The sequence below is a fragment of the Labeo rohita genome, chromosome 20 (assembly GCF_022985175.1).
Source record: "Labeo rohita strain BAU-BD-2019 chromosome 20, IGBB_LRoh.1.0, whole genome shotgun sequence".
Taxonomy (NCBI): Eukaryota; Metazoa; Chordata; class Actinopteri; order Cypriniformes; family Cyprinidae; genus Labeo; species Labeo rohita.
This window is the reverse complement of record NC_066888.1, coordinates 22,381,184-22,483,244: the sequence shown is the minus strand read 5'-3', so window position 1 is coordinate 22,483,244 and position 102,061 is coordinate 22,381,184. Positions and strand designations below refer to the sequence as shown.

The 102,061-nt window shown below is 35.3% G+C and overlaps 2 protein-coding genes across 13 annotated transcripts in view; both read right to left on the bottom strand.

The window, feature by feature from the left end:
• Positions 1-2,260: 2,260 nt before the first annotated feature.
• On the bottom strand, positions 2,261-84,506 carry pde4dip (phosphodiesterase 4D interacting protein). 10 transcript variants are annotated; one of them, XM_051137985.1, is made up of 44 exons: positions 84,246-84,506; positions 74,370-74,422; positions 71,746-71,813; positions 49,778-49,891; positions 47,608-47,684; positions 41,268-41,391; positions 40,870-41,033; positions 40,578-40,737; positions 39,310-39,363; positions 34,230-34,367; positions 33,954-34,073; positions 32,745-32,837; positions 32,242-32,610; positions 32,031-32,135; positions 31,381-31,518; positions 31,112-31,291; positions 30,832-31,026; positions 30,476-30,754; positions 29,424-29,543; positions 29,242-29,311; positions 26,880-26,995; positions 24,569-24,738; positions 24,329-24,461; positions 24,095-24,254; positions 23,617-23,733; positions 23,066-23,498; positions 21,295-21,530; positions 21,148-21,202; positions 13,161-13,405; positions 12,909-13,052; positions 12,485-12,691; positions 11,332-11,601; positions 11,109-11,240; positions 10,058-10,183; positions 9,633-9,822; positions 9,395-9,516; positions 9,122-9,250; positions 8,917-9,009; positions 8,611-8,807; positions 6,647-6,778; positions 6,285-6,423; positions 6,162-6,208; positions 5,828-5,918; positions 2,261-3,911 (listed from the first exon to the last, which is right to left on the bottom strand). In XM_051137985.1, the coding sequence occupies exons 1-44, from the start codon at positions 84,290-84,292 to the stop codon at positions 3,712-3,714; spliced, it is 6,552 nt and encodes a 2,183-aa protein (XP_050993942.1). In that variant the 5' UTR covers positions 84,293-84,506; the 3' UTR covers positions 2,261-3,711. The 10 variants fall into 10 exon arrangements, with proteins under 10 accessions (XP_050993942.1, XP_050993943.1, XP_050993944.1 ...); XM_051137986.1 differs by having other exon boundaries at positions 40,581-40,737; positions 84,246-84,505; XM_051137987.1 differs by lacking the exon at positions 84,246-84,506 and adding an exon at positions 78,575-78,972.
• A 15,815-nt stretch (positions 84,507-100,321) lies between these two features.
• prrx1b (paired related homeobox 1b) overlaps positions 100,322-102,061 on the bottom strand; it is a 6,917-nt gene continuing 5,177 nt past the window's right edge. Inside the window, exons 4-5 of one of the 3 annotated variants that reach the window (XM_051139116.1) lie at positions 101,787-101,852; positions 100,322-101,644 (exon numbers count right to left, since the gene is read on the bottom strand). In XM_051139116.1, the coding sequence (XP_050995073.1) occupies positions 101,512-101,644; positions 101,787-101,852 (199 nt within the window). In that variant the 3' untranslated portion in view covers positions 100,322-101,511. The remainder of the gene's footprint in view (positions 101,645-101,786; positions 101,853-102,061) is intronic. The other 2 variants (XM_051139115.1, XM_051139114.1) reach the window with 2 other exon arrangements.

The following is a 102,061-nucleotide window of genomic DNA, read 5'->3' as shown; positions in this document are numbered from 1 at the left end:
TCAGTTTATTGTCAAACGTCAGAAAGCGCCGTCAGTTGCTGCACTCATTATCCCCTAAACCAGACCTGGGCAAACTCGGTCCTGGAGGGCTGGTGTCCCTGCAGAGTTTAGCTCCAACCCTGATAAAACTCACCTGTTTGTAACTTTCTAGTAAACCTGAAGACACTGATTAGCTTGTTCAGGTGTGTTTAATCAGGGTTGAAGCTAAACTCTACAGGGACACTGGCCCTCCAGGACCGAGTCTGCCCAGGCCTGCCCTAAACGGCTTAACTTAAATATTTTCTTTTCTTTTGCATTTTACTAGTTTTTTTTTTTTTTTTTTTTTTTTTTGAGTTGTCAAACGGCGTTATTGGCACTCATTACCCCCTAAACGGCATGAATTAACTTTATTTGTTTTTTTTTGCATTTTACTTTTATTATTTGAAAATTGTCAAACGGCATTATTTACGGTGTTTTTAACTGCAGAAAACGCCGTCAGTTGCTGCACTCATTATCCCCTAAACCAGACCTGGGCAAATTCGGTCCTGGAGGGCCGGTGTCCCTGCAGAGTTTAGCGCCAACCCTGATAAAACTCACCTGTTTGTAACTTTCTAGTAAACCTGAAGACACTGATTAGCTTGTTCAGGTGTGTTTAAGCAGGGTTGAAGCTAAACTCTGTAGGGACACCAGCCCTCCAGGACCGATTCTGCCCAGGCCTGCCCTAAACGGCTTAACTTAAATTTATTTGTTTTATTTTGCATTTTACTAGATTCCTTATTTGAAAATTGTCAAACGACGTTATTTGCGGCATTTTAAATGACAATTGTCAAACGGCGTTAAATGCGGCACTCATTATTGAAAATTCGTTTAAGTTACGCCGTTTAGAGGATAATGAGTGCCGCAACTGACAGCGCTCTCTGTCTTACAACACCGTTTAGGGCAGAACTAGGCAGACTCGGTCCTGGAGGGTTGGTGTCTCTGTAGAGTTTAACTCCAACCCTGATAAAACTCACCTGAACAAGCTAATCAGTGTCTTCAAGTTTACTAGAAAGCTACAAACTGGTGAGTTTCACCAGGGTTGGAGCTAAACTCTGCAGGAACACCGGCCCTCCAGGACAGAGCTTGCCCAGTTCTGCCCTAAACGTTGTTGTATGATGGAGAGCGCAGTCAGTTGCAGCACTCATTATCCCCTAAACAGCGCAACTTAAGTGAATAACTAATAAAAAATTTTGAGTATGTCCTTACTGATACTAATATGCATGACGTATGTCATAAGTTAGCATAGGCAAATGAGAAGTTCACTTCCAAAATGAAAATTTTATGATAATATACTCACCCTCATGTCATCCAAGATCTTCATGTCTTTCTTTCTTCAGTCGAAAAAATAAAGCTTTTTGAGGAAAAAATTCCAGGATTTTTCTCCATATATTGGATTTTAATGGTGGCCAATGGGTTGAGGTGCAAATTACAGTTTCAATGCAGCTTCAGAGGGCTCTACACAATCCCAGATGAGCAATAAGGGTCTTACATAGCAAATTTATATACTTTTTAACCACAAATGCTCCTCTTGCACTAGCTAAACCTTGTGTATTACTTAATCACGCACACGTGACGTAAGTGGAAGTACTGACCCAGTGTTTACAAAGTGAACACGCAAAGACTGTCAAACCCCTTTACAAAAAAGGTAAAACAATGATGTCAGGCAATTTTGAAGTTCGAGGAAAAAATTGAGTTTTTCACCCTACCTTTTTGAACTAAAGTACTAATGCGAGAACATTTGTGGTTTAAAAAGTAATTTTTAATTTTTTTTTTTAAGGAAATTACCAATCATTTAGTTTAATAGGACCCTTATTTCTTGGCTGGGATCGTGTAGAGCCCTTTGAAGCTGCACTGAAACTGCATTTTGGACCTTCAATCCGTTGTCCACCATTGAAGTCCATTATATGGGGAAAATTCCTGAATTTTCCTAAAAAAAAAAAAATTTTTTTTTGGCAACTGAAGAAAGAAAGACCTGAACATCTTGGATGACATGGGGGTGAGTAAATTATCAGGAAACTTTCATTCTGGAAATGAACTGTTCCTTTAATGTAGAGTAACTGTATTGTGCCATCTGCTGGTATAAAGACGTATTTTTAAGACCAATGTGTTGAAGAAAATGTCTTGTATGAAAAACCAAACAATTGGGACACTTGTATGAAGAGGTGAAAATATTGTTTTAGATTTTTGTGCCAATAAGACATAAATATGAATAGAAAGAAATACAGACAAAAATACACAATAAGACATATATGATTCCCTTTTTATTAAATTGTCCCTTTTTGTTTTGGGATTCCTCCTCACTTTTTCCTAAAATACACATGCATTACCCATTAACAACCCTCACTCAGTTTACATGAAGTTACAAAGGGAAATTTAAAATCAAATTACATTGCTACCAATATTTTAAACAACCGAACTTCCAAAATTACAAACCTCTGAGAAATATTTGATTGTCATAGAACAATGAGTGCAAGACTTGACCCCTGGCTCTCTTTTGTCATCATAACGTATGCATGCTTGACCTAATGACAGCAGCAAACAGATGTCTCATAAACTAACACAAAATATACAAAGCAAACAAAATGGCACCAGATCATTAAACATACACAGCAGAAACCCCTTGCACTATTGAGGAATACTGAAATACTGCAAATGACAGCGTAATTCATGTGGTTCATGCAAGAGCAACAGGCTTTTAAAGCCACATACAGTTTGAACAGTAAAGCTATACACATGTGTAGCGTTATGATGTCTGTCACAATCTACAATTTGCAAAATTTATCTAATAGTTATCTAATATTAACTCAGTAACTTGAGATGTTTCAAGTGAGTCTTTTTTAGCTCATGGGAACCTGACTACAGACATTGCAAGCCTATTATAAAAAGAACAAAACAAGAAAATAAAACCAAAAATAAAAAAGACAAATTGTGAAACAAAACAAAACAAAAAAAAAACAAATTAAAAGAAAACAAAAAAAACAACAAAATATGAAACAAACAAACAAAAATAAAAACCGAACAAATATCAAAACAAAATAAAAAATGGTCCATCTAGGGGAGCTGATACAGCAAATAGAAATATAAAACACTGGTTTTTGGACCAAAAGTAATTAAAAAATACTCTCTATTCAAGAAAATGTTAAAACAGATGAAGGTTAAATAAAAACACTAAAAATTAAAATTAAAGAAAGAAAATTAAATGGTAAAAAAGGAAATTAAAGGGAAAAAAAATAAAAATTACATTAGGTTTAATGGGACAAAACACAGCAGAGGGTTAGTTCATTAAAAGCAATAGACTCAAACTTTGGCAATAACACAAAACAAACAAACATCTCTCATACTGGGATATTCCCCTTTCAAGACTACAGTAGCAGGCTGACTGAAATATTATTGCACCATCGGTCTTTAGCTCATCCCTGGGGTGACTTTCATTTACAGTGTAGCAGGTCTGGCTGGTAGCACAGTAGTATTATAATTGCACATGAATTGTGTTGCTGGTTCAATACAAACCCTAACACCAAACCCAGAAGATGTTACTTTGGTTGAAGACATGATTGCTAATCCAAACATCTACAACACTAATCTACTCCAATGCAACTTTGAGAGCTTTTTGGTGGTTCTTATGTAGTAAATAAAGCTAGATGATAGATCCAAAATGATAGATCTACACATGATCCAGGACATCTAATGCATCTAATGCAATGAGAAAGAGGGAGAGACAGCGGCACGCAGTCTGGAGTCTGTTCGGCAGGACGCCTGTAGGAGGCGCTGTCTGTTGCTCCCCTGTGCCGGCCATGAAGCTGTCATCAATTTGTGCTGATCCTGAGCGTGAGGGGTCACGAAATTCCAACCAAGAGAGGAGGCATGTTGGAAGGAGGCTCCTGAGACCTCACCTGAACAAAGAGCAACAGCAAGAGTCATTGTTAGATGAGAAGCTTTTTAACCGTGCCATTAGATGACAAAGCAAATGCTGTTTTTTTAGATGATGCACAAACAAAAAAACAAAAACTGGTTCTGTAGTTTCACTCCAAGCCAAACGAGGACGGCATACTTTGTGACGACTACGTTATTGACGGGTCTGACTAGTCTCATTGTGTGCAATACTGCACACAGAAATGAAAAGAGCTGACTGACATGATCAGCTCCCATCTGACCGGCTGGATGAGTGTATATGTCATATACACTACCAGACAAAAGTTTTTGAACAGTAAGATTTTTAATGTTTTTTTAAAGAAGTCTCTTCTGCTCTCCAAGCCTGCATTCATTTGATCCAAAATACAGCAAAAACAAAAAAATATTTTACTATTTAAAATAACTTTTCTATTTGAATATATTTTAAAATGTATTTTATTCCTGTGATTTCAAAGCTGAATTTTTAGCATCATTACTCCAGTCACATGATCCTTCTAATATTCTGATTTGCTGCTCAAAAACATTTTTTTTATATTATGTTGAAAACAGCTGAGAAATTTTTTTTTTTAGTTTCTTTGATGAATAGAAAGTTCAGAAGAACAGCACTTATCTGAAATAGAAATCTTTCGTAAATTGTAAATGTCTTTATAATCACTTTTTGATCAATTTAAAGCATTTTTGCTAAATAAAAATATTCATTTCTATAATTTCTCCCCCCCACAAAAAAATTCTACTGACTCCAAGCTTTTGAATGGTATAGTTTATAATGTTACAAAGCACTGTATTTCATTAAATGCTGATCTTTGGATCGTTCTATTCATCAAAGAATCCTGAAAAAAAATTTACTCAACTGTTTTAAATATTGATAATAATAATAATAAACTTAAATGTTTCTTAAACAGCAAATCAGCATATTAGAATGATTTCTGAAGGATCATGTGACACTGAAGACTGGAGTAATAATGCTGAAAATTTAGCTTTGATCACATTAATAAATTACATTTTTACACACTTAAATAGGAAAGTTATTTTAAATAGTAAAAAATTTTTCAAAGTTTTACTGTTTTTGCTGTACTTTTGATTAAAAAAACATTAAAAATCTTACTGTTCAAAAATGTTTGACTGGTAATTTATATTTTCACAACAGTTCTTTCTGGTCCTTGAATCTGATTGGCTGAGAGGAGTGCAATATTCTAGTGATATCAGAACTCCAACCGTTTCACTGTTCATATCACTCCGCTTACGGTATTTCTCAGAAAGAGTGTCTTGGCAGTTTTTGTATCACGGAATTTAGTTTTTTTAGGCGAGAATGTAGTTGTTTAGACTTTAAATATGTGACTTGTAAATAAAGATAATGTATATTTAAAAATTGCCTTCGACATTTTCGGAGATGTGAGCTGTAGGGCGTCTCATGTCTCTGCTCTCAGCTCTCACAATACTCTGTATCCTTCGTTACTAGTTCTGAAGTGATGTTTTTGAATTAGTAACGGAGGCTTGGGCTCAAATGTTAAACTGTCAACTTGACATCTGAATCCATGGCGGAAGAAAGTAGTTCCGCAAAAAAGAGGGTTTTTAAGATACTCCGTTGTTGCTTCTTTTGTATTTACATACTTGCATTGTTGAACTGTTGTATAAATGCAATATCACACTCGTAGCCGTGTGATGTGACTGTATATTGGCATGGCTACTCATATTAATCTTATTAAATTGAAAACAGTTGTTTTAAATTGTACTTATAGTTCAAAAAAATTATATTTTTACTGTATGAAAAAGAATCTGGATGACACTTCATGCTGATGGTCGGACGTCTGGTTACGTGAGATTAGGTCAGGCATGCATGTGTTGCTAGACAAACACATACACACTAACACACACACGTATACCCAGAGCGCAGTACCTCTATCAGACCAGGAAGGAGTGGATGAGACCAAATAGAAGGGTGAAGGGAGAGGGGTGCAGCCTAGAGAGGCAATCTTGAGTTCGTTCTTCTGGAATAACTCAGAAGACATAGAAATACACAGGAGATAGAAAATAACCCGGTGAGAAAGACCCAGAGATAGAGCCTTTAATCGTCTGATGGAGTCCTGCTGGTGTTGTTTTCTCAATGTCTATTTAGCTAAAAACTATTCTGTGACACCGAAAAGCCATTTGGGCTACACATATTTGGGTGTGTTTTACAAATAAAAACTTGTAAGAGAAAAGCATGTATAAACAAATGAAAAAAGACTCACCTCTAGATTCGAGCGAGCTTGTTTCAACACATCTCGTGTTCTTGACACTGGAAATAAATACAAATAAAGTGAAGAGAAGAACAATAAACATGAACAAAGAGAAGAGAGAAGAGATGAGCTCACGTTGATTGACGATGAATTGCTCCATGCTGTCGTTAGTGCGACTGGAGGTCCTCAGATTTTCCATCGTGTCCCTGAGAAGCTGCTCTTGTTCGGATAACTTGCACCTCAGTGTGACAACCTCTTTTTTCAAAGTTTGCTCCTACACAGACACATTTATAAGAAATCCTTTAGGATTACAAAAATAACCAACATTCAGTGTAATTTTTATTAATGGTTTAATTACGTAAATGTGCGCTCCTGAAAATTGTTGCTTTGATTGTGAGGACCAAGCAAAATTATGTCTTATAGAAGCACAAAAGTAGGTCTTGTTTCTAAGACATGTTGTAATAACTGAAATGTTTACTTCCTAAGTGCCCTCTGACCTTTTTGAGCTGCTGGGCTGAGGCCTCAGTGCTGGGCAAAGCAGCCCTCCAAAACATTCTTAAGAGAGAGCTTGTCTCCTCCAGAATCTGCTTCAGTGTCTTAGTGCTGGTGTGCAAGTTCCTCATATAACCCTGCAGAAAGAGAATGCGTGTGAATGACATTTCATTTGGAATAGTCAAACTTTTCAGAAAGTTTAAATTTAAGGAAAACATTACATTAAATATGGTAAGTGCATATATTTAAAAAATGCTCACACAGAGACATTTAAATTTTACATGAAAACTTAATGGGAAATATTTCATTTCATTTTTTAAAAAGCAAAAAAATATATATTAAATTCAAGATGTTTCATTTTATCTGTTAATTTAGAATAATTAATTATTTTTAAATATGGGGAAAAAAACATGTATTCATGGTCATATCAGTCTGACTGATATGTAGACAGATTAACATTTAAAATAATATTACAGATTTTAAAATAGTGGTGTGTTTATGTTCAGTTACATGGAAATAAATCTATATACTGATTTCTAAAACTACTTTTTTTTCTAAAACTACTTTTTTTTGTGATATCTATTGAATTTGACTCATTTGAAAGGAGTTTTCTCAGCAAATATTGATTTATACCATGGATTCCGTAACTTTCTTTAAAGCCAAACCCCTTTGACTTAAAATATTTACTTGAGGATTAATATTTCATTAATTTATGAATGTATGTATTTGCATACTCCTGGTTCTCTAATGTTGGATAATGGTTAAATAAAAAAATATTACTTTTTTTAGTGTTTTACTTTGTTTTTATTTTAAAAATATTTAATTTAATTAATTTTTTTAAATGATTTTATGATCATTAGCTTTTCCCATGATATATGAAATTATGAAATTTGATTTTAATAAGTTAATCATTAGGGATGTAACAACATCAAAATATCACAATACGATAACATCGCAATATGAAGTCCACAATACAGTATTTATTGCGATATTTAAAAAAAAAAGACAAATAAAGACTTGGAAAAAAATGAGACTTTTGTACATTTTAAAGCTAATTTTTTCTTTCTAATGCACTTTGAGAATTCAAAATTAAGAGCTCCAACCCATGTCAGAAAAAGTCAGTGAACCGACTAAATTCACAGTCTACATTCACACCGGTGTTTTAGAGGCCAAACATATTAAATTATAATAATATCTAATTTATGTTACTGTTATTCCTATGACAGTAATAGCCATATATTGCAAAACACTTGCACTGTGAAATAAATGAAAATGTATATTATTTTTGCTTTACACTACAGCAAGGAATTTACAATACTTCTTTCCTATTTTCTTTTCTACACATGAAAGAGTTATTTTGAATTTGGACTGCAGTAACTTTACTCATTTAAACCGCTAGCTGTCAGCAATTCATACTGCACTTTTAAGCTTTCATTTTGATGGAAACAGCAGTAGAGCTTTTATTTTGAAGGAAAACTCCAGCTTCAGTGAAAACATGCTTACAAAAACACGTCTCACTACAAATCTAGTAAAATGCTATAAACATCTGCCGCAAAAATAAAGCATAACTGGTGGCCGTTTCGTTCCCAAACATGCACAAGTTAAACTCACAGCACATGCAATAAACAAGTTTACTGCATTCATTGTGAACTGAGCCGTTCTGAGGTGCGGAAAACACTGGACGACGAGGTAATTGCCTGAACGAAGTGCACACTTCGCTCTTTCGCACTTTCGGAAGACCTGTATTGTTTCATATCATCATGTGACCACGATAATCACGATACCACGATATTGATAATATCGTTACATCCCTATTAATCATCATACCATGAATTTTTAATTTAATTTAATTTAGTTAATTGCATTTTTAATAATTTGACATCCCTGCTAAAGAAATAAATATCTCTGTATTATCCGTCCACTCAGTATCACACCAGCCTTTCATCTTTAATCATATCTTTATTCTAACCTCTGCTAGGTCATGTGATTCTGTGCTGGACTGCAGTGCTGCTTCCATCTTGCGGATAACAACCTTCCCTTCCAGTAGCTGCTGCTGAAGGGCACTGAAGTCATCTACGTGACCAATCATATGACGGCCAGTCTTGCAGGCGAAGGAGCCGTCAGGAGCCTCAGCTTCCAGAGCTTCAGCACCAGACCTAGACGAGTCTAATCAGAAGACATGCACTGATTAATCAGTTTTCTGTGCCTTGCACTTATTTGAGTGAAGTCTATCTCTTATATAAAGCTTGAAAAGTGTTTGATATAAAACTCCTACCACTAGCAGAAGACTTTAGGTCATCTGGTTCCACAGCCAGTGAAGCAGGGCTGGAGAACCCTGTATCTCGAACAGGAGGAGATGATATTTGGTCTACAGCAGACAATGAGACCAGGGTAAATTAAAATATACCTAAATATGTCACAACGAATCCACAAACATATGAATTTAAGTCATGATTGATTATTATAATTAGTTGTAATACCGTGGAAGAGCTGTTTCCTGGCTGAGGGACGCGGCATACACTGGTCCAGCCTTTCTCTTAATTGCTGCTCCAACAAATGTATGTTAGACTCTCGCTCTCGTAGGTCAAAGGTCAAACTCAATCCTGAGCCTAGAGTAAAACAGAGCACAAGACATTTTAATACTCATCAAATACAATCATCAATTTTTGGTTAACTAATACTAAAGCTGGGTGCCAATTTAGTTGTAGGGCACAATAAGTAATAATTGATTGCTTTGTGCACTTGTTTCTCACCTGTGTTGCTCTCAGTTGTGCCACAGACTCTCTGATACACCTGTAGTTCACACTGCAGCGTGTGTACTAGACATTGACACTCACTCAGCTGCTGCTGGAGAACATTCACTTCATGCTGTAGCCTGTTCACAGATGTATGCACACTAATATTATTCAGTGCAGTCACATTTTTTCCGGAGCAAAACTACTTTTAAAATTTGGAGAGGATACAAAGGGGTATTGTAGTCTGACACTGTACCTGGTGCTGTTGTCCAGGCTGTTCTGTTTGTCCTGTTTGAGCTGCAGTACTACCTGAGCCTGCTCTCTAACCTGAGCCTGTAGCCGTCTGCACTGATCCGCCCACCTGTCTGCATCTAGCTCCGCCTGCTTTAACTGGCCACGCCCAGACAGAACCGCCTCTTTCAGTCGCTCCATCTCTTTACTGCCATCTGCATGTAAAAGACACACAATAAAATAACAATCTTTAGCTACAATAAATAAAAAAATGAAAATATAATGATAGATAAATGCTTATACAGAATGTATACTGCTGTAAACTAAGCTAGTATTCTATTGTGAACACTGACAAAAAATATGTTTGATTATTTACACCTAATATATATTAGTTGGTATGTAGTACTACTAATAACTTTTCTTATGAACATAGCAGGACTAAGATCTTACCTGTCCTGGCCTGCTGGAGTTGGTTTTGCAGGGCATGATTTTCCTCCTTCAACACTCGAATCTCATTGGATAACTGAGTGACAGAATCAAGGCCTTGGATGTAGATGTTAGTGGGCGCTCCCCCTGCTGTAAGAGAAAACATAGATACATTTGAAACACACAAGCAAAAATACAGTTGAGCTCAACAGCTTACATACACCTTGCAGAATCTGCAAAATGTTAATTATTTTACCAAAATAGGAGGGATCATACAAAATGCATGTTATTTTTTTTATTTAGTACTGACCTGAGTGAGACATTTCACATAAAAGACGTTTACATAAAGTCCACAAGAGAAAATACCTGAATGAATGAATGATCCACAGCTGTGGACAACTGAGGGACTCATATGCAACTATTACAGAAGGTTCAAATGCTCACTGATGCTCCAGAAGTAAACACGATGCATTAAAAGCCCGGGGGGTGAAAACTTTTTGAATTTGAAACTTTTCTTATCTTCTGGGAAACATGTAAGTATCTTCTATAGGTTCTGAAGGGCAGTACTGAATGAAAAAAATATATTATTTAGACAAAATAAAAAAATGACACATCTTCATTCTGTTCAAAAGTATTCACCCCCTGTATTCACCATCATGTTCCCTTCTAAAGCATCAGTGAGTGTTTGAACCTTCTGTAATAGTTGCATATGAGTCCCTCTTTTGTCTTCAGTGTGAAAAGATGATCTCAAAATCAGTCATTGTTGGATAGGGTTCAAATGCACAAAAATGCTGGAAAACCAAAGTGTATGTAAACTTTTGAACCAGGTAATTTTTATAAATTTTTGTTTTATATAATTTTTATAAATATAAATGTTTTTTAACATTTTCTCTTGTGGACTACATGTAAACATCTTTTATGTGAAATATCTTATGATCCCTCTTTATTTTGGTGAAATAATTAACATTTTGCAGATTCTGCAAGGTGTACGTAAACTTTTGACCTCGACTGTACATACAAGTAAAATACTACAGTGTAAACTACTACAGTGAGTTTAATTCTGTGAATCTCTGACCTCCGTTTCGCCCAGAGGAGGCCAGTCTCTCCTCCAACTGTTGTCTCAGACGGTCATTGGTCTGGATAGAGTCTTCCAGACGCCGTCTCAGAGTGCGAATCTCCCTTAAGTGTTCTTCCATCAAGTCTGTGCCTAAAGCATTGTATAAAAAGAGCAGAATAAGTCTTACAAAACAATACATGACAATAATATGTTAAAGTTATAGTTAACTCTGAGATCTCACCTGTATGGCCTGACTGATATCCAGAGGAACCAGAGGACACGTCTCCATACGTGCCTGGTCTTAAAGATCTTGGGCCACACATCATATCCCACATCGCACTGCTCTCCAAAAGGCTTGCCCCTGACTTCATAGCGGGACTTGTGTGATGGCTGCTAAACGGTGACTGTTCAAAGGCATGATGGGATAGTGGGTGTAAGCTGCTATGGTCAGGCTGAGTATGGGAGCCCAGTGGAAACGCAGGAAGAGGTTTGATCTGAGGACCATGGTAGCCTGTACCGGGATAAACATTGGAGACAACGTAAAAAATTTGACTATATACATTACATTATATAAGCAAATGTTTTGAAAGATGTCTCATGATCATCAAGGCTGCATTTATTTAATCAAAAATACAGTGAAACAATAATATGATCAAATATTTATTTTTTTTAATTTTAATATTTTTAAATGTAATTTATTCCTGTAATGGAAAAGCTTTTAGCAGCCATTGCTCCAGTCTTCAGTGTCACATGATCCTTCAGAAATCATTTTAATATGCTGATTTAATCAAGAAACATTTCTAATTGTTATCAACCTTGCTTAATATTTTTGTGAAAACCCTGATACATTTTTTAGGGTTCTTTGTTGAATAGAAAGTTAAAAATAACATGATTTAATGTACGTATTTACTGTCACTTTTGATCAATTTAATGCATTCTTGCTGAATAAAAGTATCATTAAAAAATACAGGTTAGAAAAAATAAACTGGACAGAATGACCTAAAAAGATGCAGAAGGGGATGAAGACACAAATGTGAGCGAAGGTACCTCACAATGACTGATTTAGGTAAAGTATGAATATTTACATGCAAGAAATACAATTTTGCATGCGTATTTTTAATTAGTAAATCTCTTCAATTCAGTCTCGTATACAGGATGTTTAGACATTTTTACTAGAAAAATATAGATTAAGCAAATGATTTTTGCATGCATATTAGTGAATCAACATTCAAAATCTGCATAATACATCAGTTACTTCTCTGGTTTGTTTGACAAAAATTTGTGTTAACATCATTATTTCAGTTCATTCTCTAATTGATTCTTTATTCATTCTCTTTATTCATACTCAGATCTTGAGTCTGTAACATTAGTACAAATAATTTTGTGCCACACACATTCAGATGCAGTCTCACTGTTTCCAAGCTGTCTCTGGAGCATTTGAAGCTCTTGGTGAACCTCTGCCAGAGAAAATCCCCCACCATAATGGTGACGGGTTCTCAAGGGTTGAGTTTGAGGATCAAACACAGGTGGAGAAGACATTTGAGGACAGTGAAGAGAGGTGGAGAAAGAAATGGAGCTGGACAGAGGTACAGTAGAGAAGCCTAATGGGAGGACACATAGAGAAACAGCTACAGATACTTCACTGAGTGACTGACTTTCTATGACTAAAAGCAGGCTACAGCTAAAAGTTTTAATACTCCTTTTTTTTTTTTAAAGTAGACATTACTGTTCAAAAGTTTTTACATAGTGATAAAATAACATTGTTATGAGAGATACTGTAAAGACCTTGTGTGATTTGGTATTCCTCACTCTTCCTACCTGTCTGTGCTTGGGTTTCCATTGGCCTATGTGGTGTGCAATGCATGCTGGGACAGGTGTTGGAGGACTGGTGGCTGTTTGATGAAGTGATAGATGGAGGATTGGATGGATGTAATGAGGCTGGGCCTCTATGATCACGTGAGTCTGAAACAAAATGGACAATGAGAAAGGTGGATGAGAAACTAACCTGAGCATGATGAAGGGGGGGAACATAATAAAATATAGAAATATGATGGTAATAAAGTCAAAAACCTGTGGCACTTCTTGCTGCCTCCTCTTGGCCATATTCGCTAGCAGCATCTAATTCAGAGCACAGCTCTAGATCCTCATTGGTTGAGCCATGGTCATCTGACACAAAAGAGGTCCTGTCTGATTGGTCTGTGGCCACAGAGAGGGCATGACTGCTAGTAGGTGTATCCGATCGTGGCTGTTGCTGGTCAAGTTTGGAGCGTAGTGACTCGATGAGCTTGTCTTTCTGTTGTAGCTCCTTACTTAGCCTGAAAACAGACAAAAATGTAGCATTGTTAGTATTAAAATGGAGCTAATCTTCTGCATTGAGTGACAGTGAGAGGAACAGTGACTTTGAACCAATCAGATTTCACGGTGGGTGGGGCTACCCAGCTGCAGAAACAGAAACCATGTGATCAACAAAATATCTTGTTGCTTTGTTGTAGTCGTGGCTAATTTCTCTGGTTATGACGAAAACAAACAATAAGCACAATCTGCAAAGACAAGAAGTCTATAATTACATCTAACTTATGATTACTTTTGTTACACATATGATGAAGCAATTGTATCATGCTTCTCTTCTCTAAGTCAAACTGCTGAACTAATGTAAATGTCAGGGTCTGATAAAAGTGAGTTCTGGGTTTATTATGCTTATGTGGATACAAATTAAGCATGTTGTACATGCAAATTGTCACCAGATTCTGTTGCCACGTGCCAGGTGTATCCTGCACGCTGAGCATTAGGCTAATTTTGTACTCACAATTCATTCCAAGCTGGATTAATTAGGACCTGTTTTTGTTCTGTCCAAGCCAAAACACATACACAGTAACGTCCTACCAGTGTGTGCCACCTCTCTCACATGTGCTTCTACTCCAAATCTAATATCTTTCAGTTACATGTACACAGTCAAATGCACCTGGTTTAAGACCACCGATCTACATAGGCACCAGTCTTCTAAGACAACATCCTGACTGAAATGTAACCCACAAGGGACTGATTTTAAAACACTCTAAATAGGCACCACATATAATGACAGCCCGTTCCTGCCACTGAATAAAAAAATAAAAAAGGTAATAGTGACTTTTTATCTCAGAATTGTGAGATATAAACTTGCAATTCTGACCTTTTTTCTCAAAATTGCATGACATGAACTTGCAATTGTGAGTTATTACGTCAGAATCGTGAGATATAAAATCACAATTCTGAAAACATTAGTCTTTTTTCCCCCTCAGAATTGGACTTTATAACTTGCAATTGCTGAGATATAAAATTGCAATTTCAACTTTTTTCTCAGAATTACGAGATATAAACTTGCAATTGCGAGAAATAAAATCAGAATTGCAAGACAAAAACTTACAATTCTGTCTTTTTCTCAAAATTCTGACTTTTTTCTTTTCTTTTTTTTTTTTTGCAATTCTGAATTTATATTTCGCAATTCTGACTTTTTTGTCTTAATTCCGAGTTTGTGTCTCGCAATTCTGAGTTTTTTTCTGGCAATTCCATGTTAATATCTCACAATTCTGAGTTTTTGTTCTGGCAATTCTGAGTTTATATCTTACAGTTCTGACTTTTTTCTTACAATTCCAAGTTAATATCTTACATTTCAGACTTTTTTTTTGGCAATTTCGAGTTTATACCTCACAATTCTTACTTTGTTTCTTGCAATTCCAAGTTTATATCTCACAATTCTGACTTTTTTTATCGCAATTCCAAGTTATATCTTGCAATTCTGAGAAAAGTCAGAATTGCTAGTTTATATCAGCATTCTAAATCAAAAACTAGCAATTACCTTTTTTAATTTTTTATTCAGTGTTAGAAACTTTTTTGGAAGAAATGTTTTGCTTTTATTTAGCAAGCATACATAAAACGTTAAAGTAAATATGTTTGTAATTACAAATAATTTCAATTTCAACTAAATGTTGTTCATTTGAACTTTCTATTCATCAAGAAATATCCAATTTACACAAAAATATTAGGCAGCACATGTTTGAACATTTAACATTGATAATAATGATAACATGTTTCTTAAGCACCAAATCAGTATATTAGAATGATTTTTGAACGACCATGTGACACTGAAGACTTGAGCAATGGCTGCTGAAAACTCAGCTTTGCATCACAGGAATAAATTAGAATTAAGTATTTTAAAATATAAAGCAATTGTTTTAAATTATAATAATATTACTGTTTTTGCTGAATTTTTGATCAAATAAACGTTTTGGCGAGCACACAAGACTTTCAGAACCTTTAAGAAGTTTAACCAAGCCCAAACTTTTATACGGTAGAGTACAAAAATATAAATATTGCTTGAAATAGTCAAGTTTTACTTTTTTTTTTTTTTTTACAAACCTACACTTGTAAAACACCACAAAGCTCTTACTTCTCCAACTGTCTGTGCAGCATTCTTTTCTCCCTTTCTGTCTGCTTCTTGAGAATGGCCAACTCTCTCTTCTGCACCTGCCATTCCCACAGAGAGAAGGAAAAGAGGGAGTCGCGGTACAGAGGGCTGCTTTTGGACAGCATGGACTTCCACAGCGGAGCCATGGCCCCCCGACCTGCCTGAGCCTTTATGCTCCCCCCCTTGAGACCCGGTCACAGCCACTTCATGCTGGCTTTCCAAACCCTCAGCTGGCTGAGAAACACAAAGAAGCAGGTCAGGGGCCGCAGGACCAGCAGCCGACGTATTGCCTGTCAACTGGGTCTCCGTGGTAACTCGGTTGCGATCATTCGTGTGACGAAAGCTGTGGGGTTTGCCCAGATTACAAAAAGTGATGGGGGAGGAGTTGGGAATCTCCAGCAGACAGCTGAACGAAGGGCAACGCAAATCCCGAGATTACAAATCCCAAAACAGATCTGTCTACTCCCAACCACAACAGTTTCAATACATCCACGAATGTAAAAACACCTACTGTTGTGATATCCAGCCAACTGTTATGGTCTTACCCAAACTTCTCTTCGTTTTCAAGTCCTTGCTGGACAATGGATCAAACACATCGTTCAGGAGCGAATAATCACAAAGCCAACCTGAAATTCCTTAAGCCTCGATTTCGAAGAAACAAAAGCCACTGATGTTGAATGTCTGGTAAGTCCGTCTTCTTACAGACCAGTTCCTCTGTGCTTTTCTATTTATTCCCAAAGGAGGAAAAGGGTAATCAGAGTGCCTTCCTGAAACGTAACGTCCTTCCCCATGAGCTCTCAAACACAACAAACCCTCATGGTAGAGTGTGCGTGTATGTGTGGTCCTTGCCGTTGGGCTGATGTGTTCCTCTGTGCATAAACAGGGTGCTTCAGTCAAAAGAGACACATCTGTGTTCCAATAAGCAAACATAAAGCATATCCAAACTAGTATATGCTTATGAAATCAGGAAACCTAACACAATTTCTCTTGTATATCATGGTAAAAGTTACTTCTTTTTTTCCGCACTGTCATATCCGCAACCATTCAAAAGCAAAACCAAAGGGTAAATCCACTTCCATGGACAGGTTAATGTCAATATTCTGTCATCCCTCCTCTTTTGGCATCTAGTCACGCTCTTCTTTCACACGGCCTCGCATGTGGTCTTCTTTTTCCATCGTCTTCTCATCTTTATCGCTCTCTTTTTCGTTCTCTGTCAGCTTTAGCTGCCTCTGACCTATTTCACTCATGAGGTTTTAATAACTTAACCTGATTAGCGCTGGAGTCAACACCCAATCCAGAGCCGGGTGGTCACAGCGCAGCTATCAACCATGTGACGGCTCTGTCCCAGGGCAAATGTTCACAAGAGGACACAAACACACATAAAACACTTAGGACATCAAACCCATGCAAATCCCCTCCGTTTTCACTCAATTACAAGCCCCAGCTAAATGAGCTGACTGCCAACAAAATATGGTTAAGTCCAGCCGTGCATCTGGTTGGCCATCTGGGCACCCTTTCGCTCTCTTTCACCTCATTAAAGGCTGCGATATTAGAGACAAACAGAGACATTTCCAGAAGGAGATTACACACTGGAAATCATCCTTTTCTGGCTGTGAGCTTCCATTATGACGGAACTACGAAGGGATGAGGAGGTGACATGCACTACCAGGACATCAAAGAAAGCTTTAAACTGGAATTAAAACCATTAGGAAGATGACAGATCCACTGTGATGCAAGAAACAAGTTATCTCATTGGTTGAACAGTCCCTTAAAAATATTCATGATTTGGTGCAGTAGGGATTGGAAAGAAAGAGAACTTGATGGTTCTGATTAGGGCGTTCGCTAACGATTATTTTGGTAATCAAGAAATCGGTTGTTTATTCTCACGGTTAATCAAGTAAACTGATATTTATAATTTGTTTGTGGTAACAAAAATAGACCTAAGAAAACAATAGGCTTTAAAATGACTTAAAATGCATATAAAATAGCAATGAGTTAGTTAGTTGAAATAAAGTATTAAAAGCAAGTAATCATATGGTTTTATTGAACCAACATAATAAAAGTAAATACATAATGCAAAAGTACAATACATAATGTATAATAAACAAAACAGCTAATTAACATTACACATTATAACAAATGCCTGCAGAGGGCGTCAACGGCCTGACGATTGTTTTTACACTTTACTGCAGGATCTAATCCTTGTTTAATATTGACAATAAACAACATTTAATTACAATGTCCACTTAATCTTTAATATTTGGCCATTTCTTACTAAACAAATGCTACAGCCACTGTAATTTCTTGAATATGTGGACATCAAAACGTGTAAACTCTGTAAAAGAGTGAGGGTTTAAACTTTTATTTTGAAATTGCAATCATTTAGTATATTGTAGGGCTATCACTAATGATTATTTTGGTAATCGAGTAATTTGACGATTATTCTGATGATTAATTGAGTGATCGGATAATTATACTTAATTTTTTTGTAGTAATAAAACCTGATGAAATAGTGCACACTGAATTCCAACATTAACGTTATAATAAGCCCAAACTCACAACAACTTGCAGAGATGGAGTTTGAGACGCTCCATACATGCAAATGATAACAGTCTGTTGCAGTATTTACTGTGAACGGAGCCGCTCTGAGACACACGTAGGTAACCTACATTATACGCAAGTAATTAAAGAGCATATATTAAACCTGCATCACATATATTTATTACAATCTAGGATTTTTAAAAATCGAATATTTAAACAGAATTGAGGAATCATTGCAGCTCTAGCATACTGAGAAAGATAATGATGTATTCTCAGTTTACATAGGTTTATAAATGATTTACCTTACAAATCTGATGAAATGGCACACTTGCATTCCCAGATTAATGTTATAATAAACCCAAACTCACAATAATATGCAGAGGTGGAGTGTGAGATAACAGTTTGTGTGGAGCACCATTTACCGTGAACGAAGCCACTCTATGTGCGGCACTTCCGGTATTTGACGGTTACTCGAGTTGGACAAAATGCAATCAAGAATTTTTTAAAATTGAGTACTCCAAATGAATCAAGGAATCACAACAGCCCCAGTTCCAGTTTCAGTTTTGCTTTGATTTTAGATTCTAGTTCGTCAACAGCTTCTTTAGTAACTTGAATTTGTGAAACCCGTTAACACCCGATAACATCTCATTCACTTCAGCATTCAAAAAATGTATAAAATTTATAAAAAAATTTATTCTAAATTAGAACTGGTTCTTGGCCCTCTCTATTCTCTTCAACATAAGAGACGATCTCTTCATCTAACCCATCCCTAAAACCATTCCATCCCAGCTGATTCAAAGTATCTCCAGACACAGTAGAGCTTGATTCCAGCAGAGTGCAATAGCCAGGTCTTTCTCATCACGTAAATCCCTCTTAGATCCATCTTAACACCTTTCCATTCAATATACAAATGCCTTCCCATTTAATACACAACATACTCCTGTTAATAGTCAAACAGCGCGGATCCTCCCAGCTCATGCACGCTCACTCGCTGACTAGTGCTCAACACAATGCATCATGGCGTAACGGAAAGAAAAATAAGGGTCATCTCCTGCAGCTGTTCTGAAGGGGTACGGAATGAGGACATGAATTCCATTAAAATGTTCCATGAGTTCTAAACATTCCAGAGACGCCCTAGAACCAGCAGTGACATTATGTAGCAAGCTTCTGACAGTTCATATTAGCATTAGCATATAGCATCGCTCAACCAAGCCTGCAGGCAAAGTCAAATAAGTGCACTTCAGTGCTCATGAAAGGGTAGAGATAAAGTGAGCGAGTCACAGATCAGCGCCGGCCCATGGCATAGGCTGAATAGGCAAATGCTAGGGGTGCCAAAATGAGTGATTTTGTATTTTTTTTATCAATACTGCTTCAGTACTATGAATTTTAAATATTACAAAAAAGTGATTGTACGACAAAAACAACTATTTTACGCACAACATACACATACATCAGTCACCTGATAGATGTTCACTTCACTAATAAATGATCAGTATGTCAAAAAGACCGAAGCCCTTTGGTGCACAGGGAAGAAAAAAAAGAAGAGAAGAAGAGAAAAACCGGGACAAAGACAGAGGTAATATGATGTAATGAATGATGATCGTATTAATAAACTACATGAGGTAAAAGTTACATGAGGTAGAACAAACTCTATGATGGCCTAGTCTTAAAGTTCAAAATAGGGTAGTAATAATGGAGTTCCAGAGATCTGAGACTTTGTAACACAATCGTGTCATTTTTCGTGTCACATGATAAAACGTTTTAATAATATTTATACGCCAGTAGTAGTGTGTAGTATTTGGGGATTTATGGTATTTGACTAATGGAATTGGCTAATTTAGTAATATTTGTATATAACTGGACTTATTAAAATAGCAACATTTTATGTAAAATTCACTTTAAAGATGTACATTTCTCGGTTTAATTCAAGGTGATAACGTTAGAAAGGGCTAGTTTAGTAAAACATTGCTGCATCTACCGGAAGTCGAACACTTTTCAAATTTATTTGGAAGATTAAATGGTAACGTTATTGTATGCTAGAGAAGTGTTCAAATGAATACAGTTTTGTGCTGAAATACCATATGTAATTATTCTAGCTGTTTGTGTTTAATTTATAATGTGACTTGGGCACCACCTACATTTTATAGTTTCACTGGAAACAATTTAAAATAAGGTTAATTTTCAATAACTAACAAATGATACCTTGCTGTAAGTGTTACCATTTCACTATCATCATAGATATATATATATATTTCTAAGAAAATGTATTATTGTTGGAAAGGGCTGTGAAACAAGGGGGACCAGGTAAGATCTTGCCTAGGGCAGCAAATTGGCCAGGGCCGGCCCTGTAACAGATGGAGGTGTAGGGGAAGAGATTATGAAAGAAACGAGAAATGGAAACAGAAGAGACTATTTCAAAACAACCATTCAATATTGAAATGTAAAACTAATAAAAAAAAACTACCATTCTCGCCGTAACAACATATTTGATTCTTATAAATAGCACAGAGTCGAACTTGACTATAACAATATATATTTAAACACAATATTAAAACATAACCAGTCTGAGGAAGTATGGTATGTAGGATTTGAATGCCAGTCATTGATGTGACAATGTCTCATTGCTGAAATAATCTCTCACATTGATCTGACCGGACATTTCCATGATGCTTACTGGGTGGGAAACTCATCACAGCTGGTGTCCAAGTCGATAGGATGCCAGAAAGCTCACCAAATACATGCACTGCCAAAACTAATCATTACGAAACAAGCTTCTCTGCTTTATGAACAAGCAAAATGTACTTTTAATGCACTGCAAGCAGTTAGACTTTACTAAGGAAAATATGCTGAGCTTCAGCTTTCCTCAAAGGCTCTTTATTGGGAGTTAAACTGAAATTTGTGTCAGTGCGGTCAGTCAATATTAAACAAATCTCAACAAGTCAATATGGCCCATCTGCTATCCTCATCACATGTTCTGGGTGATTTGGTGTACTGACAGCAAAGGGGAACCTGATTCAGTTGTGAAGCGCTATAATGACAAGGTGCGATCAATAAAATGTTTAGCTGACTCACCGTATTGCGAGCAGCTCATGGCCTGATTTGTCATCTGGGACTTCAGAGTGATCTCCTGTAATGTGATAGAGTGATTAATTGCAATGTTTTTGTTACAGGGATATTGTCAGATATATGTTGGTAACTAAGTATGCATGTTTCACTCACTGCCGCTGATTTTGGTGCTGACTCTCTGAGCGAGTGAGATGCTCTGGGATAGCTGGTCTCTGAAGCTCTGTCCCATGTAGTAATCAATGTCATTAGAGCGCAGCAGCTCTTCAAAGGCCTTGGTGGTGTCTCCCAGGTGCTGAGTCAGAATATGGCACACGCCACGGCCCTCCCGCATCCTCTGACGCAGGTGAGACAACTCACGGGCTTGTGCTTGGATCAGCGTGTCAAACTTACTGCAGGGAGAATGGTGAAAGATGCAGCAATATTACTAACAGTCCAAATGTTATTTTAAATGTTTAGTTCTATCAGCTGATTCACTTTTGAATTGATTACATGATAAACTGAATAATTCAAGTTAATTAATTACAATTTACCACATTATATTTACATTGTTCTGATGGCAGAAAAATCTCTTAAAAATCTGTAGTATGTTTTAAATATTTGTAACATATGTAATATATTAAATGTCATATTTTAAAATATTTTTAAAATAATCACTAATTACTATATATGTTTATATATATAAGATTTTTAATGTTTTTTTAAAGAGGTCTCTTCTGCTCACCAAACCTGCATTTATTTGATCCAAAGTACAGCAAAAACAGTAACGTTTTGATTTTTTTAACCATTTAAAATAACTGTTTTCTATTTGAATATATTTAAAAATGTAATTTATTCCTGTGATTTCCAAGCTGAATTTTCTGCATCATTACTCCAGTCTTCAGTGTCACATGATCCTTCAGAAATCATTCTGATGTGCTAATTTGCTGTTCAGTAAACATTTATTATTATTATTATTTATTTTTATTAATATTATTGTCAATATTTAAAAAAGCTGAGTACATTTTTTTCAGGATTCTATGATGAATAGAAAGATCCAAAGATCAGCATTTATCTGAAAGCTTTGCATTATACCATTCAAAAGCTTGGAGTTAAAAGATTTTTATTTCAAAAGATTTCTATTTCAGATAAATGCTGTTCTTCTAAGCTTTCTATTCATCAAAGAAACCTGAAGACACTCTACTCAGCTGTTTTCAACATAATTATAATACTAAATGTTTTTTGAGCAGCAAATTAGAATATTAGATTGATTTCTGAAGGATCATGTGACTGGAGTAATGATGCTAAAAATTCAGCTTTGAAATCACAGGAATAAATTACACTTTAAAATATATTCAAATAGAAAACAGCTATTTAAAATAGTAAAATATTTCAAAATTGTACTGTTTTGCTGTACTTTGGATCAAATAAATGCAGGCTTGGTGAGCAGAAGAGACTTCTTTAAAAAAACATTAAAAATCTTGGTGTTCAGAAACTTTGGACTGGTAGTGTATAGTAATAGTAGTATAGTATACTAATACTAATATGTGATCCTGGACTACAGGATCACCAGTCATAACCAGTCATAAGGGTCATTTTTTTAATCATTAAAGCTGAATAAATAAGCTTTCCATTTGATGTATGGTTTGTTAGGATAGGACAACATTTGGCTAAGATATAACTATTTGAAAATCTGTAATCTGAGGATGAAAAAATTGACAAAATATCCTTATGGAACATGATCTTTACTTAATATAAATACATAAATATTTATATGATTTTTGGCATAATGAAAAATTTTTCATTTTGACCTATACAATGTATTTTTGGCTATTGCTACAAATATACCTGTTCTACTTAAGACTGGTTTTCTGGTCCAGGGTCACATATATATTTATATATAACATATATTCCTTAAAATATATATAGTACTGTTTTCTGTACTCACCTCGGCCAGTTCACAGCTTTGCCATCTTCTGAATGACCTTTGCCCTTCCTGAGCTGTTCCTCCAGTGATGTCACACGGGAGACGAGCTCCTGCAGCTCTCGGTCTTGCTTTGGCTGGCGGGGAAGAGACCCAAAGCCGTCAGACGACTGCCAGCCCTCATCCTCTTCAGCTGTACTCTGTGCCTCAGAGTTATCCAAGCCCCAGTTGACCTTACGAGGAGTGCCGAATGCAGTGTGATCACGCGTTTGGGCCTGCAAGCTACGGATCAGAGCCTGAGATTGGGAAAGCTGACCACGCAGGTCCTCTACCAGCTGCTGCAGGTACGTCACATTATGTTCAGTCTTCCCAGAGTTCACTGAGCTGGGACCGCCCCACCACTGAGAGCCCCCATCACGATAAGACAGAGACGTGCACAGCTCCAGATCATCAAACTCTGCAGCAGAGAAAGACATGCAATTGTTACTGAAACAAAACTGTAATGTTTTGGTACAGAAAGTGTTCAGAAAGTTAAGATATTAACGCCCTCTAGTGGTAACACCAAATGAGAATACCTGGGCTGCTGGTGTCTTCTCTCTCTGCCTCGTTCTCACTGCGGCCACATGTCTCATAGCCCAGATCCTGGATGTCCACCTGGATCTGCTTATTGTCCTGCTGTACTGACGTTTCCGCTAAGAAAAGACCAGAAAGATACGTCAGAATGGCGGCTCTTGCATATGCATTGTGAAAAACTGACATGGAAGAAATAGTTGAATAAAGTCATTATTTTTGTTTTCTTTGCACACAAAAAGTATTCTTGTAGCTTCAGAAAATTACGGTTGAACCACTGATGTCACATGAACTATTTTAACAATGTTCTTACTACCTTTCTGTGCCTTAAATGTGTTAAAAGTTGTGTTGCTGTCTATGCAGAAAGCTTTTGGATTTCATCAAAAATATCTTAATTTGTGTTTTGAAGATGAACGAAGGTCTTACAGGTTTGTTACGACGTGAGGATGAGTAATTAATGATTTTAATTAATGAATTACTCACTGAGTAGTTCTCTGTAGTCTTTAAGTTGTTCGGCTTGAGCTTGAACTGTGGCCTCCGACACCATGAGTCTCTCCTGAAGCTCTCTGCTCTCCTGCTGGACCTGCTCAAGGTCAGACTTCAGTCTCACTGTTTGCTCACACATTGGCTCCCTTTCATTGGGCTGAAATACAAACATGCATTAAGTTTTGCAGTAAAAACCCATGCCATTTAGCGTCAGATGTAAAGCAAACTCACCTCCACAGCAACTGCATTCACCAGCTGTCCATCGCACCTATCTGATGTGTTCTTCTGTCCATTCTTAGGCTTTCTTCCTGTCACCATCATCTTGAGTTCTTCATTTTCAGATCGTAGAGTAAACAGAGCTTTCCTGTTTTAGGAGTACACACGCATACAAATAATAATTTCACACTTTTTAACATCTGTTATTTGTAAAATGGCCTCTTGTAGCTTTTTATGTTGTATGGATAGCCGTACCTCATTTGAGAGAGAGAGGAGAAACCAGCCTTTTCTAGTTGGGACTTGAGCTCCATCAGTTCTCTCTCTACTGCCCTCTTCTGCTCCACCAGTAGCTTGACCTCTGTCAGTCCTGGACCCTCAGCTACTGCATCCTGGCAGCCCCGAAGACCTCTATGCTGATCACAGCTCTGTGAACAGGATATACTATGATTAGAAAACCAGTGTTATACTGCTAAATAAACTATGGTTACAGCTACTGTATATAGTGCACTTAGAATTATGTTTTTTAATATGGATTAATCCACGTTTGATGTGTTACAGAAAACAAATGATTTTACCTAGAATTTTGATATTTTGGTAATATGTTACAATAAGGTGTAATTTGTTAACATTAGTTAATGTATTAACTAACATGAATAAACAATGAACAATACAATTATTACACTATTTTTAAATCTTTGTTAATGTTAGATAATAAAAATACAGTCATTCATTGTTTGTTCATGTTAGTTCACAGTGCATTAATGTTAACAAACAACTTGTGATTTTAATAATGCGTTAATAAATGCTGAAATTAACAAGCTAAAATTAATATATGCTGTAGAATTTTTGTTCATTCTTAGTTTGTTAACTAATGTAGTTATCTAATATCAACTAATAAACCTTATTGTAAAGTGTTACTGATATTTTACACTTCAGAAGGATGTCAGTACAGTGTTCTTATTGTTAACTGAAACTGCTAAAAAAGCACTAAAACTACTAACGGTGAAATAAAGTTTGAATAAAATAACAAATATTAGATGCAAAACTTAAGAAACGTTATTGAAATTAAATCTGACTGAAATAAGTTTGGGCTGAAGTAATAAAATACTAACTGAAATAAAATTTTGTTTTTTTGTTATTTTCTTCTTTCTAATTTGTATGTTCTTAAAAAAATGGTCTAGGTTTTATATTTTTTCTCTTATTTTATTACATAAAACACCATTGTTTTTAATAACATAAAATTACCATTGTGTATGAAAATGTGCTACATAAATGAACTTGCCTTGCCAATTCTATCGCACAATATCAGTCAGCATGGTTCTAGAACTTAAACGCTGCAACATGTAATAGTATAGTATAATATAGTATAGTATAGTATAGCATAGCAAGCTAGTTTTTAAATCTTTGAAGCTCAATATATATCTAGAATATGTTTCAGATATGCTGTATATTATTTATATATATATATATATATATATATACACACTACCGTTCAAAAGTTTGGGGTCAGTACATTTTTATTTTTTATTTTTTTTTAAAGAAATTAATACTTTTATTCACCAAGGATGTATTAAGTTAATAATTAAAAGTTTATTAAAAGTTAATAATAAATAATTTACATTGTTATAAAATATTTATATTTTGAATAAACACTGTACTTTCTAAACTTGTTATTCATGAAAGAATCCTGAAAAAAAAAATTACAGGTTCCAAAAAATATTTGGCAGCACAACTGTTGATATTATCCAACATTGATCATTCTAATAATAAATCTGCATATTAGAATGATTTCTGAAGGATCATGTGACACTTAAGACTGGAGTAACAGCTGATAAAAATTCAGCTTTTCATCACAGGAATAAATTCTATTTTAAAGTATGTTAAAATAAAAAACATTATTTTATATTGTAAAAACATTTTGCAATATTACTGTTTTTTTTTTGTATATTTTTAATCAAATAAATGCAGCCTTGATGAGCATAAGAGACTACTTTAAAGACTATTACAAGTCTTACTGACCCCAAACTTTTGAACGGTAGTGTATATATATACACACACACATTTATGAACACACACTGTACATAAAACCTATGATCTGGACCACAAAATTTCTTTAAATGTAGCTTTTTGAGATTTATACCATCTGAAAGCTAATTAAAGCTTTCCATTGATGCATGGTTTGTTAGGATAGGACAATATTTTGCTGAGATACAACTATTTGAAAATCTGGAATCTGAGGGTGCAAAAAAATCAAAATATTGAGAAAATCACCTTTAAAGTTGGTCCAAATGAAGTAATACATATTACTAATCAAAACTTAAGTTTTGATATATTTATGGTAGGAAATTTACAAAATATCTTCATGGAACATGATCTTTACTTAATATCCTAATGAATGATGATCATTAGATCATTTTGACCCATACAGTGTATTTTTGGCTATTGCTACAAATATACCCCTGCTACTTAAGACCGGTTTGTGGTCCATGGTCACATATAAAATATATTTATGACTATATGACCAAAATACATGCAGTACTATTATGCTTTCAGGATGCTGTCATACCTGCACGCTGACCAAAGACTGAGCTGTCAGTTTGGAGCGCTCCTCGTCTTCGGCACTATCTGCGAACTCACTATTGCAGTCTTCATCATCCTCCTCTCCATCATCTGATGTAAAACCTAGAAGAAAAAGTGTTGCATTGTTAGTACAGAAATACACACAAACACATTCACTCACACTCACATAGACACTGTGCACAGACTGTTGCATGCGTCACTATGGAGACTAGTGAACATAATACTCCAATGAGGCTCATCTTACTGATAGTGGGCTTCTCTAAATAATCGTTCATCTGCAGCATATTCACAAACTATTCCACCATAAAAGCAAGCTATTCCAGGACCATATTGACTCTCAGTGACAAACGGATACTTCAGGCCAGTAAACAGAGAAAAGCAAGGAGAAAAGCAAGCAGAAAAACAGGAAGAGCAAAAGCAAATAGATAAAAATACTCATTTCCTGAATGGCACTGCCCACTTCTGGATTCATTCCATTACTGTACAAGTTAATATGATTTGTACAAGTTAACAGGATATTGAAAAAGTTTTTGATTGCTATATTGTAAACTCAGTGGTATATTTTCTGCAGGTCATCTAACTTTAAATTAAAACAGTATTAAAAAAATATTGTGTATATAAAGTGTTAGAAGTTATATATATATATATATATATATATATATATATATATACATATACATATACATATACATATATGTATATATATTTTAATGGAAACAGTGATACTGGATTCTGGAAAGAGATTTAGCTGTGTATAGCCTATTTATAGCCTACTATTAATGAATATTAAAATATATGCTTTAGAAAAGGGAAACTTTACGAACTAATGCTTGGTGTGCACTGCATTTATTTTACTAATGAACATACCAATGTGACAATTTTATGACAAAGATTTGATATAAATCAGCTACTGACTATTAATAAGGTTTAAGAACCTTAGGTGATTGGCAGTATTATTCTGGATTGTATGTCACTCAGTGTTGCCAAGTCTGCGGGAAATTGGACTGCTTTAACACTGTTATTGCAGGTTGTTTTTCATGTCCACGGGTTTAAGTGACCCCAATAACATGATATTTATTTAATGGAATGCGAATTTTACCAGGGGAACCCACCAAAAAAAATAATTTTACCCCCCCATACACAATTTTTGACTGGGGGACCCCCACCAAAATGTGATTGGGCTAGATTTGGGCTGGTGGCTGGTTTGGTTGTGAATACCTGGCAACCGAACTGTTTGCTCTCTATATATATATATATAATATATATATATAAATTTTTTTTTTTTTTTTTAATAGGTTTAATAGGTTTATATATATGTATATATATATATATATATATATATATATAACCTGACAATCCTGGTGTCATAGGACAACACTGAGCAATGAGCTCCATTATGTATGTTGTGTTAGTATTTGTAGTATTTGCTTTAAAATTGGGCATTTATTGTGCTTGTGACTTTGGGAAATAGGAAGAGAAGAGAAAAGAAAAGAAAGATATAGAAGAGAAAAGGCCAGCCCAATATACCCAGTATAAATAGAATAAACACATTATCACCATTATCACCCCAGTGTTTTTTTCTTTTGATTGAGTATATTTCATCAGATAAATTACTGAGAGTCAAAATGATCATGGTACATACAAAAAAATTAAAACTTGTCTAAAAAGCACAACATATATATCATTTAATTGTCCATAAAGGCATCAGTTAGGCAGCAACGTGATGTATTCAGCTCAATACTAAGTGCAAACAATCTGTATATGACATGCTACAAACATCAGTTGTTATTTTGCATGCAGAGACACACTTATGTTATATATTAAAACTAAGCTCTAAAGCTATTAAATAAATCATTATTCTAATACAGCAGCACTTAAATACAGTTAAACTAGAGTGCATTTTTACAGGTTTCTAGAGTAAACACAGTGACAGTGAAATAAAATAAGACCCACTTTTGGTAGCCCTCAAATGTATATATTAAGATTTTTGCTTTTTTGCTTTAAATGAATAAATTACAGTTAAGCATGTGGAATATTAGAATAAAAATAAAATGAGCTCAAATACAAACAATTGCACTGTTGAAAACAGAATAAAACATTTAAAAACTTTGTGCACACGCGTAAGATGAAATATAAGTTAACATTATGTTGTTAGAATCCATTACAATAATATCTACAAGACTTTAAATAACTAAAAATGCACAATTCAGTCTTTAGTTGTTACTAATTCAAATATTTGTTAATCATGCTTATTTAGTTATTATAATTGTGATGCAATGCACAAAGCATCATTTGTCCTCTGCAGCCCGGAAGGCCACATTACAGACCAAACTTCAGCCCGTCCCCACCTCCAAAATCAGCATGAGATTTAGCCGTCTGTCCAGTTTCCATGGACACCAGTGGATCCAAAATAGCCTGCTTAAAAAAATAATACATAATCATACAGTATATGTATAAACAGTAACAAACTAGTCATGTAGTTTAATACTGATTCAATTCATTTCATTCTTTTTTGTTGTTGATATGTTACCTTGTGATTAATGCAGGTGGCATCTTGATGTTCCACCTTCTCTCTCAGCATCTCTAGCTCTTGGGTCAGTCGGTCTACCAGTGGTAAATCTGACGGATCCACCAACTGCATCTGCAAGTCCTGAATAAATCAACTCTATAAATACACATACCTACACTACCAGTCAAAAGTTTTTGAACAGTAAGATTTTTAATGTTATTTAACAAATTCTCTTTTTCACACCAAGCCTGCATTTATTTGATCCAAAGTACAGTGAAAACAGTATTTTTGAAATATTTTTACTATTTAAAATCATGGTTTCCTATTTGAATGTGATGACATGATCCTTCAGAAACCATTCTAATATTCTCATTTGCTATTTAAAAAAACATCTATTATAATTATAATTTTGAAAACAGCTCAGTAGATTTTTTTAGGGTTCTTTAATGAATAGAAAGTTCAGAAGAACAGCATTTATCTGCAATAGAAATCTTTTGTAACATTATACATGTCTTTATCATCACTTTTGATTAATTTAAAGCATCTTTGCTAAATAAAAAAAATAATTTCTATAATTTCTTTCCCAAAAAAATTTATTCTGACTCCAAGCTTTTGAATGATATAGTGTGTAATGTTACAAAAGCTTTTTATTTCAGATAAATGCTGATCTTTCTATTCATCAAAGAATCTTCAAAAAATGTATTCGACTGTTTCAAATATTAAAAATAATAATAATAAAATAATTTTTTGAACAGCAAATCAGCATATTAGAATGATTTCTGAAGGACCATGTGACAATGAAGACAGACTAAATGATGCTGAAAATGCAGCTTTGATCACAGGAATAAATCTATAAAATTATATTTTAAAATATATTCAAATAGAAAACAGTTATTTGAAGTAGTACAAATATTTCACAATATTACAGCTTTTGCTGTATTTCGGATTAAATTAATGCAGGATGAGGTGAGCAGAAGAGAATTCTTTAAAAAACATTAAAAATCATACTGTTCAAAAACTTTTGACTGGTTTTACAACACCATGAAATTTTAACTCAAAGGCTAAACACAAACCTTGATGATGTCCTCTTTGATGCTTACGGTCCTGCTCAAAGCCTCTATATCTGAGGCCTGGGTATTGAGTTGGTCTTGATGGGATGCTAGGGTGGCATGCAAGGCGGTTAGCTGGTTCTGGGCTTCTTTTTCTCTGTGAAGAGTCAGTCGGAGCTCATCCTGAAGAATCTGTGTGTCTGCTTCGGTCAACTGTGGGTTAGCCGACCCAAGTTGCCTACGCAGCTCCTGCAATCGATAGGTCTGCTCGGCCATCACCTGACCCACACGCCCTGCAGAGTCCTGGGAGATTGAGTGTGATTTTAAAAAGTGATTTCAACCTCAGGAGGTACATTAGATTGTCAGTGGTAGAGTGTTACCTTGATGTATTGCTCTCTTGCATTGATAGTGTTTAGCAGGTCTTGGACCTGTGAGTGATGCTCTTGAGTCTGTCTGCTTCGGTCCGTCAACAGCTCCTGAAACAAACGCTCCTTGAGCTGAAGCCGAGACTTGAGCTCCTCAGCCACCTCACTGGGTCCGACTGACACTTTACCGAGAAGAACCGCAGTCATCTCCTGCAGAGAGATGCATGTCGAACTGAATGAAGTTAAAGAGTTGAAAATAACATACATGTGTATTATATCAGAAGCTTGTGTTCACCTCTGCTTCTTTGGTGCGTGTGTGTAATGACGTCTGCAGCTGGCTGATTAAAGCGTCTCTTTCTCTCAGGCTGCGCATGTGTGACTCTTCTCTCTCACGATGGACGCTTTGAGAATTGCGCCAGGCTTCACACACCTGCTCCAGCTCTAAACCTTTACCACGCAGCAACAACTCCAGACTCTGTACAGAGAAGCACATGAAAATAGTGCTAAGTGGATTGTTTTGCTGGTATTCATAATTTTGGCAGTATGCGAGAGAGACATGAATACCGTGATGGTTTCCTCGTTGTTGGACAGCACACATCGAAGTTTCTCCAGGTCTCTCTCTTTCTCTCTCAGCAGCAGTTGCAGTTTACGCACATCGTCTTCCTTCTGTTCCATGCATGTGAATTTATCGTCTATCGCTCTCTGAGACAGAAAAGGCAAATTTTATTGATTCATATGCAATAGTAATTCTAAGAAAATAAAAAATGAAGATGTACAAAACCATTCAAAAGTTTGTTTGTTTGTTTTTTTTGGAAGGAAATAAATAATTCATACTAATTAATTCAGCAAGGAAGCATTAAATGGGTTAAAAGTGAATAATTGCTGCTGAAAATTTAGCTTTGCTATCAGAGAAATAAATTACATTTTAAAATATACTAAAATAGAACATAATTATTTTAAACTGAAAAAATATTTCTAAATATTACTGTTATTATTGTATTTTTGATTTAATAATTGCAGCCTTAATGAGCATTTTACCAACCCCAAACCTCTAAAAACAATTTAGAGAATTAATTTTTTTTACATTTTTTAATATTATAATAATAATAATTATTACTTATTTTCTACAATAGACAGCAAATTTATTCAATCAATTAAGCACTTCTGAATACTGTATCTTTGGTAAAATAGTTTGTATATGTGTGTTTATGCACCTCCAGTGCTCGGTCTCTTTCCTGAATGCGTTGTTTGAGCTTATGGATGAGGTTGTCTCTATTCCCAGCAGGCTCTTTCTGACCATCCACCAGCTCGCTGTAGTCCTGATCAAACAGAAGCATATATGGCATCAGATATTAACATATTTATGGATAGACTATCAGTACTAATACTAGGACTAATAATCAAAATATTCTTTGCATGTCTTACTTCTATCAGACGTTCTTTGTGCTCTAGTGAGGTCTTCAGTTCTCGTATGTTCCTCTCTCTTTTCTCCACTTCTGTCTCTCGCTGTCTCCACTCGTCTCTCCATTTTTCCTCCCCTTGTTTTACCTCAAAGCGAGCCTTTTCTAGAGCAGCCTGTAGATCCTGGTTGTGTCTTTCTGCATCCTGGTGGTGTTGCAAGGCTTTCTGCAGGTCAGCCTGGAGGCGCTGGTTTGCACGAGCCAGGTCTTCTTCTCGTCTCTGGCTCTGCTGCTGTGCCCTTTGAAGGCCCTGCAATTCCAGTTGGGCTGAGAACAGAGAACCCTGGAGGTCTAAAAGATCAGCCTGCAGACGACTTGGAGGCACTCCAGACATCTGGAAAAAAAGAACCAGATATTGTCATTCTCTAGTGGCTATAATAAATTATTACACTTCACAGAACTGATTCAAATAGATTTGAGAGTAAATAGAAAACTTGGATGAGCTTTAAACTTTAGGAGGATTCCCACCTGTTGTTGCTGAAGCTGGTAATGGTTGTTCTGTTGCTTCATAGAGCAAAGAAGTTCCTTCTGCTCTTCAATGAGCCGGTGGAGGTCAGTAATCTAGCATGAAAATGCATTTTTTCATTAATATAGTTTGGATCTCAGCCTCAAAAATAACTCATCAATTTAGGAATGCAAATAGATTTAATGACACACTAATCAAATGACCTATCATGGAGCATTTTTGGATGTTTAAGTAGAAATTAAGGAAAAATATTTATGTGATTGTACATTTTTTGTCACTTTTAATCAAGTGATAGCCATTTTCAAACTTCTTGCCAATGTTTGGAGTCAAAATTATCGTTTTTTCTTTTATGCTAAAAATCATTAGGATATTAAGTAAAGATCATGTTCCCTGAAGATATTTTGTAAAAATGTTACTACTGTAAATATATCCAAACTTAATTTTTGATTAGTAATATGCATTGCTAAGAACTTTATTTGGACAACTTTAAAGGCGATTTTCTCAATATTTTGATTTTTTTTCTGATTCCCTCAGATTTCAGATTTTCAAATAGTTGTTTCTAACAAACCATACATCAATGGAAAGTTTATTTATTCCGCTTTCAGATTATGTGTAAATCTCACTTTCAAAAAATGTACCCTTATGATTGGTTTTGTGGTCCAGGGTCACAAATAAGAATTTTTACTTCACTGAATAATACTCAAAATGTATTTATGAGTCAAATTAACTATATAACGCTATAAATATGAAGTTCACAGAATGATTTTTGATTGTAGTATGATTAACATACGTGGCAATACTATTTTAAACTTAACTTTTCCTATACTTTAAAGGTATAGTTCACCCAAAAATGAAAATTATGTCGTAATTATTCACCCTCATGTCGTTCCAAACCCATAAGACCTTTGTTTATCTTTGGAACACAAATTAAGATATTTTTGATGAAATCCAAGAGCTTTCTAACCTTGCATAAACAGCAATGCAACTACTATGTTCAAGGCCCAGAAAGGTAGTAAGGAAATTGTTAAATTATCTTAATTTGGGTTCTGTAGGTCTTACAGGTTTGGAACGAAATGAGGGTGAGTAGTTACCAACAGAATTTTCATTTTTGGGTGAAATATCCCTTTAACTAACAGTCTAAATGCAAAAAGTGTGTCTTACGCACGTGAGGAAACCCTGATATTCCATTCACTGCTTCGGGGCTGACATACCTCAGAGTCTTTAGTGTTGAGTGAGTCACTCAAGGTCTGTATTGTTCTCTCCTGACCACATGCTGCTTCTCTGAGAGAGCGTAGTTCACTTTCCATGTCCCCGAGCCTCTGTTGTAACTTCTATTCACACACACAAACAAAAGAGCTCAGCACAATAACGATTTAATGATTCTCATTCCTGCTGAGACACAACAACACCATAGCAACAACAGTACACTTGACAGTCAACTGAATAATAACAGATGCTTGATGAAACATCACATTTGATGTCAATACCTTATTACTGGCCTCGCTTTCTCTGATTTTGGTCTGTAGAGACTGGACCTGCTGTTGGGCCTTTTGCAGCTCGCTCACACACTGACCCGCTGCGTTCTCATACTCCGCCAGCTGACACTGCTGCTCCTCAATCAACCTCTGAAACACAGAAATATAATACAAAAAATACTTAAAATTCTAAGACTACAGTTACTTGTTCAAAATTTGATTTGATTTAAAATTAAAATTGTCTTTTCTACTAATGCAACCCAGAACAACTGGCCAGGAACATTTGTGACCCTGGAATAAGCTTTCCACTGATGTATGGTTTGTTAGGATAAGACAATATTTGGCCTAAGATACAACTATTTGAAAATCTGTAATCTGAGGGTGCAAAAAAAATGAGAAAATCGCCTTTAAAGTTATCCAAATAAAGTTCTTAGCAATGCATATCACTAATCAAAAATTAACTTTTTATATATTTACAGTAGGAAATTTACAAAATATCTTCATGGACACAATCTTTACTTAATATCCTAATGATTTTTGGCATAAAAGAATAATTAATCATTTTGTCCTATACAATGTATTTTTGCCTATTGCTACAAACATACCAGTTCTACTTTAGACTAGTTTTGTGGTCCAGGGTCACATTTACCATTAACCAATCTAATCAATCCTTGATCATTTCTCAATATTACTCTATATTAAGGTTATATAAAATAATGTTTTTAGTGTCACAAATACTTTGCATGTGTCGATTACTAAAAAAAACTGTATTAATATGAGCGAGAGGACGCATGCAGTGCTGAACAAACAGTTATAACCATAGCCTCCCCTCTACAACTTCCTCAGGAAGTCCTATTTTTCCATGGCGGCATGCCTTTCACTTCCTTGTTTTTTATTTTCACTTAATATAATTTCTCTCTCTGTTTCATAATAATAAATATAAATGAGTCTCTATAGTAAACAGACTTTACTGTGCAGAAAAATACTATTTAGTCCAGCACAATAGTAGTAGTGCAATTAATTAAAGGATAATGTTTCTGAGCCTTGTCTACGGTAACATACAGTGATTACAAGTGGCTTTGCATAGTACAATACTGCTGACTGTGAACGCTTAAGATCAGATTACTCATACTGCTTGTTGCTTCATCTGTCATTACATGGACTCACATAAACGGGGTTTACCTATTAATGGATTAAATTAAACACATTATATTGCCAAAAAGATCATATGCCATACTTAATAGTTTAACATATATACACTACCATTCAAAAGTCTGGGGTTGGTAATATCTTGATAATGTTTTTAAAAGAAGTCTCTTTTAAGTTTACCAGGGTGGTATAATGTGAAATATTTCTCAATTTAATATACAGTTTGTTTACTACATTTTTAAATATAATATATTCCTGTGATAGCAAAGCTGAATTTTCAGCATCACTGCTCCAGTCTTCAGTGTCACCGGATAAGAAATTATTCTAATATGCTGATTTGGTACTCAAGAAACATTTCTTCTTATTATTATTTTAAAGACAAAGTTGCTGTTGCATTTTTTTTTTTTTTTTTTTTTGTGGAAAGTTTTTTTTCTCCAGAATTCTTTGACAAATAGAACATTCAAAAGAACAGCATTTATCTGAAACAGAAATTCTGAAAATTGAAACATCTTGAATGTTTAACCATCACTTTTAATAAACTAAAATGTAACCTTGCTGAATAAAAGTACAAATTAAAAAAAAAAAAAAAACTTACTGACCCCAAACTTTTGATTGGTAGTGTGTATATCTAGAGCCAATATGTATTCATTAGAGGAGCAAGAATACGATCCTTTTAAAATTAGCCTATGACAGAGTGCACTGTTGCTCACAACAACAGTTGCTAGGAAAGAGTTGCTAAGAAGATGATGGGTAACCTAGTAATCAAAAGCAATCAGAGAGCTGGAGAGCTCTGGGAAGAAAAAAGGCCTGAGGGAGTTCTTCGTCTGCTCATCTAGTTTGTGGCCTATAAATTTATCTTCCCGGATTCTTAATATACTATGTACAGACAGTCCACAAAAGATCCTTTTCAAACAACCCTCATTCATTCCTCCTTTTCTGAGATCCTTAGGTCATCCTGTGTACCTTCTGAAGGCCCAATGGCTTGCACTGCATATAATCATCCAACCACAGGTCTTCCATTTCCGCCAACTCTAGCTGAAGCTCCTGCTGGATGCTGGAAGGAGCATCTTGAAGATGGGGAGAAACAGGACACTCTATCCCAATGGGAGGCACCTGTAGAAGAGGGTAAGGACTCTCCACGGGTATAGAGTTAGGTTTGAGGAGTACAGGAATTCGACTACCCCTGTGACTCTGAAGAGGGTGATATTCAAAGCTTTTAAGCAAGTTGAGGGCCATATCAAGTCCACACACAGAACCAGGCCTCTTGATAGCAGACCGTTCCTCTTCAGACTCTCCCTGTGTGGTGTTAGGATGAACCTTTGGATAAGACTCTTGGGTGACATCTACAGCAGTGTCCAAGGATTCCACAGAGGAGGCAGGACTCACACCGACAGGCTCTGGATCACTGGGACGGCGAGTTTGGTTGTTCTCAACAGGTTCAGGTTCTGGTGCAGGAGCAGATGGGACAATATCCTCAGCGCTGTCCTGAACACTACCGGAGTATCTAGTGGAGGGTCCACAAGAAGTGCTCCGACCCACTTTCCTAGGAACCTTGCAGACAGCCTCGTAATCTGAATCAGCCACTCGCAGTGCAGCGCACCCTTTGCACTTCCTAGGACGGGGGCCTGATGTGGCGTCATGACACTGATGGTGAACAGGGCACTGGTGGTCTTGAACCTGCTCTTGAGTGCCTTGCTCAGCCCAGGACTCGTAGACAGAGTATGTCAGATCTTCCTGCAGCAGAGCACTATATTCAGCTTCAGCCAGCCTGGAGAAGTCAACTACAGAAGAATCTGCAGCTCCGCTGTCCACTCCGAAATCATCAGCATTGTTTTTGCGGTACAGTCCACCGATGCACTGTCTGAGCCTGTCTTTCTCTAACAAGAGCTTCTGCATCCGTTCAATGGACAACGCCTCCACCCTGGCGATCACAGTGTCAAAGCGGTACATTCGGTCCAGCATGAAGGCACACTTGCTGCAGGCGAACTCTCCTCTGCCGTCTCGGGTCATTTCCCTGCCCAGTGCGTAGGACAGCAGCACCTGCAGACTCAGCTTGGCAGTTGGGTGGAAGATCCATCGCCGCTGGTTACCATAAAGCTCCCTTGCACAGATACGACACACGTCCTTCATCTTTGAGTCCAGCATTATAAATCTTCAATTAAATAATAGTCTTCAGTAGCTGGTGGCAAGAGCGAAACTGAAAATTTCATGGCATATAAAGTTCCTAAATTGCTATTCTTCTCCAATGTCCAGCAATGGAACATAATACGTTTTAAAAAAAAATAAGGCAAAGTATCTACATTTAAAAATATAATAGGAAATTATTACAATTTCAATCAAGTCACTTTTTATCATGGATGAGATGCCAATTTAAAGTTGTACTATTATATATCTTCCCGTTTGGATCGTTCTTTAAATAGATATATCGCTGTAAATGAGTCTCGATTTTGATTTTGATGTCCAGATGCTCGTCCTCGTCAACGGAAGTAAAGATGCGTGTTTTGTCCTTCACTCCGGCGCTCCAGATTATGTTTCATTCGCTCCTCTGTGAAGACGCCGACATGACAGCACATCATTTAAATCCCACCGTTTCTATATAACCACAACTACCCAAAATGTAGACGGAAATAATACCATATTCTGTCCCCGAACGGTCACACTAAAGCTTGACAGGATTTTGTATACATAACCGGGTCTCAATGTAGAGACAGCGGAGCAGCAAACGATGTGGCAAGAGGCAGGAAAAAATGGCGCGTACCATTTTCTGCACAAAGAGGGGTGTCCAAAACATGCGTTTTTACCATAAATCTTGCTTATTTAAAACGTAGTAACGGTTGCTACCTTCGTAACACGCATTTATACTACAACCACCTCATAAATTGACGTTTTATCGCCCATTGCTTGTCAGCAGTGCTTTTGTAAATTCTCCGATCACCCCTCGGTGTACGCAGTGGTACTGGTCCCACATAGGAACAAGCCAAGCAAACGATGACACTGCTTTACATACTTATTTCCATTTTCGACAACGAAATGAAACTGAGAAAGTGATTTGTTTTTCCGACGAACTGGTTTTATAATATCTATCTATCTATCTATCTATTGTTAATTTTACAATATTTAAACTAACAGATTTGCTATCAACATCGACACAGTAAACCTGTGGTGACAGATGGATCAGTCTCTTACCAGTTAATATTAATTCTATTGATTATAGATAACTGAATGATACCATGTTTTATAGTGATATATGCACATTTTGGCAGTTGTGTGGTGTCCCTGTGTTTCATTCGGGTGTCTTTAGAATTTAGAGTACAGGGACAGAACACCATAACAGCACTAAAACAAACCACCCTTAATCAAAAACCTATTTATCCTAATCAAGCAAATGTAGCATTATGTCATTGTTTATGTCAGCCAGTGATAGTGATGGCAAGGCGTTGTAGAGAGACAGTAAAATTAACTGTGAGTTTTTATTACTATTCTGTGTACAGTAATGTAATTGATTGTTTATTTTAAGCCTAAATGCAAATCAAATAAGAAAGTGAATACTGCATATCCCTTTAGTTAAATGATTTTTTTTCTTCTGTGGCATGATAAAAATGATTTACCAAGAGCAAAGAGCAGCACCGAAAGTGCAATACATGAAATTATTAAAACTAGAAAAAAAGCTTGGATTAAGTGTTGAATGACAAGCTCTTTAAAATACAAGGAACGTACTGTTTAATTTTTAAAATGGTTGTAAACGTGTGCTGCTGTACACTCTTAGCTTGCTATGACTGTACAGTATCGCTAGATGTCGCTCTAAGCACACTGCTCATGCTTCTTCAGCTAATTCAAAGCAATTTGTCCAAAAATGGGATAATTCATTTATTCACACATACATACAACACTTAAAAATAAAAGATTAACTTGAGAGAAAATATAACAGAAGAAAATGACTTACCTGCATCTCCTGCTCTGTGTTGCTTTTTCCATGAGCCAGTTCTTCTCTTCGAGTCTAAAAAAGAGAAAATAATGTGGCCTGCTGCTTGACAAAATACATAAACATTTGATTTTGTTTATCTATTTAACCCGTCATATTAAATAATGGCCAGAACAGTTTATTGAACCTTTAAACAAAATATTTTTACATTTTCTTTCTTTATTTTTTTTTTTTGTATTTTCTTTTATTTATTTGACAAATCTAGTTTTTTTTTTAAATATTATATCTAATGCATCAGGTTTCATGGCTCATATATACAATATGAATGTATATAATACTGAAACATCTTAGTACTGAATATAATACTGGAGAATATGGAACTGATACTCAAAGAGGAAAAAAAACACCTGAGCAATATTTGGTATAGTTGATATTTATATGACCAGAGATGAAAATAGGACAGCTTGTAATGCAATTCCATGAATTCTTTATAACAATAAAACAGACTACTTACAAAACGTGTATATAAATATCAGTTGTCACTCTGTATCTCTCAATTATACAGTATGTTATACCAGTAAGACTCCATTTTGAAATATTTATAACACAAAGACGTGTACCACAACCTAATGTTTTTAGTATTATACTAAGAGGCCTTTTAATAGCTAAAAATCGATTATTAATCATCAGACAATCAAAGGCCGATTGTACAAATATGATAGAGCAGGCTTTAAAAGGTTATGCATTTTGATTTGCATTTGTGTCAATTTCCATGTTTTTGTTAATTTGATTTATTGTTTATACAGTGTTAAACAAGTTTATCTACACACAGGCTTTAACAATTTCATACGTCTCAGTTTGCATATGAATCTAAGGCAGTGTTAATATAAATCTCCCTTCGTATGTGATTTATACCCACACTGTAAATATACTAATCTGGGAGAAGTATTGAATCACTCCTGCATGTGCCATGGTGCCATGACCTATTTGCAACGGCATGAGAGTGTGTGTATGTGTTTATAAATACAGTCTGATATCTGAACCCATTTTCCCTTTAGGGGTTGAATAGGGGCCAGAGGCTAAAGTGACCTAGTTAGCTGCTGGCTTTCAACCACACTGATGAGAAGTACAGTAGAGCCAGATACCATATGCACAATCACATATAACAAACATTGATGTTTGTGTAAGTTTAAGTGTGCATGCTATTTGCCCAAAAGCACTGTCCTGTGACACACTGGCTGCTGCAGGCGTCTATGTGTGTATTTTGATGGATAAGATTCTATGCATGCTACCTGTGTGTGTTTCTCTTTCTGCTGGAGGGAAATGTTGAGGCTCTGCACTTGCTCTTCCAGCTGAGTTAGTTTTACTGTAAGGGCGTCTCTCTGAGCACTCAGATCGGCTGCCTCTTGCTCTCTCCTGCATACGGTTTCATTCAGTTCTTCTATCAACCTAATAGAAACAAAGAGGCATCAGATTATTTCTTTATTTTCATTCAGAAAACCTCTGAATATTTAGTACAATTTCTGAATTGACTGTACATTATGCAGTTTTTTTTTTGAACGTTAGTATTGTAATGTTCACCTGTCCTTCTTAGCTAATTCTTCATATTGTGTCATGGCAGACAAGCTTTCATTTCCCCCCTGCATTTCCATCATCATCCTCCTTTCTAGGGCCAAACAGCGCTGGGACTCTGAATCTGCCAGGGAAGCCATTTTTTCTGCTTCACTTCTTGCCAGTTGAGCCTCCTGGAAATAAAATAAAATTAAATTAAATTAAAATTAAATTAAATTAAATTAAATTAAATTAAATTAAATTAAAAAGGTCCTGGATGTTAAAAGACGTGAAGTATGTGATTTTATAATTTTCTTATGAACAAAATTTGCTTCAAAAACACACAAAAGTGTTATAAATAGTGTGCTGTAAATGTGGACTTTGTTGTAATGAGGACAGTTTATTGTGTATAGGAGCACAATACACACCTCCTGTAGAAGCTGGATCTTGGTCTCCAGAATCTCTTGCATGTGTCCGATTTCCTGCTGCCGTTCCTCACAGCGACGCTGCACCTCCACCTCATTCTGATTGGTCAGGCTTTCTGCTGTGGTTCTGTGAAGTGACAGAATACAAACAAAATAGCTTTAGTGAACAATTCGGAAAGAATGTGTCAAAACAAATCCATCGATACAAATGGAAAAAGGGTGCTTTTGGTCTGAGACCAGCTTGTGCCATTGTGGATTTGTCTCAAAGTTAACTAAAAGGCTAAATCAATGAATTACTTCTATGATCAACTGAAATGTACAAAATCACATTTTTTAAACATAACTGTGCAAGGAAAACAGCACTGAAGCTATAAGAAGTCTTAGTAACATAGAAAGGAAGTGTGATTACGCTAAAATTACAGTGATTTAAGTTAAGTGGAACAGTGCATTTTGCACCTGGTTAAACTGTGCACAATGAAATACATTACCACATTACATTAAAAGTTTTTGATTTTTAATGTTTTTTTAAAGAAATCTTCTCTGCTCACCAAGCCAGCAAAGACAGTAAAATTTTTTAAAATATTTTACTATTTAAAACAACTGTTTTCTATTTGAATATATATTAAAATATAATTTATTCCTGCGATCAAAGCTAAATTTTCAGCATCGTTACTCCAGTCTTCAGTGTCACGTGATCCTTCAGAAATCATTCTATAATTGCTGGGTTTTTTATATTATTATCAATATTTAAAACAATTGCATACATTTGTTCAGGATTCTTAGATGAATAGAAAAATCCAAAGATCAGCATTTATCTGAAATAAAAAGCTTTTGAAACATTCACTACACTATTAAAAAGCTTGGAGTCAGTATATTTTTTTTTTAAGAAATGATAGAAATTAATACTTTTGATTAGCAAGGATGCTATAAAATGATCAAAAGTGATGATAAAGACATTTATAATGTTACAAAAGAATGATAAATTTGATTCAAAAATTAGATAAAAAAAGAAAATAAATGCTGTTCTTCTAAACTTTCTATTCATCAAAGAAACCTGAAAAAAACCTACTCAGCTGTTTTCAACATAATAATAATTGTCTTTTGAGCAGCAAATCAGAATATTAGAATGATTTCTGAAAGATCATGTGACTGGAGTAATGATGCTAAAAAAATCAGCTTTGAAATTAAATAGAAAACAGCTATTTTAAATAGTACAAATATTTCAACATTTTACTGTTTTTGCTGTACTTTGAATCAAATAAATGCAGGCTTGGTGAACAGAAGACACTTCTTTAAAAACATTAAAAATCACAAACTTTTGACTGGTGTACAGCACCTAAAATGGCATAAATGTTAAGTAAATTCACACTTCATGTATCTCTGCTTAAAAAATGCCTATTCCTGTACGGCTATCATCTTGGCTGAGCTGTTAGTGTTGTTAAAGAAAGGGTAAAGCTGATTGGATGATTTTTGTCACATGACCTGTGGTTTGCTCGCGACATTCTTAAAAGTTGAGATGTTTTCATCTCATCTACGTTTGAAATAACAAACTTGTGCGAGCAAAACATGCGACGTGAAAGGCCCTTTAGACTGTTCTTTATTTCTAAATAATTATAATAAATAAAATAAAAAAAATATATAAAATACTATAAATAATTTCATTCTAAAATTCCAGATAATAATAATACATAATTCTAAAAATAATTAATACAAAACCTGTATTTAAAAAAAATGTTTTGGGTAGATTAGGTGTCCTTTGGGAAAAAAAGTCAGAGAGAAATTACTGCTAGTGGTCAGGTATGATTTATTTAATCCTTGTCCCCAAGTACATACTTCTCAGACTCTGTAAAAGAGTTTCATTTCTTTTTTTAATCCTCCAAAGAGTATTAAACCCTAAGAAGTGAGTCACAAAGGTGAGTCGTAACAATCTTTGCTCACATCTCCTCCGGGATGTGTTTAGCAGGTCTTTGTGTGTGTGAAGGGTGTTGCTCTGACACTTTAAGTATTCTGGAGTGTCTGTGAGAGCCTCTCACTCAGTGCAGATCTCTAGAACCCTCTCGAGGACTGCGTAACTGCTTTTCCAGGCTCCAATGCCGCATTGCAACTGAGCTGTTTTTGAACGTGATGATGGCTGCGGCACTGACCCTGCAGTAATTGTTTGATCCAGAGCAAACGGCACCACTGGGTTTTTGACTGCGCCGCGCCAGGACATCCATTACTGCAACGAGCGGGTCAGAGCGATCGCCCCGGTCAGCCACTACATCAGTTAGTGTTAGTAATCACAGCCTACAGGCATGTAATTTAGCTTGGAAGGTGATATCATTCAGTTCTGCTTGTTTTTTTTAGTCCTTAGAGAACCGAATGTCAGTTCTGAGACTCGATGGCTTAGAGGAAGCTATGAGGAGAAATTACGAGGGGAATTTTTGCTTGACAGTTAAGGTCACTGGCAGACACATCATCAGAAGTGAACACATTGTGTGTTGGAAATGACACATAGCAACCGGCCCTTCAACAGAACAATGATGTCACCTGAAGAATAACACGAAGGAAGGGGGTCTCGTTTATAGGTGATCCCCGAAGGCCAATGGATCCTACTGTAAATTTAAACATTACTGACATGCTTCCACCTGAGCGTACAAGAAAAAGTCAAGCAAGAAACTCAACCCTGCTTATGTGAGGAGTGAGTTTCTCATTGTGTGTTTTACCAAGAATGAATTAGCTCTTGCAAGTGTGTTTGCATAGTGCACACACTACCATTAAAAAGTTCAGGGTAATTGACACTTTTCTTTAGCAAGAATGCATTAAATTGTGACATATTTAGCAGCACAAATGTTTTCAACATTGATAATTAAAAATGTTTCTCAAGCACTAAATCAGCATATTACAATGATTTTTGAAGGATCATGGCTGCTGAAAATTCAGCTTTGCCATCACAGGAATAAATCGTATTTTAAATATTAAAATAAAAAATCTTACTGACCCAAAACTTTTGAATGGTAGTGTATGTGTATTCGCAAGTCAAAAAAGGAGCACGTTTCAAAGGGCTTCATTGCACTATGGTCTGTGCCCCAAACCTGATAAGTGTCCTACACGCACTTGGCAGTGGGCTCTGGCCTTTTGCATTTGGCAGGTCAGCAAGATAAGTTGCACATGCCTATGAGAAACTGTTATGTTGATAGTGACTGGCAGCTGACCAGCATTCTGAGTGAGAGAGAGGATCACCAGACCAAAGACAAGACAGATTCATAGAACACAGACTTGTTTTAGCCGGTTTAACTCCTTTCCAGATTATGTTTGGCTTCACTATCTTCACTCATAATTGCATAAAGGCAAAATTATGTCAATAGCAGTTAGAACTAAATACTTATCTATATATTATTTTCTCCTTTTCTTACAGTTATATAGCTTAAAGGGTTAGTTCACCCAAAAATGAAAATTCTGTCATTAATTACTCACCCTCACGTTGTTCCAAACCCGTAAGACTTTCGTTTATCTTCAGAACATATTAAGATATTTTTAGGTGAAATCCGAGAGCTTTCTGATCCTGCATACACAGCGACACAACTGACACGTTCAGTCCATGTCCATGTGACAACAGTGATTTAATGTTATGCTTTTTTTGTGTGCAAAGTAGGGACGGACGACATTGCAAAAAATTACAATCTTTTTTTTTTTTCAGAATGTTTGACCGATTCTTTTTTTTACCATTTTTAACTAGTCAACTTCAAAATGTAACTACAACACGATTCAAGTAACTTGTTCTTTATTAACCCCCTGGTTAAAGAAAATTCTATTCCAAGTGCACCATCGTGAAGTTGTCAACATGATGTAAATATTAAACAAATCACTTGTTAAATATCTTTGAAGAAAAGATGCATGAACTACAACTACATTTTGTACAAGCTTGTGTTATGCATATTATATGTTCAGAAATACGAGGAAAACGCTTTAAAAAATCTCAAAAGTCAAGGTAATTCAAATTCAAAATGACTGAAGGTATAACACCAGTGGACTATTTTTAACTATAAATGTTAAAAACAATAAACAGCAGCTTTCAGCCCATCACCATAATGCAAACATGAAATATCAGAAATACAGTAGCAGCTCTTCACAGGTTTCTTTATTAGATTGTAATTTCCATTGTTTTTTTCTATGTAAACATGGACACGTTTGACTGTTGTGCTCTCATCTCATGCATGTAATGGCAGTCTAAAAACACGCCACTCAAGCATAAAGAAGTTCAACTCAACCCATCTTCTTATAGCCTTTTTGTCCTTTCCACTGTCTGCGTCGCATCTTTGTCAACACACAAGCGCATTGTGAATGGTGCCTAGCGATATGCGATATAATCACGATATAATCACATGTGTTGGACTGTTCTTTGCTCTTTATTGTTATCACTGGCTTATTTAGTGTCTAAATCTAATGTTTGGTAATATTTCTTTTCCAAATCACAATTCCTCGATTTCTAAAAAATAAATTTGTGGCAAAACATTAAATTCAATTTAATCGATAAATCATCCAGCCGTATTGCAAAGAAAACAAAAATAACGACTTAATTCAACAATTTCTTCTCTTCTATTTCAGTCTTTCACTCACATTCACACGAGTACCACTATGCATGAGTGTGGTGCTTCTGACGTAGGAGCCGGCATGTCTGACGTCCATCCCTCTTAATTCATCATTGTATATTCTCATTTAAATAAGTAAGGCTGAGCAAAAAATTGCAAGCCATCCTCCCTGTTGAAATCTTCAGACATGTTTACAAAGACTGTTTTATGTACAGTGTGCATCTTTCTCTGCTTGTAAACAATGCACAGCATGTCCGGGTTCTACGTCAGAACGCAGACTTATGTGTCTCGTGAACACGCTTCAAAGACTGACACAGAAGAGAAGAAATTGTTGAATAAAGTTGCTATTTTTGCTTTCTTTGCACACAAACAGTTTTCTCGTAGCTTTATAAAGTTGAGGTTGAACCGCAATGCCACATGATGTCCTTAATACATTTCTGGGCCTTGAACATCACAGTTGCGTTGCTGTCTATGCAGGGTCAGAAAGCTCTCGGATTTCATCAAAAATATCTTAATTTGTGCTCTGAAGATGAACAAAGGTCTTATGAGTTTGGAACAATATGAGAGTAATTAGTGACATAATTTTAATTTTGGGGTAAACTAATCCTTTAACAACTAAAAGTCTACATTCACATGCTTGATGTTTTGAACTGACAACTGTATTTGCGAAAAGATGTGATTTTTAAATGATTCTGCTCATACAGCAGCTCTGATTTTGAGGCGTGAGACTTTAAAACTTAAAGGTCAGTTCAGTTATCCTTTGAATTATAACTGAACTGTGTAATAACTGAACTGAACTGGATTTAGCACTTATGACTGACAACTAGGGCTGGGAATCGAGAGTCGATTCCAAAAGTTGAAATCGATTCCGTCAAGGGGAACTGACTCCCCATTCAGAGCCGTTTTCAGTTTAACAAAGCTTAAATATGGGCGCCTCTCAAATGAACGGCTGCATCATACAAAGGCTGCATATCTCGGCTGCTGACATCAAACATTGCTGAACGTCGATTCTAAACGAAAATAAACTGAATGAAAAGAGTCGGTACTGAACACATTTGAGTTTGAGGATGCAGCCGTTAAGCACTTATTTTGCCTCTCGCTCGCTAATAGTGATTAGAAGTTGGATTCGTTTCAACGAAAAGGTTCTTTCGGATAGATCGTTTTAATGAACCAGTTCAAAAATGATTCAAAAGTTATTTTGGAACTGGCTTTTATGGTCCACATGAGCGCTGTGTTGTTGTTAATGATCCGGTTATTTTGTTTTCAGCGTCCAGTTTGTTAATTTTGTGCAAAGCATACAGTTGAAGTAAACATCATTCAGCTGAACAGTACTCGTCTTTCATTCTGGCAAAAAAACGCATGTCCACTGCTGAGCTGTGGGCTATGACTAATTTCATGGGCAATGCAGACAAAATTATAATTTCAATACAGAAATGTATCATAATTTTTAAAAACAAAACTTCACATTATGATAAGGTTACTTTCTAAGACCTTTATATCCTTCAGTCATGGTGAAATTAGGTTCCTCCAATCTAAAAAAACAAGAATCGAAAAAGAATCGAAAACAACAGTGAGGAATCGATTCTTGGAATTGAATCCCATCGATTCCAGAACCAGGAATCGGAATCGACTCCAATATTTTCGGAATCGAACAGCCCTACTGACAACTATAATCTGCTGCGAATGTAGCCTTACTATAACAGACATTAAGAATTTGTCAACAGCAACTATATGAACATATAAGGAATATATTTGTGTTGTCTGATACTTACAGGGCCTTGTCAAGCTGTTCCTGTCTTTCCTGGAGTTCTTGTTTCAAGCTTTCAACCTCAACCTTCAGTTCAATGTTCTGAAAAACAAAGGGATTCTTTTAAGTCATTACAATCACATTTTACACTCCTCTTGCAGCTAAACTAGACTGTAAAAAATAAAAAACACAATTTGTTGAGTCAGCTTAAAATAATTTGTTACCCATCTGCCTTAAAGTTTCAGTCTTAAGTTCAGTCAACTAAAATAAGTTTAGTTAACTTGAAATGTTAAGTTGTACTAAGTAACAACTTAGATATTTGTGTTTGCAAAACTTAACAGATGGGTAAGTAACCCAGCTGCCTTAAAATTTTAAGTTGATTCAAATCAAATATCTAAGTTGTCACTTAGCATAATTTAACATTTAAAGTTGAACAAACTTTTTTTGAGTTGACTGAACTTAAAATTTTAAGGCAGCCAAATTACAAATTATTTTAAGCTGACTCAGCAAATTGTTTTTTACAGTGTAGATCTATAATGCAGGATTTGGAGAAAAATGTTTTGTTGTTGTGTTTTTGCACAAAAATGTGATTTTTAAAAAGCATGAAAAGTGTGAGTTGCATGACATTCTACCACATTTTCAGTCACCTGCAATTAACATGCTACATTAAAAATATTGAAAATAAAGTTGTAAATATTTCATGGATCGTCTCTGCTGAGTCTGCAGAGCTCGACATGAGCTCTCTGCACGTGCAGCTGGAGTCTCATGGGTGTGGGGAGACCTTAAAATAGAACAAGAGACGCCAACCACCTGCTGTTTCACTCTCTCTGACATGCACTCAAACCTGACCTCTCTACTTTTCCCTTTCCCTTCCCACAATGCACCAGGCCACAGCAACAGAGACTTTTTTAAGCTCTCACCACCAGATACTCAGCTTAGCTGGCATGAGATCAGTGGCTAGTACTTTGTGTATTTTTTGTTTTTGAAATGATACATACACATCCCATTGTAACCCTCAGGGACGTTTGGCAGTAAAATATGTTTGATGAATGGCAGCACTCAGGAGCAGCTGTCATGTATCAGTCGTTCTTAATGATTTGTGCAGCCTATATGGGTCAGTGGGACTAATATTTGTTTTATCAGGTTCATCTGAAAAGGTCAGAGACAGAAATAACCTAGTTTTGGCACTTATATTGCGTCTTTGGGCTTTGTTTGCACACACAGCTTCAGTTGTGAGTATCAGTTACCAGCTAAGCAGTGCTATTTTAAGTCGGATTGTGTATAAACATCGAATTAATCAAAATGAATCAAATTGTTCAAATAAAGTGTCTGAAGAGTGTTGGACCATGTATGCTGGAATAGTGTGGTTTTTATTACAATATAAATTCTTCATGCATAAATATTATAACTATGCACCACAGTGTATAAACTGACATGTAATGCGGGCTCCAAAGTTTTCTTCTATTTTGCATTTTTATCATTTAATTTTTTTAACAACTTGAGTCAAATGTTTTGGCTTCATAATCACATATTTCAATGAGATCTCAGACTTTTGGACCTGCATGTCACTCTGCATGGAACAAAAATATGTTTAAACATAGTGATACACTCTTCTTTTTCTGTGTACTATATGCACAACAGCTGCTAGACAGTGTCACCTTTACTTCCTCACAGTAACCAGACCCAACCAGAATCCAGTTTTTCCAGTGCTGATAGTCAGTTTGTGACAGCTGCAGGAGACTGCTGATCCATATTAATGTTGTTTATTTAAACTGAGCCACATTTCCAGGCTGCAGTTGTTGTGCACTGCAAATGTATAGATGGTTGGCAGTCTACAGGCTATTTTAGGCCTTTGCATTTGCCAAGCCAGCAAAACAAATGCTGCAGTACTAAAATATACCTGTGCAAAAGCTCCAACAGAAAGAATTTGTAACATTTAGTGACACTTATCACATTTTAAATTTTTTCTCTATGTTAATCACAACATTTGCTGGCTAAAACAATTTGATATGTATTGTTTGCATTTCATAATTGTTTTACTTTGCTGAAATATGAAATGTGCTAAAAATCCATTTTCTATATTTAGGCTGCTTAATGATAGACATTTGTGGCTAATAATTGGTTAATAATTTGCTGACAAAAATTAATATCCCTCCAGGCATCAGTTGAATTGACAGTAGCCCAGTGATACTCACCCTGCGGTGCACATCCTCACTGCTGCTGTCCTCGAATTTCTGCTGGAAACGCTCCTCCAGGAAGTAGATGCGAAGCTTGAGGCTGAAGTTCTCCTTCTTCAGGTCATTGAGGTGCTGTGAAATAGTACGGTAGCCGTTAAACATGACCGCTCTTGTCACGTAGGGGTTCTCGGACCCCTCATACCTGTGCCATACTGCCTAAAACACACACTCTTATTAAATGCAATTAAAGATAACTAAAACAAGCTAACTAAGATGTTGTAGGTTTTCTAATACTAGAACAACAACACCAACATGAACAGTGTGTAAGTGACACACTGAGGGTCCTCCTCCTGAAACAGGTCTACCCCCACGCGTGGTGTGTGCAGAAGGAGGGGTGTCCGAATAATATGAGGGGTCTTTTTTTTACTTCAACAGCCACCAGAAGTATTAAGTGTAAGGATTACTGGCATACTTTATGTGTTATCTGATCCAGATAATAAAATAGAGGAGGCTTATGTGCTAAAAACCACTGACTGCTCATTCCATTGAACTAGATTTAACTGGATTTACAACTGCCGTCCTTTATCTGACTATATTTACTAAAATTAAACCTGTTCCTCGAGTTTGTCTCAAACCGTTTTTGCTGTGAGCTTCGGTATGAATGTGAATCTGCACGAATGCTGTCAGTTTGACTCAACACCAACTGGGTCGACTATATCCGGCTGCCAAGAACTATTTGTCAATAGTTCACCCACAAAATGAACATTTTGTCATCATTTACTTACCCTCATGCCGTTCCAAATACTTTCGAAGAACCAAACAGTTGTTGGTCCCCACTGACTTCCATAGTAGGGAACAAAATAATATGGAAGTCAATGGGGACCATCAACTGTTTCATTACCAGTTTTCTTTAAAATATCTTCTTTTATGTTCAACATAATAAGAGACTCATAAAGTTTTGGAACAACATGAGGGTGAGTAAATGATGAGAACATTTTCATTTTTGAGTGAACTGTTCTTATGACTATTACTATAGAATATTAGAATGTAAAGTTAAATTGAGGACAATATTATGTTTTGATTAGAGCAAAAAATTTTATGTTTTTTAATATATTGACAGTTTTTCATTTCGGAAGTTCCACTTTTATTCTGCAAGGACACATCAAAGTTTCATTTATTTGATCAAAAATACAGAAACTTTGAGTCATAATTTTTTAATGTAATGCAAAGCTGAATTTTTATCAGTCATTACTCCAGTCTTCAGTGTTGCATGCTGGAAACAGTTGTTCTGCTTAATATTTTTTGGAAACTGTGATACTTTTTTCAGGATTCTTTGATTCAATCATTCTTTGATGATTTATTCTTTGAATAAAAATAGAAATCTTTTCTAACAATATAAGTCTTTACAATCACTTCTTATAATTTTAACACATCCTTGCTGAATAAAAGTGTTATTTATTTCAAAGAAAGAAACAAATTATGACCCAACTTTGAAAGGTAGTTTATTTCGTTATAAAAGATTTCTATTTTAAATAAATGCTGCTCTTTTAAACATTTTATTCATCAAAAACATTTTTTAAGTAGCACAACTGTTTTCAACATTGATAATAAATCAGCATATTAGAATAATTTCTGAAGGATCATGTGACACTGAAGACTAGAGTAATAATGCTAAAAAAAAATTCAGTTTGCATCACAGGAATAAATTCTATTTTAAAGTATATTAAAATAGATAGAAAAACACTATTTTAAATTGCTTAATTTGTATTTTCTGTATTTTTAATCATATAAATGCAGCTTTGAAGAGCTGAAATGACTTCTTTAAAAAACATTAAAAATGTTATTGATCCTTCTGAAGTCATAATGTTACAACAACAAAAAAAAAGATTTATATGTCATATAAATGCTGTTAAAAATATATATATATATATCATGGTGTCCACACAAACATTAATCAGCACAACTGTTAGCATTGATACCAATAAGAAATGTTTTATGAGCACCAAAACAGTAGTAAAATGATTTCTGAAGAATCATGTGACGTTGAAGAGTAATGACTGCTAAAAATTCAGCTTTGCATCACAGAAATGAATTCTATTTTAAAGTATATTAAAATAGAAAACCACTATTTTAAATTGCTATAATATTTCACAATTATACAGTTTTTTCTGTATTTTTAATCAAATAAACACAGCCTTGATGAGCATAAACGACTTCTTTAAAAACATAAAAAATGTTACTGATCCCAAACTTTGAACGGCAGTGTAATTCATTTATAATGTTACAAAAAAAGATTTATATGTCATATAAATGCTGTTCAAAGAACCCAGAAAAAAATATATATCACAGTTTCCACACAAACATTAATCAGCACAACTGTTATTAGCATTGATAACAATAAGAAATGCACCAAAACAGTATTAAAACAATTTCTGAAGGATCATGTGACATAATATCTGCAAAAAATTCAGCTTTGCCATCACAGGAATAAATGACATTTGGAAATAAATGTAAATAGAAAATACAGTTCTTAAATTGTAATGATATTTCACAACATTACTGTTTTTTTATTGAACTTTTTTTTATCAAATATATGTATATATCTTCTTATATACAAATATGTCTTCTTTCAAAAACATTTAAAAATCTAACAAATCCCAAACCTTTAAACAGTACTTTACTTCTTTAAAAATGATACTTTATCCTATATAATGAATAACAAGAATGAGGCACTTAAAGTGCTTGCATGTAAATATGCATGTTTATTTGTTAATGTGTTTAACCATAGGAGGGCAGTATGGCTCTTAAGAAAGTGAACTTTAGTAAGACTCAGGACTTTTTAGGGTTATTTTCAGGAGGTATCCTGTACCAGCAGTCACTGAGAAATTCCAGACTGTACCAACATACACATCAACAAGCTAAACAACAAGCTTATACAGACACAGATTCACTATTTCTCAAAAAAATTATTTAATAAAGGCACACATGCTATATGCATCTCCGGGAGCATCTGCATTCCGTTCCTGTGGTTTCAAGCTTCAGAAATTGTTTTTGTAACATGAAAAATTACAACACAAAATGACACAAATCAATAGACGGCTTAAATAAGTGAAGCTGAATATGATTGATTTCACTACAAAGGGAAATTTCACATGCACAAAATGCACTTCAAAGACCTGGATTGTCAACTGAAAACTGCTAAAAACTCATTAGGGGCTCATACATAAATTTATCGCTCTAGGCCTTTTAAAAGTAAGCGAAACCCTATTCTTTTAAATCTGGAATCAGTCTTACCGACAAATGCTTTTGACTTTGTTAGAGGCAGTGCGACTGGATTACATAAATGCAATACTGTTTTGTCCTGGTTATTTCCCTAGTGCTTGCAGTCTGTGCCCGATCACAAGGGTGATTGCATTGCTCAGTCTGTCATCGAGGGAACTTGAGTTTTGCAGGTCTGAGGTTTTCCGTTGTGGAGGGAAAATGGGAGGTTTGACATGTTTGTAAAGAGACACATCGGCGTCTGGACTCTGTCTTTCTGTCGCTGTTTGACGGGGCAGAGGTCTGACATGAGAAGGCCAAAGACAGTGAGCTTCTGTGTGCTATATGCACGCAGTCTCCGTTCGCTGTCAATGCCGACTGACTGACGGACTCTTATTGACTGCTTTGATATTTTGAGCAAGTTAATGGGAACTGGCTTTGAAACAGTTGTTTAAGGGATTGCACATGCTGAAAAAAATGCAAATGAAGGGATTTGTCTGCCATAAAAGTAATACCAGATGACAAACCGCACAAGCGATATGGATTTCTGGTTAGAAATAAGGAATGAAAGTATAAATTAATCATTACTAGAAGCCATTAATCATAATAATAACTAGGTATAAAGACAATAAGCAACACACACAGAAACTCAGTCAGCAGGTCCTGTGATATTCCCCAGACTCACAGTTTATATCCAACCTTTATAATCAAATTCATCTTGCTATGATTACAACGTCTTAAAAATACAGCAGAACAGCTATATAAAAATGCAGAGTTTGCAGTGAAGCGCATCTAATGAAGCCAGGGTTGCTTTTGTTTCTGTGCAGGAATGCATTCATGAACAGCTCTGTGTCTCCCTCATTTGCATTTACTGTAGACGGTTTAACGTTGCCATGGCGCCTGGTGTCAGAGACACTTGTTTCGTGTCTTATCAGTATCCAGCAGTTTTTTGTGTAAAACTGCAGTGACAAATGGATAAAGGATTGTACGCAATATGAGTAGACAACACAGGGTGCCAAAAGACACAAACACAGATTATATCATCTCACGTTTTCTTCTTGTACTAACAAATGAGATCTCTTATAAGCTCAACTGTTCTCTCAGACAGCAGTAAGATTGTGTGAAGAACAAATGGAGACTTTGGCTTAAGAGTGCTGCATTTCATTTGAGAAAAAATGTCTAATCTGATGTTTCTCCTTTAGGATTTCTATAAGCCAATACAAGATAAGCCAATAATTTATTTATTCATGTCAAAGCCAATAGCCAGCATATGTCCAATATTACACTACCGTTCAGAAGTTTGGGGTAAGTTACACTTTAAAAAAAAAAAGTAATATTTTTATTTAGCAAGGAAGCATTAGAAGTGATCAGAAGGAAGCGTAAAGACTTTTACATTGATACAAAAATGTCATTTTTGTCTATTTGAAATAGACAAATTCTTTTACATTTTACATTTATTAACCCCCCCCCCCACCACCCAAAAAGGTCAAATAAATGTCTTGTCAAAAACACATTTAAACAGTAGTGTATAAATCTATACTATTTTGTTTAAATAAATGAAACACAAAATAAAACACCAAAATCAATTATTTTAAATGTAACAAGTAAATTTAGGCATTGCAACATTATAATGTACAGTACGAAAAATGGATCTGAGATCATTTTAAAGATTAAACTTTGAGTCTTAGGTGATTACAAATTAAATTTTAGTGTAAAAATAGGGAACATAAGCAGGCATAATTCTTAATACCAACTGATATATATCCCACACTGATTCATTTTATAATTCTACAAACAATGAAAGAGCAAATGCTGAGAAATATAGGGCCCTATATCCGTTTTTCTTCCCCCAATTCCATTTTATATTTTCCCAAATTTAAATTTTTATGGTTTCATTTTCTAGACTCTGTTTTAATGGTTAAATTCATCAAATGTATGTATAATTAATTGAAATCATGAAACATACACAATTTAACAGCCATTTATTAAAAGTTTAACAAAACTGACATACAACATACAAACTTCTGTGTTTTTTTTCTTTCATTTTATTTCTTTTAACTAATTTTATAAAAAAAAAAGATTCATTATTTCATTTTTTCTTTTTCAGAAAAAAAAAAAAAACTTTTCTGTTAAATTTTTTTCTTTTTTTTTTGTTAAATTCTGGTAAATATTCTTTTGGTAAATATTCCCTAAAAAAGTTTTAATAATAATTGTATTAGTAGTAGTAGTACTTTCATTAGTTACATTAAGCAATATATTTCTGTCACATTTTCTTAAAGTTAACAAACCTTTATTTTGACGAGTAGCTGTGAAGACCTCTGAAATTTCTGTTTGTGTATGATATGACGATAACATGCCGGATTTGTTTTTAAATAGTATTTTTGCAGCTTGATATTCACAGACACTAGTCCATATCACATTTTGCTTTAAGTGTACTGACTTACTTTTGACTTATTCATCCAGAATTTGGCAACTTCCACGACATTCCGTGTTATACAGTAACGCTGACACCTTTCATGCAGTGAAACATTTCAGTTATTAAATGATAAATGAGACTGAGGCAACAGCAAGCAACCCATTGGCAAATGTGGTCTGTGGGCTCAATGGGGAAATGCCTTTAGATAATGCTATAAAAACATATTAAACAGCCTGATGTGCTATAAACATGCTGAAAGCCTGCAACGTCTCTCATCTGATACAAATTAAATCCAGAACAAATTATTTAACTACAATTTTACAGTTCAATAAAGACATCAATTATTTTGGACCATTTCTGTGTTTATTTGAATCTTGTAATTATGATGACCGAAGCACATGGCTGATGTGTTTGTGTGAAACTCAGTCTGACAGGCTAAGCCTGAGAGGTTTGAGAGCTCAAAGCCTGCGCTCTATTTAACACAGACATAAATCAAGCAGAAAATCAACAGTCACGGCCACTTCGCTGTACGCAGCTGAGAATCTACAACTACCGTTGTATCATCTCATGTAATGATCGCATTGAGTCACATTACGTCTGACTGATGAGTGCAGCAACAGTTCGTTACTGCATTTTCATGTTTTCTGCCCTTAGAGGGTTTTGCTAAAGCTGAGCTTGCAGAGGCCCAGATTCCTGAGCCAATTCCTCAGGACATCCTTCTTGTTGCCATGGAGACAGAAAAGATGGATAGAAGGGAGGTGGATGGGAACCTCTTTTTGAGTTAGATTCATGCTACTGTTTCATAAACATTAATCGTTAAACCTAAAATGTCAAATAATCAGTCTTAAAATGGATAGTGCACTAAAAATGTTCAATTCTGTCATCATTTACTCACCCTATATGTGACACTGGACCACAAAACCAGTCGTAATTAGCATGGATATATTTGTAGCAATAGCCAACAATACATTGTATGGGTCAGAATGATCGATTTTTCTTTAATGCCAAAAATCATTAGGATATTAAGTACAGATCATGTTTCAGCAAGATATTTTGTACATTTCCTACCATAAATATATCAAAACTTAATTTTTGATTAGTAATATGCATTGCTAAGAACTTCATTTGAAAAACTTTAAGGCGATTTTCTCAATATTTAGATTTTTTTGCACCCTCAGATTCCAGATTTTCAAAAAGTATGCAAATATTGTCCTATCCTAACAAACCATACATCAATGGAAAGCTTATTTATTCAGCTGTCAAAAAATTGACCCTTATGATTGGTTTTGTGGTCCAGGGTCACATATGACTTGCTTTCTTCTGTGGAACACAAAAAAAGGATATTTTGAAAAACGCACAGTGAATAAACATCTTTACATAAAGCTACCTTATGGCTTTAGAATATAGCATATGAGCCATGTGGATCACTTTGATGGCTGATATTTAGTTTTCATGTCTTCACGAAGGTCATACGGGTTTAAAATGACATGAGGATGATTAAACAACAACTGAATTTTAAGCTTTTGGTGAACTCTTTTAAACCCTTTTTCAATTCTCCCTATGCAACCTCTGTTTTTGTTCCATTCACAACTCCCCCTCTTCCTCTCCCATTGGTAAATAATTTCCAGATGCAATGGCACGGGATGGTGCTATTGGTACGTGTACAGCGGAGCCTCTGCCCGCTTGCCAGCATCATACTGAGGCGAGGGGAGAGCTTTTCCACAGTCTATGCCAGGCCCACTAAGTCTAACACGCAAGCCCAAGCACTCCCAGACAAACACGAAAGCCATACGCCGGACATGCAGATGAAAAACACACACTTCAACACTGCTATACAGAAAGCAGGTTCTGTATCCAAACCACTACTCCAGCCCCCTACAGTGGCGACTATATTTTTGTGAAAAAGTCGAGGTCCCTCATATAGGCTTCAACAGTTTATTGGAGGAACAGGCGTCGTTTATGAGGTAAAGACGCCTTGGGAACTAACGCCTGAGGAGCTAATGGGATAAACGATGCTCAGTGCAAAGGTAACATTACATAAAGGTGTCAACAGATGTTGCAGAGCGAAAATGTTCAGAGGAGCTATGTAACCCTTCAAAATTCGGTACGATTTTTTTTTGTTTTGAAAAAAAGTCTGTTCTGCTCACCAAGGTTGCATTTATTTGATTAAAACACAGTTTAAAACATTAATACTGTGAAATATTATTACAGTTTAAAATAACTATTTTAATGTTTTAAAATGTAATTCATTCCTGTGATAGCAAAGCAGTTTTGATCAATTTAAAGGGATAGTTCACCCAAAATTGAAAATTACCCCATGATTTACTCACCCTCAAGCCATCCTAGGTATATGAGTTTCTTCTTTCAGATGAATACAGTTGGAGTTATATTAAAAAATGTCCTGGCTCATCCAAGCTTTATAATGGCAGTGAACGGCTTTTGAGATTTTAAAGTCCAATAAAGTGCATCCATCCATCATCTCAACAGCCATTCGCTGCCATTATAAAGCTTGGAAGAGCCAGGACGTTTTTTAATATAACTCCGATTGCATTCGTCTGAAAGAAGAAAGCCATATACATCTAGGATGGCTTGGGGGGTGAGTAAATCATGGGGAAATTTTCATTTTTGGGAGAAGTATTTCTTTAATGCATCCAAGCAGAATAAAAATTTTAACTACTTTACTACTACTACTAAAACTACTAAGTTTTACTCACTCTAAACTTTTGAAAGGTAGTGTACATAGTCTCAGAAACCAAAAAGACCCCTTGTGGAGACAACACTTTGATACTGAGATACTTTTAAGCACTGCAACAGTTGGTTTCCAGCTGCTTTCTTTGCAGTAACTTCTAGAGGAAATGAAGTTAGAACATCACATCCTGGTGCCATTTACGCATCCAAACCACACATTTTAGGAGTGAGATTACTTTTCAGCTTGACACTGAATACCAGACTACAGCCTTCTTGGCCAAAGATCTGATGCTCCTGCCGGAGTTCCCCGGCCGTTGCAGGGTTGTGATATTTTACCCAGGGAAATGTGGACGTCCCTGGGCATGGAGTGTGACGGATGGCTCTCAGCGTCGAACTCCAATCCACTCAGCAGACCGATACTCCCGCTGAGACCCTGGGCTTCGTTTCAGGCTTCAACACAACAATGATCAAACTACACAAGACGACTTATTCTCATCTCAGACGTTGTCTGTTAATTTGTTTACTCACATCTTTCTTCCTTTCGCTGAATTCTAAATAATGCTAAGGCTATTCGCTGTGACTCACAGGAAACACATTATAAATCATCTCTTCGATGGCAGCACATATTACTCTCTGATAGCAATCGATTTGTTATTTCCACATCTGTTTTCAGTAATGAGAGGAAGGACAGTAATCTGAGTTTTAAAGAAAGGCTTAGCTCTACAGTCAACAACATAAAGCCATCAGAGAAAACAGGGATCACTTTATCATGCTGAGTGAAGAGAGTCTCTGGTTCCTTCAAAACATCTTAACATTTAAGCCTCTTGTTCATGTTTGATGTCTGGGAGACCCCAAGGCCCTTTTTCTAACTTAAAACATACTTAATATTGGTTTAATACTTCATAACCTCTCCTAATCTTCTGATAACTGATAAAAAACTAAATGTGACAACATGGTTTAAAATTAGGCCCACTGTATGAAAGCTACAGGCAGAAAAGTGTTGATGGTTTTCTATGCCACATTGCTCATATTCTCTCTATTCCTAGGATAAAAAAAGTATATGAGAGAAAGACAAATGGAAAGTTGCGCCAAGGTGTTACTGCAATGGCGGAATATTTGAAACGTGATGCTCTCTCGCTCTTATTGCTCCCTCTTTCCATTTCTTGTGTCTTCCTTCAAAACACATTCAGAGGTGTGAGTTCTGAGTTCCTGCCAGGGGAGGAAGTGATCTCAACATCTCTAGTGGAAAACAGTGGGTGCAAGTAAGTTATAGTAGGCTTCACCCATCTCAGAGATTTACTGGCAGGTGCAGCTGAATGAGCTAGTGAAGCCAAGGTCAAATGTACATTGGGGCCACTTCAACTAACAGTAAAAATTGTTATGCTGCTGTTGTAGATTATTGCTGCTGTTGCAAAGCAAGTACAGGAACTTTCTACTGCCAATATATACAATGATGCGGCGCTGTGAGTATTTAAGACATATACCACTGCTGCACAAATAGCATATATAATATCCCGTAGCAGACCTATACAGGTGGAGCTGGGGAAGTGGAGGGTTTCAGAGGAACTCTGAAAGCGTGCTGCGAAATGCTCTAGTGAATCCTAACCAGCCCTTCACATGTAAAGCAGCAAGCTTATTGGCTGCATATGCAACATGAACCAATCAGCTTGTGCCAAGTAGTTTAACGCTGTGAATACCATCATTTTGCGTTAACGACCCATCAGCCTGCTTCATCTAGAGTTTCATGAGATAACTTGGCTTAAATTCATTTTTGAATTCATTATTTTTTAATTTTCCCCAATTTTATATTATTTTATTTATTGTGATTGTCTTTGTGATTGACACTTAATTTTTATACAATTTTTTGTTGTCATTTTATTTTCTTAAAAAAAAAAATTGTGTTTTTTTAAGAAATACTTTAATTTAGCAATTAGTAATTGATCAAAAGTGACAGTAAAGACATTTATAATGTTACAAAAGATTTTTATTTCAAACACACTCCTAAAAATAAAGATGCTTCACGATGCCATAGAGGAACATTTTTTGTCTAAATGGTTCCAAAAAGAACCTTAAACATCTTAAGAACCGTTCTGTTTCACAAAAGGTTCTTTGTGGCAAAAGAAGGTTCTTCAGATTATAAAAAGGTAAAAAGAGATGGTTCTTTAAAGAACTTTTGATTGAGGGTGTGTTCACACTTGTAGTTTGGTTCGTTTGGTTCATGTGGTCCGGACCAAAAAGGAAAATGATACATTTGGTTCTGGTCCGCTTAGCTTTCACAGTGACATTTTTGACAGCGAACCTAAAGATACGAACCTAAAGCAGCACTGTGGGTGTATGACATCAAAGTACTCATTCACTGAACGGTCTGCTCAGTGCCGCTTTAAGTCGAATACACCTAATGCTGTCTACTGGACTAAGTGCGCTCATTGTTGCATGTATATGATTTTATTTTCACTACCTGTAAACTCACAAAGAGCTTATAAAAGCCACTTTACTTCATCGTTGCTCCATGTTTGCCCTCTGTTGATTTTGTTTTGTACACACCTTATGTTCCCTTCGTGAAATCATGTCGCATATAGCGTCGCATCTTGTCATTCCTTCCTGTTTTTGGTTCGTTTAGAAGTATTTCGTCCATGTTGCATTCATATTTCATTCAAACTGCACCAGAGTTTATTTGGAAGCAGACCGAGACCCATCTTTTTAGCAGACAAGTGTGAACACACCCTGAATGGTTCTTTGTGGAACCAAAAACACCTTTATTTTTGGGTAAGTAGGAGTTTTTTAAGACTGCAAATGCAGCTCTTTCTATTTTATCAAAGATTCCTATAAAATTATATCACAATTTCCACAAAAATTTTAACTGTATTCAGTTATAGCTGGGTTTCTATCCAAAGTTGTGAATTTAACTTATGCGCAAAACTGTAATATCACATAAAAACATTTGCGAATAAGCACCGTTTTCATCCAATGAGTCAAAGAGAACAAAATCGTCACTTCCTGATAAACTGGCACTAAATATCATTAAGAAAAATTAGGAGAAGCCATTGAATATAATAATTTTCATATATAATAAATTACTTGCGCTTCAGAGTGTGCAGATGAAACACAGTATATGCGGTCATTGCTTTCGGGAGGTGGTTGCTTGCTGTTTGGGAATGCAGTTGTGTAAGACAGTTATTTTGAAATATACTGATGGCAGACTTTGCTCAGGCTTTTCAGAATGACCATTACATTTCAGATGCTGTGCAACAAGATCTGTTCACTGGTTAGTCAGGTTATGCCGTCCCATAGCACAAAGTCACATGACTTTTTTGATGTGCATGGAGGAATTTATTTGGCAATCGCGTTTCCATCTCGTATTATTCACAATAACACTTTTTAGCAGTCAAAGCCACCTCAAGATAGCATAAAAGCCTTTTTACAAATTAAGGAATTTTCTTTCGAAATTTGGCGTTTCCATCACTCGTTTCTTACACAAAGAGGTTCAACTACAAGCTTCTCGTCACTGTGTGGTTTTGCTATACTGACAAGATTTTGTCATTTCCAGCAGTCTAGCAGAAGTATTTGATCTCAAATGAAAAAGCACTTATAGGGAAAGAAAAATCAATCATGTTTATGTACACATAAAAGTCACTATAAGACAAATCAGGTCACTGTGATCATACCGGCCTTCCTAAATGAAGTACAACAAAAAGCGACTGAGATTGACTACTGTGTCACAAGCTATCCAGTGAGGCATTTTCCCAGAGCAAACCGTAAACACAGCGAACGAGACCTCCTCTGCGCGAGCACTTCATGTTACAGGCTGAATTCTGTTTGGAAGAAGCAAAATAAAACACTGGTTTTTCGATCGCACTTCAAAGGCTAAATCTGCCTTTAATTCAGCGTGTTTATGGTGAGACTAAATTATGGGATCAAGTTCAACCAGCTCCAAAAACCGCTGCCAATTGTCATGTACTTTTGCATTGGACGCTATTGTCCATGTGTGACGCGCAACAGAATTTCCCCTCGAATACTCTTTGTTTTCTGTCTATTTCTGCTTAACATGATTGGGAAAGTTGCTTCGAATCAAACAGAGCTCCGAAACAAAGAGAGCAGTCATTCTTTAAAACCAGAGCATGTGAAAAAAAGCCAACAACCAGACCTCCACAGGTCAATGCAGCCTTCCAGCATCTGTCCGTGTGGATTCGCTGACTGAAAAGAGAAATTACAGGCCTTTGAAATACAGACAAAACAGATTTCTGCAGTTGGAACAAATGTGTGCTTTATAGCTGACCTGGGTACAGTGTCAGTTTTGAGCTTTTAACAAGCTGACTTTTAAACCCTGCGAAAATTCCTTGCTTTCAAAAAGAATTAAATGAAAACAGTTCATTTTATCTGAAATATTTAAATTTTTAAATACATTTTTAAATATGTACTCTATTTTATTTTAAATATTTAATCAGTCTCATTTATTCAAATTAGATTAGATTAGAATAAATCAAATTCAACCTGTTTATCTGAAAGCAGGTTCACAGTGCGTACGATTTTCTTTAACTTCTAGACATACTACTAAAAACAAATACAAATACAAATACAAACATGGGTTTGTTTTGTACCAGTGAATGTACCAGTGTAATGTACCAGGCAATTTAAGTTAATGCACTAACCTACTATACCCTGACCGCATAGGATTTATATAGCGAACACGCTGCTCAACGCGCTCACTGTACACGTGTACATAGGCAAATCCATGAGAGATATTGAGAAATACATAATATATGCACAGGACGATGATGCCTGACATATTTCAATTATACTTGCCATATATCATTACATATAATTACAGAGCGATGCTTTAGAGCACTACTGTCAAATACTGAGTACTCAACTGAACAACAGACCATCGAAATTTTTCGTGGCTTCCCAGCTTTCGAGCTTTTATGAGAATCAGCGGTCAACACATTCAGCCAAGCGCTTCTAGCTTTTGCCACAAAAGTCAAAGGCTTTTTTAAATCTGGGTCATGAAATGCAACAACGTACACTTTTATGATAGTACAGAAAGAATCTTTCACACTCAACAATGTTTAAAAGAGGTTTTTATGTATCTAAACTTCAGTACTCCATACCCCAAAAATAATGCTGTGCAAATCTATACGGCTGCGACTAAGATTCTGAATATTTCAGCTTTGGGAAATAATTTCCAAAAAGCAAAACATGGTATATTACTAATATTTTTTCTTCTGATTTATTCTGTCTCAGTTGTATGCTTAATTTAGGAGAAGTGGAAAAATAGTCCAAAATCCAATTAGACTGAGTAAGTAAACCCCCGGCATTTCCTGACCAGCTAAATGTTTGATTATGGCCTTAAAATATCAACAAGAATAACACAAACACACTGGCGCAGGAGAAGCGTACAGACTCAATGAGGCTCCATGACTCTGAGCCTTGCTCTTCTTAATTTTACCTTCCTGACAAATTAAATAAACGTTCATCTGGTTCCTATTACTGGCGCATTACCGATAATTGGAGTGGTATTTACAAACACTGCTATTCCATCCTCCCAGGCCTGTAGTGGCCCACCGTTTCTCCAAAACCAGCCAGAACACATAACGGCCCTGTGCTTCCACCGCACAGTATCATCCCCTGAGTGCTGAGTGCTTTAACAAGGGTTTGATGGTTCAATTCTTGTATTTCATAGGCAGTTAGAATATTTTCACAGGGGGTATGGGGCACTCGAGTTAGCTCATTAAAGCAGACGTTAGGTATATTTTCAAAATCGGATTACGGCCTCGCCTGAGAACACGCAGGCCTGCGCGTTTGATGTCAAAACTGGACCGAGATCTCAAAATATGATCTCACGGCCTTTAAGTTTCCCTCAGGAAAGAGTGCCCCCGGTGAAATTAGTATTATTACCATTCCAAACTACCTCGCCAGAGCGCAAGCACGGCACAGACAGAGAAACTAAAGAACATTGGAGCGCTGGCAAGATGTCAGAAAATGTAACAGCAAAAACTGCTAAACCTGAGTGGGCCAAGGAAACAGAAGATGGAATGAATGAGAAAACCACCAAACACTGGAACAAAACAGAGCTGTTTGAAGAACCCAACAGCAAAACATCTGGAGAACAAACTGATTTAACATTAATATTTAAAAAAAGACCCCAATTCTGCTACACCCAAATTAACAAGAGGTCCTTTAAATTGGAGTCTGGCAACGAAAATAAGGGACTCGTAGAATATATGTATATATAATTTAATAAAATACAATAATAATTGGTGTACATATATATATATATTTGGGGGGGGGGGATGCCGGTACCCAACGGTACTTTTTTCTGGTACATTACTCTCTGCATAATAACAAAAACATTTCAGTCAAAAAAACAAAGAGTCCAACATTTCAACATTTTAAACAATAGGGCCCTACAATCTATTTTTTTTTCCAGAATTCTTTTCTTTTTTTTTTCTTTTAATCAAATGAAGGCATTACATTTATTTATTTTTTATTTTAAATAAAATGAAAATTAACCCCTTTTTGCCAAACAAACAGAGGTTTACTGTTAAAACTAATACATGGAAGAAAATTTGTGTGAATAATTTGTTTAAAAAGTTTTCTACAATCAAGTGGTTAATCTGGTTGTATAATATTTATTTTTAACATTAACATTTATCAACATTTAATTGTTTTATTTAAATTGGCCAGAAATAGAAATATATAAAGACGTACATTATACTGTACAGAAGTAATACAAGCGTAATATATTTCTGTTACACATTAAACCGTACTTTTAATTTGACAGGTTGCCGTGGAGTTTCTGTGTGTATACAGTATGGTATGATGCTAGTTTTCTTAAATGAAACGGTAAAATTCACATGAAGTGACTCTCGCAGCAGCTCTGGAGATGAAGTTCATGTGTTCATGTCATCATATAATAAGACGCAGAATCCGAAAATCACCGCGAGCCTCACGTGTGCTTCAGTATTTGTGTAGTAAACAAAACCGTGTTTCAGCCATTCATACATACAGAGCCAAGCAGAACAAGCAGGATTCATATCTAAACCGTCTTTTTGCGATTTAATAGTCACAGATATTAGTCCATATCGCGATTTGAATTAAGCGACAGACCCAAATGTTGATTTATTCATCCAAAAATGGACGAATTCCGTGGCATTCCACGCTATAGAGTAAATTATGTATTTATGAATGGACTCGCGATCCCGTCCGTGTTTTCGCGGAGGAGAAATTGTAGACGCGCGTCCATGTAGAGACAGAAATGACATGCCGTCATGTAAATAAGATAAATAACACACACACATATATATATATATATATATATATATTTTTCAACATCACTACTCCAGTCTTCAGTGTCACATGGTGCTTTAGAAATCATTCTAATATGCTGATTTATTATCAATGTTGAAAACAGTTGTGCTGCTTAATATTTATTTCTATATATATATTAATCCTGTGGTATATGTTTTTCAGGATTCTTTGATGAATAATAAGTTAAAAAGAACAGCATTTATTTAAAATAGAAATCTTTTGTAACAATATACACTATCGTTCAAAGAAACATATTTTTCTTTGTTTGTAAAAAATAAATACTTTTATTCAACAAGGATGTTCCAAACTGATAAAAAGTGATAGTAAAGACATTGTTAGAAAAGATTTCTATTTTGAATCTGTGCTTTTCTTTTTAACTTTTTATTCATCAAAGAATCCTGTTTCCAACATTGATAATAAATTATTACACTACAATGATTTCTGATGGATTGTGTGTTACTATAGAATGGAGTAATTGCTGATGAAAATTCAGCTTTGCATCACAGAAATAAATTATATTTTAACATACATTAAAATAGAAAACCATTATTTTAAATTGCAATAACATTTCACAGTATTAAGTTTTTTTCTGTATTTTTAATCGATTAAACGCAGCCTTGATGAACAGAAAAGTCTTCTTTAAAAAACATTTAAAAATGTACTGATCCAAAATGTATGTATGTTTACAATAACACAATGCAAAAGTGAAAGAAAGAAGAAAAGAAAAAATGCATGAAAAGCGATAGTCCACATAATCAAACTTTTCTTTGTGATCGCTGTATACATAGCAATACAGAAGTTAAATAAAAACAAATGCATAAAACATTTTTTTGGCTCCAAAGCCTTTTTTGCTTTGTAGCAGAGACCCAAAGGCAGTCAGTGGGTCAGAGCACAGAGTTGTGTGTGTCACAGGCCTGGCCTAAAGTACTCGCTCCTATTTACACAGTGACTCACTACACTGATATACGAGTGCTGGCATACACAAAAGACAGGTTACATTTAATTAAGAACAGTTTGCTTCATGATTTAAAACCCTTTTTGAACAGGGAAAAAACATTTTTCTGTCATTCAGGAATCTGACCGCAGCTCATTTATCATCTGAGGTCTCATTAAATCTGTAAATTTAAATGTTTCTTCATTTTTTTTATCCAGCTCCGCCATGCAATTTGGCCAGCGACTGTCAAGATTTACAGAGTATAGTTCGGTTTGCTGGTTCTTTGACCTCAGTTAATGACTTTGCTTTATTGTACAATAATTGCGGCCTTAGGTCTGCCGCTAAGTGCCGAAGCAATTCATAAAAATATGGCTTTTGCCCCTCCCTGCATATTTTGTTTGTAATTGGTCCCATATGGCCTCAAGGAATAATAAAAAATATTGAAATGGAGACAGGGGATGGCTTACGAATTCAAAATGAATCACGCACACGTACATACCTTAAGATACCACAACACACACTTCCTCTGAGAAATACACACAATACTCAACTATTAGTCATTTTTCTAATTTTATACAATACATTTTTACATACAAATCAAATTACTAGCATAACAAGTTCAGTAATTAAATTTTTAAATATAAAAATAAAAATAAGTAAATTCATTCATTTCTTCATATTTGGTTTGTAAAGAAATTCACATGGTCAAAGCCACACAAACATTTATTTATTTGATTAATGATCTAAATAGACTAAATAGTGTAGAATCTGCAATTTCCTATTCATTTTACATCATAAAACTTAAAACTTCTGTTTGCTTACAGCTTTAAATTAGACTTTGAATTCTGTAGTTTTTTGTGTAAACATTTTGTCAATTCTCAATATTAAATTTGATACCACAAAAAATATGGTAATTTCATAAATTTTATAGTGCTTTTCAAATGATTAATCATGATTAATGGCATCCAGAATAAAAGTTTTTTTATACACTATGTGTGCGTACTGTGTATATTTATTATGTATATATAAAGATACACAAATACAGTATATATTTTTCTTAAAAATATGTGTGTATTTATATATACATAATAAATACACACAGTACACACACATATAAAAAAAAAACTTTTATTTTGGATGCGATTAATCACGATTAATCATTAGACTAATCATTAGATTAATCATGTATGTATATTCAGTTGAGCCTTTACGTACTTCTCAATAATAATAATAACAATAATAATAAAAAAGAAGAACATTGTCAATTATGTGATGGAATTTTCATCAACAGATCACAGATCCACATAAACAAAATAATGCTTTAATCTTTTTTAAGGTACTTAAATAGCGTGTGACAAAATCAAAATCATATAAATTTAAATCATGATAATTGCTGAAGCTTTTTAGCTTTTATATTATTAAATTACATTACAAAAAATGGTTGAAAAAATAAGCAAACTGTAACCCTAACCCTGTTGTCCTTTAAATAACAAGCATAACCTTTTACAAATAAGGAAAAAAAAATAACCTTTAATATTTAAATGTATAAAGTAAACATATATCAAAAAGATTAAAATGCAAAAGTGCACAAAAAAATTAAAATTAAAAATGAAAACATTTCAATCAGTATTTCGGTATCTTTTCTGCACTGTAAAAAGTGATAAGTTGACTTAACTTAAACTGAGGAAACCGTTGCCTTAAAATTATAAAAGTAAATAAACTTTATGCATAATTTAAAAAAAAAAAAGTTAAGTGAATTGTCAAGTTTTTAAGTAAAGTTTAAGTACTTAAGTTATTAAGTAAATAAACTTCATGCATGATAAAAAATAAATGAATTTTCAAGTTCACTTAACTTATTTTTCTTAATTATGCATAAAGTTTATTTACTTAATAGTTTTAAGGCAACAGGTTTCCTCAATTTTTTTAAGTTAAGTCAACTTATCACTTTTTACATTGTGGGCTGGCATGTTTTGGTCCAAATTAATTAAAATTACTTTTTTTTTTTAATGTGGCATCTTGGTTTTATTTGATAAACGCCACAGTAAATACAAAAAAAAAATGTCAATGGCCTTTAAAGCAGAAAGTTATTGTTACATATTTTATTTTTTTTATTGACTTGATATCATACAAGATCCCCTTGTACCACATCTATCGCGGCTACTGCAGTCTAGTGAAGTCTATACTTTGCAATGAACCAAATACACAACATATAGGGGTGATCTGTGAGGATCCAGCAAATAATACAGTAGAAAACCCTCAGTAAATTAACATGGTTCACCCAATCTGTAGACAGACATGGTGCAGATTAGACCCAACACTACATGATCATCATCAACCATGACTGTCTCCATAATTTACACAGCATGATGGCTCTGTCCCTCTGATGCGGACCACTGATTTACTACAAAGATCTGGCTCGAATTAAGCTGTCTGGCCTCGGTTCTCTCACTCTATGCTTGATAGTGCTGATCAGTGAGAGTGTGGGGGGGAAAGGAAGAGGAAATGGGGTCAGGGGGTGGATCAAATATAAAACAAACCAGTAGAGGGCAGTGCAAGACACTCATGGGAATACATACACCCAAAATCTAACAAAAAACCTCCCACACAAGATCCATAATCTTAAACGTTTCCCCCCGCCTCCTCATTCCAGCTTCTACATAGCTGCTATATTGGAAACGAAAGCAATTTAGACTGACTGTATCAAATATCACTCTCATGTCAGAGAATAATAACCCAACAATCCAGACGAATTTGAGTGAGATGAGAGAAAGGAGAAAAAATCAAAAGATAGCTTTCCATATGTACAGATCAGGAGAGAAAGGCCACATGTAAGTGATTATACCAGTTCTGACTAAGCACATATGAAACAGGAGGCCATGGTTGGTAATAACTCTGAAGCGATTCCCTTAAAAAGCCAAAAATGCTCTTGAATACACCACGTGCCTCAGTTTATAACATTTATCGCCATCATTTTGTGTATTCCCTCTGCTGGGCTTGTTTTAGTAAGAATTAGCAATTAAACCCTCAGTCATTTTGCCTTTGTGACATGAATCAGACATGAAGAGCAAAAAAAGCATGAATGCTTCAAGGCATGTGTTGCTCATCATGTGGAAAATTTTGACCTATTTTGTATCTAAATAAAGCCTAAATGAAGGAGCGCTGCAAAGAAGCTCCAGAATGATGTTGCATGTTGGTTTTCTGAATTTTGGCAACCACTTGCTATAAGGTACACTACAGACCAGGCCACAATGATCAGGTCTTGACAGAGGCTGTCAAAATCTCCACACTCCTGCCAAGTGTTCAAAATAAGGGTAAAATAACAGATTAGCAATTGTAATTTGTACTGAGGTTTTAATAGTGCACAAGCCATCTTTTTATATCAATTTAAATGGCCTTTTGTGGTCGGTACAAATAACAGGCAACCATGTGCTTTCAATTTTTGAATGCAGCAAAAAGGGCTATTTGAAGAAGTGCATTTTGATTTTTTTCCTTACTTTTAACTCTTCTACCTTCCAATCACACCCCACCAAGTTGTTCGACAGTTACAAATTATATTTTGGCAGATTTATGTTTTAAGCTAGTGTGGAAACGTTCGGCCCTTCCAGCTGACAGATCTATAAAAGGCAGACTGTGTTCAATAGCAAAAGCGTTTCATCCATAGAGAAACAATCATTACTACTCATTTAAATCTCATATACACATGCACACAAAGGTACACACAAATGCACCACACTGGCAGAGAACCAAAAATGAGCAAAAATGAACCAATGATAAGTAAAAACATTAGAACTGCACTACCAAAAAGTCAAAAGTTTTTGAACAGTAAGATTTTTAATGTTTTTTAAAGAAGTCTCTTCTGCCAACCAAGCCTGCATTTATTTGATCCAAAGTACAGCAAATCAGTACAATTTTGAAATATTTTTACTATTTAAAATAACTGTTTTCTCTTTGAATATATTTTAAAATGTAATTTATTCCTGTGATTTCAAAGCTGAATTTATAGCATCATTACTCCAGTCACATGATCCTTCAGAAATCATTCTAATATTCTGATTTAAAGCATCCTTGCTAAATAAGTATTAATTTATATAACTTCTTTCCCCCAAAAAAATAATAATTGTACTGACTCCAAGTTTTTGAATGGTATAGTTCAGAAAAATGCTGATCTTTGGACCCCTCTTCTCATTAAAGAATCCTAAAAAATGTACTCAACTGTTTTAAATATTGATAAAAATAATAAAAAATGTTTCTTGAACAGCAAATCAGCATATTATAATGATTTCCGAAGGACCATGTGACACTGAAAATTTAGCTTTGGTCACAGGAATAAATTACATTTTATAAAATATTTTCAAATAGAAAGCAGTTATTTTAATTTGTAAAAACATTTCACAATATTACTGCTTTTGCAGTATTTTGGATCAAATAAATGCAGGCTTTGTGGGCAGAAGAGACTTCTTTAAAAAACATGAAAGATCTTACTGTTCAAAACTTTTGACTGGTAGTGCAGGTACCAACACAGATCACCTAAAGATGACCATTAAAATGAACAACTGGGAATAATAAACAATTTGACATGAGGGTGAGTAATACATAACAGAATTGTAATTTTTGGGTGAACTATCCCTTTAAGATATTCTTATCGATGGATTGTGATCTTATTCTTTGGTGTCTTCATGCATGTACTTCACAAAACCTACCCTCCCAATCCTTTCCTAAGAAAAAAACTGCAATCTTTCACGTAAGCCTCTCGTAATTGAAGGTAGCAAGGCTGAAGTTATATCACAGCCATAATAGGCTGGCTTCCTTCCCAGAAAGCATTCGCATACAGATAAACCACAGCAGCGTGTGTACAGCAGACATTCCAGATCCTGCTCTGCTCCAGAGTGTGTTTTATAGAAAAAGCACTACAAAAACCATATGAAGGTTTACTCGGCAGTGTGCATGTACACGTAGTTGTTGGGACTCTTGACGGATTCCATTGTGTTTACTGGACAACAGCACGGGTAAATCTGATTAGACAGGACAACTAGCTGAAAGAACATGTCAATAGTGATGTTGTTCACAATCTGGCATTCCCTAAATGAACTAGGACAGCCTGACGGCGTATTAACATGTCAGAACTGGTACAAGGAGCGATTAGCTACGCAACATGAGGATGGTTCTGATTACGCTAAAAACAAAGTATAGTATTTACATGTGTGTTTTAACTGTGTTTTAAGCCGTTCAACTAGTTCACTGGATCGCCGTGTCTGCAGGCAAACGGCAAAGATCCACATTCTCAGCACAGTGAAACCACTCAGAAGCCTGACAAATGGCTTTCACAGGATTGCAGTTGCATGCAAAAGCTAATTTTGAGGGCAACGAAAAAAAAGCACCTACCTGCTCAAACTCTCTCAGGCTATGCGTCTGCAGAACAGAGCTTTTCTCAGCGTCATCACTGGAGGAATCTGTTCAAATACAACCAGCAGTTAGAATCTTCATAGAAAAAATATTTTCAGGTGATTTTAGCTTTATTAATAAGTTAGTGGTAAACACTGGATGCTGTGGGCCAGGAGATATAATTGTACCTAAAAAATATAATTTGGAGATATAATATTTTATTTATAAAAACCAACATTTTTATTTAATTTTATTTAATTTTATTTAATTTAATTTTATTTTATTTTATTTTATTTTATTTTTATTAATTTTATTATTTTTTTATTTTATTTTATTTTATTTTAGGGGAAACAGGGAGACATGGTATGCTGCAGGACAGACTTAAGAAACAGAAATAAGTTTTATTTTTTTTAAAATAAAATTCATATAAATTATTATTATTATTTGACATGTCAGCATTAAATTCTAATAATATATGTGACTGTGAACCACAAAACCAGTCTTAAGTAGCATGGGTATATTTGCAGCAATAGCCAAAAATACATTGTATGGGTCAAAATGATTGATTTCATTAAGATAATAGGTGAAGATCATGTTCCATGAAGATATTTTGTAAATTTCCTATCTGGATTTTTTACATTTATTTAGCTTTCTGATTATGTATAAATCTTAATTTTAAAAAAATGTACCCTTATAACTGGTTTTGTGGTCACATATTATAATATTATTATATTTTAGTTGTATTATTAATATGGATGCACATATTTGGCCCTACACAAACATCCACGTACATAAGAGCCGTTCCGTGCCAAACCATGACAGAAAAAAGTTAGCAGAAAAATTCCAGGAACAGGGCTAAAATTATGTGTTTTTTCCCCAGCATGAGAAGAGGAGAGTCCCCACAGGGTATAATCACAGAAACACTGGCAAGGCCCCATCTTCTTGCAGTTCTTTAAAACCATGGCATGGCCTCATTAAAGCTTATTAAAGGACTTTTATTTAATATGTGCCAGTGATGTGTATTGGACGTGTGCCTGGGGGTGTATTGGAGACGAGTGCATGGCACAGGCCTGTTGTACTACACATTTACTGTGCCAGAGAAATGTCAAACACGCTCACAGCGAGGTTTTGTGGAACTTTTTCTTAAACACAATTAAGCCATTACCTTTATGTTTTTATTAGCAACTCATAAATATGTCCAGAAATAAACTGTATGTGCATTTATCTGAGAAGAGGAGGGAGAAGAGAGAGAGATGATTTCATCTTTTTGAAAGCCCTTTGAGCCATTTAATATTCAGAAAGAAGCAGCTAAACAAAGCAGAAAGACTGTAAGTGTTTTTCACTGCCACCGTGTTTTGCAGACTCAGGTTTATGATGAAACAACTTGTTTTGGTACAATTTGGGCTTAGTCTATTTAAAAGTCAGAGATTTTACTGTGGGAAAGAGGTAAGAGGGACAGTTCATCCAAAAAAATATCTTCTTTTTTATTCAACAGAAGAAAAAAATGTATGTACGTTTAAAACAACATTTATTTTTGGGTAAACTATCCTTTTAGTTTACTTATTAGTTTATTTTCAGAGCACAAATTAAAAAAGGTAAGGACATTGTTAAAATAGTCCATGTGACATCAGTGGTTCAACCTTAATTTTATGAAGCTATGAGAATAATTTTTGTGCACAAAAAAATCATCACACGCATGCACAGTACTCTTGTGAACGAATGTCAAAGACTGACACGGAAGAGAAGAAATTTTTGAATAAAGTCGTCATTTTTGTTTTCTGTGTGCTGCAAAAATAATCTCGTAGCTTCATATAATTACGGTTGAACCGCTGATGTCACATGAACTATTTTAATGATGTCCTTACTGCCTTTCTGGGCCTTGAACGTGGTAGTTGCGTTGCTGTCTATGGAGGGTCAGAAAGCTCTCAAATTTAATCAAAATAATCTTGTGTTCTTAAGATGAATGAAGCTCTTTTGGGTTTGAAACGGCATACAGTTGAGGTCAAAAGTTTACATACACCTTGCAGAATCTGCAAAATGTTAATTATACAAAAATGCATGTTATTTTTTATTTAGTACTGACCTGAATAAGATATTTCACATAAAAGATGTCCACAAGAGAATTTTTTTAAATTTTTTAAAAAAATGACCCCGTTCAAAAGTTTACATACACTTGATTCTTAATACTGTTGTAACCTGAACAATACAGCTGTGTTTTTTGTTTAGTGATAGTTGTTCATGAGTCCCTTGTTTGTCCTGAACAGTTCTTCAGAAAAATCTTTCAGGTCTCACAGATTCTTTGGTTTTTCAGCATTTTGTGTATTTAAACCCCTTCCAACAATGACTGTATGAGTTTGAGATCCATCTTTTCACACTGAGGACAACTGAGGGACTCATATGCAACTATTACAGAAGGTTCAAAGTCTTACTGATGCTTTAGAAGGAAACACGATGCATTAAGAGCCAGGGGTGTAAACTTTTGAACACAATGAAGATGTGTACACTTTTCTTATTCTGACTATATTTCCTTTTGAAGCATCAGTGAGCGTTTGAACCTTCTGTAATAGTTGCAATTTAATCTTTAGTGTAAAACGTAAGATCTGCCAATGAATTTATATACTTACCACCCATGTTGATCATGCTCTTGGGCCGGGCCGCTTTATGTCCATTATAGTGTCTGAAAAATACAAGAAAAAAATGAACATTTGCCCTTTTGTAACAGTTTAATCTGTTTCTGTTGAACATACCATATTAGATAAGTCCAGGCCCATATAAGTGTTTGAACAAAAAAAAATGTTTTTAGGCTTCAGCCATATTTAACAAAGCAGGCTTGTGAAAGTAATTTTCCTGAAAAACTGTCTAGTTTGTTAAGCTTCTGTCTCTGGCATTATTGGGAATGGTTAAATTGCAAAATATATTTCCATTTCACAAAACTTTTCCGAGTTTTCACAATAAAGACTCTTTCTTTCAGTCTTTTCAAGTGAGTGATGACAGCACACCTGATCATTTTTAGTGCCTGATTTTGGTCTAAATGTCTGTAACCTGCCATTTGCTTCACATCTGGTAATGGATGACAAATAGTCTAGTCTATACCATCTTACACAAAACAACAAAGAAAAATGACTTATCAAACAGACATTATGAAGTAAAAATAGACTGCAATGTTAAAATCTGTTGTACTACTAATAAACAAATATTCTTCTGGCTTCTCAGGAACACAGTGATAATTATAGTAATTCGATTATAATAAGAGGTTACATAATTGCATAATGATAATGCTGACACAAGCTGTGGGATAACATAAACTAGATAAAGTAGGTTTCTCCTTTAGTCTGCCTCACAAAATAGCTAAATTTCTAGTGTTCTCTCAGTGTAGTTCCTCTGAACATTAATATTTAACCTCCTAAACACATTCTTATTGATTAGCGCCCACAGACTCTAAAGCGCAGCTCAGATTGTGAATCATCAGCACAAATGGACACAAGGACATTTGAGACAGACTCATCTTACACATGCACTCAGTGCTTGAGTGCTTGGCTTATATTCGAATGGCATTGATTTTGTAATTGTATATTCTAGCAGTCTTCAACCTTTTGTCAGGCTAAGGAACCCTTGATTTTAAGCCAAGCCTAAAATAACATGCACAGAGTGCCATATTACAATTATATATTTACATAACCCTACCATTCAGTTTGAAGTTTATATGTTTTTTTAAAAAATGTTTCTGGGAGAAGCCTCTTACAATCACCAAATCTGCATTTATTCATTTTATTTGATCAAAAGTATAGTAAAAAGCATAAAATATTACAATTTAAATGCAAAGCTGATTGTCAACAGCCATTACTCCAGTCTTCAGTGTAACATGATCATTGAGAAATCATTCTAACATCTGATTTGCTGATCACAACATATATTAATATCAATGTTGAAAACAGTTGTGCTGTTTTATATTTTCTGCAGTTTTCACATGATATTGTTGTCATGAGACTGCTGAGAATCAGCTGTTTGTTGCTGCATCAGTAAATGGCTTATTTTAAGCAAGTGACAGTCTGATAGGATAATACGATAAGATGATGCTCTCTCATGCTCACATGTCACAAATATCGCAAACATCTGATTGCAGTGCAGGTTTTAAATGGCTAATTCACTAAAATGTAAATTGAATTTGACACATATTAACAAATAGGATGCTTGTCTGGAACATGCTGTAAATGCAAAATGTTGTATATTCTAAGTCAATGTTTCTCAAACCTAAAGGATTCTCATGTTCACTACCATATTTGAGCCCAGTAAGATTTTTGTTATGTTTTGGAAATAAGTCTCTATGCTCACCAAGGCTGCATTTATTAGATCAAAAATGCAGTAAAAACAGTAATATAACGAAATACTATTCTAATTTTAAATAACTGTTTTCTATTTTAAAGGGATAGTTCACCCAAAAAATGAAAATGCAGTCATTAATTACTTACCCTCATGTCATTCCAAATCCGTAAGACCTTTTGTTCATCTTCACAACACAAATTAAAGATACTTTTGGTGAAATCCGAGAGCTTTCTGACCCTGCAGACAGTAACGCAACTGACATGTTCAAGGCCCAGAAAGGTAGTAAGGACATCGTTAAAATACTCCATGTGACATCAGTGGTTTCATCGTAATATTGTAAAGCTATTGGAATACTTTGTGTGCACAAGGAAACAATTTTTTTCTCTTCCATGTCAGCCTTCACTGTACGTTTATGAGCATATCATGTCGTATGCGTGTGATGCTGCTGATGCAGGAGCCGCCGCTCTGATGTAGAAAGTCCATCTCTCTTAATTCATCATCTGTATATTCTGGTTAAAATATTTTTTTGTTTGCACACAATACTTGTAGCTTCATAAAATTAATGTTGAACCACTGATGTAATGTGTGCACAAATTAACAATATTTACAATGTCTTACTACCTTTATGGGCCTTGAACATGTCAGTTGCGTTGCTGTCTATACAGCGTCAGAAAGTTCTCGAAATTGATTAAAGCGAACTCTGGTACTATAGCTCTGTTAGTGCGGTTCATTTGAGTATGTGTGAATTGTAAAAAGATGGGTCTTGGTCCGCTTCCAAACGAACTTTGGTGCGAGTTGAATGAAATATAAATGCAACATGGACCAAATACTTCTAAACGAAAGTAATGATCAACCAAGCGAACTGAACTAGAAGTGTGAACACACCCTTAATTTGTGTTCCGAGGATGAACAAAGGTTTTACGGGTTTGGGACGACATGGTGAGTAATTAATGACAGAATTTTCATTTTTGGGTAAAACAGCCCTTTAATATAGTTTAAAATATAATTTATTCCTGTGATGCAAAGCTGAATTTTCAGCATCATTACTCCAGTTTTCAGTGTCACATGATGCTTCAGAAATCATTCTAACATGCTGTATTATTATCACTGTTGAAACCAGTTGTGCTGCTAAATAGAGATTTTTTTTTAGGATTCTTCGATGATATTTTGAACGGTAGTGTATCCCCATCAGGCTAATATGCTGCTTTATTGACACCAAATCAGATTGCTTTTATTCTTCTTAAAGTTTTAACAAAGGAAAGGAAAAAATCCTGACCTGCTTAAGTACCCCCTGGGGTACGTATACCCCCCGCTTGGGAATCACTCATCTAATTAAGGCAGAAAAGTATAAGGAAAACTACTACAATTTGAAAGACAACCATTTGAATTTACCACTTCATATAACAAATGCAATACAGATCCTTATTACTCTGGTTTGAAACAAAACACACACCCAACGAATGTTCATACATAAAATGAGTCTTCCTATTGTCATATATTTTCAGTACCACAACCAAACTATATATCCCTGGCTACTCCCTAAAGTCCCATTAGATGATGACCATCGCACTTGAGCTCTTAACACCTATCAGATAAACGGGTTCAGACAATAACACCGGCCAGACAGTAGTGCGATAGATGGGGCCGTTGAATTTCCTCACTTTGATGTGAGAGACAAAGAAGCAGACGCCTAATTTACATGATCCATATCAAACCACTTTAAAGATCTCAGAGTCTCCTAAAAGCCAAAGAACATCCATCTCACATCTCACGTCACATTATTGCCCCACTGAGAGCAACAGACAGAGGGGTACAGCAGGCAAAAGGAACATAAACAGATGGTCTTCCACGCACAGCTGACTGAGGGTGTCAACAGTTTCACTGCGTCGGCACGATCCACCCACAAAGGTGCGCATATCACGGGGGATGGGCCTATGCTAATGAGCTCCTAACGTTCCTCTTTGTTACTGTAAACAGCCACCATAAGATTTTCAATGAAGAAGGAAATATTACAATTCAGCTTCATCACATATAGACAAAACATGCCCAGAAGCTTTAGATTCCTGAGTCATGACCACCTGCTCTAGGTCACTCATAATCACACCAGTGGTCAGCTGAGAAATCAACTCCCCCACACTGACAAATGGTGTGCTCAAATGCTGTTTAAACAGTGCTATTGCATAAACGAAGGGGCATAGTTTAGAATTCCCATGCGTTTGGAGTTGCATAAACATAAATAGCATTGAAAGAACTTTCTGTACTTTGTTTACTCATGCAAAGTGTACCAATGTAATGATTTCAGCCTTACGATGAGGTAAGCCAGACGTTGTACCCCCACATTTTTCAAATTACTTCAAGTTATGCCTGGATTCAAACTCAACAAACAAATCCCGAAGACATGGTGGAACACACAGTAATATAACAACAAATTCCTTAAAAACAGAAAGCAAGCTGTCTTCACTCCTGAAGTATATGTTTCCCGCTCTGTTAGAGGTGAATAGCTTACCTGCCACGATACAGAAATCCACTCATCTCTGCGACTTCCAAACCACACGAAAGTTGAAAAAGAACAGACAGGAATGAACTCAACTCCTAAATAGGGAAAAAGCCAGACTCTCCTCTGTGGCTCTGATCTCAATCCAGTGTTTTAGTGAAGAAATCTTCATTTCCAAAGAACAGGCTGGTCAGGAGTCCAACCAAACACAGACACACACACACACTCAGCCAGGGCAAAGCTGCTATTTCTTTCTGGACAGCAGGCAGGAGACGGTCATTTGACGTGGCAAGGCCAGACCGGGAGTCAGCGAGACACGCACGTACAGGGTTGGTAAGTGGTAAACAGCACAGAGGTGAGGGTACACACACACAGAGCGCCACTGGCTTGCCCTGAAAGAATGATCTGTTCGTGCATGCTCAAAGACAGGTTTCTCTGCGTATGTGTGGGGAGGAGGGTGTGCGTGTGGTTTTCAACTACAAACCACATTGGGCCTTCCTGCCCAGGCTTGAGGAGCATCCTTTAAGTTGTAAATGGGCTATTCGCCCCTAGCTGTTACTGTCTATGAGCTGAGAGGAGGGGTGAGGAGAGAGGGACACAGGCTCAGACAGGTCTGTAGGTAAAACACAGCATTTAAAAAGATTATGTCTTCCTGCTGAAGATAAGGAATATGACGTTACTAAGACTTTGAAAGTTATGTTAGCTGTAAAAGACAGACAAAAATAAGCATATATAGACCACAGACATAACAGTGAGGTTCTGTATTGCTCCATGATGATTTATAAAATCCCTAGTGTGTGTGACTAAACTCAAGGAGACTAAAATGGAAAATGCATCACATGTTTTCCAGAGGAGTGGCTCATGAGTTGCCTAACAGTTTAGGAATATTCATAATAAGAAATATTGACATTTTCATACTACATGCAATCCAACTGAGAAATTGACTGATACTTTACAGCTGAAGTCAAAAGTTTACACCTTGCAGAATCTGCGAAATGTTAATTATTTTACCAAAATAACAGGGATCGTATAAAATGCATGTTTTTTTATTTTTTATTTAGCACTGACCTGAATAAGATATTTTACATAAAAGAAATGTACATATAGTCCACAAGAGAACAAAATATTGTTCTCTTTGTTGTTATCAGTTGTTTTTGTTTGTTTGTTTTGTTTTGTTTTGTGATAGTTGTTCATGAGTACCTTGTTTGTCCTGAACAGTTAAACTGCCCACTGTTCTTCAGAAAAATCCTTCAGAGCCCACAGATTCTGTCCTTTTAGCATTTTTGTATATCTGAACCCTTTCCAACAATTACTGTATGATTTTGCGATCCATCTTTTCACACTGAGGACAACTGAGGGACTTGTATGCAACTATTACAGAAGGTTCAAACACTCACTGATGCTTCAGAAGGAAACACAATGCTTTAAGAGCTGGGGGTGAAAACTTTTGAACAGATGTGTACATTTTTCTTATTTTGCCCAAATATCATTTTTTTTCATTTAGTACTGCCCTTCAGAAGCTACAGAAGATTCATACATGTTTCCCAGAAGACAAAATAAAAGTTTTAAAAGGTTTTCACCCCACGGCTCATAATGCATTGTGTTTCCTTCTGGAGCATCAGTGAGCTATTATTTTATCTTGTGGACTATATGTAAATGTCTTTTATGTGAAATATCTTATTCAGGTCAGTACTAAATAAAAAAGATAACATGCATTTTGTATGATCCCTCTTATTTTAGTACAATAATTAACATTTTGAAGGTGTATGTAAACTTTTGACTTCAACTGTATATTTTATAGAGGTTAGAATAAATACACACGCTGCTTTTAAAGAGATAGTTTAGCCAAAAATGACAATTTTGTCATTATTTATTCACTTATTCTTATGCATTGCCAAACCTGTCTGACTTACTTATACCATTTTTGACAATTTGACAATTTTAATTAAAATGCAATTAATAAGAACAGGGACTAAACCTTTCAAGCTTCAAAAAGGACAAAAAAAGCACCAAAATAGTATCTTAAAGCTAGTACATATATGATTTGAGTCATTTTTATTGATTTATTTTAAATATTTCACATTTCTATTTATCTGTAATTTATTTTTATTTTATCTGTAATAATAATTTACTTAATAATTTATTTTATTTTAAATTGATTTAGTTAAATATTTTCTCATCTTTTCAAAACTTTTTTAATTCATTAACACTTATAATTCATTTTATTTCAGAAACTATATTTAAAGTCATCTGATGTCATACAATGAGAAACAGGCCAAAATTTAGGTTGTGTTGTCACAAAAATATTTTTACTTTCATCATAATTATCAGAATTCATGATAGAACTAGCAATGTTCAGTACATGAATGAATCAGTCTTTTAGAGTCAGATATTTTTAACAAATGGGATGATACAGCTCACAAATTAATGAATGATTAAATGGGCTGTTTCGATTCTCAGGTTCAACTTACTGGTTTAATGATTCATCATTAAAGTGATAGTTCACACAAAAATGAAAATTCCATAATTTACTCATCCTTCGCTTGTTCCAAACCTGTATGAGTTTCTTTCTTCTGGGGAACACCAAAGAATTTTGAAAATTGTTGGTCACCAAACGGTAGTACTTGTTCCATAGTACTTTTTTCCATTTCACAGCTTACTTGAGGGGAGGATTATCAGTGAATAATGACTAAATAAAAATAATTAAATAATTAATTAATTTAAAAATTTAAATAATTAAATAAAACTTCAAAAAGGAGCTTATTTGAAAACTTGAAAGCTTCAGTCCACATTCATTGTTATTGCATTACAAAAAAGAGCAGCAGAAAGTCTTGCATTTCTTCTCCTTATGACACAAGGGTTAATAAATGATTTTAATTTCTGAGTGAGCTGTCCCTTTAAATGAAGCTTCTCTAAAGAGTTATGTCACATTCTGTTTTCCAAGGTACAGACTGACTCCAACAGCAGAGCGAGAAATGCATTCACGCATGTTACGTAATTACAAAACCTTCCCCCAGTTAAATAATTGACATTGGACGAGCCTGCTAACTGTTTATCATCATGTGTTCATAATCAGCTACATTTTATTCCTTATTAAGCCTGCCGTTAGTCTTCTAGCAGGCCTGGGAAATGGCACGCATTACTCTTTTTAAGACAAGCCAGCATGCGACTGTGTTTGGACTCTCTGAGAGGTTTCTCCTCAGCTCAACAAAATGATTAAAGATGCTTTGACATTCAAGGAGAAAATAAAACTGAAGATAGATAAAGAATATACAAAATGTGCAGAAGGAATCACACTAAAGCTAAGTATATTTCCAACAACAGCGAAAGAGGTAGTGTATCTAACCCAGGAGCCACGGTGACCCTGTAATTACCACTGAGACTGCACTATGTTCCCACCCTTCAATCTGAAATCCCTGTGTTTGAACAGCTGCCCAGGACCAGCTGCTGGGTGTACGACTAACGGAGAACCACAAGTCACACAGGACTCTAGAACTAAACCACAAACAGTCCATTTCATATCAGAAAAGTGGATTCTTTCATAGTGAGCACTTTGCTTCAGAGCAGGTGATCCTAACAGCTATTACATCACGACATCCAGTATTTTTATAGACCATAAACATATAGCAACAGAGCAGCCTTTTATCCCATAATATTTGTGAAACATATAATGTGGGTGAAATTTTTTCAAGAAATAGGACGTCTATGACCTCACATGTTATGGTTACATTTACCGAGCATTACACGGTATGTAAGCAGGGCCGGCTATTATTATTTGATCATTTCACTGGTGGAATTGTTCATGCTTCCATGTCTTGTATATAATGCATTTGCAGCACTGACAGGGAAATTCTGGGTTGCCATATGTGTAGAATGAATCCCAGGCAATCCCTGTTCTGGCTGATTAGAAACAGGACATGTCCTTCATTGTATATATACGTCTGTGTGTAAGGGGGAAGGAGGCGATGGACTCCATAATTAACTCTGTCACATTTTTACAAGCTGTTAATGAAGTTGTAGAACTCCTACAATTCCTTGCTACGCGTCCATCTGCGAATGTAGAATTAGAAGCAGACACAATATTATGTCAATTACAATTAGAAAACCATTAGGAAGCAGATGCAATGCTAAGAAAGTCATTTGCAAAGTCATTTTAACATACTCATCAAGCAGCGAAAATATTAACAGAAGTAAAATGACATTGAGATAACATCAAACAGCTGCTCTCACATATGCTGTAGCATTTACTAGCAATTTTGAGAAGAAAACGAATGTGCCTGAAAACAAACTTTGACTACGAACATTAGTAATGCCCTGTTACAGCTGTAGTTTACTCCTAGTTTAGATCAATAATGTACTTTAGATAAAATCTAATAGAGCCTTACCAAATAGCACAACTGACATAAAATTACTGAGGAACAAAAATGGTCTCAAATGACAATTAAATACAATTAAAATAAGTCTTACTCTTTAAACTCAATCTTAATTTAAAAACAAATATGATACTGAATATGATATAAAAAATAAATGTAAACTAAATAATATTATTTGCACATTTGTATTATTATTCCAACTTGAATGTATGACCTGTTGTAATAACAACAAATGCCCAAATTGTAAGTAGGAGCTTCCTAAGTGCATCTGAGGGCAGATTATGTCAAATTAGTGATTTCTCTATGATTTCAATAATAGTTTAGTCAAAAAGGTCAAACCCTCTTAGGTAGAATGGGCCAAAAATCACCAGTGTAAGGGGAAATCCAGACATTTGTGACCCTGGACCAGAAAACCGGGTCATAAGGGTCATTTTTTAAAAATGAGAATAAATAAGCTTTCCACTGATGTATGGTTTGTTAGGATAGGACAATATTGGGCGTGATATAACTATTTTAAAATCTGAAATTTGAGGGTGCCAAAAAATCTAAATATTGAGAAAATCCCCTTTAAAGGTGTCCAAATGAAGTTCTTAGCAATGCATATTACTAATCAAAAATTAAGTTTTGATATATTTACGGTAGGCAGTTTACACGATATCTTCAAGGAACAAGATCTTTACTTAATATCCTAATGATTTTTGGCATTAAAAAGAAAAATCAATCATTACCATCAGCCATACAATATATTGTTGGCTATTGCTACAAATATACCTGCACTACTTAAGACTGGTTTTGTGGTCTAGGGTCACATTTGATATTTTTAAAAGTAGCATGGCAGCTTCATCTAAAAAAGTAATGGGGCACTAATTTGACTTTTTCTAACATTTGGTTATACATGCCAATTCAATGGAGCAGTTTCAGCACCCTAGACAAGCACTTGATAATTAGTGTTATCTTATAATTATCCTTCATTCATGTGCAGTGAAGAGCAAATATGGTCAAAAAGCACTGAACCCCACAGGAACAGACACAGGCTTAAACCATATAATATCCAAACACATCAATGTGACACATGGTCACATGGTGCAGCGAGGTCTTGTAGTCATTATTTTGTTCATCAACCCTTCGCAGCTTACAAAACAAACAAGTCTTAAACTGTGCAATAGACAAGCATGAAAAACAAATGGGTGAGACGTAACAGCTGTTCGCCATCAAAACGTTTTTTTTAATATACGTTGATATAAAAGAATATCATCCCAACCACTGCATTTCAAACTTGTTTTTATAACACTGAGGACTCGCAGACATACCTTTCAGCATCTCTCTCGTATCGCTCATCAGACGGTGTCCAGTCCATATTATTAGTCCATCTCTTATGCGACTCCTTGTATATTATCCACAATAACGCGTGGGACCAAACCGTCAAATTAAGATAAATGGACCTGTCATTGTGTCGCAGATGTCAGAAGACCAGACTCATAGCTTCGAATGCAATTTGAGGATGCGCAGTTCATTGTCACTGGTGTAGAGTCAGTGCAAGCTAAACCCCCCGCGGTCCAATACACTGCTGGCAGCGCTCCGGATATCGCGCGCGTCAGGGGATGCCGCGCCGCGCGAGAACCATATCAAAGGAGTCTCGTGTTGGTCGTGCCGTCATCGCTCTAGCCAAAACAAGCATTCAGTGTGTGCTCGTGTTTGCAGTTAATAGGGTTATTATTACAGATAAATTTTGGCTTTGGTCGATGGTATTATTGTTAGGTTAAATATTAACTGACTAAATACTTTTTACTACGCTGACGAGCCAGAACCTATAAAATTAACCACGAAAACTATAGTTTCCGCCAAAAATGTTACTACAGGTATTATTTAATTAAAACATGACCTAAGTTTATTAAACTCAGTCTTTTTATTTGTGTTAAAATGAAATGAAACAATAGATTGTTTTCACGAGGCGTCATCAATCGGCCATATTGGCGGCTGAACGTCAACAATGCCACTGAACTAACTCGCATATTTTGCTAATTATTGCTGCTGAAAATGCTAAATTATTGTCATGTTTTAGACTGTAGTAAACGGTCTGACCAGGAAAAACATTTGGAGTACTATAGACTGCCAAAGGTTATAACAAATCAAGAAGAGTGCAAAAACTGTCTGGGGTGCAAAAGGCGTTTGTGGTTGGCCAAACTATACAATGATTTCCAGGGCAACAATCAGTGTTGCCAACTCATTTTCAGGGGAAGTTGCTAAAGGAAGGTGGATTTGTTGCTAAAAGTTGCTGAATGACGTTGTGAAGTCATTGCGCGATGACGTTTTTATGTAATCACGGCGCAAAATTGGGCCACTGCATCAAATCTCAGCAAAAAAATATACATGTTCATTTAGATTTGTTTGTAAAATGATGTAAATGCATAAAATAGTATAAAATAAATATAAATAACTGTATTTTTTTAAATGCAACATTTAATTATTAAACACTTGCACATTTTTTAACAATTTAAGCTAGTAAACTAGTAAAACTCTACATTCTGTGCAATTATAGTTTTAAGGAGTGTATTAGTGGTTAGTGAGTATGCTACACTCCAAGAAGAGTCTGTAAAAATAGGGCACAATCTACTATGTGGCTATAAGGGAATTTTCCGTATTGTTTTACCAGTAACTTTTCCATTTTTCTAGATATTTTTCTTGCGGTGTACTAACTGGTCAGCGATCGCAGGTACAAGCTACTAACAAGGTATATAATAAATTAACAATTATTCAATGAATTAATTATTATTATTAAATTAAACTTAATTCATGTGATGTGTGTACTGCTAGGCACTTTGGTTTCCTCTTTTTGTGTTATTTAGATTTTATCGTTTGAGTCACTTAGCAAAAGTTGATAAAAGTTGCCAGACAGATTTTAAAAATAGCTAAATGTATTGCTAGGTGCTATTGGAAGAAAAAGTTGGTAGGGTAGTCTGAAAAGTTGCTAAATTTAGCAACAAAATTGCTAAGTTGGCAACACTGGCAACAGTCTTGACAACATTGGTGTTTGTCATTTCCTGTTAGGTAGGTGAAATATTACTTATATTACTAATATTACTAATATCTTCATTAATACTGCTCATACATATCTTTACCATCTATTAACTTTAGTTTGTCAAAAAAAGTCTTTCTCTATGTGATTTAGCAGCTTCCACACGTTCTTCCCGTGGTTTAGACAGCAGAAATTAGCAGAACAACTATTCAGTAGTACAATAACCATGCAATCCATGCTGTTGTTTACATATCTGAGTATCGCCAATATGGCCACACATACAGGTGACTGACCCAATCATGATGTGAGTGAAAACCAGGCTTGTGTACAATTCAGAATTGAATTGAGAATGACTCCTAAATTCCAATTCAATTCTTGAATTTTAATTGAATTTGAATTGATGTCAAAAACAGGATCTAGAATTACAATTCGAATTTGAATTAAAGGAAGCAGAATTGCAATTCAATACAAATTCAAAGAAATTCATATACATAAGTGAAGTGTTTAACAATGAAGCTTTACAATATATGTCAGATATGATTTCATTACATATTCTTTAAATGATATTAGTTTGAACTACTTGTACAGATTACATTAACAGGAAATGTTTCCCCCCCAGCAATGAATGTTAAAAGCTCTAGTCACAGAACACATAATTAAGTTTGATTTATTGGAATTGTAATTTTGTGGAACACAATGGAACGTGACTCCATATCCCAGAATGCTTTGCTTTAACCAAGTATTTAAAATGATACTATTGAGCTATTGAGGATTAGATGCAACAGTGTTGCTCAATGAGTTTTGCATTGGAATAAATGACAACTGCATTTACAATGACTTTGTGTTATTTGATTACTTTGAAATGAAAATAACATTTTGAACAAAACTAATCAAACATTGAGGGAGTAATTTATTTCAAGAATTTGATCATTATCTATATGTTGGAACAAAATGTATGCAGGGTTGAGGAGTGACTAGTTATGTGTAATGAAATTATGCTATTAAATTACAAAATTAATGTAATTGTATGTGAGATTCAGCACATCCTTTCTGTTGTATGACTGTGTGGAACGTCTTTGAATTGCCATGAATTTAATTCCACTTCCTGTCATTCCAACTCCAATTCAAATTCAACTTCCTGTGGGGCGGAGTCAATTCAATTCAAATTCCAACTCATGAATTGAATGGCGGCCAATTCTGAAATTCTGAATTGTGGACAAGCCTTGTGCAAACCCTCTATAAAATCCACCTAATTCTTCAACGCAGAAGTAAGCCTATGGGCAAGACTTACGGTTTATAATCCACTATAGGAAAATATGAGAAGGATAACAACGTGAAGTGAACAGTAACTCTGGTTGCACTACAACCAGTTTGTTCATAAGTAAAATAATACATTAAAATATTATGGTATGACACCAATTTGCAATATCATTCAGCAAAACGAGCTGTTTTGTACAGCTAAAAATAGCTGGATGCGGATGAAACTGAAAGCCAGACTCATAAAATTTACAAATGGGCCATGCTATGCAACTTCTGTGCTGCTTTTAGCTTTGCCGAAAACACAATTGCAAAACTGTTTTCAAATAGGTTTCAAACACACCGTCTGTCATTGGTCATAAAAACAGTAGTTCCTCCCCAAAGTTACCCCATTGGTTGAGTGGCTTGTCATTTATTATGTTCAATCCAATAAGACCATTTAAAGCACAAACTGTTATTCCGGTACTGCGTTTGAAGGAGGTAAGAAACTCTGTATTGACAGTACAACTAACAAAGAGTCAAAAAAGTCTAACGGCACCATCAGGCAAAAAAGTCAATTTCATTTATTATTTTATTCGCCTTTTTTTTTTAGGAAGTACAGTCTGAACTGGAAAAAACATCCTTATTACCAACTCTTTCCTATGGCTGTGCTAAAGAAAGACGTGGATAAATATAACACAGTTGGTCATTTCTGGCAGTATTTTGAGGATGAATTAAGGACAAAAACTTAAAAAAAGACATCCATATACATGTAAGCATGAATTACTTAAGGAAAACTGTTGAGTTACGTCCTGGTTACATAACTAAAGAAACAGCAAAATGAAGTAACTCTCTCTCTCTCTCTCATGAATAAGGGAGAAAAGAAAGACAAGGAAGAAAACTGAAAGAAAAGCTCAGGGATATCAACGAAGTATACAGTTATTGGTCTGGTCGAAGAGGTGAGTTAAAGAGTTGATTCAGGTCACATGTGACATCTTTTTTTTACTTTAAAACCTCAGATGTTTAAAGGTGTTAATAGCCTGTTTCTAAGATAATTACAGATTGTTGCTTCACATGAGTCAGATGAACACTGAGAAAAGAGATTTTCGCATTTTTTGGTTCTCTGTTTCTCTTTTTCGCAAGCAAGGAAACAATTTTCGCTACTGGAGCAACACTTTACTTGAAAAGCATAATTATGTGTTAGTTACTAGTTCATTTACCAAACAAGCCCAACCTTCAAAATGTACCCACTACAACATGGAAATAAACAAATTGTTGTCAAATGTTTTGGGGTCACACATGATACCTCTACCACCCACAGCCATCTACAAATCTTGCTTGCTGCTTGCTGAGCATTTTAAGGCCACCTTGTGGCCATGACTTGTTAAAGCATATTGTTAGATTCACAGGAAAACAGTTGTAAGTCAATTTCATTAATCAGACTTGCTAATTATTATTTTAAACAGCCAATTTATTGTTGCCACATTAGTTCCCAGTATGAGGAAATACACTTCTGTAACTATGTAGGTGAGCACAAATTGTTCAGGAAAAAATCATGCAAAAAATGGTTAACGTCCTGGCTGAAAATCACCAGTAGCCAAACTGTTAAGTTTTCAGACATTTCCTAAAATGCAAAGCAGTGCTATGTGTAATTTCAAACATCTGTAAACATCCATACAGAAAATTCCTTCATATGAACACAGTACATTGTGACCTATTTTTTTGGCTTGAGTTTTCTTAGATTGCAGAAAAAATCATTAATGTCTTGTACGATTTCAGACAATAAGCACATACAAAAAGTAAAAGTACCTTCGGGTCTTAAAATATATGTACAACCATCTGAGACCACTTTTTATTTTAAATTTGGAGGTAAATAGGAGGTTTTTGGTTTATGAGAAATTAAAAACAAAAGAAATTTAGGAGAAAAAAGAAAATTAATTTAAATATTTAAAATTATTAGAAATATCACATATAAATATCTTAAATATAAGAAATTTTTAAGATTCTCCACTATTTATAGTTCACTGATCAATAACTGTGATTACTTTTTAAAAAATGTTATCCTCATAATATTATTTATAATTTAAAGAAACATATGAAATTATTTTAAAATAATTATTAATATAAAATAATTATTTAAACTGCAAAATTGAAGCATTTTCACTAGTGCTCTTAGAAATCTGACCCTTCTGAACAGCCTTACATGTATAAAGAACAATTTATGACTGAATGCATGAGTAAGAGGGGTTTTGGGGTGGGGTGGCATTAACTGGCCCCTCCCTGTCTCACCCAGTCATCACTTTGTCCCTCAGTCGTCCCTGGGTTTGTTTGGAGCTGTCAAAACAGCCTGTGATTCGTCAGCCATTCCTCAATGTCTATGTTAATATTACACTCTGCCCTCCATGTCCACAGGCTCCCATTTTTGTTTTTCTAATTATCGATCTGCTCGCTGTCATGGTGACCCCTGAGGGAAGAATCCATGTGGAGGCGAAATGGAGCCCAGAGTTGGCAGCGAGTGAACAAGTCCAGCGCACGAAAAGGGGAAATGCACCAAATTCCACTGTGCTCCCCTCAGAGCAGCATGGCTGGAGCGCAAGCTGCTGTTCCCAACACAAGAAAAGCCATCTGGGCAACAAAGCACAGATGCAGGGTAGTTTTTATTACAATGACATCCACAGGAGTTTGTGAGTTTGTCTGGCATCCATACGCTAACACTGATTTAATTATAGAACATATAGTGATGATCAGTAATGAACAATGAATGCTCACTTACTGTGGATTATTTTGGCTTATAAATGAAGAGTTCAGATGCAAAACCAGCTAAAAGTCATCTCCATCAAAAATGAGATAATGATACTGAGTGAATGCTCCTGACACATAGTATATGTCCATCAAATACTTTTACTTCAAACTCGCTAAATTCCAGCCTCAGCCCAATCAGAAGTACCGGTACTTACATAGAAACCAATACAAAGTAGCCAGGAAGAAATGCTCATTTTAAAGAAATACGTCAGATGGATTTAGAAGCTTTTGCATCTGAACTTTTCAAATATTTAAAACATTTTTAATTAAAAAATAATACATTTGACACTTTTACACATTTTTAAATGTCAATATCATTTATTTATACATACTCTCTTTTTCTATTATGTTATAAAGTCTGATTCATTTTAATGAATCTAGGGTCCCAATTTTTGTGTTTTTTTCATTTAAATTTTCCTGGATTCAATTTTTTCTAGACTCTGTTTTAATAGTTATATTAAAAATACTAATAAAAAAGCATCTGATTAATTAAAATATAAACATACACAATTTAACAGCAATTTATTTAAAAAAAAATTGGGCAACAATGAATTGTGATTAATTGCATTCAAAATAAAAGTTTTTGTTTATATAATATATATGTGTGTACTGTGTATATTTTTATGTATATACAAAGACACACATACAATATATGTTTTGAAAATATTTACATGTATTTACATGTATATATTTATATTCATATAATTTATATTATAAATATATTTAATATAGAAACAACATATTTTCTTAAATATATACATGCATGTGTGTGTATTTATATATACATAATAAATATATACAGTACACACACATATATTATGTACAAATAATATATTTTTAATAATAACATTTTTTAAAGGCCCTATGAAATTAGTCTAATTTTTTTTTCTTAAATTCAGTTTTATTTTGACCAAATTATGTTTTTCATTATTTCCTGAATTCCATTTTAATGGTTTCATTAAATTTTAATAATCAAAAACATTATTTAATTTATTTATTTTTTTCTCCTTTTTATGTATGTATTTTATTTATTTATTTATTTATTTGCAGAAATACTGTGTTGAGTATTTACACTTTTCTGGTAAATAAATTCTGGTAAATAATTTTTAATATATGTTATAATTTTAAAATAATGTTTTAATAATTGTATTATTAGTAGTAGTACTTTCATTACATGAAGTAATATATTTCTGTCACAGTTTCTTCAAGTTAGACCAAACTATTATTTTGACGGGTTGCTGTGAAGACCTTTAAGTTTCTGTTTGTATATGATATAAGGATAGATTTTCTCAAAAGAGACGGTAAAATGCTCATGAAGTGACTCTCAGGTCAGTTCTAGAGATTATGTTTATTTGTTCATGTACTCATATACTGAGTCACAGAGACTGAAAACCCCACGAGTCTGCGCCATTAATTCACACAAAAAGAACATGCAGGTTCATATTTAAATAGTATTTTTGCGGTCTTAATATTCTCAGACACTAGTTTATATCGCGTTTTGATTTAAGTGCACTAACCTACTTTTGATTTATTCATCTCAAAGTGTGCAAATTCCATGACATTCCGCGTTATACAGTAAACTGTATAACCATTTTTATGACTGTATTCCGCGATTTACCACGTTTTACCATAGGACCCTAAATGAATCCTCTCTCTCATATGTAGACTTGACAAGTCTGATTAATTGTAGTTTTGTGGACTGATTCATCCTAAAAAATCTTCTTTCTCTCGTGTATTATTAAGTCCAATTTATTCTAGTGAATCGGTTCGTACAGACATGTAAATGAACAGATTCACAAAAGTGATTCATTGATTCGACTCCCTGTACTCCGTAGGCTACTATATATATGTAAATTAGGGTGTTTTAGTTGTATTTAGTATGAATTTACCTGTTGAGGTTTTTTTGTGCCAACAAAATTCTAATTCTAATTCTCCTGATTAAATTCTAATTATTATTTTTCATTTATACAAGCAATTATTGTAATATAGATTAATATGTTTCCGAATTTAAATTCGCCAAGCTGAGAAGGAATAATTCTAGCACATAAAGACATGAAAGTCACAGTTGGATTTCCTTTGTTTCTAAAACCGATGATTCTAGGGAAACCGAAGAATTGCTGTGTGCCTGGGAGCCAAAACAGGTCCACTGGCGCATAATTCCTGTCTCAAGACATTCTTGAACATTGCAGTGTAATATTTCATTAATTCAAAAGGCGGTGGAATGCTTTTCATTAAATGCAGACAGATGGTTACTAGGTTTTCCCTTAGTGTAAGAGTTGAATATGAACCAAGACGTCATGCTCACCTGTGGCTTTCGGGGCCGCTTACTTTCAATGAATGCCAATATAAAAACATCAACAAACTGAGTTTTAAATACTTGCGCATATCTTTATGAGCCAAATGATTTACAAGCCTCACTGGATACGTGCTTGAAAAATGTTACAATTTATTCATAGGCCCTTGTAAAGAGCTAGTCTTATATAAATATACTTTTGATTAATACTGTTAAACAAAGCCTAATATCTTAGAAGTCACGTATCATCTCTTTAAATTTGAAAACAGGCTCCAGATGTGCTGCACATGACTTAAAAATTCTTAATAAACACGTTTGATATAATATACAGTCACACTGGAATGTTATGTTCATTAGTGAAAGTGAAAGTAGGGATGCAGTTTTACCAGTGCAGTTTTGTACAGCTGCACCACAATACAGTTTTTAAAATCCCATCAATCCCTGTTCTCACATCAAAGCTTGCAGGCGGATGCCTGAATGTTCTTTCAATAACCCTGTTGATCGAAATGATTTCTTTGTTTGTTAGTCTGCATTTGTAGATTGTGCATAGACAGTGCCAACACTCAAAATAAATGTTTCAGCTCAGTAAGTATTGACGTCTGAGATAAAAAATGACATGGACAGGATCCAAAAGCATAATGCACTATATAGAACATAAAATTAGTTAACAATATAATTGAGGTTATTTAGCACTGATGTGCACAAATATGGCCAATTTATTCTGGTATTTAACCGTGCAACATATTTAGACACTGAAATTAATGCTTGCTTTGTAAGTGCATTCACATAGAATGTGTTTTTGCATTCCACTGCACTGATTTTCATTGTTTTGCTATATAAACGTGCCAACGTTTTTGAAAAAGTGGTGCTCAAGTTAAAATAAAATGCACCTCTAGATTTTTTCATCCCAGTGCCTAGAGTCTTGTGTTTTTCTTGCACTGAATGGTCTAAAAAGGTGTAAAAGGGGCGTATGTACACTACCAGTCAAAAGTTTTTGAACAGTAGATTTTAAATGTTTTGTAAAGAAGTCTCTTCTGCTCACCAAGCCTGCATTTATTTGATCCAAAGTACAGCAAAAACAGTAAAATTTTGAAATATTTTTACTATTTAAAATAACTGCTTTCTATTTGAATATATTTTAAAATCTATTTTATTCCTGTGATTTCAAAGCTGAATTTTTAGCATCATTACTCCAGTTATCATGATCCTTCAGAAATCATTGTAATATTCTGATTTGCTGCTCTGATTTGTAACATTATTAATGTCTTTATCATCACTTTTGATCAATTTAAAGCATCCTTGCTAAATAAAAGTATTAATTTCTAGAATTCCCCCATTAAAAAGTAAATAAATAAATAATTATACTGGCTCCAAGCTTTTGAATGGTATAGTGTATAATGCTGCAAAATGCTTTTTATTTCAGATAAATGCTGATCTTTGGAACCTTCTATTAATCAAAGAATCCAAAAACAAATGTACTCAACTTTTTAAAATATTGATAATAATAATAAAACATGTTTCTTGAACAGCAAATCAGCATATTACAATGATTTCTGTAGGATCATGTGACACTGAAGACTGAAGTAATGATGCTGAAAATTTAGCTTTCATAACAGAAATAAATTACATTTTAAAATATATTCAAATAAAAAGCAGCTATTTTAAATAGTAAAACTATTTTACAATAATACTGCTTTTGCAGCATGTAGCACATGCATGTTGAGTTCTTAAGATGCCAGTAAGTTACAAATTCAAGTCTTGTTTTATAAACCACAAGAACGTCCATTAAGTTCTGCATAGATCTGTATTGTAGAGCTATCAGAACTTCTATTAAACACACAGACGGAGAAGAAAATCAGTTTCACCTTTTCTTGATCAAAATAAAACCAAACAGTTGTGGATGATTACATTTATTTTTACAACATCTGATACTGACATTAATGCCTTTGTTTAATAAAGACTCCTGATTTCTTTTCATCATGTCTCATGACAGCCCTACTATTTAAATCAGACAACTGAGCAGAATAAATGCTTGCACTGAATTTGCTTTGTTCTGCACTTGCTTCTCCCAATATCTCTTTCTTCTTCTCTCTTCGCAAGCATCTGTATGTGTGTGTGTGCATGTGCTGCGTGCGTGCACATGTCAGTGTGTGTGCCAGTGGAGAAAATTAAAGGCAGACTTTCCGTGGCAGGCGTCATCCCCAAATTGCACATTTGGTGGGGAATTTGACCTGGCTCGAGATGTGACAGTAATATTCATTTCAGCATGTACCCCCCTGCACCCCCATTTACACACAGTAGAGACCATTTCTGAAATAGAAAACCCCAAACTAACACAGAACGAAAAGAAGAGTGATTGAGAAAGAGCAAAATGATTTCTCTCAGTTTTGGAAGATAAAAACCAATGGTAAGCAGATCTAAGCGTCGGCTGTTTGGAGAAGATAAGATGGATTGTGGCTTTAATAAAGATTAATGGATGATTATTTCCTCCCTGTAAAGTTAAAAGAATAGACTGTACTATGGAATATAAAGCGAACTGTTGCTTAAAGTGGAGGGGGATTCTTAAAACAAAAGCTTTTGACCTTTCCTTTTGATGCGTATGTTTGCAGAGGGTCTCTGGCTGACCTCACACCTTGTATTTCTATTGCGTAGTCTTTGATTTCTTTTCTTACACAAGTTTGGAGCTGCACAGTGTTAGTCTTCGTAATCCTAATAAATGGCTTCCTTATGATGAAGAACTGATCATATGTCTGAATTAACATCTTAAATTATCCTCGCCAGAAATTGACCTTTCTTTTAAAACCTGCGGAAATGGTGTGACACAACCTATTTGCGTTGTCCTGCGGTTTTAACAGGCACTATGGGGATTTAGGTGCACGGTGGATGTTGACCTTTGTGTTTGACTCGGGCGCCGTTGTCACAGCACTGCTTCCTCTCCAGCAGGCCGGCGCCGCTGGGACTTTCTGTCATCTCGGCCCTGCTGGCAAGAGTAATGAAAGCAGGAAGTTATCCAGCTCAAATTAGTGATAGTTTAAACACCGAGGTCAGCCTAAACAGCCCGTTCCACACTTGAATATATCAGCAAATGTGTGACAGGGCCTCAGATTCTGTCAGCAAGGTAAAGTGGGAACTTCAAGTCTGATCTTGGAGAAACGCTTGTTTTTTGGTAACATGCTAACATTTTAGTCAGAATGGCAACTTTTATTAGGGCGAAAAGGAAGTGTGCTTGTATTAGACTGGGTATCTTGGAATGGACCTTGTAGTTTCCAGTCAAGTTTTCCTAGTGCTGGCAAATCAAAGCATAAATAAATGTTATTTCTAACCACTTCCTTTCAGTGAAAGTCTACTCATTCAGATGAATGTTTTGGCTAGTATGAAAGGGCAAAGTGCATCTGTAAATACTCCACATGATGGTGCTCATGAGCCCGTCATCTGTCATGTGCTTGTTGAGCTTATGAACACATTAATAAAAATTTACAACTGTCACATGACAGTAGTTTGAGATGTATCACCTTCTGAATTTTCCTCAGAATTCTAAGTTTACATCTTGGAATTTTTGGCTATTTTCTTGGAATTCTAACTAAACATTCCACAATTTCAACTTTTTTGTTTTTGTTTTGTTTTCAGAGTTTACATTTTGCAATCCTGTTTTTTTCCACCTCAGAATAGTAAGTCATTCCAATTCCAATTCTGACAATTCTTCTCCCAATTGAGTGACTGATTTTCTCAGAATTGCAAGAAAAAGTCAGAATTGGGAGATAAAAAGTTACCTTTTTTGATGCTATTCAGAAGACCTGAGAAAAATATTAATCCTCCATGTGACCCTCACTCAATATTTCGACATCTTAGGAATTATCCCGTTAACCGTCACACCCATTTTTGAACATAGACGTGAAATCTAAACTTAAATTGTTATAATTCATGAACAAATACATTTTCTAATATGAATTTGAAGTATCATTTCGATGGTAATGCAATGTCAGATTTTAAAATAGGTTTTAGGAAGAATTTAGAGGTTTTAAACATTCAATATATAATTTACGATCATTTCTAAAGCATGATAGGGACAAAGGCAATGAAAAAGACTTTTGGTGACAAAGGTCAGAACTCCTGTTATGATGTAGATTTTTGAGGCTCACTCACTGAGATATATCTATATCTATTACTGTTCATACAGTAGTAAAATATCTATTTATAAGTCTTAGACCTTTCCAGTGATATATAGTTTGTTATGATTAGAATAGGATTTAATTGTAATATATTGAAGTAAACATCTGAGGGTGACAGTCAAAAGGTTAATTTGGCATCACATATTCTTGTAGCTCATACAGAAGGCCTGCTGTTATTTATCAACCCTTTCAAGGTTAACTAAATGGTTAACTGAATTTCATTAGAACGTTTTTTTTTATATTTTTAAAATGTAATGCCAAACCACACAGAAGGAAAGACAGATTTTTGCTCTGAAGTAATTTGGCAAGAGAGAAAGATGTTTTGGTCTGCATTTCTTCTCAGTTCCTCACTCCAGAACAGGGAGAGTTGAAAGCTGTCACCAGGCTGGGCCAGGGCTCACATGTGTTTTGCTCTGAGCCATGTAAACCCAAACCCCAATCCACTTCTCCATTGCCCCATTTATAAATAAAAGCCTTTTAACAGTGCATATTTTAAATAGTTGAGCTGTTGAGGGAATAGATGTGACTTTTCGTGCCGGGGGAAGCTTAAGTTGATTATACGGCGATGATGAAGACCGATGTCACATCAGCCACCAGACTTGTGCACGCTGGCGGTTTGTTTAAGAGATAGAAATGAAAATACATATTCATCCGAGTCTTGAGACGTCTAAACAGCCAGTTAACATCCCCAAAATGTCTATTGCATAATAATTAGCATCCTTTGATCTTGTAGAGACAACCTGTAATTACAAACACAGTGAAAGCGCAGCAATAGAAAGCTATATAGCTGCCACTGTTGAGTCGCTCTATTTTCAGCAAGTTTGCACGAGGTCAGTACTTTTAAAATCAAATAAAATATACTTAAAATATAACTAAAGCATTTGTTACTTTACCTTGAAGGGGACACAATTCTTCTTGATACTGCCATTTAAATACAACACACTCATATTTGTTTTGCTGTCACGTTCAGTGACGTCTTGTCAGCGTTGCAAAGTAATTATTTTATTTTTTTGTACATTTATTTTTTAAGTGTCTTTATGTTTTAAATTCCTCTAATCATGTATCTTTACTTGGGTTTCACATATTTTAAAAAATAATACTGTACAAATATTTTAAAACGAATTACGCCCTTACGTACATCTACGAGACAGAACGTCTGTGTAGGATAAATGCGCGCGAAAGGCTACGTGAGGCGATGAATGTGTTTGGGAAGTGTAAAAATTATTTTAAAAAAAATAGTTTAGTTCATTGTACGGAATAAAATTCTTCCACTGAGAAGTTCTTAACACTTCTGTAAGCTCGGCATCGACGTAAAATCTAAAACTTTGGCACGAGTCATCTCAGGTAACGCGGTAAAAATGTGGTAACGTTAGATTTTAAATCGAGGCAACTTGACGTTTTAAGTTAAATCTCTATTTAGCAAAGAATCCTGAAGAAAAATGTAAACAACTGTTGAAATATTGATAATAATAATTGTTTCTTAAACAGTAATCAGCATATTAGAATGATTTCTGAAGGATCATGTGACACTGAAGACTGAAGTAATGATGCTGAAAATTTAGCTTTGATCACATGAATAAATTACATTTTAAAATGTATACAAATAGAAAACAGTTCTTTTAAATAGTAAAAAAATATTTCTAAATTGTACTGTTTTTGCTGTACTTTGGATCAAATAAATGCAGGCTTAGTGAGCAGAAGAGACTTGCGGTACAAAAAACCTTTGACTGGTAGTGTGTTTACAAAACCATTCACATCTATTTAAATCATTTACTTAAAACTTTTAAACACTTAGTTAAATGAAGCAAACTGCTGTTTTCCTTTTTTTAAGCCTTAGGAACACTGTTTTTTTGCACTGCAGCAGCCAAGTAAAATCACGCAAGGGAATTGCACCATGCATTTAAAATGCCAATCAATCCATCTGAAAGGCCAAAGTGCTGTGTTTTTTGTCACAAAGATGATTGTATGTTCCTCTGTAGCTGAACCCAGCAGGTGGATTGTGGTCTGCGAACTCTGCACGTCAGAAACACATTTCATTCAGCTCCATTCAGCGTCAGAGTGTGTCAGCACACAATGCCGTCTTGGCATTGGCTTCTACCGCACGTTGTAAACAGCTGGACTGTATTTTACAAAAGACAAGTAACTTTTAGTTTTGTGCAAACCCCAATCCAAGCGCTCACATTAATAAACTGACTGTGGCCACATGTTCTCAGCCAATAGCCAGAGGCCTGACATGGAAGGCGGTAGATTTGTTATGGAGCAAAGGAAAAACGACAAGAAGGGAAGCCTGTGATTCAAGGAACGAGAAAGGTCATGGGAAGTATGCACGCACGCACGCTCAAACTTACTCCAAACATCTCCACCTTATCATACATATATTCCACACACATGCTTGTTCAGACTCTTCCCCCCCATTCTCACTTTGACTGTCTCCTCTGTAATAGGCTCCAGATGTGGTGCTGAGGGGGTGAGGTGTTTGTATGTCATCTGCTCGGGCGGCTACGCGTACACCCATCCGAGGGGGATGCTGTCAGCCCTGATGGAGGGGGCCCGGGCCCCAGGCCTGAGGTGATCGGTCTGGGGGTGGGGCCAACGGGTCACAGCCTACGCACATCTGGAAGCACTTCAGGTCAGCAGGGCCTGGCTGCCTGAAAGGTGAGACGCTTCGACCTGACCTGAGCAGCGCAGCATGGAGAGCATGCAACAGTCTGGACGGAGAACAAGGCACTAGCATATACACACATGCATATATACACATGAGTCATGTAACTAATCAACGCCCGTGGGTGTAAACACAGGCCTCGGAAAGCATTTTCAATAGGTTGGGCCGAGAATAATGATGGAAAATAATAACAATCTCATCCCCCGTCGTTGATTTAGTGAATATCCCAGAAATTCTAGCGCTTCTAACATAGTCTTGCCCTTTTGAATAGCTACAGTGAATAACAGCATGTGACATTGGCAGATTATCAATAAATAAGCAAATTATATAAAGTAAATTTATAGCATAAGTAAATAACACAAAATCACTTTGTTCAGCAAATTGCCATTTCAAATCCTCAAAATAGTTTGTTTATTTTAGATAAAAATCTGGAAATTGTTCATTTTGAGTGATTCTGCAAGCGAGCAAGTCACTAATTTGCTTGTAGTCATCAACACATTTTCCTTTCTTGCAACTGGCTTAGTTTAAAAAATAAAGTTTTGGATTTTAAAAAAAAAAAAAATTAAGTGTAAGAAAATATAGGCATGTTTTCTTTCCCTCAGAAATAAAGTGGTAACCGGGATTCGCTTCCCATCACGTTGTGACATAAAAATGCTTTCCTTTGGGGCTATCTACTAATTTTATATTAGACATAACTGGTAACCAGATTTAAACCTAAACACTCTAAATGTGATCACATCATACACATGTACACAAATAGAGTTACAGATATAGCACTGATCTGCGCAAGTGAACGACAAAACTGAAAATTCATGTTCAGAAAGTTTCTTTCACCACATTGTGTATCAGATCTAGGATCTAATCTGTAGTTAACATGTTGAGTAACACATGTTCAGTACAGATGTTAAAAATATAACACTACTGCATGATAATCTAATAAGTTTCTGTCCAAAAAATGACTGAATTAGTGTTAATCATTTGAAACATATGGGGTATTTATTATGGTATTTATCTTCACTCGCTAAAAAAAAAACAGTACATGAATTGAATTTAATTTGAATTTGCGTGGCGTTTTCTTTCTTTACGTGGGCAAAGCGTGAAGAATCAACATTTCCTAAAACAAAAAGTTCTGAGATGTTTAGACAGGATTAACACAACCGGAAAAACATAGCTCAGCCTCATTGCATAGTATTGTGTGATGCTCTAAAAGTGTTTGTAATAACACGGGTGTGTTGCTTAATGTGCTTCCCAAAAAGACAACCTGCAAAAAATTAAATCTGGTCAAAAATAATATTAATATATTGTACGGTAAAATGTCTTCCCTCACAAAGTTTTGGACACAATTTGAAAAAAAAAAACACAATTTGAAAACCATCAAAATCTATAATATGAAACAAACTTCATTTTGGATTATTTATTTTGTAGCGTCGATGTTTTGACTAACTTAAAGCATGAAATCTTACATACGGATATATTTTGTAAGGTCATGTTGGAGTAATACTGTTGCCTGCAACAGTTTCTCACATATGAGCATTTAGCGAAAAACAGCAAAAACAAATATGCATGTCTCTTCAGCTGCGGGATTCAACACAATAGTATAAGATGTATTGCTTGAAAATGGTTTATTACTATATGGTTTCCAAATATAAGAAAGAAAATATAATTGGTAAAAAACTCGTCATGTTTGGAAAATCTGAAACATAATTGTGTTAATGTACTGTGAGCAGATACATAGGTCACCGTGGGGCACAGTATTTACCTTAAACAGTGGTGTAATATTAAAGACATTAAAAGATGTAATCCAACCCCAATGCTTCAGTTAGCATTGACAGTTTTAAACATCTCATGTTTACTGATTAAAGTCCACAAATGTGTCTTTATTCTACTGGATGTAGACATGGGAGACATTGTGGGTTACTATTTAGCCAAATCTCAGCATTAAACCTCTTGTGTAATTTAAACCATTCCGTGGTGAAACAACAGTCCTCCATTGTTTGCCATGAAAGTGTCTTTACTTTCCGTCCGGTCGACCCAAAATAAAGCCAAAAAAGAACAAGGAAAGAACAGCTTACAGCATCCAGACGCTCCGTCTCCCACTTCTTACAGATTTAGCGGAGCCCTGCTCGTCCAAAGAGCAGTCCTTGCGCTGTCTTTACAATCTTCGGATCAGTACAAAATGAGATTAAGTTTCTCAAAAACATACCTTCATCTGCGATGAAGAAAAAAGCCAAATGAGAGGGACAACAATGCAATTCCATTGTTTTAGGGGGGGGCGAAAAGTCACATCCACTCTGCTCTGACACTGCAGAAGGCCAAATTAATCCAGCTTCTCTGCGTTCTTCTTTTCTCAACGTCTCTTGCTTCTCTTTGTCCCCTCATCTCGTCCCCCGTTTCAGGCTTAGTTGACAGTGGGCACCTGGTTGAGGCTGTACTCTTTGGCCTTCAGTCTCAGGTTAGCAATGCTGTTGGCCATATTCATTCCCTGGGAGGAAGTGGTGTTGGCACAAGTGGGTGGGTAGGTTGCCATGGTGCTGAAAATAAGATATGAGATAGTCAATTTAAATTTTAATATGCTATTGATGAGAAATAAGCCGCTGAAAATGTGAACCCAACATATACCGCTTAATTTTTTAATTTAAATGATAAACCATAAAAAGAAAATTTAAAAAGTACTTGCTTTCTGTGGGCAGCATTTTCTGTGGCATTCGCATTGGCCCTCCCTCCGGCCTTGGGTACCAGCTTAAGAATATATAAATAGTTAATAATTCTTCAAAAATACTGCATTAATATGTATGCATTATACGTGCACAGTAATGCGTTAGGTGTGCGTTGAAATTGCGCAAGCTCGTTTTACTGGCATGGTCGCTGGTCAAATGCGTATCCATGCCAGAAAGTGTTCCCAGGTCGAGTTGCATATTTCAGCTGCTGGGAAAAAGGTATTTGGCCGG

What these genes read in the sequence shown, in the direction of transcription:
- pde4dip (XM_051137980.1), bottom strand. Translation starts at nt 37,511, where the DNA reads ATGCTGGACTCAAAGATGAAGGACGTGTGTCGTATCTGTGCAAGGGAG. An exon ending in CAGCACCAAAATCAGCGGCA is followed by an intron (nt 21,203 to 21,294) that starts GTGAGTGAAACA and finishes ATCACATTACAG; the next exon opens with GAGATCACTCTGAAGTCCCA. An exon ending in AAGCTCGCTCGAATCTAGAG is followed by an intron (nt 5,919 to 6,161) that starts GTGAGTCTTTTT and finishes GAGTTATTCCAG; the next exon opens with AAGAACGAACTCAAGATTGC.